Source organism: Balaenoptera ricei, chromosome 5 (assembly GCF_028023285.1).
Source record: "Balaenoptera ricei isolate mBalRic1 chromosome 5, mBalRic1.hap2, whole genome shotgun sequence".
Lineage (NCBI taxonomy): Eukaryota > Metazoa > Chordata > Mammalia > Artiodactyla > Balaenopteridae > Balaenoptera > Balaenoptera ricei.
In genome coordinates this window covers 49,701,792-49,845,970 of record NC_082643.1, presented here as the reverse complement: position 1 = coordinate 49,845,970, position 144,179 = coordinate 49,701,792, and the positions used below count along the sequence as shown (strand labels likewise).

Here is a 144,179-nt window from a genome sequence, read left to right as displayed (position 1 = left end):
CAGAAACAAAAGTCCATTATTTTCCAAAAACAACATTACATGTGTGTCTGCATTCTGTTATATTTTTCAGGTATGACAAGGTTTAAGAACATAAAAATTATAATACCATAAAGAGGAATAAATTTTGTGGCTAGGATTTATAGTGTAATAACTAATAATAATAATGCTATAAAGAATTAAAAAATTATAGCAATGCTGTTGAGAATATTTTATTGAGTGCCAAGTGTAAAATGCACTAGTGATAAATTAAAAATTGCAGTAATGGTATTAGCAGGAGAGACATCATGTATATCTCCTGAAAATTACTGATATATTCTTATAATTTACTGTAAAATATTTCATACTGCAGTTATGTAAGGTGTTACCATCGGAGGAGACTGTGTGGGTCTCAAGTGAACCTTTCATGCAGGGAGTGGTTGAAGCACCTAAAGAAACCAGAGAACTGGGAACCTCATTGAGCTTAATAGTGTTTATTGAGGATTTACTATGTACCAGGCATTTTCTAAGGACTTTGTGTTAATTCATTTGATCTTTAAAAAAAAAAAAAAAAGCCTGTCTTAAAAATGAGAAAACCGAGAAGCTGAAGGTTGTCCAAACCAGGACAGGAACCCAGGCAGCCTAGCTCATTGCCATGAGCCTAAGTACTTCATGATCCTACTCTTTCATTACATTTTTTTTTTGGCTGCACCAAGAGGCTTGGGCGATCTTAGTTCCCCACCAGGGATTAAACCCAAGCCCCAGCAGTGAAAGCATCGAGTTCTAAGCACTGGACAACCAGGGAATTCCCCTGTATTCTGCTTTCTAATGGATTTTTCTTTTGGAAAACATGCAGCAGAATTTGGTCCGAGACTTACTATTATAACGATTTATATATCACGACTGAGTTGGGTGGATGGGTAGGTAACTTGCTCTCCTACCTTAAACTTCTTGAGCAATTATTGCTATCTTTCAAAAAGAAGCTAAGTGTCATGCATGACCAAGTTACCTCAGGTCAGTTTGCAATAGTCCTGAACTGATTGACAACTTGGCGGTGAAAAACCTCTTTGTTCCCTTCCTTTGTAATCAGAAGATACCAGAAAACACATCATCAGGTCAGGTCATCGTCCGACTAAATCTCCTCCAATGGCATCTTTTTGCCCCTAGCATAAAGCCCAACTCCCTAATATAGTTTTTACGGCCCTTCAAAATCTGGCCCAGTTACCTTTTTGGCTCATGGCTGACCACTTCCCATTCATTCTCTGTTTCAGGCTTTCCTGTTAATTCAGATTCTTTCAGTTTCTCAAAAGTGCTGAACTCTTGCTCCAGGATTTTTTTTTTTTAATTAAAAAAAGTGAGGTAAAATTTATGTAACACAAAATTCACCATTTTAATCATTTTAAAGTCTATAATTTATGATGTCATGCAACCATCACCACTATCTAACATTGAAAGAAACCTCATACTCATTAGCAGACACTCAGAATTCTTCGCTACCCACAGCCCCCAACCATCACTAATCTACACTCTCTCTATGGATTTACCTGTTTTAGACATTTCATATAAATGAAATCATACAACATGTGGTCTTTTGTGCCTGGATTCTTTCACTTAGCATAATGTTTTCAACATTCATCCATGTTGTAGCATGAGACAGTACTTGATTTCTTTTTAAGGCTGAATAACATTCCATTGTATGGAGAGACCACATTTTATTTATTTATTTGTTTGTTTATTTAGGCTGCATTGGGTCTTCATTGCTTCGCGCAGGCTTTCTCTAGTTGCAGAGAGCGGGGGCTACTCTTCGTTGCGGTGCACTTGCTTCTCACTGCTGTGGCCTCTTTTGGTTGTGGAGCACGGGCTCTAGGCACACGGTCTTCAGTAGTTGCAGCACGCGTGCTCAATAATCACGGCACATGGGCTCTAGAGCACAGGCTCAGTAGTTGTGGTGCACAGGCTTAGTTGCTCCACAGCATGTGGGATCTTCCCGGACCAGGGCTCAAACCTGTGTCTCCTGCATTGGCAGGCGGATTCTTAACGACTGCGCCACGAGGGAAGTCCCAAATGGATAGACCACATTTTGTTTATCCATTCATCAGCTGGTGGACATTTGGGTTATTTCCATTTCTTTGGCTATTATGAATAATGCTGCTATGAATATTTGTATACAAGTCTTTGTGTGAACATATATTTTCAATTCTTTGGGGTATATACCTAGGAATGAATTGCTAAGTCATATGGTAAATCCATATTTAACTTTCAAAAAACTGCTCAACTATTTTCTTTCCAGGATGTTTTCATTGGCCCCTGGGATAATGTAAAGGTGCCAGGCCATAGCATTCATCCTTTCAGGTCCCAGCTTAGACATTACTTTTCCAAGAAGCCTTCCCTGACTGCTTAAGTTGAAATTAGATATCCCTAAATCTGAGGTAAAGAATACTACCCAACACTCACCATATTATCTTGTACTTGTTTCTTTCTCTCTTCACCAGCACACTCCTAGTCTGTGAATTCTAGGGGTGTTAAGAGGGAATATGTGTATCTTACTCTCTTGCACAGTGCCTGCCATCAGGGAGGCATGCAATAAGAAGACGTTAGATTGAATAATCACAGCATTTATTCTATTCAAAGCAGCAAAAGGCTCTGTTGCATGATTCTTCCACTAACAAGTCTACATAAACTGATTCATGAAGTTGTCACTGAAGGATGCTAATTAGTGAATTGTTTATACACATGTATACACATGTACACATACGTATATATACATATAACACTAAAATTCATGACTATTTTAGTGATTGATTCTTTAAGTGTTTAAGAATAAAGTTTAGGGGACTTCCCTGGTGGCGCAGTGCTTAAGAATCTGCCTGCCAATGCAGGGGACACAGGTTCAAGCCCTGTTCCGGGAAGATCCTACATGCCGCGGAGCAACTAAGCCTGCGAGCCACAACTACTGAGCCCACATGCTGCAACTACTGAAGCCCGTGCGCCTAGAGCTCGTGCTCTGCAACAAGAGAAGCTACCGCAGTGAGAAGCCTGAGCATCACAATGAAGAGTAGCCCCCGCTCGCCGCAACTAGGGAAAGCCTGCACACAGCAACAAAGACCCAACGCAGCCAAAAATAAATAAATTTAAAAAAAAAAAGGAATAAAGTTTACAGACCACCTATTATGCCCAGATTGCAATTGCATTAATCTGTACAAATGTTTCAAAAAACAACTGCTACTTTTTGACCAAGTAATTCCACTTCTGAAAATCCTAAGGAAATAATTCTAAATGCAGAAAATGTTTTATGTATAAAGGTTTGCCTGAAAAATTATTTATAAATAATTAAAGATTGGAAACAAGCTCCCTCAATAGGTAATGGAGGAGTGGCTGCATAAATTCTACAGATATTTAAAAGAATGTTCAAGAAGGATCTAGAATAATGTGGTAGAAATTGTAATATACTGTAACTGCAGCTATTTAAAGAGGGGGAAAAAAATCCCAAACCTATGACAAGAAATATATCAAAATGCTAACACTGGCATGGTTTGTGCTGTGGGACAATATATGGTTTTTCTCTTCTATTTTATTTTCTAAATTTTAAATGTGATTTTACTGCCATAATAATTTTTAAAGTACAATAAACATTGAAGCAAATAACATGAAAAAAAAGAAAAAAGCCCATATCACTAAATGTGATGTCTCTGATGAAGATTTTGTTTAGGACGTTCACTTTGAGAGTACAGGGACAGACATTCATAATGCTTTATGAGATGCTGTAGGGCAACTGGCCATTCAGAAGGGTGAGATTGGGGGTCACGTTCTTCTCCCCATTTGTCTCCTAGGTCACCCACGGGGCCAGTGAGGGCAGGGTGTGGTCTCCATCTCCATCCTCAGCAGGAGGCTTAGGTCTGGCAAAGAGCCAGGCAAGACATGAAGGCTCAAAAGAGCACCTATTTAGCCCAAATCAACTGAGAAAATTAACTCTAAGGCTCACAGAGATATTGGTACCCTTATTTATGGTTCTCCACATTTCTAATTATTACACAATGCCTGAGGAATGTAGAGCAAAGATCATCCTCAGACTTCAGTGAGCATAATAATCACCAGAGCCTCTGGATTAAGAGAGATTCCCCAGTCCTGGCCCAAAAGATCCACATTCACTAAATCTGGGATGGAGTTCAGGCATCCATCATTTTTATCTAACAAGCAAAGTAACGATGCAGATGAGCCATTTCTCACGACATGTGAGAAAACATGCTTTCCATCATCTTCCAAGATCTTGACTTATTTCTAATTCAGACGTGGCCAGTTGTAACGAGCTCTGCCATGAAAGATGAATTCTGCAAAATTCACCAAACTACAGTACAGCTGACTCCAGTGACCCCAAATTGGAAGTTTTCCAGAGCATTTCACCTTAGTTTGCTTGCTCTTAGGGAAAAATAGAAAAATAGAGAAATTGCCTATACTTTAAATTCAAACAAATGTCTTGTGTCTCGTCACCTTGGGACAATAATACAATAGGTGAGCAGTCACTTTTATCGTTTCTAAACTGGCTCCCTTGATAGGTTTGACATAAAAAAACAAGCTAAAGAACTACTTTAAGCCTCCTTTCCTAATTCTGAGAAACTTTGCTATTCAGTCACTGTTTGGACTTAGACTTTGGATAAACAATGATAACATCTCATCCGCACTTCAATGTAATTTTATCGTCTTAAAACTTGGAGAGCGCAATGAGAATCTGGCTGTCTGGCAGGGATTCCTCTCTCCCAGAGATGCCCTAGAGGCGAGAAAGTGGGACATCCAAATACTCCGTGTGATCCCAGTTCCAGCCCTTGCCAAGTACATGTCCAACTGCTTGGAGTCTGTGATGAAAGGAAAAGGAAATCTATGCTGGAAGCTTTCACCTAATTCTAAAGGGAATTTCATTGCATTTGTAGACAGCCTGGAGTTCTACTCCTCCAGCAGACGCGTAATTAAGGCGCAATGATTGGCCAAGAGTCAAAGCCACAAAGTAGAGCCTGTAAGGAAAAAAAAAAAAAAAAAAAGCTTCAAGAAACCTGTTAACTGCTCTTCGCTGCTCTTGTTGATACTTTCTTTTAAAACCGTGGGCTAAGGTATTGGTCCCTGCGTGCAGGTCCACCTCTTCCCAGCCCCAGAAGGCACCTCTAAGAAGTTGGTGGATACGGAGGAGACGGTGGGCAACAGACTATAGGGAATGCGGGGTCCTTCAAAAACCGATACCAGAGGGGACAGAGGCTCAAGATACCTTTTTAAAACCCAAACGGCTTCTAGGATATACCTGTTGGATGGCACTTGCACCTTTATTTACTTGGCCGGGAAACAGCCAGCCTCTGGCTATCCTTGGTCAGCCCTGTCCTCTTCCCGGATGTCGAGAGCCCGGATTCTGCCTAGTAACAGGCCATTTGAGATTCCCATTGGCGGGAACGAACCTTATTTAATAACAATGATAACATCCCCTTCTTATAGTACATTGAAAGATTATTGGTGGGCATTTAGGGTAGATGTGGTTCAAAAAAGAGATAAGCAGTTATATATTTTTTAAATTTCGGGTTTGAAATCAAACTTAGAGAAAAGTTGCAAGAACTGTACAAAACTATTTACCCTTTACTCCTATTCCATGTTGATGTTTTACCATCTTTGCTCTGTACTCCCCTATCTTTTTTTTTTTAATTAATAAGCTTTTTAAGAACAGCTTTAGATTTAGAGAAAAGTTCAGCAGATAGCACATAGGTTAAAATACCAGCCTCCCCCCTACAGTTTTCCCTATTAGTAGGATCTTACATAGGTATAGTACCTTTATTATAATTAATGAACCAACATTGATTCATTATTATCTGAAGTCTATAGTTTAGATTTCCTTAGTTTTTACCTTCTTGTTCAGATTTACTTAGTTTTTCTCTTCTTGTTCATGTCACTTTAATTTGACTCAATCCCTCTGAAGCACAGCTGGTAAATGTAAATATAAGCTATTATACTGCACCTGGGAAAATAGCCAAGAAATATTATTTCGCAATTATTTTTAAAAAGATATTCGGTAGTATCTGTTATAGTGAGAAATCACCCACATGTGAAAGAGTAGAGAAATGGCTTAGCAAAATGGCTTAGCAAACTATTATATATTAACATAGTGATATACTTTCTGGCTATTAAAAGTGTAAACTAGGAAAATTGTTTTAATATGTGGAGCATGCTATTAATGAAAATAGTGGAAGGTAAAATAAAATATGCATGGCTGGTTAGCACTAGTCAGCCCCAAGTTAAAAGGAACCGATGGGACTAGAAATGATTAAAACTTATTACTCCCTAGGTTATATCTTTTGTAAGTATGTTTGAAGTGGTCTTAAAAAATTATTATTAAAAAATAAAACTAGCAGCAATTTTCATATTCAGGAAGTACTTTAAGTAAAAGATTTATATGATCAGAAAAAAAAATCTTTTGGATTCCTATATTCCCTTCTCCATTCTTATGTTGAATGATAAAGTCATTCTAAGATATTCTCCCTAGCGATCAAAAAAATAAAGAAAGAAAAGAATCGGACCAGTGATACTGACAGATCTAGCCCATTTTAAGTTGTAATCAAGCTTAACTGTTCTTCAATCATATCTGGCCCACACCTGTCTCATGTCTCCACTACCCCACAAGCAAACAGAACAGCCACAGGTGTGAGATGGGCGGTCACAGCTGGGAGTTCCCATGAGCAGGCAACCAGTTTCCTGGAGGAGGGACCTCCTGCCTGAAAAGTCATGCACTCAGAACACTGGGCAAAAAAAAAAGCAGATTAAAAACAAAAGAAAATCATTGCTTCAAGTCAAATGAGAACAAAGAATGATTTTTTAAATAATTTAAAACTTAATACTTTTAGGATCTAGCCCTGTATGGAAAAGGAAGTGACATTGAAGCAACGCCTGGTCTGCAAATGAATTCTGAACTGCCCCATTTTCAGCCATCTGAAGACCTAAACTTTTATTTTATCTTGAACTCAATAAATAATACCCAATTCAAATGGAAAAATAACAATATATTAAGCAATAAAATAGGTTGGAAATTGCTATGCACAGTATGGTTTCTTTTTTCTTATAAATTCTGGAAGGATACACACCGAAGTATTATCAGTGATTACCCTAAGGTAGTGAAATTAGGGAAGATTTTGTTTTCTTGTTCTCTTGTCTTTATCTGTGTTATCTAATTTTTTTTTTTTTTACAATAAACATGTATCACTTGTATAATTTTAAAATTCTTTAAGATATGAAATAGATGTAAAATTTATAAAACCCAATTTTTCATCAACTGACTTTAGTTCTGTGTATCTAAATGCAAAGATAGTTGATATTTACAATAATAATCACAAAGCATTAATGATCTTAGATGGTTTTTTTAAACCATAAATTACTTTGTGTTTAGTTTTAGTGCTGAGTGTATTTAATTGTAGTTCAGTTTTCTTAAACTATCATGTGAAGTATATGTGAGAAATTCTTATGAACTAGAATAACTTATTATTCAGAGCAATCCATTTCCCAAACCTACCAGATAATGGAAGTATTTATTGTGGTACCTTCCCACATCACAAAATACTGCTTAACTTCTATATAAACTTCCTTTTTTTTTTAGGAACACCAAACAGTTTGTTACTTCAAATCCAGTTTTCATCATAAGCCAATATCTGGATGCTGTAGCTTTAAATTTATAAAGGACAAGAATTTCTTTCTTTTCTCAACTTAGAGAAAGTAAATAAAGACATAAGGAATTTTGAACCTGAGGAAATACCCCCAAAATGGAATTTGAGTCCGACGCTTAACACAATAAAGAGAAAACGTTAACTCTGGTAGAACAAGAGCAGTCCTGTGCCCACAATCCAGGTGACACTTGCCCACCTGTTCCGTCACTCTGCTTTTCCAGGTGGTCTTGAAGAAGCTTTTAGCAGGGAAACACCTGGACCCAAGAGACCACAGAACGTGTAAGGTGACACACATATAAGGGACATAGAGTTATGGTCAGGTGGCACCTAAGACAACTTCTGCCTGCAGATGTGTGTCTGTGTTTAGAGAATTAATCCTTTTCTCAAAGAGTCACAGGCTGCTCACAGGATGAGGAGTTTTCGCGGTCACTCGGTCTGCTGCCTCATGCGGATGTCTTCCTTTATAAGAACCTGGGGACTTCCCTGGTGGTCCAGTGGGTAAGACTCCATGCTCCTAATGCAGGGGGCCCAGGTTCGATCCCTGGTCGGGGAACTAGATCCCACATGCATGCCGCAACCAAAAAAAGATCCCACATGCTGCAACTAAAGATCCCGCCTGCCGCAACTAAGACCCGGCGCAGCCAAAAATAAATAGATAGATAAATAAATAAATAAAATATTTTAAAAAAACCTTTTAAAAAGCATCTGGGAGACATCTTAAATAAATACAATAAATCTTGTGGTGTAAGAATGTAAAGCCAATTCAGTTCCCCATTATCCATGCTTGAACATACATGGTGGAGGGGGTGTTTTGGAGGGACATAGAATATCAACATTGGTCACTGAAAATTTCAAACAATTTAAAAATCCTAACAAGCAGCAAGTAGTCTTGAGTTTCAACCCCTCTGTCAGTACCTGACTGAAAGCTGCAGTTGACCGAGAACAAAGATCAGAAGAGAAAATGAGTGTGAAAGATCATCCACATTGGATACTCTGCTCCTGAAAGAGAGGTGTATACCCCATATATGAAAAGTGGTTCTAGGATTCAGTTTTCCCAAGATTTCATGATGGGTATCAAAAACTTGCCCAATAAGTCCAGGGCAATATTTTGTGATCTCTCTGCAGTCATAGAAAGATAGCCCCACAGGTAGGCTTATTATACCTTATTATGAAATGTTACTTAGTTTATATGCCCCATAAGAATAGCTCTTGTGAGAAGATTTGGCCTCAGGATAAAGCAAAAACAACCTTCTGTTCTTTTTTTCCCCATTTCTGCTACCCATTACGACTATTGTGCATTTTAGTGCCTTTCATCCTGAAGATATGAGGCCAACTTGGTGCTATTGGTATGTTTTTATCCTTCTTCCCCTTTGCTTTCCTCACAAAAATCAAGGCTCACAGAGATTTCCTATCTGGCATATAACCAGTTAGGGTTAAACTAGGTGGAAAACTAATACTCAGTCGACATCCAAACCCCCAAGGGCATGTCTATTCCAATGCAGGTGATATAGGCCAACCCCTTCCAGAAAGAAAAATCAATGGGACTCTCTTTGGACCAACAGTTTAGGCAAAGCTATTGTCATCAGCTGAATAAATATTCATTTTGCTTACTTTCTTAAAGTTTATTTTAATTAGAAGCTCTAAATACTCTGATCTAGACACCCTTATGTGACTTGGTAATCCTCTTTCCTCAAACCACTAAGGAAATGGGACTATTTCTAGCCCAGTGGCTCCCTGCCTTAGCCCTACTGTGCATGTGTTTTTTTGAATTATGGTTTTCTCTGGGTATATGCCCAGTAGTGGGATTGCTGGGCCATACTGTACCAGGCATTTTCTAAGGACTTTGTGTTAATTCATTTGGTCTTAAAAAAAAAAAAAAAAAACCATCTTAAAAGTGAGAAAACCAAGAAGCTGACGGTTGTCCAAACAAGGACAGGAACCCAGGCAGCCTAGCTCATTGCCACGAGCCTAAGTACTACATGATCCCACTCTTTCATTACACATTCCCCCAACCCCTGACCCCCCCCACCCCCCGAGAAAGGGATTGAACCCCGGCCCTCGGCAGTGAAAGCACGGAGTCCTAACCATTGGACCGCCAGGAAATTCCCTCAATTACACATTTTTAATCATTTGTTTGATGTCAGCAAACACAAGCACGTATACTAACACTGCTGTGCTGAACAGCCTGTACAGGGGTTGAATTTATACTCTTAGATCAGTGCCACCTTGAACGTAGACCGTCATCACAGTAGTGAAGTGGTCTAATCACTGAACCGGAGCATTAGAGATGAGAGGAAATGGAGAGATCCTTTTGGATCTCACTTAATTTCTTCTGTTTTTATCAGCTAAGTAAGCTCCTCCAACTAAAATTTTCTTTCCTCATTTTTAGACATCCAAACTTATTCACCTTATCTAGCTAATTGAGTCAATATTCCTATTTCCAATATGAAAGCAAGACACTACAATAATTTACCTGATCTCTGCTTCTAGTTTGTCTCCCTTACTATAGCAAGAGGAATTTTTACTTCACCCCAGTCTATACAGGTCTACATTAAACTGTCAAGGGCTCCCCATTGCCTGGGTCAGTAGTTCTCAAATATGTACAGGAACTTATTATGGTGATGGTTGCACAACTCTGTGAATACACTCAAAACCATTGACCTGTATACTTTAAATAGGTGAATTGTATGGTATGTGAACTATATCTCAAAGTTGTTACTTTAAAAAATTTATTGAGGAAATCAAAGCACCTGGAAGTCATGACACGCTATGTGTAAAATCCTAAAATGTTGAACTAAAAGCAGTTTTACTAGCAGAAAATAACAGTATGGTAGATATTATATATAATTATAAGATTAAAATTCACTACTTTACAACTATGTCTACCAAAAAGCAAGTGGTTGAGCTAAGGTTATCACCAGTTTCTAATGTTTGCCTCTAATATTAAATTGCCATTTGTTCAATTGCCTACCACTGTTTGCCAGCAAAGAAGCATTAACATCAAAGACAAGGAAAATTTGAAAGGGAAACTTTAAAATTGAGTACATCCTATACCATATTTATTTGTCTTCAAATTAAGACTTTAGGAAAGCTTCCATATTTGGAATTACACTAAGGTTTTCTGGAGGAGATTTGACAATCCCTGGCTTCCTAGAAAATGCTTATTTTTCTTGGCGTATCATAAAAGATCCTTTTTTCAACCTGACCTTAAATTCCCTTTCCATCTTCACCTCGTTCCACAGCGCCTTAGGCTGCCACACAGCAGAAGCCACCTATCTCCCACAGCCATAAGGAGCTAAGTATCCCCCAAACACACCCTGCAGCTTTGCCCTCACAGAGGCTTCGACATCTGAGCTGTCCTTTGAAACATGAAAGTTCTCCAGGAAAAGAGCAAAAGGGATTCTAAGCTGAAAGAATTCAGCACCAGGACAGAAACTGAGAGGGTAAGGGCATTCACACCCCGATGGGTCTGGCCTCAGTGGGGGGGGAGGTTTGTGGCTGGCAGGAGGCTGGGAATGGCAGTCCTCCTGGTCTGTGCTTTATGACACGAGCAAAAGGGTGACTCCATCAGGTCTGTGCTGTACTCTGCTCTCAACACCCTCTTCTGCCCCACCCCCTCCCCAAATACATGTTGACCACGTAAGAAGGTTGACCAGAGCCATAGGTACGTTATGGGGACAAAGGACAGACGGACCTGACGGATCCTCATAAGAATGAACGTGGAACCCAGGAATGTGTCCTAACCATTGAGCAATCACCCAATGTTGTGCTATGAAATCACACACTGAAGCCAAAGGCAAGAATGTGGTAGAACCAACAAAGCTGGTTTCTGTGGAAAGCCAAGATCATTCACCTAAAGATGCCTGGCCTCCCAGTAGCCCACCCTGATTTTCTTAGCCCAAAGGACTCTCTCCTCTGAAATCCTCATTTTGTACTTACACTGGAGCACTTCATTTTGTACTTACGACACTCTGAAAAAAATTTTTTTTCTTGTATTGCAGTTGTTTTGTCCTCATTCCTGGTACCACCTTTTTTTTCCTTTGCCTCATTTTAAAAGCTTATACCTAATACAGTGCAGCTTTAAAAGACATCTTGGGAGTAAGGTATGGTATAAATCAGTCAACAACAAGTCTTGTTAGATTTTAAGTTCAAGAGGTGAGAAGTCATGTCCCATTCACCTTTATCAATCCCACAGCACTAAGGAAAACATAGTTGTTGAATAAATTGACATTGTGATAACAATATGGTAAAGTAAAAACATTCTTTGGCTTTTAAAAGAAGTTGACATTTTTTATTTTTTTCCCTCCTGGGAGATCACCGCCTGTACTAGAGTATTCACATAAATGTTTATCTTTTATGTTTAAAAATTTCATCTCTCCTAACCATACACCTGCTGTCTGTGCTTGTAGCTTTTTTTTCTTGATGTGATTTGCCAAAGTTTCATCCCTTGTATAGGTCTTTTTGGAGAAAAGCAACCCTTAGATTTATTTATTCTGCCTATTTTTTGTTTGTTTTCTGATAGAACAGATATATTTATTTCAGCAAAATTATAAAGTAAAACTACAAAGAAACAAAAATATGTGACACTCACTGAGTCACAATTTTGTAAGGCGGAAAGTTAACAATAATCAGCATAAGTACAATAAATTATAAAGATCTGTTGATATTTTAATGGGGGAAAATAGCCAGAAGAAACACAAAAATACTTTAAAATACATCATTGCCACAGCACATGAGAACATTTCCATAAAAAATTAACTATTTCCTCTTAGACACTTCATCTTTCAGCCCTCTTTGAATTTACATTCTGAAATCTTGATTTTCTACTGCAGTTTATAAACTAGCCATTCTCTCATTCCATGGACCCACAAAGATCAGTCCCATCACAAGCAAATAAAAGGACCACTTCCTGTTAGAGATACAGCACTTCAAGGCTAATATTTAATCTTAATTGGCAAAATGTTTAGTGCAAATAAAATTATATTTAGCAGCTTAGAAAATTCCTGGTGGGGAGGCATTCACCTCATAACCCTTACTGCATCCCCAGAACAAAATCATTTCTCACTTTTCATGAGTATGAACACTGGCCATTCAAACCTACTGAAAACTACTGATGCTAATTCTGCTGTTTGTTACACAGGGAGCTTCCATAAAAGATGGTTTCAGTCACTATGCAAATGAGCCATACAGTTTTTACATTTGGAAAGTTCCCCTCAGGTTGATGTTCTTTTAACAAAGCAGGGTCTGAATGTCAGTCACAACTGGATCTTACCCAACTCCTTCTCGGAAACAAGGCATTAATCATTTCTTGCGCTGGCCACCAAAGGTTGCATTCAAAGGAACACCTGAGGATGGGGCAGAGGAATCTCTTAGAGCAACTTCTACTCTCCAGTAATAATTTTACTGCACAGATTTGAATGCCAAAAAAAAAAAAAAAAGGGAAAGAAGAGGAGCCATCTGATTTCAAACCTGGTGTTTTCCACTCTCAGCCAAGATTTGTTCTCCAAATGAATGGAAGCCAGAGAGCTCCTAGCCAGAGAGAGGATTTTGTTTGAGCTTCATCAATTCCTTGAATTGCCTCTCTTCTTGTTAGACATCTGTTTCCTCTCTAGCCAAGGCCTGGGGTAGCTGCTTGGGAGAATAGTGTGGCCTGCTGTGCCCGGATCTGTGATGGCAAGGGAAGTACAGCCGGGTTTTAAGCACCTGACTCTGCTCCTTGTCTACGTTCACTGGCCCAAGGACTTGAGCCGTGAGAAAGCTTGGACAACCTCTGAGGTCCAGGATGTGCTGACGCAGAATCCAGGGAGGTAAACACTAGGTAGGCCATCTCACTTGGCCTCTCGACCAACTCCTCAGCAATTTTTCCATTCCCCCTGGATTCTCTCACTGAATAGCTCAACGATGGGGATGTGGAGGCCATGTTGGAAGGAGGGGCTCCCCTCAGTCACTATACTCTTCTCTTTCCCTTAGACTGGGGAATTTCTCATACTGGTTGGCTGACCTCCATTTGCTGTGCTGACTTTTGAGCAGGGCAGCAAAGGAAGTCTTTCGAGTGACACTTCTAGATATTTCCCGGCTCTTGGCCTTCCTGGTGGGGGAAGAGCTTCGAGCCAAGGGATAGGTGGAAAAAATGGGCTTGCCCCGTGGGGCTTCCAGTAGCTGCCATATTTCCCCAGAGGTATTACTGGTCAGATACTGCCAAGGCTTCTTCCCACTGCTGTCCCGGATGTTCACACGAGACGCCAACCTTTGCACTAGCAATTTGATGATCCCCTGGTGGCCATGAATGGCTGCAAGGTGCAGCGGGGTATACCCACAACTGGACTTCACATTTATATCCAGAGCAATCCCTGCTTTCTGTGCGCCTGAGACCAAGTCCTGAAGGGCCCTGAGGTCACCGTGTTTGGCTATCCAGTGCAAGGCAGTGTACCCGGTCAAAAAGTCTTTGTGCAAAGCCAGCTGGGGGTCCTCCCAGAACAAAGTCAACACCTGAATCCAAGAGCCACTGGCAAGCTTCACAATCCATTCATGCTCCCTGGCATCAAGAGGGACCAGGGATGACTTGTGCTCGGAAGATCTGGTGGGGATCAAGGCTGCAGGCCTCTCCCCTCCAGGGGCCCATGAGCTGTGTGGATGACCACACTCAACAACAGTAGCCTTAAGGTCTGCAGGTTTTGGTGTCAAAGCGGCATCCACCCTTGGGCTGGACATTGCTCCCACCTTCGAGGGTCTCCTGGACCGGGGAGGACGCCGGCTCCTTTTCAGCAAATCCCCCTCAAGGCACTCCTCATCAGAGGAGGACAGTTGGGCTCTCTCTGCCCTAGAGCTCCTCCTTAGGGATCTCCTTAATTTGGGGACAGGCCAGGGCAAAGGCTGAGGGTGGCCTGCAAGGCCACCAGCTCCTATTGGGACGGGCTGAGAAGGGTGACCATCCTCTCTGTTCCTGAGGCCCTGAAGGCTCCTGCTGGGGCTGCCCTCCTTTGGAGAAGGGGCCCCAGCTGGATTCCTGAGCCTTCTCCCATCTGGGGCTCCCGGGGGAAGGTGCAGCCCTTCTTCAGAACCCCCAGGGGACTCTTTGGGTCCACTGCTGCTCTCTTCACTGCCGTGGCTCTCCTGGTCCACAAAGTCCTCCAGATCTTGTAGGGACAGCTGACAACGAATGCTACGAAAGACGGCCAGTGGAGACTTCCCGGGCCAGGATTCCGAAACAGCGGGAAAGAGAGAATGAGGGGGAGGAGGGAGGTCCGGAGGTGCTGGCTTAGATTCCGGGACCCAGAAGCCCGGCTCCGAGGGTAGCTGGGGGAAATTGTCTGGCAGTATCGACCAGGCTCGGATGGGACCCTGGTCTCGGGCCTTGGGTATCTGGGGGTGTCTGGCCACCCACTCTCGAGTGCGCTGCTGCTGCTGCTTCAGGGTCGAATAATGCAGGGAGCTCGGGGTCACCAGCTCGGGCGGCTCTCCGGGGGGAGTGGGGCAGGACAGGAGAGCAAGCGGGGAAGCCCCGCTCCCAGCAGCCTCGACGGTTGTCGGAGGAGAGCGGGGTGCCGCGGACACCGGCGGGGGCTCCGCGGGCGCACCTTCCCGCTGCGGCCTGGGAGCCCCGCGGTCGTCCTGGGCAGGCGGGGCCGGCGCCGGCTTCTCCCAGGCGCTGGCGCTGGCGGTGGCGGTGGGGGGGTCGGGGAGTGAGCCGAGCAGCGGCTCGCCCGGGAGTCCCCCCAGGCCGTTCTGGAGGCATTCCCAGCAGCAGCCGCCCTGCGTCTCGGCCGCCGCGCACCTCGCTCCATCCTGGGCGGCCGCGGGCACCGGCGCCCTGTGGCCGGAGCTGCCCCTCCGCCGGCCGCCTCTCCGGGCCGCCTCCCGGGCCCCGCTGGCGAGGAGTCCATCGCAACCTGCCTCGGCGGCCGGGTCTGCGGCACCTGCTGGCTCCTCCTCTAGCTCCTTCTCGCGCCGCCGCCGCCGGGGTTGCTGCGGCGGCGGCGGCCGCTCCCCACTGCGCGCGAGGAGCGGGAAGCTGGGCGCAGCTCCCCCTGCAGGGGCGGCGGCCGCGGGCGGGTCGCTGGGTCGCTGCAGCCCCTCCTCCCCCAAAAGGTCCCTGTACCTCCTTTTGAGCACCACGTACTTGGTGCCGTCGGGGTCCTGGCGCACTGCGGCCACCGAGTTGACGAAGCCCTTGAAAAGCTCGCGGCGGCGCTGGTGCTGGCTGGGGGGCGTATCGGGGTCTCGGAGGAAGCTCTTGAAGTGGCTCAGCAAGGCGGCGTTGGTCACTCGGCCCCCGGCCTTACACAGAAAGTCCAGTAGTGCCTCCTGGCTCAACTCTCGGGCCATCGCTGCCCCGTCGTCCCCTGGCCCCGAGGTGTCTGCGTCTCGCCCTCCCTGCACTCTCCCCCGCCAACAGAAACCCTGGCCTGGCGTCTGTCACCTGCGCCCGGGGCGGCGCCACCTGCCTCCATCAGCCGCGGCCTGCTTGCAGCCCCTGAACGTGCCAAGAGGGCCGCGGGTCCCCCGGGGACAGGCCCCGGGGCTGAGCCCCCGCGCGCAGCCCAGGGTGGGAGAGGGCGGCTCCCAGGCCGCCCCTGCGCGATGCGCGCCTCGCGCAGCGAGTCCCCGCTGCGAAAGTTCCCGGGATAGGTCGGAGTCGGTTTCACCTGCGCCCTGGCGACGCCTCCTCCCCGGCTCTGGGGGAAGGGCGCGGCCCGCCTCCTTCTGTCCCTCCACCCTCTGAGGTCTCGCCCACCCCTGCCACCCATCCCAGATGAGTCAGGCTGGTCCGAGCCCGGAAGAGCGCCGTAGGTGAGGTCGCCAGCTAGCCGGAGCCGGCAACGTACAGCCCGGCAGGTCGCGCAGCCGCTCCCGGGCCGGGGAATGGAAGGCAGGTAGGCGACCCGATGCTCCTTTGGGTTTCGGCCACGTAGGAAACGAAAACAATAGACCTGTTCTTGCTCTCTCCTTTCGCTTCGTTAGTCACGGCTGAAGCCGCTGGGTGGGGAAGAAGGTGCAAATTAACCAGCATCTTGCTGTCTCTCCAAAACATACCTTTATTAACGATGTAGGCTATTAATTTCAGATACCCTGAGGCAGTATCGAGGTCGGGGAAAACTCATTTTGCATCCAAAACAAGCCTATCTTGATCTGGTGATACTGCTGGGGCGGCTCCTCCGGACCCTGGCGCCTACGGGTCCAAATACACCGAAGTCTGTACCGAAAAGAGAAATCACTCTGAAGATTACAGGTTGGTTACAGGAAAAAGGAAGGCCTTTTTCCTTCCTGACAGTCTCACGTTAAGGTGCCGGAAAAATCTAATTTGATGTTGAATTCCCTAGTAACTGAGATGAACAGGAATTAACGTCTCGACAGTTAAGGTATTTGGTGCCTTTGTTTTTATTTAGTACACAATTTATGAACAGAAGAAGAGATTTGTACAGTCTCTTTTGTGTTAGCTTAAGTGGTGAAGTCTTTCCCTCCGAATGTGAGGTTTCCTCTACACCTTCAGAATGTTAAGCATTACAGGCTCCTTGATTTGACCCTGCTGCTCCCAACACTGGAATGTCTGCTTGACTCTAATTCTCCCCTGCGGGGCCGTGAACTTCCTAATTCCACGTCCATTTGTAGACTAGAGCTTGAAAAACTCTAGTTTCAAAACATTGGCCTCTTCAAGACAGTAGAATCACAGCACGTTTCCTAACAGTTGCTTTCCCCCTACATTTCACTTGTCCACATGTTGATCCTGCCCTTTCTGTAATAATCCTTCTGGTCTTATCCAGTTTCTTTATCAGTCCTAGTTACATGCCAAAAATACTTTCCTTGTTTTATCTACTTACCTATCTGACTCCACGACCTCTCCCATTCTTTTCTTTAGCTGTCTTCTTATTTCTTTCCATTGTGACTGGTTGTTTATCCTCAGCCCCAACTGTGACAGCAAATATGCTTATTTTTTGGAATGCTCTGTTGGCTATATTTCCTATTTTCTCCTGCCCTGTCAATGCCAGTCTTCCTTCCTGTACTCCCCTCATCTTTCCACTCTTTCTTCCTTTGCTCTACTATTTCTAATTGTTTCATGTGTCCCTGTTCTTTTTGCTGAGGGAGGGTACTGAAAGTATGTTGGCCGCACAATTGTCAACATGTGTTATCATGGGCCAATTTTACTGATGCCGCATACCCACATTAACTGAGCTTTGTTTTAAGTCTCCAACATACCCTGGTACTTTTCCATGAATGAATTGCAATCCTTGGCTTTAAATTATTTAGGTCAGAAAGAAGAACTGGGAAACATTGTTTTCTATTTTCAGCATTTTCTTGAATCCAAACCCAATACTGGGTTAAGAGGGGGTAAATGTTTTCCACTGAGGTCTCTACCTTAACGTCAAGCCTTTAGACTAGTTATTAAAATAAAGGTTTTGTGTTAAACTTTAGCTTCCTTTTGTATGTGTCTGTGTGGTTTTTTTTTTTCTTGATGGAGGCTTGATAGAACTTGCCAGGTGTGTCCACAACTGGGGCAGGAGGGAGTCCAAACAGAAAACTCAGGGGGGCACTGAAGAGTGGCAAGTGGAAAGAATCCCCCTTTGGTACTTTCCAAAACTCTGGTTACAAAATAGGGGACTTGTGCCAAGAGGGGGTGATGACATAGAGGTTTGAACTTGAAGCACTTAGGACTAGAAAGAAAGGAAGGGGTCATCAAAGTCATGGTTGTTGAAATCAGATTATCTTTAGTTGAGGGTGGAATTAGCAGGTCTGGAGGAGTAGAAAACGGGGAAAGGGAAGAAAAACAAAACCATTGCTTTAGCTTTCTGGATGCCCAGGTGGTTTGGTGTCCAGATCTTCTCTCTTCCTTTTTCTCTCTCTTGTCTCAGGTTAAGGTGATAGTTAATTAGAATGCTCTTCACCTTATCTCAGGGAACATTTTTATGCTTCCCTCATGTATAGTTCCTCATCTTCAGAAATATTTATGGGGCACCTATGTTGCCCTGGCAGTGCTGGAACACATGCTTGAGAGCTCACTATTTACTGGGAGCAACAAACAAGAGAAATGGCTTAAACTTGTGCGTTAAGTGCATCAGATGCTGGAAAAATTGAGAGGCAGCACATAAAGGCAGAGCCTAGACTCAGTCTGGGGGATTGGGACAATTTTCCAATAAGAGGCAACTTGGAGTAGAGGATGTGAGGAAGAGGCAGAGGAAACATTGGTACAAAAGCACCAAGATCTGGCTCAGCAGAGTCTATCTGGGGAACTAACTGCAAACAGATCTACCTGGCTTTAAGGAAGAGGATGTGTGAGGATGTGCTGGAAACAAGACTTGCAGAAGTAGGAGGGAGTCAGAAAATGAAGGACCTGGGGAGTGGAGGTGGGGTGGGGAGGGGAATCTTTGAAGAATTTTTGGGAGGGTAGTGACCCTACCAGATTTGTACTTTATTAAGGTTATCCTGGAGGTAATTGCTGGTTTGGAATCATGACCCATGTTAACAAGTAAAAATAGCACTTTGCAGACCAATAATGAATTTAACCAAATCTAAGGCACCATTGACTGTATGATACAGTTTGATTTCAGAGATGTTAAAATGTGTGTGTGTGTCGGGGGAAGTGCTTCTTAAAGTAGAAGAAATACAGCATGTTTAATAAAATTTTATTTTTAGAAAGAAAAGTGTACTGGGAATAAGATTTGAGGATTGGATTGGGGTAACTAACTTTTTCTTTACAGCCTTATGAACTATTGGCTATTTTACAATGAGAGTATATTCCTTTTTAGTTTGAAAAAGACACTAAAGAAAAAAAAGCCATAAATGAATAACAATGACAAAGGGAGAAAAAGCAATATCAAATCTTTAGACTGGAGGAGGGAGATGGAGGCCAGCAGGAAGAACAGTCTGGAAATTACTGAGATGATCCAGAAAAGGGAGCCAAATGTCTAAGTTCAGCAGTGTCAGAGAAAGAGAGATGAATGGATGGATTGGAGAGATAGGGGGCCAAGTCAATAGGATTTGGAGCCAGAGGAGTCTGGAGGTGAGGAGTAAGCTGGCTTCTCTCATGCATCTGGCCTGAGTCTCTGGATGGACGGTTGTAACCATATACGCGAATAGTAAATGTAGACCAAAAAGTCAGTTTTGGAAATGGGAAAGATGATCAATTCAGTTTGGGACATATTAAGTTGAGGTGCCTACAGGCCATAAAAACAGGAATGTCTAGGAGGCAGTTGGCCATATAGGTTGGAGGCTCCAAGAGTGTATGACTTTAGTATACATAAACAGTCATCTAAGCCACAGGTGATGATAAAATTGCTCAGAAAGAGATATGCCAGCGGTGGGAAAGGAGCAGGGTGCAGGGTGAATCCACATTTACCAAGGACAAAGAGGAAAATAAACCTGTTAGGAGACTTAGAAGGAACAGCTAGAGGGGGAAGAGGAACACCACTGAGCGTGGTATCACGGAAGCACAGAAGCAGAGGGGTGAACAGCTTTCTAGAGTTGATGCCAAGTTAGATACGAAGTGAAATGTGACCGTAGCCTGTTAGGTCGCTGGGGCCAGGTCTGGAGCAGTTTCAGAAGAGTGGTGGGGACAGACATCAGGTTACAGAGGGATGCAGAGTGAGTAGGATAAGAAAGACTTGACCATGAAAGGAAGGAGAAAGAGAATTCTAGATATGGAGAATATCAGATCATGTAACCTAAGATTTGTTTTTGGTAGTTGTTAGAAGAGATATGATCATGTCTATGCGCTGAGGGAAAAAAGCCAAGAGAGGATAAGTTGAAAGACCTAGAGGAGAGGGTAAATAATTGATGAAACAGGGCATGGGGGTGGGGCTGGAGTCCAGAGTCCAGGTGGAGAGATTACCTAGGACAGGACAGAGACAGACACTTATCCCATTGAGAACAGAAAGAAGAAAAATGGCTATTGCATTCATTAGGGGACCAAGAGATCAGGAGAAAAGATTTGAAGAAGTCTTGGTGGGGCTGAAAAGTAGGTACAAAGGCAGTAAGTGTATATAGAGCTTGAAGTTTAGGTTACTGTAATCAGGGCATCAAATATTCTTAGGTCTTGGGGCTTAAGGTTTCCAAAGTGGGATCACTTGGAGGTGATGACAAGATTCAGAGTGTGACCATATGTAGTGGAAGTGAGAGGCACTGGAGGAGATAACATCAGGGAACTGTGAGACAGGGTGTTGAATGAGTCACGCAGGTTACTGAAGTCATCTAGGATGGAGAGGATAACCATGAATCATGTACGTCAGTCTTTAGTACCGTGGTATGAGTAACACAAATGGCATTTTGCCAGGAGCAGTCGCTCTGCTAACAGTATAGTATTGTGACTGACGCATGTGTGTCACGTTCTAGATTACTCTCCTTTATTTGATCCTCAAAACAAGTATGGGAACTGTGTAGGACAGAGGTCATCGTCTTGCAGGAAGTAGCTCTCCTTGCTATCAATATGTATGTATGTTTTGTAGGATGTATTCCGATGTGCTTATTCTTTGCCTTCAGTCCAAACCTCTACTGTGGATGTAGAATGGAATCTCCACCCAAGAAGGTGCAGCTGTTCAATGTCAACCCTCCAGGTAGGTGGACAGATCCCCAGGTGAAGCTATAGTTAAGATGTACCACAGAAAGGCAGGAGAGAAAACTAGGGTGCTGGCCCACTCTCTCTCCCTCTCCCCCGCTTTCTTCCCTCTCCTTTTCCCCCTCCTCCCCCTCCTCCTCCTTCTCTGTCTCTCTCAGGTTTGGATTTCCACAAGTCTGGGTACTCCCGAGGGTGCTCTGAAGTAGCAAGGGGAAAGCATTTTTATGCTGGGCTACAAGCTGAGGTTGAGGGTGCTAAGTTACAAGCCAGATCATCGAATGATATGGGGCTCTCTGCATTTATTTCCCTTCTCCTGTCCTGAGCCTTTAATCATTTATTTATTCATCAATATTTATTGAGGGCCTACCATGTATGTGCTTTTCTGGGGCTGGAACACAATGGTAAAGCAAACAGACAAAAATCTCTTTTAGGAAACTTATACTCCAGTAGGGAAAAGAGACAATAAACATAAAAATAAACAAGAAAGTATCACCAGATAAGTGATGAGATACAAAAGCCAACTGATATGATACTGACTGGAGAGCTACTCTGGCCAGGATGGACAGGGAAGTTCTCTCTTAGAAGATACCGATCAACAGGGACCTCAGTGATAAGGAGGAGACAAGCCATGTGAAGGTGGAAGAGAGGGGAGCAGGGTGGGAAAGCATTCCAGACAGAGGGAATAGCTAATGTTTGTCAGAAATGAGTGTGATATTATAGAAAGCTAGCAAAATGCCACAAATTCCATATAAATTAGCATAATATGTTTATAAATTAATTGCCTAATAAACTTTTATGACAACTTCGTCTGTATTGTTTAGTGCACACTCTTTGACCATCTCATCAAAATTTTCACTCTCCTCTTTAGAGAGAATAAGAAAGATAATTTATTTTCTTCTCTTAACATATGGTTGAAATTTACTCTTTAATATTGATAGTTTGGAGCTTAAAGCATTTTACTTCACACACAAATATGCTGGTTGTTTGTAGAACTGCTATAGATTTGTGCCATACAAACACAAGAATTGTGATACATTTATTTCCCAAAATTCTTTTTTTAAATTTATTTTATTGAAGTATAGTTGATTTACAATGTTGTGTTAATTTCTACCATACAGCCAAGTGATTCAGTTATACATACATATATATGTATTTATATTCTTTTTCATATTTTTTTCCATTATGGTTTATCACAGGATATTGAATATAGTTCCCTGTGCTACACAGTAGGACCTTGTTGTTTATCCATTTTATATATAATAGTTTGCATCTGCTAATCCCAAACTCCCAATCCATCCTTCCCCCACACCCCTCCCCCTTGGCAACCACAAGTCTGTTCTCTATGTCTTATTCCACAAAATTCTTATCAGAAAAGGAAAAAAATATGTGTTTATAATTGTTCATGCTTTATTATCAAGTATATTCCTAACAAGGAAAGAAACTCTTGTTGTTGTTTTTTTTAATTGGGGGAAGTTGCCCAAGCCTGCAATATTTTCCCCAGCTTTATTGAGGTATAATTGACAAATAAAAATTATATATATTTTAAAAAGAAAATGAGGGACTTCCCTGGTGGTCCAGTGGCTAAGACTCTGCGCTCCCAGTGCAGGGGGCCTGGGTTCGATCCCTGGTCAGGGTACTAGATCCCACATGCAGCAACTAAGAGTTCGCATGATGCAACTAAGACCCGATGCAGCCAAATAAATAAATTAATATAATTTTTTTAAAGTTTGAAAAGAAAAAGAAAATGAAAATAAAAGAAAAGAAATGAGTATGGTGTATTTGAGGAACAGAAAGAAAACCAGGGGCTAAGCTGGAGCACAGTGAAGGACGAAAGTGTGGAGTAAGAAGTCCAAACAGTGAGCAGGGTCTTGGTCCTGCAAGGCCTAATGGGGTTTGGGTTTTCATCTAAGCGTGATGGGAAGCTATTGGAGGTTTATAATCAAGAGAGTTACATGTGATTTATGTATAACAGAACATCTGGCTGCTGTGTTGAGGGTAGATTATAGGGGATGCCAAAGTAGAAACAGAAAATCCAGTCAGAGATGACTGCAGAGGGCGAGGCAAGAGATGGTGGTAGCTTGGAATAGCAAGGTATTGGGTGTATAGTATTGAGATTTGGAAAATATTCTAGAGATAGAAACTGGAGAATGTGCTAGTGGGTTGAATATAAATTTACCAAGATTGGGGGCAGGAAGATGAGTGTTCCCTTTTGGAAAGGTTAAGTTTGCGCTGAACATTAGCCATCTAAGTAATGATCTAGAATAGGCAATTGCTCAGGAGTGAGGTCAGAGCTGGAGATATAAATCTGAGAGTCTTGGGCATTGAGATGGTATTTGAAAGTTATGGGATTAGATGAATTTATCTAGGGAAGGAACCTAGAAAGAGAAGAAAAGACATCCATAATCAGCCTCAGCATTTGGGGTCTAATCTTTAGTAGTATTTTGCTTAAATATTATGACCTGTCTCAGTCATGCTATGGCAGTGAGAGAAACTATAAAATCCTGTTTTGTTCCCCTAAGGCCAGTCTGCTGCTTGTGGCTGTAATAGACATTAGTGTGAGACACCCAGCGAGTAAGGTTAATTCCAGGGTCTGGAGTAAGGTCCACTGACCCCTCCCCAAATGGAAAAGTCTCCCTCCATTGACAACTTTACAAGATTTAAAAGTTTAAAGTTTGTTAAAGGAGTCAGCAGATTTTCCATGTATACCCCGATTTTACATATAGGAAAACCAAGTTTCAGAGCTTAGTGGTTTGTGGAACTGGTGCTCAAATCAAGCTGACCTCAAATCTAGCATTTTGCACCAGAGTCATAATCTTTCCTCGACTCTCTGGAGTATTTGACCCAGTTGACCATTTTCTCCCTTTGAAATCTCTGTCTTGGCTTCTATGACCATTGCTCTTTTCTGGTTCTTCTCTTACCTCCCTGATCCAACTCTGACTCTCCCTTGCTAACTCTTCTTTCCATGTTCCCTACTCGTTCTCTGGGTTCTACCTGAGTGATGTTGTCTATTTTTCCAGATTCAATTACCACCTGTATTCTTAGGATTCCCAAGTCTATCTGTGATGCTCACCTAGAAAAAGCGCAGACTTTCAAGCAGTTACTCTAGTCTTGACTCTGCCTAAACTATCTCTTTAAACTGGTCAATATACAAACTCTCTGGGTCTCAGTTTCTCCATTTGTACAGTGAAGGAATTAGATCAGATGCTTCTGAAGTTGCTTCCAGTACTCACATTCTGATTCCAGACTTGATGTCCCTTCTCATGATCTCTATAGTAATAATGACATTGATTGCATGCTCTGCGCCAGACATGGAACCAAGTACTTCACACATATTAATATATTTAATTCTCCGAACAAATTCCTATGCGGTAGGAGCTATTAGTATCCTTATTTTATAGTGGAGGACATCAAGATCCAAATAATGTGATTTCCTACTATATTGTAACCCATAAGTGGCAGAGCCAGGATTCAAACTCCGACAGTTTGAGTTTTGAGTCAGCATTGTTTAACCCCTGCTCTCTTCCTGCTTCTCCCTTCGAGGACCCTGATCCCTGCTCTGCTTTCTCCCCTTAGCCTCACATCACTTCTGCCTCCTCGGGACCCTTACTCCTTCTGTTACCCCTCCCCCTTGTTATCTTCATCCTCGTCCTCTCGTCATTCTCAAGGGCTGCTTTCCTTCCTAAAACAAAACAAAACCAAAAAATGAGCATTTTGCTCTGAACCGCCCTCGTTCAGTCACTGCCTGAGCTCACCCTCAGCATTCCTGCGTGTGTCACCTCCTCGCAGAGGCCTTTCCTGACTGTGTGGATCAATCAGCTTCCACTGACAGGCACCTCCAGGCACTTCTATTTGGGGAAAGTTAAGTTTGAGATGCCCATTAGGTATTTAAGTAGAGATGGCAAGTGGACAATTGGATATACAATTCTGGTGCTCTACTTTCACAGCACCTAACACTCCACTATTACAAATAAATTTTCTATTTGTTCATTTTTATGTGGTCCCCTCAACAAGAACACAGGTTCCGTGAGAGCTAGGCCTGTGTCCTCTTCACCACTAGCAAAGAACTAGCTGTGGAGAGGACTCAGAATAACAAGGTGTATTCGTTTCCGGGGGCTGCTGTAATGCATTATCACAAACTGGGAGGTGGCGGTGGAAGCAGTAATATAACAGAGATTTATTCTCTCGCAGTTCATGGGGCGAGACATTGGAAACCAAGGTGCTGGCAGGCCAGACTCCCTCTGGAGACTCTAGGAGAGAATCCTTCTTTCCCTCTTCCAGCCCCTGGTAACCGTCTGCATTCCTTAACTTCCTTGGCTTATGTTCACATCACTCCCATCTCTGGCTCCATCTTCACATGGCCTTCTCCTCTTCTGTCTCTTACAAGGACATTCGTCATGGGATTTAGGGCCCACTCAGATAATCCAGGATGATCTGATCATAAGAACCTTAATTTAATTACATTTGCAGATCTTTACCTTTTTACAAGTAAAGTAACATTCGCAGGTTCCAGAGACTTGGACATGGACGTATATTTTGGGTGGCCACTATTCATCTCACTATACAAGGGAATAGGAGGAAGTTCAGGAATGTCTCCCCAGCCCCACCCCTTCTCCGTTTATCCTGGCTAACTTAAATGCTCTTCAAGATTCAACTCAGTGGTCGCCCAGTCAAAGGAGCCACACCCCCAGTCCCAGTACATGCGTCTCCTATAATAATAATAGCTAGTGCATATTCAGCACTGTTTTAAGGGCTTTATGTGTATGAACTCACTTAATGCCTGCTACAACCCTATGAGATCGTCCCCATTACTATCCTGATTTTATCGAAAGCTATTGGTCTGTTTTGTTGTCTCTCTTCCGCAGTAGACCTCCCCCCAGGACAACAGCCAAGACTTATTATCTCTCTGTCCCCAACATAGACCATGGCATTTCCAGGCTCTATGTGAAGGCTGGTGGGTTGAATAAATGACTGAGCAAGAGATAGGCTTGTACTAGACTGGGCAGGGTTTTGAATATCAGATTAAGATATTTGGATTTGGGGACTTCCCTGGTGGTCCAGTGGTTAGGACTTGGCACTTTCACTGCTGTGGCCTGGGTTCAATCCCTGGTCGGGGAACTAAGATCCCACAAGCTGCACGGCACAGCCAAAAAAAAAAAAAAAAAGACATTTGGATTTTATCTTTTAGATCATAGGTGGCCAACAGTTTTAAAGGTGAGTAGTGATAGGATGGACCCATCTTTCAAATATATACTCCCCTTGGGAGAAACGTCATCAAATATTGTTTTAATTATCACCTCCAAATACATCGCTTCCCCTCCACCCCCCAGGCCTTCCTCCTGAGCTCTAGTCTCACATTGCAAACTAGACAACTTGAATTAATCCCACTTTCCTCACCCCCACTGCCAGTTAGTCATCAAGTGCTGTCAACTCCATCTCATGAACTTTATCTCATACCCATTCGCCTGGTCTCTGCCATAGTTCAGGCTCTTGCATCTTTCTTTTTTTTTTAATAACTAAAAATTTTTTTAAAATTTATTTTTAGCTGCGTTGGGTCTTTGTTGCTGCTTTGTCTACTTGTGGCGAGCGGGACCTACTGTTTGCTGTGGTGCGTGGGCTTCTCATTGCGCTGGCTTCTCTTGTTGCGGAGCATGGGCTCTAAGCGCATGGGCTTCAGTAGTTGTGGCTCACGGGCTCTAGAGCGCAGATTCAGTAGTTGTGGCGCACGGGCTTAGTTGCTCCATGGCGTGTGGGATCTTTCTGGACAAGGGATGGAACCCGTGTCCCCTGTATTGGCAGGTGGATTTTTTTTTTTTAATAAATTTATTTATTTATTTATTCTTTGGCTGCATTGGGCCCTCGTCGCTGGGCGCAGGCTCCCTCCAGCTGCAGCAAGCAGGGGCCACCCCTCGCTGCGGTGTGCGGGCCTCCCACCGCGGTGGCCCCTCCCATCTCCGAGCGCGGGATCCAGGTGCACGGACCTCAGCGGTTGCGGCACATGGGCTCAGCAGCCGAGGTTCACGGGTTCTAGAGAGCAGGCTCAGTAGTGTGGCGCATGGGCTTAGTTGCTCCACGGCATGTGGGATCTTCCCGGACCAGGGCTCGAACCCGTGTCCCCTGCACTGGCAGGCGGACTCCCAACCGCTGCGCCACCAGGGAAGTCCTGGCAGGCGGATTCTTAACCACTGCGCCACGAGGGAAGTCCTAGGCTCTTGCATCTTTCACCTGGACTGTTGCGCTAGCCCCCTGACCAGTCTCCGCACCTCTAGTTTCCCCTCTCCAACTCCAGTCCATCCTCCACTCTGCTGCTCATTTTATAAGCCTAAAAACCAGATCTGATCATTCACTTTCTTGTTAAAACAATAAACAAACAAAGCTCCAAAACAACTCTGCCATGGTTCTTCATTGCATACAAGATCAAGATCTTCGAGATCTACCTACAAAGATCTACTTTTCTTCCTTATTCATTCACTTAACACATGTGTATTACACACTGTAACACGTGTATTCATTCACTTAACACATGTGTATTACACACTGTAACACATGTGCCTACTATGTGTCTGGTAGTGTGCTCATTGCATTCATATACTAGTGAGGGAGGTGCCCTACACATATACAGATGGACATAGCTGTTCTTACTTGGGCGACTCATGTCACAGGCAGTGAAGGAAATACCCTAAGGAAGATTCTACGACTAGAAGAGGTCGATAGTGGCATCCTTGCTGTTTGCTTTCAGGATATACTGTAACTTTTTTGCTATTTGTATGCCTGTTGAGTGGATTTACAGATTGTACTTATCAGTATCTAGTTTCAAATTAATCTTAACCAAGAAGGAAAGTAATTTTAAGTAATTCTCACAAGGAAACTATGAACTAAAGATAATACTAAACTTTAAGCCAAGGAAATAATACCACAAGCCCAAGGGGCTGGGGCTACACCTAATATAAGCCTTCAGCAACATTAGACTTAAAACAATAACTATCTAGGGACTTCCCTGGTGGCGCAGTGGTTAAGAATCCACCTGCCAGAACACTCTATGACATACATCACAGCAAGATTCTTTTTGACACAGCTCCCAGAGAAATGGAAATAAGAGCACAAATAAACAAATGGGACCTAATGAAACTTAAAAGCTTTTGCACAGCAAAGGAAACCATAAACAAGACCAAAAGACAACCATCAGAATGGGAGAAAATATTTGCAAATGAAGCAACTGACAAAGGATTAATCTCCAAGATTTACAAGCAGCTCATGCAGCTCAATAACAAAAAAACGAACAACCCAATCCAAAAATGGGCAGAAGAACTAAATAGACATTTCTCCAAAGAAGATATACAGATGGCCTACAGACACATGAAAGAATGCTCAACATCATTAATCATTAGAGAAATGCAAATCAAAACTACAATGAGATATCATCTCACACCGGTCAGAATGGCCATCATCAAAAAATCTAGAAACAATAAATGCTGGAGAGGGTGTGGAGGAAAGGGAACTCTCTTGCACTGTTGGTGGGAATGTAAATTGATACAGCCACTATGGAGAACAGTATGGAGGTTCCTTAAAAAACTACAAATAGAACTACCATACGACCCAGCAATCCCACTACTGGGCATATACCCTGAGAAAACCATAGGTCAAAAAGTGTCATGTACCACAATGTTCATTGCAGCTCTATTTACAATAGCCAGGACATGGAAGCAACCTAAATGTCCATCGACAGATGAATGGATAAAGAAGATGTGGCACATATATACAATGGAATATTACTCAGCCATAAAAAGAAATGAAATGGAGGTATTTGTAATGAGGTGGATGGAGTTAGAGTCTGTCATACAGAGTGAAGTAAGTCAGAAAGAGAAAAACAAATACAGTATGCTAACACATATATACGGAATCTAAGGAAAAAAAAAAAAAAAGGCCATGAAGAACCTAGTGGCAAGACGGGAATAAAGACACAGACCTACTAGAGAATGGACTTGAGGATATGGGGAGGGGGTGGGGTGAGATGTGACAGGGTAAGAGAGTGTCATGGACATATATACACTACCAAATGTAAAATAGATAGCTAGTGGGAAGCAGCTGCATAGCACAGGGAGATCAGCTCGGTGCTTTGTGGCCACCTAGAGGGGTGGGATGGGGAGGGTGGGAGGGAGGGAGATGCAAGAGGGAAGAGAAATGGGAACATAATTGTATATGTATAACTGATTCACTTTGTTATAAAGCAGAAGCTAACACACCATTGTAAGGCAATTATACTTCAATAAAGATGTTTAAAAAAAAAAAAAAAGAATCCACCTGCCAATGCAGGGGACACGGTTTAAGCCCTGGTCCGGGAAGATCCCACGTGCCGTGGAGCAACTAAGCCTGTGTGCCTCAACTACCGAGCCTGCGCTCTGCAGCCCTAGAGCCACAGTTACTGAGCCCGCGCTGCAGCCGCTGAAGCCCGTGTGCCTAGAGCCCATGCTCCGCAACAAAGAGTAGCCACCACAATGAGAAGCCCGCGCCCTGCAACGAAGAGTAGCCCCTGCTCGCCACAACTAGAGAAAGCCCGCGCGCAGCGACGAAGACCCAAGGCAACCAAAAATAAAATATACATAAATAAATTTATAAAAAATAAATAAAGTCATTATATTAAAAAAAAAAGAGAGATAGAAGTGTATTCCTTCCCACATAACCATGGGCCGCCTAGAGTGGGTATGACAGTCTCTGATCATCTTGTTCCTCCCATCCTGTTCCACCGTTTCTTAAAATGGGATTTCCATTCCATAGTCTGGATGGCTGTTCCAGCGCCAGCCATCATATCTGCATCCCAGCTAGCAGGAAGGGAGAATGGCAAAGAGAGGGCATAACCCCTCTCTCTAAGGACACTTCTCAGATGTCACACACATCACTTCCACTTCCATCCCATTGACTAGAACTTGGTCACCTGGCCTAATCTAGTTACAAAGGCAGGCTGAAATAAAATCTTTATTTTGAGTAGGCATGTTCCCAACTAAAAAAAGGAAGAGTTTATTATTACAGAACTGAGTTTGTCAACTGGAACATGATTGGCCTTTGGGCAGGACAAATCTTTATTGAATGAGACTGTTTTGCACATTTCAGGATATTTAAACCTCCAGGCCCCAGATGCCACCTAAATGCCAGAGGCACCCTCGCAGTCATTGTATCAACCCAATGCTCCTACACAGTTACAATTACCCTTGGGGGTAGCAGTATTCTTACATCTTAGGCTTCTGTGGCAGGCGTTTTTTCTGCCCAGTATAGCAGTGTATCCTTTCCCAGGGAAACACTCCTTCCCATAGCCATGTGTTGGATAACCATCTTTTTATATGACCCCTTTTCTTACAACAGAGATGAGAAAACAGGTCAGCATCTGACCCAGGCCAGGCCAAATAAAATCCTTTCCCAGGTTTTAAAAAATTGGACCAAAGGTAAGACTTTTAATTTCTTTGTGGGTGGAGGGAAATACAAGATCTAGTGCTCTTCATACACTACTGATGGGAATGTAAAAGCTGCTGCTTTGGAAAACAGTCTGGTAACTCTTCAAAGGGTTGAATATAGAGATACCATATGAGACAGCAACTCTGCTCCTGGGTACATATCCAAGAGAAATGAAAACATATTTCACATAAAAGCTTGTGTGCGAATGTTCACAGCAGCATTATTCACAATAGCCAAAAAGTGGAAACAGACCATGTCCATCAACTGATGAATGGATAAACAAAATGTGGTATATCTATACAACAGAATATTATTTGGCAATTAAAAGGAATGGATTACTGATACGTGCTACAACATGGATGAAACTTGAGAATATTGTGCTAGGTGAAAGAAGCCAATCACAAATAACCATGTATTGTATGATTCCATTTATATGTTATGTGCAGTGTGGGCAAATCCATAGAGGCAGAAAGTAGATTACTGGTGGCTTGTGGGAGGGGAGAACGGGGAGTGACTGCTAATGGTATGGGGAGATTGAGTCCAGTCATGACCAATGATTTAATCAATCAGGCCTATATAATGAAACCTTGATAGAAACTCTAAGGAGGTTCAGAGGGTTTCCTGATTGGTAAGTATATCAATGTACCAGGAGGCTGGCACAAGCTCCCAGGCCTTCCCCATTGCAGACTTTGCCTTATGTATCTCTTCCATTTGGCTGTATCCTTTATAATAAAACAGTAATTCTAAGTACAGTGCTTTCCTGAGTTCTGTGAGTCATTCTATCGAATTATCAAACCTGCAGAGGGGTCATAGAAACCCTCAATTAGTAGTCAAGCTGGTCCATCAGAAGTGCAGATGGCCCCCTGAATTTGTAGCTGGCGTCTGAAGTGGGGGCAGTCTTTTGGGACTGAGCCCTTAATCTGTGGGCTCTGCATAGTGTCAGATTTGAAAGGAATTGTTGGACACCCATTTGGTGTTGAAGATTTGCTGGAGAGCTCTGGGGAAGGTAGCATTTGCTAAGTGGGCCATTATCTAAGAAGTCTGAGAACACTACAGAACAGTACTTAGTACAAAATCTTGAATACAGATAGAAAGTAGCAACTGTGCTACTTTGAGGCACTTCTTAAAGTGAGAGATAAAGGTATTGACATTTTTAGAGTTGAATTGTACTTTACAATACAAATGTTTACTAAGGGTACTTTTCAAAAGACACTTTCTCTTCTTATCAACCTTTTCAAAGATAATGAAGCCTGTCTACCCAAAATTACTTAGGGATAGGTCTGTCTGAAAGTGAAAGGATGAAATTGGAGGCTCTCTTTTGGCCATATGATATATATATATATTTCCATCAGGGAAAAAATCTCCCTGGATCTTGAAACAAACCAGATGCTGCTATCCAAATATGTATGAATGCAACACATTATATTTCTTTAAATAAGTATTTTTATTACACTGATTCTTTTGGAAAGGTTGATTACTTCCATACTTGCTCTGCACCTTCCTCTCCTCTTTGGTCTCCTTCTTTTGTTCCCTGTTCCCCCAGATGGGAAGAAGGACATTCTTGGAAATTCACATATACAAAGGCAGAAATACTCAAGATTATACAGGGACAAGAAAAAGTCCACTATGAAAAAAATTACATCACTCCAATAAGTTGGGAATAAAGGATGTTACATCCTACTCTTTGTGGCAATGAGTAGGGGAAAAGAAGGACAAAACTTCAAAGCAATTCATGTGGCATAATATAAACTAAATATTTATAAAATGAATATAAATAACATGAGGATTTTTTTAAACAACTGCAAAAATAATAAAGAAAATAACTAGTCTGTGTGTGGACATAGGGTCTTCCTTGTGAGGACTCATATCATTATCAGATGTGTGACTTTGATCATACTAAATCAGAATCCCTGCATGTGGCATTAATTTGCAAGTTAAAATTTTGATAAAAGATTTGTTTTCCCCTAGACACAAGCAATGTGTCTAATTTTAGTGTAATTTTAAATGAGAATATTTACTGTGCTTCCTTGAATTAGTTCATCGAATCATGATAAAAATGGTATAATGACTTTTTTTTCTCATTTTAAATGATTGTCATTACAGTCTTATGATGGGTCTTTATAGATTGCCTTTTGCACTAGAGAAAACATCTTATATTACTTTCCTCATATTTTAAACTACAGGAGTCCCTATGAACAGCACCTGAGGAAATGGTGAACATGAGTAAAATTATGCAGGCGATTTTTAGTTTGCTAAATGAATAACACTTTCGTTCATCCAAAGTGGCTCCTAGAGACTAAAACAAGTAGTTCATTTATTTTTAGCTGCTGATTTAATTTCAGTTATGACACTTTTATTTAGGAGATGACTTCCTAGGAGAAAGTATTAGGCAGCAAGAAGAGAAATAATCAAATATGGAACAATCTTTAAGATTCCGTTAGACAGAGGGCTCATGATACTACTTAGAAGAAATGAGGCCATTCTCATCCTGGGGAACCGACTCAACAATGTATAATATACTTCCTAGCTCCAAATTTCTGTGATTAATTCCAGAATCATTAGGGTGTGCGTACAACATTAACATGTTTTAGGAAGAGTAAAGAACACGGGATTATAGTCACACTAAATGGATCCCCAGTTCTGACACTCACTTGCAATGTAACTTTGGGCAAGTAACCTTTCTGAATCCCAGTTTATTCGACTTTAAAACCAGGTTAGTAATACTACAGCAGACACTGGCGATGCCATGCCCCAGAGCCCCTCAGCCCAGGGCAGCTGCAGGGGCAGCGCCCAGACTGGTCAGCTGCCCACCTCTGCCTACTTCCAGCTCCTTCCCTGCCCCTGTGCTTCCTCTGGTGCACAGGGACTTGCACAGCCCAGAAGCACCAGGGATTTAATGTCCCCAAATGCAACCCTCCACCAGTGAGAGACAGTCTTCCTGGCTCGCAGTGGAAGAACTCCGAGGCACATTAACACAGCTCTTCAGTGGGTCCCCAGCTGGATCAAGTCCCCATTCCCCACAGTGGTAACCACCTCATTGACAAACCCCGTATTGGTTTTTCTCTCCTGCCTGTCTCGTTTTCTCCACTATCTCCTTTGTGCTTCCTGGGATCACCTCCCAAATAATCTACTTGCACACAATTTCTTATCTCAGGTTTTGCTTTTGGTAAATCCCACTTCGCAATTGCTGTGCCAGTTAATTGAGAGCGTGTGGAAAGCAACTACTAGATCCAATAGTTAGGCCCAAACAAATAGTAATGATTATTATATCTAACAATTGAGACAGAATTTCATGGTTCTAGGAAATGTTTAGATTGTGTTTCTATAGTTAAGTGATGTTTACAGCCTGCTAAAGTATATTTACATAATTTTATGAGGTATCTAAAATGCACAGAAAATTTTGTAAGTGGGAAAAATTTAGATATGATTAAAAATTGGGTATAGGGGCTTCCCTGGTGGCGCAGTGGTTGAGAATCTGCCTGCCAATGCAGGGGACACGGGTTCGAGCCCTGGTCTGGGAAGATCCCACATGCCGCGGAGCAACTGGACCCGTGAGCCACAATTATTGAGCCTGCGCGTCTGGAGCCTGTGCTCCGCAACAAGAGAGGCCGCGTTAGTGAGAGGCCCGCGCACCGCGATGAAGAGTGGCCCCCGCTCGCCGCAACTAGAGAAAGCCCTGGCACAGAAACGAAGACCCAACACAGACAAAAATAAATAAATAAATAAATAAATAGAATAAAATAAGGTACCGCTTACTTTAAAAAAAAAAAATTGGGTATAGAAAATATTTGCTAAGGATTTTTTGCTTTTTCTCTTCCATTTTTCATTTCTCCTTTTCATTGTTTCTATACTGAAGTCATATTCCTACTTCTATATGAAATGGCATAAATTGAGCACTATTACCTTGAAGAAATAAGTAGAAGAGTATTAACAGTATAGGAAATAGCTGGTACATAAATATAAATCTTTTGAGGGTGGGGGAGGGATGGACTGGAAATCTGGAATTAACAGTTGCAAACTATTATACATAGAATGGATAAACAACAAGGTCTTACTGTAGAGCACAGGGAACTGTATTCAATATCCTGTGATAACCCATGATGGAAAAGAATATGAAAAAAAAAAATATATATAACTGAATCACTTTGCTGTACATCAGAAACTAACACAACTTTGTAAATTAATAAATTAAATATATATATAAATATTTTGACTACTATTCAATGATTCCACAAGTGTTTAATCATGAAAAAGTCATTTATTTGACTTTATCTCACATTACAATTCTACAGAAGAATGCCAGATACTTTGTATTTCCTTCATGCCAGGATTGAATCCTTTAATCACTTCTTAGTCTATGTCTTTCCTAGGCAAGTGTATTTAACACCTATGCGTGGTTTCCTGTTAATGTCTCTGTTCAATTTAAAATGCATTCTTGGCTTGTAAGAAATTCCATGGATAAGCACACAGCTTATGTGGAAGTTCTAAAAAATGATAAAATGGAGTAGAATGAATCTTGCAGCAAGCAGCTGTAGGTATGTCAATACTACCAATTCTTAGTTGCACAGGCTAGCTGAAAAGACCTCTCTAGGACTTCTGTATTTATCTGCACAGGCTTGAACCCTCTGGGCTCGCTCCAAGACCAAAAAGGCTTCCCTTGGGCAGTGTCGGGTACATGTGAAGGGAATATTTTTTCTTTTATGTTTTAGAAGTTATTTTTATTGAGATATAATTGATGTAAGTTTAAGGTGTACAATGTGTTGGTTTGATACATGTATATGTTGCAGTGTGATTACCATGATAGCGTTAGCTGGCACCTCCTATCACATTACATAATTATCAGTTCTTTTTTGTGGTGGGAATGTTTAAGGTCTAGTCTCTCAGCAACTTTGACATTTTTTTAATGCCTTTTTTTTTTTTGTTTGGCTGTGCTGCGTGGCATGTGGGATCTTAGTTTCCCCCACCAGGGATTGAACTCATGCCCCCTGTAGTGGAAGCGCAAAGTCTTAACCACTGGACCACCAGAGAAGTCCTGCAACTTTGATTTTTATAATACAGTACTGTTGTCTACAATCACTATGCTGTGCATTAGATCTCCAGAACTTATTTATCTACTGGTTGCAAGTTTGTACCCTTAAACATTTCCTCAATTCCCTCACACCCAGTCCCTGGTAACTACCATTCTACTCTCTGTTTTTACAACTTCAGTTTATTTTTGGTTCTACATATAAATGATATCATATAGTATTTGTCTTTTTCTGTCTGACTTATCTTACTTAGCATAGTGCCATTAAGGTCCATCCATGTTGTTGCGAATGGCAAGATTTCCTTCTTTCTCATCGCTGCATAATATTCCATTCATCCATTGATGGACACTTAAGTTGTTTCCATACCTTGCCTACTGTGAATAGTGCTGCAATAAACATGGGAGTGCATATATCCCTTTGATATCCTGTTTTCATTTCCTTTGGACACTTACCCAGGAGTGGAATTGCTGGATCATATGGCAGTTCTATTTTTAAGTAAGTATTTTTTTTTATGAATGTATGGTGACTTGGGGACCCCAATATATTGTGGGAATATAAATTTGTTGGTTCTTTCTGAAAAATAACTCTATGTATCAAGAGTTTTAAAGTATTCACCCTTATAGATTCAGTAATTTCGCTTTCAGGAACATTTCTTAAGGAAATAATAGAAATTTAGACACAGTTATGCAAAGATGTTTATTGTGCTTTGTATAATAGCAGGAAGGAAGAATGAAAGGAACAGAGGAAAGAAGGAAGAAAATAAAGAAAGGAGGTAAGAAGGAAGGAAAGAGAAAAGAGAGAGAGAAAAAAAATGAAAACAACATAATATTCAATAACCAGGGAGTATTACATAAATTTTGATGTGCTCATATGATGGACTCTTTTGCAGCCAGAAAGAGAATTTTGTTTATCTATAATAAGGGCTGATATCTTTTACACATAAAAGTTAGAAAAAATGTTAAACTAGCTCAAGAAAAAAAGTTAAACACTCCTTATGGAAATAATAGGCAAATGATATAAGTAGGAAATTTATAAAGAAAGAAAAAAATGGCTAGTAAAAATATTTTAAAAATTCAATCACTAATTGTGATATAAATTTAAATTAAAAAAACAATAAGTTATTCTTTACTATAAAAATGGCAAAGATTTTTTTAAAAAACATCTTTATTGGAGTATAATTGCTTTACATTGTTATGTTAGTTTCTGCTGCATAACAAAGTGAATCAGGGACTTTCCTGGTGGCGCAGTGGTTAAGAATCCGCCTGCCAATGCAGGGGACACGGGTTCAAGCCCTGGTCCGGGAAGATCCCACATGCCGCGGAGCAACTAAGTCCGTGCGCCACAACTACTGAGCCTGAGCTCTAGAGCCCACGAGCCACAACTACTGAGCCCGCGCACCTAGAGCCTGTGCTCTGCAACAACAGAAGCCACCGCAATAAGAAGCCCGCGCACCGCAATGAAGAGTAGCCCCCGCTCACCACAACTAGAGAAAGGCCACACGCAGCAACGAAAACCCAACGCAGCCAAAAATAAATAAGGCAAAGATTTTATTTATTTATTTCTTATTGAAGTATAGCTGATTTACAATGTTATGTTAATTTCTGGTATACAGCAAAGTGATTCAGTTATACATATATATTCTTTTAAATGTTCTTTTCCATTATGGTTTACTACGGGATATTGAATATAGTTCCCTGTGCTATAACATAGGACCCGTCGTCTCTGCCCGAAGGGGTACGACTCTGATGCTCCAGAACTTCCCACTGTGTTGCCTGAGGCTTCTTTGGGTCTATCTTATGGTTCAGATTCCCCCTGTGCCCTATCTGGCTTCATCCCATTTCTTTCTACATCTCTAATAAACGTCTTGCGCCCCAAACTCCACTTTAGAATTTGCTGGAAGGTCACTGTCTACCCATCATGGGCCTCCTCTCTTAACAGAAGAATTTTGCTTAGTATTAAGGATCATTTCCCTCTGAGCCTTACCTGGACCCCCAACTTATGCTTAAACATTGAAACATATTTACTTAATGCCTTGTCTGTTATCATTTGAAGAAGGCTACAGACATGAACTTATATCCTTCTTTCATATACGTATTTGAATACAAATAGCATCCTGATATACCCACTGTTGCCTTTGCCTGTCCAGCTGCCTTTACCCCTTCTTTTGGAAAGAGTATTTACATTTTTCTTTTGGGGACTAAATATGTCTGTGCCTTGTGATTTTGATGGGATCCATCAAAGTGCGGGTGTACACATGCACACTCACTGGCCAAGGTGTGGGCAGGCAATATAAGCCAGGCCAGTCAGATTATTACCTTGGGCATCTGAGTTTCAGGCAGAGTGACAGAAAGTTGGGAAATGAAGCTGAGTCCTGCCATTAGTAATGCCTGAAGGGATGGTTCCTCCCTCTGTGAGGCCTGAGAGTTCACTCCTGGGTGAGCTACCCAGACGCTTGTAACAAATGTCTGTCTTAATAACTTCAGCCAGGGTCTATCTTTGTTGCTTGAACCAAAACCAAAACAATAACAACAACAACAACGAGAACAAAAAGACCCCAACGGATATATTTCTACTTTATAATCTTTACACATGGCAATCCATACAAGTAAAGAATATTTCTACAACACTCCTGAAATGTAGAGCACTGGGGGCAGTTAGAGAGAGGTGGCTATAAATGAGGGGTATTCTCAAGTCCCTACAATATCCATCAATCCCACTTCCCGGAATGTAGTCTAAGGAAATAACTAAATGAGTAGTGAAAGATATATGTGCTAGGCTGTTGACCACAGACTTATTTTAAAAAATGAAATATAGAAATAATCTAGATATCAATGGGTAGTTGTGGTCATTAAAAATGTAATGAAGGCTTATATGCGTTATATGGAAAGATGTTTTGATATACTTTTAAGGGAACAAGAGGACTATAAGACAAAATACCCCTTTTGTTTTTGCAAATATATATTTATCTATATATGTAAATATGGGTAGAAAAAAAATCTAGAAGTGAATATGCGGAAATATTGACAATTGCTATCTGAATGGTAGGATTATGAGTGATCCTTGTTTTTATATTTTCAGAAATTTCCAAATTTTTTGCAGAGGTCATAGTACATCTATAATCAGAAATAATCAATGGACTATTAAAAAGCAATGTTCTTGAATCTTCAACAATATAAAAATGTCAAGTAGAAAACAGGATAAAATACTATTTTTAGCATCGCCTTAATTATATTAAAATATTCACTGTTTTAGAAGAAAATACACAGCATATTAATGTGCTTTGCTCTGAGAGGTTAGATTATTAAAGATTCTTAGAAATAAATAAATAAATTGTGTATATACACACACATATGTAATTTAACTAAATAAAAAGTAAAAAATGTTTTAAATCCAAACACAAATATAAACTTTGTCATCGCATAGGACCAGAGGAAGAGTTGATTACACATTTAAATTCAGTCCCTTTCTGGTTACTTTGTTTCATCTGACTGGGAAGGCTGATGATATGAAGGGTCAGAGGGACCTTGTGGCGCAGTGGTTAAGAATCTGCCTGCCAGTGCAGGGGACACGGGTTCGAGCCCTGGTCTGGGAAGATTCCCATATGCTGCGGAGCAACTAAGCCCGTGAGCCACAACTACTGAAGCCCGGGTGCCTAGAGCCCATGCTCCGCAACAAGAGAAGCCACCGCAATAAGAAGCCCGCGCACCGCAACGAAGAGTGGCCCCTGCTCGCAGCAACTAGAGAAAGCCCGCATGCAGCAACGAAGACCCAATGCAGCCAAAAATAAATAAATTTATTTAAAAAAGAAGGATCAGAAAGAGGTGATCAGACTCAGCTTTGGATTAACCCTAAAACGAATTGGTGGACTTGGCCTCTTTTTTCTCCCCAGTCCTCTCTGGGAGGATGAATTTGATTCGTGTCCAATCACTCTTCCAGCTCCCTTAATAATAATAATAATTATTATTAATATAATTTGCTACTGAAACTAGAATATCAATTGGGCATGCACACTAGCCATGTCAAAACTTTTCAATAAGGGTGTTAGCCCTTCCATTTTTTAAAGTTGCTTTATTAGATACCTATGTAAGTAACTATTCACTAAATGTCTGTCCTATGTATAGACTTATACGAAAAATGAAAAATTACCAAAATTAAACAATAATTTAACAGTGACAAAACAATTCAAAGTCTTTCCAGGATAGTATGTCACCATGTCAGAGGCAGGATGGCATAGTAGCTACATGTGGTAGCCACCAAGATAGTCCCTAGTGATTCTTGCCTCTTGGCAACCCCTGTGTAGTCACCTCCTATATTGAACAGAGATAATCTGATAGCCAATGGGATGTTGCAGAGATGATACAGTGTGATTTTCCTAACACTAGGTCATAAAAGGCCTCGTGGCTTCCACCTTGCTCTTTTCTCTGTTGTGGATCACTTATTTGGGGAAAGTCAGCTGCCATGTTATAAGGACATTCAATCAGCCCTATGGTGAAAACTACATGGGGAAGAACTGCATCGTTTCACCAACAACCAGTGCCAAGTTGCCAGGTATCTGAGTGAGCCGCCTTGGGAGCAGACCTTTCAGTCCTTGCCAAGGCTCCAGATGACTGCGGCCCCAACCAATATCATGACTGTAATGTCATAAGAGACTGAGGCAGAACCACCCAGATAGGCTGCTTCTGACTTCCTGACCCATACAGACTGTGAGATAATCACCGTTTATTGTTTTAAGTCACTACATTTGGGGTAATTTTTTATGCAACAATAGCTAACCAATACTCTATGTCATGATATATTAGCATCTTTTTGTTTTCTTTACCTTCTGCTTCACCATCAGACAATTGAGAGGACAGGGTCTGGGGACCAGCATCTTTGGAAAGGAAGAGGGATGCTGAGGGCTAGAGACACGGGTACCAATTTGTACATCACGGGGAATAGGGCACTCCTGCTGGGAAGATTTGGTTTTCTCTGTAAGTAGAAAGCAGGGAATATCTGCTAGAGGGAATGACAGGCACTAGAAAGTACAAAAAAAACAAAAAAACAAAAACCGGGTAGACAGCATGAATGTGTATTGATCTGATCTATGGGACTCTGGTCTTTGTTCATCAATTCTCTGTGATCTAGAGGTAGAAATGATGAAAATAGCCAGCAATTGGGTAAAGCCTAAGGGAAATTTCATTAATGGCCAGGATATTCAGGGCACTGGCAGGGGAGACTAATGCGCCTAGTAGTAATGTGTATAATTTCTTCTACGTGAACACTGTGTTTAGTGATTCATACTGTAAAATTGCCAATATTTGACCATTTCGGCCTGCAAAAATGTCAATTTCATATAGTTCAACCTATATTAACTCTGTAAAGGGTAAATCCATATCTTCCTTGTAGAGGAGTTGGGATAGTTGACCTCATTGAAAGGAAAGAAGCAAATCTCTTTTAAAAACCCTTAAAATTAAAGGGGACTTGTCTCGAATACTCTCTATTTCTCAATGCCTGGAACACAGTAAACTCTTAAAATCTTTTAAAATAGATGTACATGCACATGAGTTAAAAAGGAAAAGATAGAAAGTATATAAAAGGAAAAAAGTCTCCATCTGCATTAATTGTTTCCAGCTGCAAGTAGCAGAAACCTGACACTTGACTAAAACTGGTTTAAATAATAGGGAAATGTATTAGCTCACTTATCAAAGAAATGTGAGATAGGGTTCAAGAATTAGTTGATTCAGCAGTTTAACACAGCATCATCAAGGACCAGATTTTTCCTGTCTTTCTACTCTGCTCTCTAATGCATGGGCTTCAGCTTAAGGCTGATTTCTTCCATAGTTGTAAAATGGAAACAGTTGGGCTTCACGCTCCCTTGTTTTTGTCCAAGAGAGAGAAAAGCTGACCTCTTGTGACTTTCTCCTAAGAGTGAGAAAGCATAATCCCAGAAGCTTCCAGCAAACCTCTCCTCTCATTTCACCAGATAGAATTGGCTCACATATAACAGGTCACTGTCAAGAGAATGGAACCATATTTCTATCAATCAGAGACATCCCTGGAGAAAAAGTCAGTTTTCCAAATGCATTTGGGTAAAATGGATATGGTTGAGGCACCCACAATGTTTATTACCTTGGCCTACACCTTCCCCATAAACCTTTTCACAGGGGCAAACACTATTAGCAGTTTCCTGTGCATCCTTCTGAAGATATTCTATGCATGTTCACTAAGAAGCCTTTCTTTCTCTGTGCTCTTTTTACAGAAATGATAGCATAGTATACACAGTCTTATACTTTGCTTTTTTCCATGATACATGACTGGTAAACATTTAATTAACAAATGGTAAGAACAAATATTTTGTAAGTCAGATGGTTTTAATCCTAATTATGCACTTTGCTTATTTGCCTTTTGCACTCCGCTAGCATTAAAGTCTCTCTCTCTTTTTTTTTTAAGCCTAACCATCAATTTCAGTTAGGCTGAGGGGGAAATAGGGAGGGGTTTTGCCTGGATTCTGGCTAGAGCATTAAACAGGATCAGCAGATCCGGGGTGTCAGTAAGACAGTGGCAGCAGGAAGGAAGAGAATTGCAAGGGTCAGGTGAAATACAAAACAACAACAATAGCGAAGGTATGTTGAGTGCATACACAGGAGATGTTCCAGGTTGTGATAAACATATACTCAGTAAGAACTGAGTTAGGTATGCCTGATCAGCTCTCTCTTCACATCTGAAGATTCTCCTTCAAATGCTAAATGGAGGTGATTCTCTTAGACTTGGTAAGTAAAATTCCAAAGAGCTGCATGAAGAAAGATGTGAGTGCTAAGGAGGGGATGGTGTGTAACCAAGCTGGGTTTGAATCCTGGCTCTGCCACTTACTAGTGTCACAATGAGAACTGGACATTGGACAATTTTCTTAATGTCTCTGTGCTTCACTATCTTCATCTGTAATATAGGGTGATATCAGAGGGCTGTTGTGATGACTAAATGAAACATGCATGCAAAATACCTTGCATGATGCCTGACAGAGTAGGCATTCAATAAATCTAAACAGAAGTTGGATGGTATGTAATGACTTCTAGAGAAAGAGACCTACTCTTACAGTTTTTGATGTAACAACAGCTACATTGGTACAGTAATTTTAAAAATAAATTTTACTGATGTATAATTTTATTGATGATAGGCAATAATACATACTCATTTTAAGTATAGAGATCAATGAGCTGTGACAAATTAATTCACCCATATAATCATCACTACAATCATGATATGGAACATTTTCACCACTCCAAAAATTCCTCTTGTGCCCTTTCAAGTTAGTCCTCCCTACCTGAGACCCCAGGCCACCACTATTTTGCTTTCTGTAAGTACATTCGGTGTTTTTAGCATTTCATATAAATGGAATCATATTGTATACACTTTTTTGTGTCTGGCTTGTTTTACTCAGCATAATGCTTTTGAGACCTATCCACATTTTGCATGTATCTGTAGATTATTTTATTGTTGAATAGTATCCAATTATACAGATATTCCAAAATTTATTTACCAATTAACCTGTTGAGAGACTCTTGGATTGTTTCCATTTTTTGGCTATTATGAATAAAGCTGCTATGAATATCCTTTCTGTGGATACAAGTTCTTATCTCTCTTGTGTAAATACCTCTGAATGGACTTATTGAATTATATGGTTTATTATTTAATGTTTAACTTTATAATGCCAAGCCGTTGCCCAAAGTGGTTGTATATCTTATATTCTCACTGACGATGCATCAGAGTTTCAGTTACTCCACATCCTCCCTAACAAGTGGTATTGCCAATTTTTCTAACTTTCATCATTTTAGTAGGTGGTATATAATTGTGGTTTAGTTTGCATTTCCCTGAAGACTAGTGATGTTGAATATCATTTCATGTGCATTTGCCCAAACATATCTTCTTTTATGATGTTATGTGGCTGAACCACACTGACTCCATTTTGTCATCTCATCTTAGGACCACAGTCCTACCCCCTCCCCTCTCCGGATGACTGAACTTTAGCACACTCACAAGGAATGCCCCCAAGCTAGATAAATTCCCTATCAACTTTTGTCTTTGCCTTCATCTGACATGAAAACTGGAAGAATGCCTTTTGCTGATGCAGATGGTTAATGGTCATGAGACGCCCCCAGGGGCAGGAAAAAACTCCAGTTCCTGTCCATGTGGACATGCACCTCTCTAATGGTCAGATTCTGTTTTTAGCTTTGGCCCTTTAAATTCCCCTGTACCTCTTTTAGTGGCGCGAAGTGCAGCTGCAAATGCCTCTGGACCTATTATCCACCCGAGCCTGCCTGTATGTAAGTTACCCACAATAAACTTCATAACTGTACTTTATGGAGTTTCTTACTTCGTTTTTCAGTCTCAAAGTTCCTTCTCAGTTTGGAGAATATTATTCAAATATCTCTGCTTCCTAACAGATGCATGTGTTCACATATTTTGCCCATTAAAAAAAAATTTTTTTTGCCAGTGTTGCAGAATTTTCCCAGTCTGTGGCTTGCTGTTTCATTTTCTTAACATGTCTTTTAAGGAGCAAAAGTTTGAGTTTTGTTGATGTCCAGTCAGGTAGTGCTTTCTGTGTCCCCTGTAAGAAATCATTGCCTAACTCAAAGTCATTTTTTCCTTTTTTCTAGAAGTGTCACTGTTTTAGTGTTTACATATAGACTGATCCATTTGGATTCAGTCTTTGTGTATAAGTGAAATAAGCGTTGAGGTTCTTTTTTTCTATATAGATATCCAATGGTTCTGGTATGATTTATTGAAAAGGCTATCCCTTCACACAAAACTACCCTGGCACCTTTGTCAAAAATCAGTTGACCATACAGGTATGGGCTCTCTATACTCTTTCAAAGGACTATATGACTGTACTTTGGCCAATTCAACAATGTGTTAATTGTTATAGTTTTTCAGAAAGTCTTGAAATCAGGTAGTTTAAGTTCTCCAACTTTGCTCTTCTTTTTCAAAACTGTTTTAGCTATCCTAAAACAGTTTCTGCATAAATGTTAGAATTAGGTTGTGCATTGCTATTTTAAAAAAACTCCGTGGGATTTCAATTGGGATTACATTGTATCTATAGATTGATTCAGGGAGAATTATTGTATATTTTAAAAATATTGAGCCTTATAATCCATGAACATGGTATATCTCTCCATTTAGGTTTCTTTTCTTTCAGCAGTGTTTTGTAGTTTTTACAGTACAGATTTTGGACATATTTTGATAAATATATCTCTATTTTATGTTTTTGATAGCATTGTAATTTTATATTTATTTATTTCAGTATCATAATGACCATATCTATGAGGTAAATATGAGCTTCATTTTATAAGAAAATGGGACTCAAAGAGATCAAAAGACTGGCTCAATATCATATGATTGGCTAATCTTGCTTCTGGAAATGTATCTTACAGATATGATTTCACGTGTTCAAAATGACAAGCACAAAGTTATTACTGCAGCATTGTTTGTAATGGCAAAAGATTAGCAACAATCCTGAATTTACCAATGGGACTGTTAAATAGATAACAATACATCATTAAAAATACTAGGCAGGGACTTCCCTGGTGGCACAGTGGTTAAGAATCCGCCTGCCAATGCAGGGGACACAGGTTCGAGCCCTGGTCCAGGAAGATCCCACATGCCGTGGAGCAACTAAGCCCATGTGCCACAACTACTGAGCCTGCGCTTTAGAGCCCACGAGCCATGACTACTGAGCCCACGTGCCACAACTACTGAAGGCTGCGTGCCTAGCACCTGTGCTCCACAACAAGAGAAGTCATCACAATGAGAAGCCCACACACCACAACAAAGAAGAGCCCCTGCTCGCCACAACTAGAGAAAGCCCGTGCGCAGCAACAAAGACCCAATGCAGCCAAAAATAAAAATAAATAAATTTATATTTAAAAAATGCTAGGCAGTAGTATAAAAGAATGAGGAAGATAACTATACACTTATATAAAAGGATGTGCAAAATACATTGTTAAATAAGACAAGGTGTAGAATGATATACATAGTATGTTTTTCTTTTATGCATTGATAAAAAATGGAGTAGGGTAGAAAATAAGAACATATATATATATTTGCTTGAAGTTGCTTAAGGAAACTCTGGAAAGATACACAAGATACTAATAAAGTATTTACTTCTTGAGGAGAGGGGTGGGGACTTTACAGATCGTGAAAAAGGTGGGAGACATTCTATACTCATTCATTCTGTAATACTTCATTATTTTTTTAAATTTTTTATCCATGTAAATATATTACCTCTGAGATTGCTGATTTTCCCCCAGTATCCACCTCTCATTCTTTCCTTTTATAAATAGGATCCTCCTCCCAAGTTTTAGTAGGGCATATTGGCACTATATAAGAGATGACAAATTCTAGCTACCCCTGCAACTAAATATGTTCATGTGACTCTTTGCAGTGGACTGTAAGCAGATGTGACATGGCTATGCTCATGTCACTTTCTTAAAAGGAAATTGTTTTCCTTCCACTTCCTCTTCTTCACCCTTCCCATGGGATAGACCATGGATATGGTGTTGGTGAACCAGCTTTGATCAGAGCAGATGAGATAACAATCAGAAGTTGATGCAGCAAGAAGATAGCAGCAAGGAACATGGACTCTTGGATGACCTTAAGAAGCATAGCTAACAGGTCTCTCTGGACTGCTCACCACCTCCTGGACCATTTCATGAGCGAGAAATGAATACCTTTTTGGCCACTGAGTTTTGAGGTATCTCTATTACAGCAACTTAGCCTATACTCAAACTAATATATCAGTTTTGAAAGTTGCATAGCTTATGATATTTGGAAGTGAAGGAACATGAATCCAATTGTCCTGACTTCCAAGCCCATGGTTTTCACTGTGGATGAATAAGGATGCAGCTATGCAATGGCCGATTCTGGTATAACAGAATATAACAGAGTATAACAGTGTTATAACAGTGTTATATACATTTTATAGCAGAGTATAATAATGAGGCATGGAACATAATCTGCCAAAATTTATCATACCTACCAACCAATATCCACTCTTGTTGATCCAGATGGGACTAAATGAAACAGACAGAAGAAACTTGAAACTTGAAACGTTGGGGAATAAATACCCAGACTCTTTGTGGTGTTGCTGTTGTTCCCCATTGCCTCAACTCAACTAACTGAATCTAAGGGAAAGAAAGCCCTTTAAGTTCAGGTTCTCCTGTGGGCAGGAACATGGATATCCTCCATCAGAACTCATGATTACTACCCTATTTTGCAGTAGGAAAAAATGAGACAAAGAAAGGCTAACGTGCTCCATGTCACAAAGCTGATAAGTGATAATCTGGAGTCCAAGTGCCGTGTTCTCCCCACTCTACCAGCCTCCCTCTAAGGCTGCTACACAGTAGCAATGCCAAATTACCTATCCTTCCCATAGCATCATTACCTTTGAAACCACTGAATCTTTGCTCATTCTCTTCCCTTGTTTGGAATGTCTTCCTTGCTCTCGCCCCTCCTCCAACTCTTTGAGGAAGCCTTCCCTGTTCTGACAGGCAGTGAATAGCTCCTTCTACTGTGCTTTGAAATCCCATAATTCATACATCTTGTCTAAGATTTGGCCTATTTATCAGAGTTGTTTAAACATCTGTCTCTCAGCAGACTGTGTCAGAGAGGCAGCCTCAGTAAAAATTTTTTTTAGTTCCTAGCACAGTGCTGGGCAGAATTAAAAGGTAATCTAATCTCTTAGCAATTCTATTAGGGAGGAGCTATTACTAAACAGGTTTTAAAGATGAGATAATTGAAGCCCTGAAAGGTTAAGTAATTTGCCCAAGGTCATACAGCTGTGAAGTATCAATAGTAAAGCCAGGATTTTGAATCTAGGTAGTCTGGTTGTAGAATGATACTTAACTTCAAAATGAGAACTGAAATTCTGAAATAGCCTTCCTTGGTTGAAAGGATTTAAATTGTATAATATATATATATATATATATATATATATATATATATATATATATATGCCTACCTGCCAAAAAAAAAAAACAAGGAGGGGGGGAATTTAAGGCACTGTTCCTAGTCAGTGAAAAAAATCAGGCAGAAGCTGGGTAAACTGATGATTTCATCCTAAAAGGGTTTCCTCAAACAGATGAGATGTTGGAGTAAGTGACTTTAAGCTTTTGTGATGAGCGTAAATAAAATAACCTACCAACAATGGTAGGGAGTTCACATTCTTAAAAACTAATCAGCTGTTTTCAACATAAGCATTTGCAAACAATATAAGTAAATAAAATTAAAAGCAATGAATAAAATCCTGCAGTCTGGTCTGGTCAATGTAACATAAAATGGAGAGTTGGTTTGTAACTGCCCTTATCCGGTTGGCAGCCCGTGCAGCTGTCTTTTCATAGGGTTTACCTGAGACCTCTTGTCCATGGGCAGTGCCGCTGTGTAATCCTCTCTCTGGGAGAAGGAAAAAAATGTCCATATCCAGGGAGCTTCAGACCGAAGTATTTCTTTCCCCCTCCCTTTGCATAGCACGCACGCACCTGGTAATCGTTAACTCAACGCTTAGAGTGCCTAATGCATGCTTGACGTAAAATGGTGGTCCTTGTCTTCAAAAGATTTGAAGTCTAGGGGTAGAAACTGGTCCAAACGGAAGAGGTTAGTGCTCTGAGGGTCTGGGCCACAGGCTGAAGAGCCCCTCATCTTTCTTTCACTGTGCGTACTTTCATCGTATTCTCATTCCTGGTGGTCCCACCAGGATGCTGCGGGTGTAATTCAGCTTGGGTGGCCCCTAGCCCCTGGCCCGCTCCCGGGGCAACCCAGCGTTTCCCTCGCAGCAGCTGGATGCGCGCCCGGAGCCCACCCACCCTTAGCCAAAGGCGGCGCGGCGTGCGTTTGAATCCTGCAACCCATCGGGGGCAGAGACAGCAGGAGCGGCAGACGCAAGGCCTCGAGAAACCTGGGTACTTTAAGTCTCAGGTCAGGCTCTGAGGCGCCCCAGTCTAAAAAGGTGGTTTGTCTCTCACCTAATTCAATAGGCCAGGCTTTTCCCTAAGGGCGCAATCCCGTGGGCTGATGACAGCCCTTCATCGCCTCACCACACCTTCCCGGCGCTTGGATCCAGCTGGTTCCCGGCCCCCGACCGGGAGCTATCCTCAATCACCTTGTCGTCGTGGACCTCTCCTTCCTCGACCCTAAGAGAGGCCGCGGGAATCTACAGCACCTCCCGCACACCTCACCGCCCAGCTCTTGCCGGGGTGCCGCGCCACCCGGCCTGCACCAGGACCCTGCCATTCTGCGCTCCACCCAGACACGCAGCGACGCCCCCGACATCTGCGGGAAAAGTCCTTCCCCTCCGCGGAGCAGTTTCCCATTCCCACGCGCGCGGAGTCGCACAGACTGGCGCCGTCGCCGCGCCCCCCAGCCGCAGACCCGCGCGCCCGCCTCCGGGTCGTCCGGTCAGTCTCCAGCGATCAGAAAGAGTCGGCTGAGCTCTCACGTGTGCCCAGCTCTCGGGTTACAGCCGGGGGAGGCCTCGGCCCCCACGCTCTAGGGCAGTCAACAGCTGCTTTAATTCTCCGGCGGGGGCGTCTTTTTCCTCCTCTGCCGCAGGCTGAGGTTAGTCGTCCGCCGCAGCAACTTCTACCGCCTCTTCCTCTCCACTGTGGTCACCTACCCGGCCGCACGCTACAGTGACAACTTCCAGCTGCCTGCCTTTTAATCTCTCCCTTAGGAAGAGAAGAATTGTGGAGGGGAACTCTTCCCTCGCGGGGGTCGGCCCAGCCCCACCTCGGTCGCCCACCGCTCTCCCTAGTGGCCCGCTCCCCTTCCAAGCCGGTTCCTCCGGGCGGGGCGTGCTTGCCTGGGGCTAACTTTCCGCGAGATGCTGTCCCCGTGGACCTGTCTCGCCCGTGTCCGATCTCCCTCTCCGCAGCCGCTCCAGCTACCAGCTTGGCGAAGCGCGTGGCGGGACCCGGAGCTGGGACCTCCGCGCCCAGGCTTTTACTCGGACTCCAGCACTTGGTGGAACGGGGGTGGCGGCCGGCCCACAGGCTGGGGGCTTTCGGTGGCACGGGAGACGGTCATTTCGGGACCGCCCACTACATTCGGCGAGGGCGAGCTCTGCGGCCTGGGCCTGCCGACCAGGGCTGGAGGCCCGCCCGCCTACTATCTTCCCTCCCACCGCCTCAGCCCGGGCGCGCAGGCTCACACCCCTTCCTGGGGAAGCAAATGGTCCCTTCCAGGCGGGTGGCCATGTTGTTCTAATAAAGCGGGAGGGGCGGCGGCGTGGGGAAGGTGGGGGGAGCAGATGCCGCTGGTTGCGCGCGGGAGCTGGGCGCTAGCAGAGCGCAGCCGCAAGGGAGGCGCGGGGGAGGCGAGCCGGAGCCGGAGCCCAAGCAGCAGCTAGTGTTGGCGGAGGGCACCCGGGCGCAGCTGGAGCAGCAGCCGCGATGGCCGTGGCCGTGGGGAGACCATCTGTGAGTGCTGGGGCCTCGCTTCCCTCGGCCGCTTCTCCTCCGGCGCTGGGGGGGTTCCCGCTTGCGGGCGGGGGCCGGCGGGGAATACTGGGGGCCGGGAGCTGGGGGCTCGGGACGGCTGCGGCGGTAGCTGTGGGTGTGTGCATGAATTTGGGCGCGTGTCTGGGGCTGAGGGGAGGGCGAGGATCCCCGCGGCTCGGCTACTACGTGATGCAACAGTGTATCGCCTCGTCGCGCCCCGATTCCCGGGATGTGGGAGAAAAAGGACCCCTCGCCTATTTTTTCTTTAAGAGGATCCTTTTGGCCACGGTGTTTCTCGGCTACCTCCTTCTCCCCGCGCACACCTTTCCCCTCGTGACAGTCGAGAAAGGCGCCGGGTGTGGTGGGGGGGCGGTTTCCTCCCGGTTCCCCCGCGCAGAGGGGCGACCAGGGCGTGGGAATTGTTAACCCAAGCGTTGTGTCACGCGGTTGTAGAAGCGGGTCAAAAATAAAGGGGTGGGATTGCTGGGTCGTATGGTAGTTCTATTTTTAGTTTTTTAAGGAACCTCCATACTGTTCTCCATAGTGGCTGTATCAATTTACATTCCCACCAACAGTGCAAGAGGGTTCCCTTTTCTCCACTCCCTCTCCAGCATTTATTGTTTGTGGACTTTTTGATGCTGGCCATTCTGACTGGTGTGAGGTGATACCTCACTGTAGTTTTGATTTGCACTTCTCTAATGATAAGTGATGTTGAGCATCCTTTCATGTGTTAAAAAAAAATATAAAAGGGGTGGAATTTCCGTGGTGGCTTCCCCAGTGCACTGTGAGATCCCGGACACCCTCAGGCACCCACGCTGGTGATCGGGCCCTGCCCAGGATGTGGACAAAAGCCTTAGATACACGAAGTTTTCAAAGGGCCCCCTTGTCGGGGTGGGTGGAAGTCTTAAAATGCTCTGCGGTTGGAAGGCCGGGGGCGGCGGGCCGGGGAGGCGGGCGCTCGAGGAAGAGGAAGGGATGGCGGGTGCGTGGAGAATCGGGTGCCCCCGGGACGGGGCGAGGGAGACGGGGCGGGAGGGAGGGGGATGCTTAGTCCCCGAGTTTGCCGGCGGGGCAGGGGCCGCGCCTCCGGCGGTGCAAAGCTCATTCAGCGACTCTGGACCCGGCCCGAGGGCAGCCGGACTTCAAGGGTGCGGTTTCAGCCGGGGCTCTGCATCCCGGGTGAAAGGCGGAGGCAAGGGGCGGTGGCGGCCTTCCCTTTTTACTGAAAGGAGCAGAGCCGGTGGGGAAAGGCGGAGTCCTCTTTCTTTCTCTTTCCCCTTTTCTTTGTCGCTGTTCAAAGTCACTGTCGCCCCACGGGCTTTGTGGGCTCCTTGAGCGAGTTTCTTCCCGCTCTACCGCTTCCTTTTCTCTTCCTCTTCTTCCCCTTCCCACAACTGTGTAGCTGCAGGTGGTGGCTTGAGAGATCTTGCAGGTACAGACCAAAGTCTCGCGGAGATACTGGAAGCTCTGCAAGCCCAGAAATGCAAATTGCAAGACTGTGCTCTCAAACCCCCGGCCCTTCTCCCAACTCTTCCTCCAGATACAGTCGCTTTTTGCACCCCTCCCCCATAATTAGCGGAGTCCTTCAGCGTGCTCTAACCCGGTTTGGTGGTTCAGCTGCCGCGATGTTTTCAAAGACATTCTCCACCATCAGAAAATGTGCAGTGGTCATTCTGAAGTGTAACTGTGGGTCGTTTAGGTAGTTTAAACTCTAATATTTAATGACAAACACTTAAGAATTCATGTCTCCTCTTGATAATTAGTGGTCATAGATTGTTGTTACTGCGGGAATTTGCATAGTCTCTGGACTGATCCCTTTATTTTTCTGGTGAGAATATTGAGGTCCAGAGAGGTCAAATTTATCTGGTTAAATTACCACTCCCACCCCCCACCCCACCCCCCTTCCCCAACACACACACACACACACACACACACACATATTTACACAGCACAGATTCAGATAAATAATATCTGCTTTAGGTAATTGGACAGTGGCTAGATGCAAATGTTCTGTGTGTGTGTGGGCAGGGTGTCTTTCAGTAACACCTATTGCTGGTGCATTCTTGAGGCATGGGGGAGGTAGAAGAAATAATTTGCTGCACATTTTCTATAAATTAGTTCATATATGTCAGTTAAATAGGAACAGTATGTGGATTTAAGATTTAGTTGTGTGGCCACAGTCATGTCCAACACCAGGTCTGCCAACCAGATGTGCGCTTAATTCCACAGAATTCTTGTGTAAGACCTCTCTCATTCAAAAAATAGAGGCGATTTTACAAAGTGTGTGTGTACAGAGGAGTTAACTGCTTTCTCTGCACATTCCCTGTTGTCATTAGAATTAAGATTAAGTTACTTACAGTTTGGAAACAGAAGACTATTTTTTTTTTGGACCGAGTTGTGGTAGGGGTGATCAGGAGTTGACTACAAAGTTAAAAAGTCTTTTCATACATTTTCCAAGGAATTGTTGAACTGTTTCACTCTGTTCATTCGGTTCCTGTTTTAAGTGTAGTGTTTGCAGTTAGGTCTTCAAAACAACCCCAGTGAATGCAGAAGATTCTCCAAACCCAGCCCCAAGGTCTCTACACAGAATCCTTCATGGTAGAATTCGCTGCCCATCCTTTTCCAGTATCTATTCTACGATTTGAACAAAAGAAAGGAAAGGTGTGTTGATAGAAAAGAATCACTCCAAGGTTGATTGTGAATGGAGTTTCCCTAGTTACTCCTTTAGAATTAGATTTTTTTTTGTTTAGGAAAATGTGAACATATCTCCTTCTCCTACAAACTGCCTCTCTCATTCAGATTGAAGAAAAGTTCAACCAGAATAACTTGCCCTCAACTTTAGACAGACATTCTTGAACTTGAACATCTGAGTGTGATACCTCAGGTACTTATGACATTTTACTGGGCAAAAATCCTTATATATCAAATGCAGTATTTTCTATCTTATGAAGTGGTTATCTTCAGTTATAACCATTTTAACTTCAAGGCTAAATTCAGACGTTTCTTAAGTGGATTTGTTGTTGGCTGGGAAACAGAAGCTTCAGCCTGGTGTGATACTGTTTATTTCCATTTTAATCTCGACCCCTAGCTTCTCCATTTTCCCGGGAGTGGTTTTTGGACTTGGCTCCCAGAAGCCCCTGAAGCACATCTGCTGTTTCCAGAGTGTGACTGATGATCAGCAAGAGCATTTCTCCCCTAGGGATGTGTGCACATTTCGGATGAGTTAGTATTTTGGCATCCAAGTCCCAGGGCCGCTATTATCTTTGTTTTAATCAGAGCATGGTAATTTACTCTACCTGGGAACAGGCTTTAAGTAGCTGATCCTCTCTTTTAAGGAGTGGTGTTCATCACGTTATAAGGTCTGGGGGTTTAAAGGGACTTTAGAGGTCATTTGGTTCAGCCTCCTCCCCAATGCAGAAAGAAATATTTTCTACATTATCCCTAACAGAAGTGTTTAAGTCTTTCCAGTGGTGGAGATTCCCCTATGATATCGTTCAAGAAACAAGTTTAATTATTCTTTTATCCACTGCGCCAGAAGGAATGGAAGTTCATTCATTAGCTTATTTAACACTATTAATCGAGCACTTCCTGTGTGCTAGGTACTGTTCTAGGTGCCAGGGATACAGTAGTGGACAACAGAGAAATTCCTTCTTACCTGGAGCTTTTATTTTCTGAGAGATTTAGTGTCCGTGTGTATTACAGAAACAAACTTCAATAGCGTATGTAAGCCATTTCTGGAGAAAGGAAATTATGTGCCTATTGCTGAGTCAACAGCTATGATGTAGGTAAAGGATCTTACCTGTTCGAGGATCATTATAGGCAGTTGCTAAAGATATGGTCTGTCTTCAGCAGGAGGGTGAGGACTGACAACGAAATGTTATTTTCCCTTGTTGTGAAATTGCCATTTCTATGACTTGAGGATGTGGCCCCTACATGGAGGGCTGTGGCTTTTGGACCTGGAGAACGATTAAATCTTCTGAAAGCTGTAGATTATTTTTCTGTCTTTTGAAATATCTTCTTTAAAAATGATGTGTCTACATCACGATGAAAAACTGACCCAAGGAATTGATTAAAAGATGAAAACTACTCATATCCCATCGTCCTGATGTAACAGTTCTTAGATTATTCTTATCCATTTTTTGAGGTTTACAGCAAGCATAACCTATACCATATAAACTGCTACTAAGAAACCAAACTGTGTGCCTGGGAGTACTCCGTCTGACTATTTGGACATTCATATAATCGAGGAAACAGATGCTTAATGCTTTCACAGGGGCCACGCTATGTCTGTGTCCAGACAAGGGAATGAATGATTCGGATGGCCTGCTTTGATTGATTACCAAAAGACCCAGTGTTGATTACCACTGATGATGCCACAGCTGATGATGATGTTCTGATTTAGGCTCCCTGTGGAGCAAACTACAATCAGGGTTTTCTGTGCCTGTGTTTGTCTTTATAGGGCCTTAAACTTGGTTGGGGGGGAGGGTAGGGTCTGCTCTTGGATTTTATCATTTATTGGGAACTGTCTTTCATAGCCTTAGCTAAACTGTCTCAACTGGGGTCAGCCAAGCTGAACGATCATTGAAACAAAGACCCAGTAGATCTAAAGCTTCAATCGTTTTTCCCAAAGAGAACTACTTTACAATATAATGGATACCCCCTTTGTTTTGTTTTTTTAGTTTGTTTTAATCCAGATTGACAGAAAACCCCCTTTCAACTAAACAATACCTCTCCTATCCACTCAGGCCTTCTGGCAGCCCATCAATGCGGCTGCTGTTGAACATAGAATCAAGACTTGGGCTAAGGTGAAACAGACAGATTTCTAAAAAGAATGCTGGTGATCTAAAAATCCAGTATGCATTGTCTCACGCCTGGCCTGAGGTAGAAATCAGGAGTCTGTTGCCTGATGTGACCAGAGCCAAGGCATTAGAAACACCTTTTCAGGATCTGTGCCAGTGAGGGTGAGCACATCGCTCAAGTCAAAGGATGCAGGAAGTTGAGTTGTGTGGATGTGTTCAGTCCACCTGCTGAACTAGGACCGTGTGGGATGGGGTGTGATGTGTTGACTGAGGGGCCAGTCTGGGGTGGAGAGGTAGGAATGGCTTCTCGCTCCAAAAGAACATCTTTGGTGTCCAACAAGGGGGAGCTTGGTTCCTGCTTTTGTTTTTTTTTTTAATTTTTAAAATTGTTGTGAAAATATACCTAACATAAAATGTGTCTGTTGTTTGTTTATTTTTTCACACACACACACTGTATTTTATTTTTACAAGAGATAAATAAACTGACACCAAGCATTGTAAATGGATGACCACAATAAAAGCAACAATGATTGCAATTACCAAACATGAAACACACTCATACTATGTCATAATATTGACATTCAGTCCAGTATTCCTCCACTGTAACAGATCCTTTACTTTGCAGTGAAAATTGATTTGTATATTTTTTGCCTCTGAGTCCTTGTGGGAATTGTGTCTGTTTTTGATAATTAAGTAACATTCCTTTGGGAAGAATTTATGATTTTCTTACTTTCTAATTATTTTTTCTTGTAGAATTACAATAATATAGGTAGGTTAGAAATGGAAAAACAAAACAACTCTCAACACCCTAATGCATCAGTAGTCATTCTTGGCTTCCTAATCCATCTGCTTTATCAGATACATCTTGTGCACTTTCTTTGTGTAGGTGCTGAGGTTATGACGTAAGTCCTTGAGATGCCGTCCTCGATGCTCATCAAATTTCTCGGAAGGATAAGCAAGCACTAGGTCTCAGCAAGGAAAGTGAGGTGGGGTGGTGGCTAGGGAAAAGTGTTCCCGGCCAAGGGAACAGCAAAGTGCAAAGCTCTGAGGTGAGGCAGAGCCTCTTAAGGGAATCCAGTGTAGCAGGGACATCAGCATTCAGGATGGGGTAGAGGGGATGGACGTGAGGCTGAGAAGGTGGTGGGAAGAGACCACATCACTTTTGCAGTGCATTCTTCAAGACGTGGGTACTTACTACATAGCTCTTTAAATATTTTATACGCTATCCACCCGACCCACAACGTAGGATATCCCAGATTCTTAGACTTGGTTGATGGAAGACACTGAAAATCTTCAGAGCACTAATTCTTCAGGTTTCAGGGGAGGCTCAGGGAGTTGATTTCTTTCATGGCTGAATCAAGCCCTTAAAGAACAGAGGAAGTAAAGACTGAGGAAGGGCACAGAGAGGAGTGACAACATCACCAGGCCTTCCTCTGCCTAGTTTTCTGTATTGAGCTCTTCCTCAAGATGTAGAACTAAAGTCTTAACTTCCTTACACAACAAAGCAATCGAGTCCTGAAGGGTGAGGCTGGGGTAGAATGCTAGGACTCCTCCCACCTTGGACTGCAAGTGCCAGTCGGTGTTGTCTATAAAGAAAACTAAAAACCCACTGGATCCTATGAAAACAGGAGGAGAGTCTTTTAAAAGCCGGGGTTCTGTTAAGACTTAATCCTTTTTCATTCATCTCCCTTTGTGTACCGTTTTCATGCCAATATAAACTTCATGAATCTCATTAAGGGTGCCCATTAAATTTACTCAGACCTGCTGTTGGAAGGAAAAGGCTTGACTCACAGCTTCTTTGTGAGGTATAGGAAACCTGTGCAGCATCTTGATTTTTAAGTTTTTTCTATTTAAGTTACTGTCAGGACAATTATCTCTCTTTATCCTCACAAAATTTCTGAGAAGTAATACAGGCAAGAAAACTGAGGCACAAAGGAGTTGTCACTTATCTAATCTGGTACAGCCAGTTAGTGGGAGAGCTTGGCTTTGGAACCAACGGTTCTTAGACCAGTGTGCATACAGACCTACCATTTGTACTGGCCAGTTAGACTAAATTATGTTGAGGTAACAAATTGGTTCCAGGATCTGGTGGCTTACACAGCAAAGGTTTATTTCTCACACAGGGTCCTTGTCTGTTCCATCCTCTGAGATCCGCTCCATGCTGAATTGACCCTAGGACCCAGGCTGAGGGAACGTTCTGTCCTCTCTCTGGACATTGCCAATCTGGTGGCAGAGGAAGAAGAGGCATGCTGAACCGTGAACTGACTTTTCAAGCTCTTGGGTGGGTCACTTCCACATGAACATCATTGACCAAAATAAATGGTTACTCCTAAATTCAACAGGATGGAGATGGGTAATCCTGCAGAGAATGGCTCTGCCAGTCACTTGGCCAAGCTGGATGGGATGGGGCAGTGAACCCTCCCCTGGGGAGAGCCAGTGATTGTGTTGAATAGTAAGGGTTCACCATAGCTTCCTAGTCAGGGCATCTGCTAGAGAGCCAAGGGTCTTTTTTTTTTTCAATTTTTATTTATTTATTTATTTTTGGCTGTGTTGGGTCTTCGTTTCTGTGCGAGGACTTTCTCTAGTAGCGGCGAGCGGAGGCCACTCTTCATCGCGGTGCGCGGGCCTCTCACGGTCGCGGCCTCTCTTGTTGCGGAGCACAGGCTCCAGACGCGCAGGCTCAGTAAGTGTGGCTCACGGGCCCAGCTGGTCCGCGGCATGTGGGATCCTCCCAGACCAGGGCTCGAACCCGTGTCCCCTGCATTGGCAGGCAGATTCTCAACCACTGCGCCACCAGGGAAGCCCCCAAGGGTCTTTATTATTTTGTAAAATTGTCTCCCTGTCTGTAATGATTTTTCTCAGTCTATTTGTCCTACTCTGATTCTAGCTGGACATGGTAGGATGATGAGAGAGGGAGAAAGAGTGTCTGTGTGTGTTTAAGCAGCCAGAATGAACTGAAGGCAGACAGTATGATTATTCCTATTCTTTCACAATGAGCTTCCAATAGCACCGTCACCAAATAAGGGATGAGTGGTGACCTTCTCAGAGACCTTCTGTGCTAGTCTCTGGTGGCCCCAACTCTGGGACTGTACTCTCTGGGAAATGGTTTTGAGGCTATTAGGGCTTCCAACTGCTTGATAGAATTATTTCCCTTAGGATGCTTCCAAATCAGTCTTTTCCCAGCCCCGTCTGTTCCTAAGTGCAGATGCATCTGTGACACCCTTCTTTTCTGTGCTTTGTTTTCTCTCTGCTGAGAGGTACTAGTACAGTCATCCCTCAGTATCTGCAGGGACTGGTTCCAGGATCTCCGCGGATACCAATATCTGCAGATGCTCAAGTCCCTTGTATAAAATGGCCTAGTATTGTTGGCCCTCCATATCTGAATTCAGCCAACTGCTGATGCGGTCCCTGCAGATAGCGATAGAGGACTGTATGTAGCGTTTTGGTTGAGAATGTGGGCTCTAGAGCCAGACTGCTGGCCTCCTAGTGTATCACCTCTGCCATTTGACCACCTTTGTGACCTTAGACAAGTTACTCACCTTGTGTACCTCACATTCCTCATCTGTAAAACAATTACAGTACCTTCTTCAAAGGTTTACAGGATTAAATGAGTTATTACACCAGGTGCTTACAATGATGCATGAAACATTCGTCCTCAGTAAAAGGCAAACGAATTCTGAAATAATAACTGCTTTATACCTAAGGCTGGGCTCAAAGCAGAACTGCCACCCACCCCCACCCCCCACTCTACCCAGTAGGAGGCAAGCATTTGCCCCTTCCCTTGCTCACACACCTGAAATGTGCACTCTTCCCTTTTTCTTGTCAGGGCACACTTTTGGGGCACAGATCCAACATACCCGCTCCTTGAAGCCTCCATTCACCAACCCAGGTTTTGGTGACTTTTCTGTCTTTGAATTCCAGCAGCATTAATGCCTACCACACTTATGGGCCACCTACATAGTGTTCTGGTGCACCTCCTGCCCCAAGTTACTTTTTTTAAATAAAGAGGAATGATCAAATCTAGTTGTGAATGTTTAAAAAAGCCTTGACCACATTCATGCACTCTTAGCCCTAACTGACAGGCTTAAGGGAGGGGCTGGCTCTGTGCACAGACCCCACAGCCCAAGAGACGTTTGACCGAAGGAGTGGAAACTGGTCCTTGGATCCGCGTGTACCGGCTCCCCTCCTCTCAGTCCACCCTTTTATTCCAGCTGTGCTGTGCTAACCTCTGGCAGGTGTAGACCTCATCTCTACAGCTTTCTGCCCCAGGCTTCTCGGCTGTAGTGTTCTGCTTCGCTCTTCTGACCTATGTACATATCGGATGTCCAAGGGAGTTACCATTACGTGGCTCACCTCTGACTGCTGGGGGATAGAAGCTGGTGGATAAATATTTCTCTCTTTTGTCACTAAGTTGGACAATTCTGAGGCACAGTCAGAGGGTCCACATGGGCCCCAGCCCTCAGGGGTGATTGGTCCATCCTTTAGGATAGCTTTCCTCTTTTGCTGTTAAACTTTTCCCAGTCCCCACTCCTGTTCCTCTGGATCACTTTCACATTAGCTGCATGCATGCAAACCCTTGTCTCAGGCCCCTGCATTTTGGGGAAACCCACGTGAAAACACCTTGTTTCCTGGTTTGGGGCTCTTCTTTTGCCTTATGCAGATGAGGGACCCTGCATGTTGCTTTTGTAACATATCAGATTACTCTGGACATCAAAAAAATAGGTTCAGAACAAACTGATCTTTTATCAGATTTTTACTATTTACTGGAGGACAGACTTCAAACTGCTGTAAAAACTAGACTCAGAGGGATTTCCCTGGTGGCGCAGTGGTTAAGAATCCGCCTGCTAATGCAGGGGACACGGGTATAAGGTCTAGCTCCTGCTCTCAAGAAGCCTGCAGTTCAGTTGAGGAAAAAGTCTGAGACTCAGGTAATGCTCAGCTTCCATGATTTTGGGGGGGGTGGGTGGCAGCGTCTTGTCAGGCTCTTCTAACTACTATTTAGCCCTCCCTTTTCCCTTTGATAGTAAATGTCAGGAACTCGGTTCTGAATTCAGAAAAGTAGGGCCCGTTTTATTTCCCTTCTCTTCTCATTTTATAATGTAATTTGAGGAGTGCTAGAAAGATAACCTCAACTTTATTTCCTTCTAGGCTACCATTAGAAATTTATTCTTTTGGTTTAAGGTAAGGAGAAAAAAGGCATAACAAAGGGAATTGACAAATTGTATCAGAGTCTGGAGGGGATGTTTTCAAAATTTCTGCCAGATTAGTTTGTATGCCCCGTTCTCTCTTCAAAACATAGTGACTGCCACGGCATGCCAAATGCTTTGACTAGTAGACTAGTACTCTATTCTAGGGCACGTGGGCATTTCTGTACCTACCATGCCTACTGGATCGGTAAGCCAGTACCCATGCTTACTGGGTCAATTGTTTGTTTCCAAACCCGCTTATGCCAGTTATAGTAATCATCATATGTGCATAATTTAATATGATGTAAATCTATGAAATATAAGTGCAAAAATAGAAAGATTTAGTAAAGGTGAGAGTTTTGCTAAAGTAAAACTGCTGTGAATTTAATATGGTTAAGTTGGAGAAAAAAGTTGTAAGAATCTAACGGAGTCTGAATTCAGATTACATTGAAAATGTTTCAAAATTCTGACTCCACTTGAGAAACAAACTGGAAATCATAGATGATGCTTATGGGTTTGTGCCAGAAAGACACCTCTAAATGGAATTTCTCTAACTCATTATGATGAAAAAAACCCTTGGCCTTTTGTCAAAAAAATTGGTGAATGAATGTATGTTTATATGTTTTAAGGTAAAATAAAATGTTTAGGCTATAACGATTGTTTTTAAAATCCTAGTCTTTAAATGATTTTTAAGATAAATTATCCAATCCTGCTCCTAATAGCTTTGGATAAAGGGACTAGTACATAACCACCATTCCTCCCAACTTCCCCATTCCCATATTCTAACACGTATGGTAGATGGGGAAAAAAGTTGAGAATTACTGGTTTTTCCTGGGTTAGATGCGAATGTTTCTGGAAGAGTTAACTCACTTGACATGATTTACCTTCTTTTACACCTGATGTAAATGGTTATCAATGTTGGTTTTTTGTTTTTGTTTTTTAAATCTGATTTGAAAGAGGTGAAAGGACATTAGAAAATTTACCTGTTCCATCAGTTTCTTTTAGGTTAGTCCAGAATAAAGGGAAATACGATTTGGGGAGCAAAATAATCTCAGTTTGGAAAGGTGAGGTTATTTTAATGATCATTTAATTTTCTCTTTGAGATACATGAGCACATGAGAGATATGGGTTACTCAAAGATGTACTCTGTCTGGGAAGAAGAAATTACTTCATTAGATGCAGATGAAAGCTTGGACCATAGTCTTAGTAGTCAGTCTGGACTTTTGCATTCATTCCTTCCAACCGTCCTTGGATAATCTTCCATCAGCAATTTGATTTAATTTTTAATCCCAACCATGAGAAAACTGTGTTAAAAAAGAACAAGTAGAAAGTTGTTTTTCTATTCCAAAGTAAAGGTAGTAGGAGGAGAAACTTAACAAATTGGAAGCTGAAATGTGTGATTTCTCCATTTCTCAAACTAAAACTGGAACCATTTTTCAGGGTTTTTTTGGTCTTTAAATACACATTTGAAATGTTGTTGCTAATTTGCACATTGGGTTTGCCACTAAACTTATTGCACACACAGCAGTCGTGTCCTAATTGAAGTTGTGCAATTCCACACATTTTTCCTGTGATAAGACTTCAGTGGGTAAAAGTTGATTTTTGAAATAACGTTGTAAGGAAGTTTGATTAGATATTATTCTTTTATATATATATATATATATAGATTTTATTTATTTATTTTTGTCTGTGTTGGGTCTTCGCTGCTGCGCACGGGCTTTCCCTAGTTGCAGTGAGCAGGGGTTACTCTTCGTTGTGGTACGAGGGCTTCTCATTGCGGTGGCTTCTCTTGCGGAGCACGGGCTCTAGGCGCGCAGGCTTCAGTAGTTGTGGCACCTGGGCTTCAGTAGCTGTGGCTCGTGGGCTCTAGAGCACAGGCTTCAGTAGTTGTGGCTTGCGGTCTCTAGAGTGCAGGCTCAGTAGTTGCGGCACACAGGCTTAGTTGCTGTGCGGCATGTGGGATCTTCCCGGACCAGGGCTCGAACCCATGTCCCCTGCATTGGCAGGCGGATTCTTAACCACTGCGCCACCAGGGAAGCCCCAATTAGATATTATTCTTGACCCAAGACCGTCAGCCCCTATTTGATGGATCAGGACTCATACTTGATGATCTTAAGGCCAGGTCTTCTGACTGTTGGTTATACCTCTTCTTACCCAATGGAGATAACACCCAAGGCTGCAGAACAGTGCTGTCAGGTAGAACTTTCTGTGACGATGGAAATGTTCTACCACTGCATTGATCAGTATGGTAGCCGCTAGCCGTATGTAGCCGTTGAACACTTGAAATGTGGCTGGTGCAACCATAGAATTAAATTTTTTATCTTTAATTAATTTGCATTTAAGTTTAAATAGCTGCATGTGGCTAGTGGCTATCATACTGAATAGTGAAGCTTTAGGAGTGTAGTCTAGAGGTATTTACAATCTGATATCTTTCTCATTTTTTAGAAAATTTTTTTATTGAGAAAAATATCAAACATACACAGAGTAGGGATGGAGATGTTCATTATAACATTCTCTCATCACCCAGGCCAATCTTATGTCATCTGTTTTCCCTTTTCTCTAATCTCTTCTCTTCCCTACCCGTCAACCCCCCAAATTATTTTGAAGTAAATTCCAGGACAGTCTGATCTCATTTTGTTTTAAAAGCTAAGATGGTGATCTGGGGGAAGGAGAGGAATGGTATTAGAGAGAGGTACTCGGGGATCTTCAAATGTATTGGTGATTAAAAAAAAAAAGACTTGAAGTATGGAGATGGGAAAAGTTATGGTTTGACAAAGGTAAGTAATGAGTATACAGATGTGCTATGTTTTGTTTGCTTGAAATATTTCATCACCATCATCATCATAAGAAGCCAAGCTTGAGCCCAGAGATGGAACAGTCACTGTACCAGGCTTCACTTACCTGTGCTTATAGTGAACTTTGAGTTCATGGATAATTTAAACATTCAAACATTATTCATATGCGATATTTATCATCGAGCTTAATTGAATGCCAACAGTGCTATAGAGTCATAGGATCTGTAAAAAGGTGGAAAGCAAGCTGAAGATATTTCTCTTCAGCACAGTCTTCTCCCAACACTTGGTTTCAGAGGGTGGTAGCTTGATTGGAGCTCACGTTGAGTCCAGAGCTTTCTGTCACACCACACTTGCCAGATCGACTGATTTGCTGAGTTAAAGCTTGCAGCGCTAAGTCACTCCTACCTACTTTTTAAAATGGCAGATTCCTTTTTTAAAATTAGTTAATTAATTAATTTTTGGCTGCGTTGGGTCTTCATTGCTGTGCACGGGCTTCAGTAGTTGTGGCTCACGGGCTCTAGAGTGCAGGCTCAGTAGTTGTGGCGCATGGGGTTAGTTGCTCTGCAGCATGTGGGATCTTCCTGGACCAGGGCTCGAACCCATGTCCCCTGCATTAGCAGGCGGATTCTTAACCACTGTGCCACCAGGGAGGTCCTAACAATGGCAGATTCTTATGATCTCTTTTAGAGCAGATACATTATTTCTAAGTCTACTTGCAGTTTTGCAGGTACTCTTGTTGGAGGGAAATGTTTTTTGTAATTAACAGTATAAAGAAGTCATTTATGAAATTTTATATTTGGGGCTGAGAAGTGATGTCTGTTACTGGTGGAGAGTATTATAGGAAATGCCTGTTTTTTACATTTCTGTTTATAAAAGAAACCCTTGTAGCAAGCACATTTTGGTCATGTGGACACATTGAAGGAAATAGTGCTTGCATCAATGATATTTAAAAGTGCAGTTTTCCTCTACTACGTAAAACAAGAATTGTTGCTGTGCTTTTGTAGTTCAATTTAGAGGCTAATAATGATTTTCTTCCCTTATGATAGTGTGCAGAATATGTATATTCTAAATTTGGAACGCTATACTTAGGATCTCAGGATTTAAGGGGAATGAATTTGTGATGGTAAAGGATCTTGTATCATCAGAAATGCTCCCAGACCTTGGCTCAGCTGTCCTATTGATGGAGAAAGATAATATGCTTTAGAAGAAGAGCTATTAAAATTTTTAGCAACATTCTGAACAACTGCAAGCCTATGGTTGCAACAGGATGCTGTTCCTTTTCCAGGGTCAAGTCTCTAAAAGCCTGCCCTTTGTGTTCCCTTGGTCTTTTGTTAACCACATTCCTGGGAGGGAGGGAAGAGCTTTGTCTAATCTCATCATCTACATTGCAGTTTGTTTTTATCCCATGGTTTGTGGAGATAGTGAATAGTTGGTTAACACCCTACGTATAAATGTTACCAGGAGTCAAGATTTACGCCATTTTTACAAATAATACTCCCGTGAAATGAGCCTTCTTATCTCCACTTGACAAGAGATAGTTGAATCCATGGTAGGGCAAGAAGATTTAGGGAAATGTTTTGTCAAGTCAGTTGCTCTGTCCTTTTCATGCAGGATAGAGACAAGAAACTATGAAGGCTTTAAAAATGACTGTGACCTGATTAGGAGACTATAGCAACTATTTTCAGTAAAGAGGGCACAAGATTAGTGTGAGTAGCAGGTTTTTTTCTTTTTTAATGTATTAAGTTTATAGATTTTGAAAAGCTTTTATATTAGATGAAATTTAAATCTAGCAATAACACATCTTGAAAAAGAAAATACATTCATATAATCTAGATCTCAATTAAGCATTCTTACACTTAATTACTTTTAGAAAAATGTTAAACTTGATGTAACCATAACACTAGTAAGAAATAGAAGTTTACCATATGTGTTCTCTTTAAAATAGCTAATGAGCCATGGTTTACTAGCAATCTAGCGATCTTTGATAGGCCTCAGTTTGGTTCTGGAGTGAATTATTTATGGCATGGTAAGATAGTAAGGGAGAGAAATATGTCAGACTGTCTTTGACCAGGGTGAGCTTCATTATTTGGCTCGTTTATTGGAGGGGAAAAAAGTACCAAAAGGGACAACTCTCAGATTCTTCTAGTTAAACTGCTATAAACGGGCAAGCACGTGCCACCTCTTGATTCTGGCTGTTGAAATAAGGGTGTTAGTGGTGCCATAGTTTTTCAAGAGAGGACGGACATTTAGAGTTTGAGGTGAAATTTCCCCGTCTGAAAATGTTGGCAACGAAATCAAATATTTTAAAAATACTGTGTGGGCCACATACACACATGCTCATGGGCTGAGTCTGCCAGTATGCAGTCTGATATCCCCTGGAAATGATTCACTTATTTTTCTTGTATTTGAATAAAGAACTCATTAAAGTTTTTAAATTTTATTTTGTTTTGGTATGCCTTTTAGAATGCTTTAACATTTGAGCAATTACAGCGCTTTGTGTGGAAAATACGCTGGTTTTTTAAAACAGAAGCAATGCCTTGAACTCCGGTAAAACTTGTAAGTTGTTTCCTTCACAGGATATCTCCAAACAGGTTTGATCACACTGGGAGAAATAGAACCGGAGTTGTGTGGCGTGACTAGGACCCACAGCAGAGAGAGCGGGAGGGATTCATGAGTGTGTGGTATCCAATGTAAATATCCCTCTGCAAAAACATGTGCTATATATAGTGAATGGGGTTGGGTTTTTTTTTTTTTTTCCTTCCTTTTTGGTTGAGATCCAATGACAGTTAATGGCTGTTTCTTACAGGCTGTGAAATTATTTATGAGTTTGGCAGTAGGATGATGTAAAATGCAAGTGGATATAGGTAGAATAAGGGCTGTTACCAAATTCCAGTAAACTGTGAGTGCTGGAGCTGGGAGGGAATTTAGAGGTCATCTCATCAGGGCCTGCCTTTGAGATGGGGACCTGAGGCCTGAGTTCAGCTGAGACTGAAATTCCCCATTCACCCTTCCCTGCCCAGCAGGAACCCAGCCTTCTCCCTCTTTTCCTCTCCCTGCCTGTAGGAAAATGTATCTTCCAGGAACTATTTGTGACAATTAGAGAGTCTTGGAAAACAAACAAACAAACAAAAGCAGATGTTTGGTGAACAGAACATTTAGAAAACAACTTTCGAGGAGGTTGTCTTTCCAATTGTTAGAACGTTTTTATTGGTAAAGTTTCTGTGGTTGTTTTTTGTGAGTCTTGATACCCTTCTTTCCAAAAATCTACTCTTCCATAATGGGTATAAGAAGCAAAAAACCAGTTAGATCATCGACAGAAAAATGTGGCAATTAATTACCTTTAATTCTGCAGAATTTCCTAGTGGTGGGTTCAACCACATGAACTAGTTGATTTCAGCTGTTTCTGAACTACGGAAATGCTAGTTTCACATGGCTCAAGATAGTAGCTTGAGCAAAAGGGTAATAAGTACAGTTGACCCTTGAACAACAGAGGTTTGAACTGCACGGGTCCACTTAGAAGTGGATATTTTTCAATAGCAAATACTGCAGTACTACGTCTGTGGTTGGTTGAATCCAAGGATGCAGAGGAACCACTGGCATGCAGGGCTGACTACACATTATACGAGGATTAACCCCTGTGTTGTTCAAGGGTCAGCTGTACTGGGGTATCTTCCTAGTCCTCTAAAAACATCCTTAGCATTTTACACGGTCACTGACCACTCAGCCCTTCTCAGTTTATCCTGCTCAAACACTGTTCTGCTGGGTTACTTTTACTAAGAAATGTGGAATTGAAAGCTCCATGTGCACACGTGGAACAGTCTTCCTTCCACGTGTTACCTTTGGCTTGAAAAGCCTCCCTTGCCTTGAAGAAAAGACTACCCAGCTAAAGTCAGATGCTGGATTTGTTTTTACTTATTCAGGCCAACAGAAGCCAGTTGGAATGGAAGTCTTGGTCAACAGCAAGATAGTTTTTTTTTTTTTTTTAAATTAATTTATTTTTGGGTGCGTTGGGTCTTCATTGCTGCGCACGGGCTTTCTCTACTTGCGGCGAGCGGGGGCTACTCTTCGTTGCGGTGACTTCTCTTATTGCGGAGCATGGGCTCTAGGCACGCGGGCTCCAGAGCGCAGGCTCAGTAGTTGTGGCGAACGGGCTTAGTTGTTCCATGGCATGTGGGATCTTTCTGGACCAGGGCTCGAACCCGTGTCCCCTGCATTGGCAGGAGGATTCTTAACCACTGCGCCACCAGGGAAGCCCCCAGCAAGATAGTTTGATATACAGTTATATTAATGTTACAACTTGTATTGAGGATCTGAGACTTTTGGAAACATTGCCCTGTTATTGTAATTGAATCCTAATTCTGATTTGGCAGTGGTAGTGGTGGGGGGGGGCGGTGGTGAGTGGGCCCACAGAAAGCAATGTTGTAAACTTTAGACCTTTTCTTCCGCTAGTTTCCTAAATCGAATCCACTGAGTATTGGCTTTGTCAATCCGACTTTTGTTAAACAAGCGGCATTTTAGCATTTTGTAGATTCGGAAAATAAGTATAAAATAAGAGGCATTTAAGCTTAACTCTGAAAATTTTATTTGAGAGATGTTGTGATCTCAATAATATTTCAGACCTCTGACCAAATAGAGGTCTGAAAATCTTTTGACTTTAGGCATCTTAAGAAATTTAAAAAAAAAGAAATCCACCCAAGATCCAATCAATAGGAGAAAGCCAAACTCTACCAACTTCATGGTTCATAAAGATCAGAGTGCACCGCAACTGAATAAATACAACGGAAGAGCCACCACAAAGAGCAACTTGGAAATGGGATTTTTCTGTCCTCCTTTGAACCAGAGGGCTAGTTAGAGATTCACTTCTGACATTTCAGCCCTTTTTGACTGTTGGTTTAAAATCCGTGCTTTACTCCAGTTCTTAAAGCATTTCATAATACTTGTATATGAGCTGTAGAACTACGGGACCCTTTTATTGGTATAAAACGTTTTCCAAAGGAAAAAGGTACAGGAGAGGCTGCATCTCTTAAATTATTTCTGCAAAGCTGCCCTCCCATACTCTGTTCTCTTTGGGATGCAGGCTCGCCTCCCCAGGGTGGCATGCTCTTCATGACTGGATGCCTTTCCTCCCATAATCCCTATGAAGCTATTGCTGGGTCCTGAGCACATCTCCATGCAAACTCAGTCTTCGCACATCACAGAAATGCCCTTCTCCTGGCTTCTTACACCCTCTACACCTACTCATCCTGCGAGACTCTCCAGGCCTTTTAGCTTTCCTCTCGCCCAGGCAGAGTTGGGAGGACTTGTTTTCTGAAGTCCCATTTATCTTGGGCTCCTGTAATAAGCAGATATTTTGTTGTACCATAATGGTTTTCATGCCTTATTCATTTTTGTATCTTAAATACAGTATAGAATAGTGCCTGGCCCAAAGGAGTTCCTCAATAAACGCTTCAAAAATAAGTCAGCAGTTAACAGGCCCAGGTTTCTGCCTAATGTAGAAGGACTTAATCAGTAAAAATTACTGTGGCAGAACATCCTAGAAGGAGGTTACGGAACAAAGAATTTAACAATCTGCTCAATTTTCCCCAGGAATTCTCAGTTATCTTTATTTAATGGCTGAGCACCTGACAGTAGGGAGCTGTGGAGGGCTGAGAAGTGAACACAAATGCAGCGGGCTGAAGGTTTTAATTTTCACTTCACCTGTTTCTTGTCTCAGCTCAATTTTTCTCAGCCCTGGGTTGCTCAGGCTGTACCAGTTGGAGTTGACAGAGCATGATATAATTTACTCCTGCCCATCAGAAAATATTGCAGAGTGACTGGGTGAGGCAGCCTCAGTAAATGGTACAGGTGGTTCTCTTTGATGCTGTACTCAGGGCCCTTCCCCTGGGCGTATTTTTCCTAATTATTGAAATTGTATGAATAGCAATGATCCCTGAAGCTCTTCTGTGTGGAAGTTGGTGGGCTGCTTTCAGTATTTCCACTTTCATTACTTACTATCTTCCAGAGAGCTGCCAGGTGAAAGTTCTAGAAATAATAGCATGTGAAGTGGTTATTCATAGTTGTCTTTGTCCTGTGGAAGTGAGGCTACAGAATTCATCAGGACAGTAAATATTTACACTTTTTAAAGTTTATATATGAAATCTATATGTGTTTCTTAAATAAACATCCTTAAATGGCTAGCAGAATTGACAATGAATAGATAGGGAAAAACATTTTAAATCTTGTTTACTGTGGAATTGCTTAAAGTGAGCAAGAGTATACCAGATGCTTCCTATTGTCTCTGTGGAAAAACTGTCACAAACCTATGATATAGACATCTGTACTTTTCAGTGAAAGGAAAAGACTTAGAAGTCACCTGCCCCAAAGTCACTCAGCTCAAAGGTGGCAGAGCTGGAATTTTTATTCCCGACTGACTTGCAGCCAATGCTTGTGACACTCTTCCATGCTGCTTTATTTTTTGTATTAATTAGAGAGGTTTTTTTCCAAGCCTATCATTTAAGATACTGATATTTAAATATTAAATTAAAAATGGCACCGCCAACTTCATGCAGACCTGCCTCAAATGTATGTTGCTGAAAGGTAACACTAATTACTTTAAAATTTTAAATCATTTTATGTGTTGTTCTGGAACAGAATATTGCAGTGTATGTTTCAGCTAAATAGTTTAGTTATGATTTTTGAATGTTGGCTCGGTGCAGCACAACACCTATGAATGTGCCAAGACTTTTATGAGCTTTTTAGAAGGGGTAGTATTTGCTTGGAAAAAAGGAAACCATCTGAAAATGGATAGAACTTCGGGGTTATTCAGCAGTAACACTGCTCGTCTTAGAAGAAGATCAGAATGAGCCAGTGAGGGTCTGGGTGTGAAATGCCAGGTGGTTGTCACAGTGCCTCTTTTCTGTCCAGCTTCAAACAGTGTGTAAAAAATAGGCCTTTTAAAATATGGGGACATGGGACTTCCCTGGTGGCGCAGTGGTTAAGAATCTGCCTGCCAATGCAGAGGACACAGGTTCGATCCCTGGTCCAGGAAGATCCCACATGCTGCGGAGCAACTAAGCCTGTGCGCCACAACTACTGAAGGCCGCGCACCTAGAGCCCGTGCTCCTCAACAAGAGAAGCCAGTGCAATGAGAAGCCCGTGCACCGCAACGAAGAGTAGCCCCTGCTCACCACAACTAGAGAAAGCCCACGTGCGGCAACGAAGACCCAACGCAGCCAAAACTAAATACATAACATAAAAAATAAATAAATAAATAAATAAAATAAAATAAAATATGGGGACATAAATTACTTTTCTTAAGTAATTCTTAAGTAAAGATGGCCAATGGCTTCTCAAGATACAACCACCTCTAGGTGGTTATGATATTCAACTACCATGATTGTAGTGAGGTTGGACATCTTTTCATGTGGCTATTGGCCATTTGTTTTATTTCTCTGTTAATGACTTATTCACCTCCTTGCCTTTTCGCTCCTCTACCCCCAAGTTGGGCTGTTTCTCTCTGTCCTGTTGACATTCGTCCTTTTTTTTTTTTTTTTTTAATAAATTTATTTTATTTATTTAGTTTTGGCTGCATTGGGTCTTCGTTGCTGCGCGTGGGCTTTCTTTAGTTGTGGTGAGCGGGGGCTACTCTTCATTATGGTGCGTGGGCTTCTCCTTGCAGTGGCTTCTCTTGTTGCAGAGCACGGGCTCTAGGCGCGCGGGCTCAGTAGTTGTGGCTCGTGGGCTCTAGAGTGCAAGCTCAGTAGTTGTGGTGCACGGGCTTAGTTGTTCCGTGGCATGTGGGGTCTTCCCGGACCAGGGCTCGAACCCGTGTCCCCTGCATTGGCAGGCGGATTCTTTTTGTGTTTTTGGCAGGCGGATTCTTAACCACTGCGCCACCAGGGAAGCCCGGCATTCGTCCTTTTTTTATGTGCAAATAATTTTCTCTCAGTCTGCCATGTTTCTTTACTTTTGTTTTTGGTGTCTTGTTATATAGAAGCTTTAACTGCACCATCTTCTTTTTGGTTTGTATTTTGGTGTCTTGTTTTGGAAATCAAGCTCCCTTTTCCCTGAAATTAATTTAATTATGTTTAACAACTGTTTTGTCTTTTGCTCAGTAATTTACAGAAGACAAGAATGTAGCAGCTGTTAAGAAACAGAGTCCATTCATCCAGTGGGAGATGTCCTGAACTAATAAATTAGAAACAACTCAAAGAGGAGACAGAAAGGGAAGAGCTTGGAACCCAAGATGTGAAAAGGAGCTCAAGGATCCAGCCCCTTTAGAGGGGCACAGGCATTTAATGCTCTGTGATTTGAAGAAACTTTTAGGAGATAATTAACACCTAACTTGTAATTAGCAGTTGAGTACACGCTGAGCTAGATGGAGGACAAGCAAGGGAGGCCTTGAGTTAGTGATTGGGTCTTTGAGTTAGAAATGTGTTGTTTGCGGGGAGAGATCCCATTTTAACATTCCTTTCAACTGGGTTATTTCCAGGTTTATAGATCAAAGTATTTTATCGGTAATAATGAGTAATAATACCGAACACTCACTACACAGCAGGCAGTGTGTCTAAGCACTTTATGTGCATCATCTCATTTGGTCGATACACTTATGAGCAGGTGTTATTATTATGCCATTTTCCAAATGAGAAAACAGGCTCAAGAAGGTTAAATAACTTGCCCAAAGTCACATAGCTGGTAAGTAAGTGGTACCAGGACTTGAATTCAATTTTTTTCTGACCTCAGGGCCATCCAAATGTGATTGTTAACACATGTAAAAAAGTATTTGTGGAGATTCTGAATGATGAGTCCTTGAAGTCAATGACAGTGGCTGTTCTGCTTTAAAATCAGGCTCTATCAGGCATCTGCTGGCAGAGCCTGACTTAGTTTCTCTCAGTGGAAGTCAGAAGTCTCGGAAGGACTTTACCACTGGAAACCCGTAAAAAAAATCAAAGCCGCTTCACTTCTGGGGGCCCTCCTTTTCTCTGCAGCCTTTGCTGTTTTCTGCCAAATTAATGAGTGGGTCATTCTGTTCTTTCAAGCCCTGGCTTTGCTCTCCAGCAACCTTTTACTAAGTCAGGTCACAGGTAAACCTACATGTTGCTGTGGTGCGAGGGGACTGGATAGACCTTGCCTGTGTGTGTACATGACACACACATGTGAGGGGAGGCTCAGAGCTTGGCCGTCTCCTCCCCAGGGCTCCTCGTCGACAGTTCCACTCCCCAGCTCAGCACGTATTTCATCAGGCTGTCCCTTCTACTGTAACCTTCTACTTCAGTGAAAATGTGACACATATCAAGCAAACGGGACAGAGACTAAAATCCCTTTATACGGAACGAATGCTGATGGGAGTCGCTGATATAATTCCATAGTGATAAAGCAGGTTAAAGATCCAGGTTTTGTTACTTACTTCCTCTGAGACCTTGGCCACATTTCTTTGTTATCTCCATGACTTAATTTCCACCTCTGTAAAATGAGGATGATAATATCTGTCTTACAGGGTTGTGAGGATGTAAACGTTAATGCATGTAAAGCACTTAGAATAGTGCCTGGGGGATAAATGGTACCTTATGAATGTTAGCTATTTTATAGATTTAAAGCAATAAGCCACTATTTCCAGAGTGGTGCTCCTGGTACTATTTCAGGGCAGTTCATGGACATCTTATATTCTTATCTCTGACAGTTTGGCACACTGATATCACACTTACCTCCTGCTGTAGATGAAGGCATTTCTGTGGTCTCTAGAAAAGTAGAAAAGTTTATTTGAGCCCCAGGAATACTGCTGCTGGCTTTGGGTCATCCTTTCTCACCATGGCCATGTTCCTTTGATCACGCAGATGTCGTCCCCCATTTAAGCCTAAAGAATGGGTTCTCTGCCTTCTAGAACTGGCATGTGTTCATGAGTTATTACCCTAGCAGCTGAAATCAAGATGAAAACATCCTAACTGTCCTTGTGGTCTCTCCCTACCTCCTCTTCCTGTTGCCCTCTTCCTTGTTGAAGTTGCCCCGTAGCTATGGTCCTTGTGGACTGTTTACAGCTCAGTGGCCCGTGTCGAGCCCTGACACTCCTCCAAGCCCTGGACTAGATACTGTGGAGGCACACTGAACACCACTGCAGGTTTCTGTGGCTTGGATTTTCAGAGAGCGTTCAAGCAGGAACGACTTTTAAAGAAATCATCTCATCCAGCTCTTTCATTTTACAGAGAAGGGGGCCGAGACCCAGGAGAGTCAGTGACCTGCTTAAGGCCCACAGACTCAGAACTGGAGCCAGATCCTCTGACTTTTGCTCATACTACCAACCCAAGGACAGTTGAACGGAGGCGTTCCTGATAGGTAGTTAGTAGGCAAATTCTTTGGTGGTTTCCCATTGCCTAGCGGAGAAAACCCCAAATCCCTTTCCAGTTACTGATCTCATGTTTGGGACCCTGGTCACTGACTATGGTGAAAAAAATCTTAACGGTTTTGGAGCTACACATGGAATGAATCAAGTTTAACTTGGGCCCTCAATGCAGTTGGGTATTTATGGTGAGTAACCCTTCGTTAAAAAAAAAAAAAATGTGATTCCTTATAAAAGGCTTACAGAACGCAACTCGGGTTACTGTTGGTGGTGCTTGTGTGTGCATCTCCAGCCTGTGGATTAGAAAATAACTAATGCCTTAGCGACAACACAGGACACCATTTGAAAGCTCTCTACCATCCCAAAGTGCTTACTGTGGCAGTGTCAGTTTGGGACATTTTTTTTTTTTATTATTAGTTGCATACTTTATGCCAAAACAAAGTACTCCCTGTAGCCATTCCTGTGGGGTTTTGTTGCAACGTCGATCCACTTCTATTATTTTTTTCTGTTTTAAAAATATTTACTTATTAATTCATTTTACATAACAATAATCGTATTACCTGTTAACATTAATAACAGTTTTATGAAATGTAAATTTTTCAAGTCATTCAACGAGTGAGATGAGATACAGTTGTTTTACATGTTTGTGATTCTTTTATTTATTTATTTATTTATTTATTTATTTATATTTTTTGGCTGTGTTGGGTCTTCATTTCTGTGCGAGGGCTTCCTCTACTTGCAGCAAGCGGGGGCTACTCTTCATCACGGTGCACGGGCCTCTCTCTATCGCGACCTCTCTTGTTGCGGAGCACAAGCTCCAGACGCACAGGCTCAGTAATTGTGGCTCACGGGCCCAGTTGCTCCGCGGCATGTGGGATCTTTCCAGACCAGGGCTCGAACCTGTGTCCCCTGCATTAGCAGGCAGACTCTCAACCACTGCACCACCAGGGAAGCCCTTTGTGATTCTGTTTAATGTCCGACTTAATAGAAGACAGCTGGTCTTCAGGTCTGCTTTTCATTTACTCTGATGCAATGTATTGTTTTGGTCGAAGTGCATGAAGAAGTCCCAGCCTCACAGATAATGTGGTTGGAAAAGAAGGAACTTGTACACCCCTAAAAGTTTCCTGGAAAGGCCTCAGGGAACCCCTGACCACACTTTGAGAACTACTTTACTTTAGAGTAACTCTCTCAGATCTGTATCCTCATTCATTCCCCTCTAGGGAGGAACGTTGCGTTTCCTGATAGATGACATGGATGGAGAAGGGAGCAGGCAATGCTATTACTGTGAAGTTAGGACTCTTAGTGACTGTGTGCTGATAGTGGTGTATAAGGTAGAGCTATGGTAAAAAACAAAACAATAAGAAAATGACTCAGTGCCAATTCAGGATAGTGTTTGCACCCGGTGGTGGGCAGGAGGGAAAGGGTTGCCATCACATGTGGGGAACTCTGGGGCTTCAAAGCTTTTGGTAGTGTTCTGTCTCTTGGGCTGGGTGTTGGATATATGGGCGTGTGTTCTATTCTCTTTGCATGATAAGGATATGTTATAGACACTCATATATTTAAAGAGAGCTCTGGTTTCTAGCACTTGGGGGAAACAATGAATCTGTTTTTTCCCTCATTCAGTCTCTTCTGCTTTTTTGGCTTGGAGTTCTTGAATCTTTCCAGTCTAAAAAACACCTGTTTGGATACATTAGTTATGACTGTATCCATCACAGTTATTTTTCACTTCAGGTACTTGTGTTCACGTAAGATCTAAAGCTTATGATTCCGTCATTGTTGTAAGAATAAAGAAAATCAGAGACTCTCAAGCTCAAATATAGGGCTAGAGTCATGAGAGCTCTTGGTGTGGGAATGGTCTGGTGACAGTGGCCCCCCCTCTGCTCTGAGCCTTCTGTGTCACATTGATCTTGGCCCACAAGGGCTGATTGGTTGTTCTGCTTTCTGCTAGATAATAGGCTGGCTTTGTGGTCTTAAAAGCTAAAGTTGTGCTTCTTGGACAGGCTAACGTACTGTTTGACTTGCACTTGGATCCATTCCTCTGTCTGTTTTGTCTTTCCCTTTGGCTTCATATTTTATACTTGTTTTGATGACTGATTACTTCTAGTTGGAATTTATTTGAAGCCTGATATCCACTCAAATGTAGGCACTGGCATCCTTTCTTTTCTTACCCCGTGGTCAGCGATAGAAGCCTGTGATTGAAGAACTAGAGAGTGTTCATGCACCCTTCCTCAACAACCCCTGTCCCCTCATCTGTGTTACAGAAGATGAAACTGAAGCCCAGAGAAATGGTAGTTGCTGTCATTTAAAGCAGCCCCTAGCTGGCATATGGTTGCAAGCCCTGGAGGATTTTTAGCTGTGGCATGTAATGGCTAAAGTAGCTTTGTTTGCATGTGTGCTTATTTACTTTAAGGTAGGTAAGTCCAGCTTCAGGATATAATGTGGAATGAGGTGGAGGGAAGAGTATAGTATTCTAAAGAAAGCATATTTGGTGGGAGAGAAATTTAGACGATAGGACAAAGCTCAAGAGGAAGCAACCACCAATTTTTATTGGAGAGGAAGAAAATGGTATTAAATAATATGTGACTTTAAATTTATTAAAGTTTAATTTTAGAATGCTTTGCCATTTGTTGCACTTGAGGAAATATTATTGCCTAAATAGATGACATCTGAATATGGTTTCCATGGGTCTGAGTAAGCTATTAGTAATTACCTCATGGATTGTTAAGAAATCAAAAATCAGGTATTTTGTGTTGATGCCACAGTGGCTGGTGGCTTGAACATGTGTTCCAAATTGTGAGCTGCAGACAAGTGCATGTAAAGGAATGTGGGTGCAATTAAAATGCCTTCAGAAAAAAAAAAAAAAGAAAAGAAAAAAAAATGCCTTCAGAATGGAAGTCTAAGTAAATATTAAGTGAAACAACATAAGTGAAATTGCCAACTAATGTCTAGCTCAGAGTAGGCTTTAGAATCATGAATGTTAGTTTCCCTGAGGGTAAAAATATCACTAGTTTTAAAAGTTTTATTTTTTAATATAAGCTAAGAAGAAATGGATAGTGGTGTTCCATCAATAAATCAGGAGATAATCATTCTCTCTTTCATCTAATCTTTTTTTAAATTAATTTTATTTTTATTTATTTTTGGCTGCATTGGGTCCTCGTTGCTCTGTGTGGGCTTCCTCTAGGTGCGGTGATCTGGGGCTACTCTTCACTGTGGTGCGCGGGCTTCTCATTGCAGTGGCTTCTCGTTGCGGAGCACGGGCTCTAGGCGTGTGGGCTTCAGTAGTTGTGGTGTGTGGGCTCAGTAGTTGTGGCGCACAGGTCCAGTTGCTCCGCGGCATGAGGGATCTTCCCGGACCAGGGATCGAGCCTATGGCCCCTGCATTGGCAGGCGGATTCTTAACCACTGCACCACCGGGGAAGCCCTCTCTTTCATCTAATCTTAAATACCTGGGTGATGAGCCTTCCCCTCTAGACCGGATGAGGGAATGAATCTGGAGACGTCCTCTCATCCCAAAAGGTGCATCTCTTTTTAGGATAATTAAGTTGATGTCTTGCCAGTTCCTTGCACGTGGGAATAGGGGTACAGAAAATATTTGTTCTTCTCTATCCCCTACTCCTAAAAGTTTTTTAGAGTCCAACCATATGTGTGTGTGTTCCTCAGTGCTCTCTGAGAAGCTAAGGAGGAAGTGATAGGAATTTCCGACATGTTAGCCATGTGGTTTTAATCAGTCAGGACTGCATCCTGTCTTTCTTCTCTGTCTCCAATGCATTTTCTTTGCATCTTCTCTGTGAGCTTTAGTTGGTTTTTCTCTACAACTGGTTTTTATAGCATTTTTCATATCTTCTTAGAGAAAACTAAGAAGGGAGCCTTGATAATCTTTGCTTTTTGGATGAGTGAGAGAGTGACTACTGTAGGCTGCTCAACTTTAACCTGTAATCTTTCGGTTAGACCTGTTCCTTCTGTGTGAGAGATACAGGAATCCACTCCAGCAGCTGGTGGTGGAAAGGCATCTCTTCTCAGATCCTTCCTCCTCTTCCTTCCTTAGTCTCCCCTTTACTTTCTTTGTGCGCTCCACCAGGTGGCTTAAGGCACGTATGTCGTGGTAGAGCTGCCTCTCCTACTCTTACTGACCTTAGGAGATGGTAGTGTAGTGTGCTGGTGTGAGGCTCTGGATGTCCCCTGATGGTCAGCACACACACAGCATTCTGTGGTTTAGAAAAGGTTGACCAGAAGTAGCTTTTCTAGGCTCTTAGGCCTTACTAATTCAGTGGCACGGGTTTGGAAGCAGCCTGCCTGGCTTTGAACCACCACTTACTTGCTGCATGACCCTGAGCAGCTCAATCTCTGAGCTCCAGTTGCCTCAACTATAAAATGGGAATCATATCAGAGGCGATGGTGAGAGATAAGTGAAATCAATGTGAAGCACCCAGGATGGTGCCTGGTGCTCGTGCGTGCGTGCGCTCGCGCACACACACGTTTCCTGAGACCAAGTGCCCTACAGTGTTTGACTTCTAACTATGCACAATGAGTTGCCACTAAGTGCTGGGAAGGGACCATACTGATGCGTGTGGCTGGAGTATTAATGTCTAACTTCTCCAGTTTCCAAGGGCATCTTCACCCTTACTTCCTCCATCACACATACCCTGGGGGTTTTAGCCCATAAGGAATGCTCCTTCCAGCATGGCAGTTGTTTTGGTTGGGGAGGGCAGGGGAAGACTGTTAACTCTGTGAGAACTGATTCCCTGCATTTGTTCATCCTAAACATACAGATCATGCTACGTGTGACATTGTGATAAGTGAGGTTCAAAGTAAGATGCGTAAGATGGGGTTCCTGTCCTCAGGAAATTTCCATTCTTCTGGGGGCCTAACCAGTGGAAAACTAAGTGTACTGCTAGGTACAGGACGTGCTGAGTGGCCCAAATACAGTGAATGTTTGTAAAATAGAGAGCAGTGGTGTCTAATTCAAGGAACCAGGGGAGGCTTAATGAAGAAGGTGACATTTTGCCTGGGATTTTAAGGATGAGTAGGATTTGACAAGTGGAATTGAGGAGAAAGCATTCTCTGTGCACAGGTGGTGTGCTTTGAAAAGAGTCAGCTGTCCAGCTTAAAGTCCAGGTGGTGGTGGACTTGGAATCTGGCACAACTGGTTTGAATGCTGCCTCTGCCTTTCATTTGAGCTTTGGTTTCCTCGTCTATAAAATGGAGCCAAAAATATCTACTTCACAGAGATATGAGGATTAAATGGGAAGATGTTTTAAAGGTCCAGGTATGGTGTGTGGCACAAAAGTGCCCAGTAAACTATTATTTATGTGATGGTTGTAGTGGAAGGAGGATAGTATTGAAAAACTTGAAGGGTAGAGCAAGTATGGCGACCTTGGAGTATCTTGTTTATTTTTGCTAAACTCTACTTAGTATTGTGGTCTTTACATAAATGTTCAATGGTTGCTTTTTGGTTGATTGATCAAGGGAAATGTTAGATCCCCTCTTTTTAGTTCTCTGGCTAAAAAAGTGGTAGAGCCTGTTTCCTCTTTTCCCTACTATGAATATTTTAACCTTCACTATTCAGGTATTCCAGGCAACTTTGAATTGATATTTGTAAAAGATATCAATCTACTTTTCCATCTTGAACCCAGAATACGAGGTGAAATAGAAGGTACATTTCTTAGTGCTCTAGTCTCCCTGAGGACTGAACTTTCACTCATTCCACTGTCCAGATAGAACTGGTTTTACAGTGGTTATTCCTTGAGTATTTGGGCAGGCTAGCAGCCAGATGACTTGTGGCTGTCACACTGTCTTCCAAATTATTAATATCTGGGCTAAAGAGTAGGAAATTGGACTGAGGAGGAATCCGGGGGGAGAGCTGCCAGGCCTTATTTCCTTACATTGGTGGTCGCAGCTGCCACATTGCACGAAACCCAGTCCTGGTAATAACCAACCTAAGTATGTACAGTTGGTGCAATTGTGGCCAAAGGGGTTTAACTCTGTGTAGCCATGATTACAGTAAGATATATGGTCTGACTCTCTCTATGCAGGAGGGATTTGAGGCTTGGATCTTTCTCAAATCCAAATGGCCAAAGTTGCTTTTCTTGTTTTTGCCAGTGTAATTATCACTTATCTTCCCTGCCTGCCTTTCATTTTCACTACATGAATATAATTATTCTATTCATAATTATTCTAATGAACCATTAAAGCTTTGGAAGAGGTTAATGGTGGCAGCTTGGATCAGTGACTAAGACTTTTGCTAATTCTGTTCTTTCTTTCACCCTGGGTCTCATTTAACTTTCTTAGTTTCTCCTTCCTACAGAATGTATGAATTATAGCGAGGATCTCTTGCCAAGCTATAATCTTTCAAGTTTCGATTTCAGCTTAATGCTTTCCTGTAATCATGCTATCAAAGACTGTCAGAAACATATTCTCATTCACATATCCCACAACTCTTAATCTATTAATCTAGGAGCATAGAGCTGGGACTGGACCCCATCTCAGTGAGAAGTCTGGGCTGCCAACCCAACTCCTTTGTGCTTTGTGGGAACAAGATGCATGAAAGTGTAACCTCTGCTGTTGCATATATTCTGTCATCTAGTTTTGAAAGCTGATGGGATTTTGTAACAGATTGTTGTATGTAGTAGAGGTTTCCCAGTATCCGACTTGGGTCCTACTTGATTGTTTAGAAATAACATGATGATAATGATAATGAAAATGCCTCTTTAAGAGGCAATAGAGGGGGCGGAGGGGACTGTGGGAACATTCTTCTGTGACAGCATGTGAGAAGGTTTGTTTTGCATTGGCTGATCAAGACAAGAAAGCCAGCATCTAAAATCATCCAACAACAGGAAACTTTTGAGAGTAGAGGAAAATTGTAACGTAGACTCTTGGATCTGCTTTCCTAAGTACAGCAATATGTGTGAGAAAACCCCTACACCAACTTTTTCTTAGAGCTAAGATGGACACACTTCTATGATGTGCTACTAGAAGGCAGAAAGTTGTCTGTTCTGCTGGAGTATTTGTGTTTTTAGGGGTTAACAGGCTCCATTTTTTGAGAAAGAGAGTAGGAAGAAATAAGAAAGCTTTAGTTTGATTAGAATGGCAGAAATTGTAGCCATAATTAATGGAGTCAAACTATTAGGTTTTCTGCAAGATATGTTTTTTGTTTTTTTGTTTTTTTAAGTGCTCTGAAGGACGTTTGCATCAAATAGCTTACCATTTGGATGGTTGCCCAGGCTGGTAATCTAGGTTAAAACGTTGGCTAGAGGGCAGTTCTATACCCAAGATCCCTTGGGCTGCTGCTCTGGTGGAAAGATCTGTTCCTAATTGCACTGGGTGGTAGGAAACAGAAAAATCTTTCATGATGTGTCCGCCCAGTGATTGTTCCTTGACTTCCTCCCTCCCTCAACACTGGGACACCCAGTGACAGATCCTGGGTATGTGTTTAGTTATGTGTTGCTTATATGTGTCTTTGTAATGCTTCACTTTAAGGGATATTTCCAGTAAACTGAAATGTGAACCAGTTTTATTTAAAGTCTTATATCCTCTACGCTGAATTATTCTTTGGTTTTTACAGTTCATTGATTTCCGTGCCCTTTTGGACCTCTTTCCTTTCCTGTTGCCTCCCCTAACAGACTCTACTTCTTTCTCTCCTCCCATCTCCATTCCTTCTCTGTAGCTATCCCAATTGATTTCCCCTTATCATGAGCTAGCTGAGGTCTGACCCCCTCAGAGAGAGTCTTAGTTTTTTGCCATGGTCCATGTTGCTGTCCACTGTCTCACACTGATAAACTTTGTACTATATTTCATCATCAAACAGTTTGCAGTCATCTTCTGTTTTGTCTCAATGACTTTTCTCCCTAATAATGCTTAAGTTCCTTAAAAAGCTTCTGCATCTCCTAGCATTCTTACGTAGCAGTCACCTAAATGTTTGCAAGGTTTACTTTCATTGTTGGAAGACTTCCTCCAAAGGCAAAGTGACACTCCAGCTAGTTTGTCGTTAGCCGCCTTATCACTTTTGGTTAAGAGAGGGTGGAAATGCCTTGGTAACCTGATAGAGATCTAGTTTACTATGGTTTACTGATTTCTGTCTCCCCCCCTCCCCTCCCCCGCCCCCAGAGACTTCGTTGTGTTTTGTTTTTAGTTTGGGAAACTAATATTCATTATTTTATTCTATCCTAAAGTTACCTGGGAGAGCATAGGAATAATTATAATGCACATGTGGTTGGCAGAATCCTAAGGCGGCCCCCTGATCCCAGCCTCTTGTGTGCATGCCCCATACAACCCTCAGAACTTGTGAGTATGACTGGTTAGTCACCCCCTTTGATTAGGTTATGTTATGGCACAGTTTCCTCTATGATATGAAGATTATCCTGGGGAGATCAGATCCAATCCGTCCCTCAAAAGGGACTGGACTCTTTCTAAAGAAGGTGATTTGAAATATGAGAGGGACAGAAGGGATTTTCTGTTGCTGCCTTTGGAGATAGGTGGCCATATGGCTAGTAACTGTGGGTGACGTTTTGGAGCTGAGCACAGCCTCCGGCTGACAGTCAGCAAGGAGAGGCGGCTCTCACTCCTACAGCTGCAAGGAATGAATTCTGCCGACCTGAATGAGACTGGAAGTGGAATTTCCTCCAGAGCTTCTCAGCCTGGCCAGTGCCTTGATTTCAGTGATACCGTGGGCAGAGAACCCAGCCATGCCATACCCAGAGTTCTGAGTTACAGAACCGAGAGCTGATGAATAGGTGTTTCCAGCCACCAAGTTTTTTGGTAATTTGTTGCGTGGCAATAAGAAACTAAGACATACCCCACGTGTATGCAGACAACCTCTGTTTCATCCTGATCGCTTTTCATCCAGGGCTGAGGTTAAGATGCAGTGCTATTTTATTTTCGGAAGGCTTGAGAATTTTGGCCAGGATTGTTTAGTAATATTTGCAGAGTGATATCAAATGGTAATTTGTATGTTTATTTCCTAAGAACGTATTTACCATGTCTTTGGTCATTGTTGCTATAGTCCCTCAATTGTCAGGTGCTAGAAATGAATTCCTGCACTCAAAGATGTTCTGAATCAGCCGGGCTGAGCAACTGAAGATGCTTTGGGAGGAGAAATCCCTGGTGCTTTCGTTTATGACTGCCACAGAGCTGGTTTGGATTTCTTTCTTCTTTCTCAGAGACTGCCATTATGTGGTCATTACAGTAACTGAAAGCCCCTTCCATTTTCAGAAAGGGACAGAAATAAATAATATCTTTCAAAAAGGAAGTGGCTAATTTATATCCGGTGATAGAAATGGTGGCAAAAGGAAGGAAGTGTCCCATCCATATTTCACTTTTTGCTGATGAATGCTTTCAGTGAATAGAGGTACATGAACTGAGACACAATATTTCTCAGATAGGAAGCACTGAGGAATTGATGTGTGAATATGAGGAGGAGAACCGTACATAAAAAGTTGAGGGCTTCCCTGGTGGCGCAGTGGTTGAGAATCTGCCTGCCAATGCAGGGGACATGGGTTCGAGCCCTGGTCTGGGAAGATCCCACATGCCGCGGAACAACTGGGCCCGTGAGCCACAACTACTGAGCTTGTGCGTCTGGAGCCTGTGCTCCGCAACAAGAGAGGCCGCGATAGTGAGAGGCCCGCGCACCGCGATGAAGAGTGGCCCCCGCTTGCCGCAACTAGAGAAAGCCCTGGCACAGAAACGAAGACCCAACACAGCCATAATTAATTAATTAATTAATTAATTAATTAAAAAAAAAAACCTTAGCTTTAAAAAAAAAAAAGTTGAGAACAAATCTTCCAACTGATATGGGCCCCTTAATTATCTTTGACCTCCTATTCACCACTGTTTTGAGAAAGCTTGTCTGAACGATCTGCTGCACTGTAAAGGCAGGACAGAAGGCACAAAAAGGAGCCACACAGCTGTGAGGGTTTGGGTGGTCTTCTCCCCTGCAAGGTAGGTGATATGTTGGAGATGGCATTGGGTTATTTGGGGTCCCACTGGAAAGCTGAGGGTTTTGAAACGATTAGTGACTCTCCATGGTTTTTTCATTAGCTTTCCTTGGTGTTTGCTGAGTGATGGGCTTCTCTCTGTCTTGGTGAGGTTGAGTGGTGTGAGAGAACAGCTGTAGCATGTGTTTCTAATCGGAATGTGCCTTTCTAAATACTTCTTGCCTATCTGTCAATCCCCCTCCCCCTCCCACCCGTCTTCCTCTGAGCCTGAAGAATTTGTGAGAGTCCCTGGAATGCACATGTGGGCCTTGTTATTCCCAAACGTGAGACTTTCTGTTGATCAGCACTTTGTAACATTAGGCCCTCACAGGCGTTAGTCACTTTGACTCCACTAGAAAGACTGATCTTTGGAAATGTAAGAAAATGTCTTTTGCTGTTGTTGTTATTAATTCTTGGCATCCAGTTAGATTTAGCCTTTGAGAATTTACATGGACTTCTAGCAAAAAGCATTCTGTCTGTAAGAAAAAAAAGCGCTGCCACTTTTTACAATTTTGGGGTTGTCACACTTAGTAGTTATTGGCTGCAAGACTATTTTACTAATAAGCCAATACCTCCCCCATCCTGGCTATCCTTCCCCCACCTCCCCAGGATCCAGGGCTGTGGGCAGCAGCTGGGATTTTGTTCACTTCAGATACCCGATTCTGAGGACTGTTTTTAAATTTATTTTTATTTATTTATTTTTGGCTGTGTTGGGCCTTCGTCTCTGTGCGAGGGCTTTCTCTAGTTGTGGCGAGCGGGGGCCACTCTTCATCGCGGTGCGCGGGCCTCTCACCATCGCGGCCTCTCTTGTTGCGGAGCACAGGCTCCAGACGCACAGGCTCAGTAGTTGTGGCTCACGGGCCTAGTTGCTCCGCGGCATGTGGGATCTTCCCAGACCAGGGCTCGAACCCGTGTCCCCTGCATTGGCAGGCGGATTCTCAACCACTGCGCCACCAGGGAAGCCCTGAGGACTGTTTTTAAACAGTGTATTTCCTAATTGTGAGAGATCGGATATCTAACCGGACAAAGGTGAGACTCTAATCCCAGACAAAGCAGCAAGATCTTGGAGGAGGTGTGGGCAGTGACTGCTTTCTGTGAGGGGAGGCTGTAGAGGAGACAGAAGGGAGCAGAAGCAGGGCTGTGTCCTCTGGCGTTTGGTGTCAGGCTTCACTCAGCAACAGTGTGAATTTTCGCCTTCCAGCTGGCCCAGGCGTAATGGAGGGCGGGGTGGACCAGGCGCCAGGGCGCTGGGTGCTGCAGATCTGTCTCTCCACGTGGCCCTGCGCCTGGGGAGGACCCATCAACCGCTGGACCTGTCTCCTTATCCGAGAAAGATGAGGTTGGAAGATAACGATTTCTGTGAAACCTCACACTAGATACACGTCTGGGTGAGGTGTAATAGGGGTGGTGTTAGGAAAAGAGGGACATTCAAGTCGTGGATTTCCAGGCTCGGAAATAGAAATCAGCTGGTAGACTGGATGCACTTTTGCCAGTTAAGAGCGCTGGGTGGGCAAGTTTCAGCCAAAAAAGGGATGATGGGTGGTTATTAACATCTGGGCACAGAGGAGAAAAATCTAACCTGAGACTGACAGGCTTCAGGAAACCTTCACCATCTAATTCGGAGGGTAGCGGAGGGTTTAAGATGATTAGCCAGTGGACTTTTTTCTTCTGCAAGAGGGCGGAGGCCTATAAATTTATGCATGTTTTTAGCAATATGCATACAAATTGATGTTATTCTAGAGGCCACTAATACCTTGAAGTAGATATTGTTGCCATTTGACATAAGAAAATCGGAGGAAGGACAGATTTGAATTGAGAATGGGAGATAGGGTGTGTTCTATTGGAGATGTTGGCTTAGGGGTGCCTGGACCATGGATACCCAGGCACCCCTAAGCCTGGAGGCAGGCAGCGGGTTATAACCAGGGAGTTGTTAGCTTGGTGTTGTCATGGGCAGGGATGGGGTCATCCAAGCAAAAATGTGTCAAAAGAGCTGAGGAGAGAGAATTATGTTAATTCTTGCAACAGCTTGGTGAGCTAGTTTATTTTAAAGTTAACAAGACTGATACAGCCACTATGCAGAACAGTATGGAGGTTCCTTAAAAAACTAAAAATAGAGCCACCATATGATCCTGCAATCCCACTCCTGGGCATATGTCTGGAGAAAACCATAATTCGAAAAGATACATGCACCCCAATGGTCATTGCAGCACCGTTTACAATAGCCAAAACATGAAAGCAACCTAAGTGTCCATCAACAGAGGAATGGATAAAGAAGATGTGGTATATATATACAATGGAATGTTACTCAGCCATAAAAAGAGAACGAAATAATGCCATTTGCAGCAACATGGATGGACCTAGAGATTATCATACTAAGTGAAGTAAGCCAGACAGAGAAAGACAAATATCATATCATATTGCTTATATGTAGAATCTAAACCAAACAAACCAAACCAAACCAAAAAAAAAAAAAGATACGAATAAACTTATTTACAAAATAGAAATAGACCCACAGACGGAGAAAACAAATTTATGGCTACCAAAGGGGAAAGGGTGGGGTGGAGGGACAAATTAGGAGTTTGGGATTAACATGTACACACTACTATATATAAAGTAGATAGATAACCAACAAGGACCTACTGTATAGCACAGGGAACTGTACTCAATATTTTATAATCTATAAGGGAAGAGAATCCGAAAAAGAATATATATACATATATATAATTGAATCACTTTGCAGTACACCTGAAACTAACACAACATTGTAAATCAACTACAATTCAAAACAAAAAGTTGACAAAACTGAGGCTGAGAAGTTAAATGAGTTACCCCAGGTCATACAGCTAAACAATGACAGAGTTGCCCCGAGTCTCCTGACTTCACGCGTCAAGTACCTTCTACTGTACTATTCTGCTTTTTTGCTTACTCTCGTCGCTTTCTATGTAACTTCGTTCTGTTATTAGAAAAGAAATAAGTACACATTTTATCTTACCACCCACCTATTAGCTGCAGTAAAATTGCAGGCTTAGCTACTTTGAAAAGATTTTTATTATTTATTATTGTTATTCACATTTCCTGATTTTTATTTATTTATTTATTTAAATTCAAGTTGAGACTGTCCTTTAATATAAAGTCACGAGTAAATTTCCTGTGGTCCTGACACAACTTTTTTTTTTTTTTTGGAGTATAGTTGCTTTACAATGTTGTGTTAGTTTCTGCTGTACAACGAAGTGAATCAGCTACATGAATCAGGATATATACATATAGTCCCCCCTCCCTTGGACCTCCCTCCCACCCCACTCCCCCAATCCCACCCATCTAGGTCATCACAGAGCACCGAGCTGAGCTCCCTTTGCTACAACTTTTAACAAGAAAAAATGTTGAAGTTTTGGTTTTCTTAGATTACATTGTCCGCGGGTAGTATGAAAGAATTCACCCTAACATATCAGCACGACTTATCTTAACCGTTTCTGCGTCTTTTTATATTACGCAGATAACTGGCACCCCTTTCCCTTACTGTACAAAATCTGAATGCGATCCATTTCCTGATTTTTAAAATCTCATTTTCTATTATAAAAGTGTGAGGTTTTTTTTTTTTTGGTAATTAATTCAAATATTACAGAAACATAACAGTTAGAAAGTAACATTTCTCTATAATCCTACCATCCCCAAAGAAAACCCCTACACCATATTATTTTTGCAAGGATCTAGAAAAGCAAAATCTGTCCCTCTGCTGGGAGTCTTTTGGAGAAAGTTGCTTAGAGATGGCACTTAATATTGGAGCAGTTACTTAATATTAATCAAGATCTTTCCTGGTTATTTGGTGGTGTTTCGAGAGTGGCTCCTGGGTTTGATAGTCAGAGCTGACATTCCTGGCTCTGTGACTTGGGGACTGGCCCCTGGGTGCCTTTTTTTTCTCAGTCCCAGCTTCCAGCTGGGCTGCACTCAAGCTCTTTCCTCATATGGTTTTCCTCCTAAGAGTTCTCTCTTCTCCCTGGCTCTTACTATTCTGCTGCTTGTGTGAGACAATTTCCTTGGGGGCTTTCTTGGCTCTGACCTTGGGATTTCATGGTATAGATGACAAGCAGAGTAGCAAATGTTGTCCAAGTCATTCTTAAAGAACTCAGTCCTCATTGGTAGTGAGATGCTTCAGATGTTTTATATTATGGAAGTGGCCCTAGCAATGCCTAGCCTTGAAAACATCCCAGTGCAGGCTTCGTAGTTGTGGTTTGGGTTGATACTTTGCATACCAGTGTTTTCCTTTTCGCATGAGAACTAAGGGCGTGTCCCATCTTCCCACCAACTTTTCTTTCTTTAAAAGAGAATATGAAACCAGTTGAATACTCTCTAGAATGTATTTAGATAAGTGTACATATTTACAAAAATGAACAATCGGGCACTTGGGAAGAGCTTACTTCTTGGACAGTTTGTGAGGCCAGGATTTCTCCAAATACTGAGAAGTGGCTGGTGCTCAATCAGTGATTTTGTGTGAGGAAAAGCATGTTCTTCTCTTTGCCTGTCTCCAGCTGGCTGGCATCTGTACTACTGAAACAGAGCCTCAAAAAAAAGACTCTGTCTAAGATGATGAAGGGATATGTGCCGCTCCTCTTCTGTAAGTGGACATCTCCTTTATGGGAAAAGACAGAGAGTAAAGGGAGTATGCCCCATGGTTCCATCTCAGCTCTATTTTAAATTGGACATTCATTTTCTTAGGACTTGAGTCTTAATTACTTCTACCTCCTCCCATCAGGCAATGCTGGTCAAAAAGACTCTTTGTTTTCATCTGAATACATAAAACTTGCACATCAATTGTACATAGGAGCTGTCTACTAAATTAATATCAAACAATGCTGCAGACTAATACATGTTTTTATATCCTATAAGCTGGTGGATCTACTGCAAGAATGGCTAGTTAATCACATGAGTTATAAGGTTGCATCAAATTCTGTACTTTGGATAGCTTGTGATTATACGTTTGGATTGCTTGATTAACATCTGTCTGTCCCACTAGACTATGTGTTCCATGAGTTAGCAATGCTTTGCTTTCTCACCATCATCTCCTTAGCATTTATCACAGTATCTGGCACGTGTTGGTGTTCAATAAATATTTGTTGAATGAATGAAAGCATGAAAAATTTGCTTTTCTTCTTGAAGAGATGATTAACTTACATAGAAGAATTTTCTACATTTTGTTTTGAGGCTATAAATCCACTTTTCAAAAAATTTCTTGAAGACCACAGATATAGCTGCAGAGAAAGATAGTTTTTAAGCAGGACAGTTGTAGGGAGTGGGTACGTAACTTTTGTTTTAAAACGAAGTCAAATTATTATAGTTAAGCAAGCAAAAATGAAAAGTTCACGTGGAAGACACGGAGGTACACACACAGTTTTCTATTATGTTTGGTGTTAACCAGGGTAACTGACAGGAACTCCCTTTCAAGGGTCATGTAAAAACTGAGCCATCTTGGATCTGGCAATAGAAAATATACTGCCAAGAAGTTTTTGCCCTGTGTTGGCTTTCCTCAAGCAAAAATGACAGATTTAGATTTGTGCATCTCTGATTTCCAAATGCAAGAAATCTTAGAATTAGCGTTAGAACCAAAGACTTTGCTTAGAGGTCATTTGGTTAAATCTCATTTTACAGATGAGGAAACATAAGCCCGGAGATTAAGTGACTTGGATCAATGTAATTCATTCTCCATAAAATGAGGCTTTGAGAAGAGTGTAATTTCCAGCTCTGTAATACATAAAAGAAGTTACCTGTTAAATTAAAAAAATAATAATTTAAATTTTAAAGAGGCAGAATCTTTCTAAACTTAAATTGTAATGTCTGTCTTTAAAGGTAAAAAAATGAAATCTAATTGTTTTCAGCATAGGTGAAAACAGATATCACCTTGGTAACATGCTCTCCAGCTCCCGCTGACTGATAAGGGTCAGCAGCTGTAGACTACCTACTAACCGCATCTACTGAAGCCTTCAGTTGTAAAAGGAAAGAACTGGGTTATCACTTTGAGTATGGTGAATAGAATCCATCTGTGCACAGCCAGTTTGTTAATTTCAGGAGGCTCTGGGCTGGACTAAAATAGAAGGAAGAGTGAAGATGAGGAATCCTTAATGGTTTCCAGCCGTGGAGGATGTGGAGGCCTGCAAACCGGAATGGAATTCTGTGGCTTTCCCCTCAGCCTTGTAAATGAGCTTCCTATTTAGGGTGGATTTTCTTTTTTTTTAAATTAATTTATTTATGGCTGCATTGGGTCTTCGTTGCTGCGCGCGGGCTTTCTCTAGTTGCGGCGAGCAGGGGATACTCTTCGTTGTGGTGTGCGGGCTTCTTATTGTGGTGACTTCTCTTGCTGCGGAGCATGGGCTCTAGGCACACGGGCTTCAGTAGTTGTGGCACGCGGGCTTAGTTGCTCTGCAGCATGTGGGATCTTCCCGGACCAGGGCTCGAACCCGTGTCCCCTGCATTGGCAGGAGGATTCTTAACCACTCGCCACGAGGGAAGCCCCAAGGGTGGATTTTCTTCACACTGGAGTCCCCATTCTCTCTTCCATGTTCTTTTTTTCCTCTTTGTTCCTCCGTGAGTGATTCTTCCTGCCTGGTTAGTCTGCGGGCTTTGCCCATCCACAGTTTCTCCCCGGGCTCCCAGCAGCAATAGGAGGGCTCCTCATTTTAAAATGACAGCTGTCTCTTCCTCCCACCTAATTTAGGGAAAGGAAACCCAGGTTTCCTGAGGACCTATTAAATGCTGGCCCTCCCATACGTACCATTTCCTTAGTTCCTCCCAGCCACCCTGCCAAGTCCTCCATTTTTACTGATGGAGGACAAAAAGTAGGGATTCAAACCCATGGCTGTCTGACTCCAAGCCTTTTCCCATCCTACTTGTGGTTAAGCAAGATTTGGAATTGTGGAACATATTTTAAAGCAGCACTCAGAATGTAGGTGTTGGCACACATTCTTATATAATTTGTTTTATAATTATTTCCATAATGAAGTCAGCTAGACAGCTTCTGAAAAACTTGTCGATTATAATCTTCAAAGTACACATTCATCATAAAGTGACCCTTTGTGTATAGATAACATTTACCTGGAAGGCTTCTGCAAGCTGGACTTCTTTTCCCTGGTAGATTTGGAGAGCTCCAGCCTTCTTGAAAGATGCCCCCCTGACTTTCCCTAGCCAAAAGCTACCTGTTTCCCCTTTGTCATCCCACAGTTAAAGTGATGGTATTTATCACTTTTATCCTTAATAGTATTACATTTACTTGTGTCCTGTCTCTACTGCTACATTGTAAACCTCTGAAGGGCAGGAAGAGTGTTTATCAATGAATAACAAAAGTGACGTATTTTTGCTCCCTTAGCGCTTTAGGTTTTTTTTGAATGAACAAATAAATAATTGTGTTCATGTCAAGATGATCTGGAAAGAGAAAAATGAGACTGTCAAGTTAGAGACTGGTTATTTTATTTTATACTATAGAATTTAGTCATTGCCCATTTCAAGATGGAGTGGGCCTAGAAATCATCCAAGTACAACCCCTCCCTAGATAGATTAGCAAATGGAGGACTAAATCAATTAAGGTCTTATAGTTACTTACTTGGAGGCTCCAAGGTGGCACTTGCATCTCAAAAATGGTCCAAACTAAGCCTTTTATTATTGGCTTCATGTGCATAGATGCAAAAATCAAAAATGGTCCAAACTAAACCTTTTATTATTGGCTTCATGTGCCATAGATGCAAAAATCAAAGTCTCAGCATTGCCAGGACCAGTGAAAATATACTTAGAGCTACTTGGCCAATTTTAATTCTCAACTTCCACCTCTTATGGTTGCCAAAGAATTATGATTTTAGAGAATATTTTTTTCTTTCTAGTTTAATATATTGGATTTCAGTAGCAGCGACAATTACTGTATTGTCTTGGGCTACCTAGGAACTTAGATCATCATGTGGTAACAGTGACTAAGTGTGAGGACTCTGGCACCTGACCTCCTAGGTCCACATTTCAGCTTCTCACCTTATTGGCTGTGTGACCTTGGGCAAGTTACTAAACTTCTAGGCCTCTGTTTTCTCACCTGTCAGTTGAGATTAGGTAACAATAGTAACTATCTCATAGAATTGTTAAGATAAACTAATTCATTCATGTTTAGGGCTTTTCTGGAACCTTGGTCCATAAATGTTAGTTAGCTGTTATGATGATGATGGTGGAATACCAAATAGCTCGAGCTACTTTTATCCAATTATTATTTTCCTTTTATTGGTAAGGGGAATGTTTACTGAAATTCTCCCTGAGATTTCATAGTAAAGACAAGCCTGGAGATAAAATTTCCGTGGGATCTGGAAGGTTTGGATATGTAAACACTGGCTGTAAGGTCCTTCCAGATAGAGGAAATAGCATGAGTAAAGTCTGATGACGAGAACCCTGGGGTTTCCTCCCAGGAACTGTAAGTAATTCCATTTAACTGCATTGGAAGGTGCCCCCTGGGAGGACTGGGAATAGAGATTTGAGTGTAGCCCATGGAGGCTCCTGAGATGGCAGGCCAAGTTTGGATTGAGGGCCTTTGAGTACCAGGATCCCTTTGGCAGCAAGGTAGAGCGAGGGAAGCTTAGAGGGAGTGGCAAGGGATTGAGGCAAGGTGACCGTTGGAAGGCTGTTGAATTAGTAAGAATAAAGAGGAGGAGGATGTGACATTGATAACACTTTGGGATTGATGCAGGCAGGTGGGTTTCAGGTACAGATAAATGCCATTAACAGAAACAGGGAACCCTGGAGTAGGGGTGGGTTTGCAATAGAAGAAGATGATTTCAAGTTTCGTGAAGAACAATTTGAGGGACAGAAAGGACAACCCGGGAGAACTGCCCCTTTGGTAGAAATTCAGAACTGGAATGCAGACAGAGTTCAGTACTTAGAGAGAAAATTCTGAGAGTCATTGCTAGGTGTGTGATAGCGGTAAAGACGTGAGAATATCTGAGATTCCCTGAGATCACCCCTGTAGACTCAAGAGCCCCGCACACGTTCTTCGGATAGAGACATCTAAGGCATGAAGCCATAAGCGTGATGCCATGAAGTGCCAGGGTGTAGGAGTTCATTTTAGCTGCTGTGTGTGAGATAGAGCTCCCCTCACACATCCTGCAGTGCTTTCAGTTTTAAGGCTGTTCATGAACCAAGGGAGGAACTTCCTATTTCCCCTTTCCCCATCACTCACCAATGGGCAATAGCCCAGTAAAGGATTCCTTTACTGCTGGGCAGAGAAATAGGCTCAGATTATGGATTTTTTAAATGGCATTATAAAATTGACATATTTTATATGACAAAGAAGAGAGAGCCTCTGAAGACATAAATTTAAGTTAAAAAAAAAAAATTTCAAGACCAAACTGTTTTATAACCCTTCATTTTGTATGTGGTTTTCAGCGGGTATAAAAATACTCAGTGGGTATGTGGGTGGTTTCTCATGTTTTGGAAATGGTGAGAATATGAGATGCTCAGCATTGGGTTCTGGGATGAGAGCTATAATTACTAACTCTGATTCTTTCCCAGGATTGGCTCCTGGGTGGATATCTGAACCTAAAAACCCAACAACAGTCCAGAATCCAGAGCAATAAACCACTCTTCCCCGCCCCCCCCCCCCCCCCCGGAAATTAAAAGAATTATTGTGGCAAAGAGGAGAGGGAGGGCAGGACGATGCTTCTAACTTGCCTCGTCCCCTTTCGTGCTGCTCGCTGACTGTTCAAGGCCGTGGTGCCTCAGGAAAGAGGCTGGTGTGATGGCTTCTCCTCGCTGGTTACACAGCAGCCCCTGTGCAGCCGTGATGGAAAGAGTTCTAAATATAACCCAGACTCCTTTCAAATCTTCCTCCCCCAGTCTTGGCAGATGTGGTAAACACCCTAAAAATACCTGCTGTCTGAACCTTTGAGGTCTTTGGAGAGGAAGGGGCAGGTGGTAGCCCTGGGGTGCTGTCAGGAGGCCTTGCCAAGCTACCAGCGCTGCTCCCCAAGCTGTTTGGTGCACTGTCAGCCAGACCCTCCTGCTCAAGCATAAGAGCCCCACTCTTGAGTCTCATAGTCACTGCTGGCAGGTTTCAAGGAGACTATTCATAGACTAGACATCTGTTCTCTGTCCCGTTGACCTCAAACCTGCAGCTGCCACCGTGGTGTTCAGGCAGTGTCGTGGTTTCCAGTCTTGTTTCACAGAATCAGAACTGTAGAGCTAGCGAGGCCCTCAGATATTATATTGCTCATAAAGCATTCCGTTAAAATCACAACGTTTATGGAGTTCCATTTCCCTGCCTCTATAGTGTCTGTAGGGATTCGGAAATGGAGTCTCAGCCTTTGATTATTAAAAGACCTCACTCTCCTCATTGTGTAACACACATAGGAGGATAACGGAAACCAGTCTTTTAAAAATAGTGACCAGATGATCCTGTGCGAGGCTTTTTCTTCTTTATTATAAAATGGACATTTGAGGCTCATTTTCTCACTCAAAATTCAGTATCTCGAGTATAAAGCTCATTGGCAACATAGCCAGACACCAGGAGTCTCATTTTCAGAAAGGCTTTCAAGATCTAGTTTCTGGAATCCCATACCATAACTGTGGTGTTTAATTGAAAGACCATAGCTGACCTCTGTTTTCCTGGGAAAGAAGGGTTTCACAGATGATCTCCAGTACCCACGGAATGCATTCAAAGTTGTGGAGGCAGTCAGCACCATCTAATGAAACAGCATAAATCATCCAGCTTTTAAATGTATGTTAACTACCTTAGTCCCAGTCTTCTTCAGGAGACTCTTGAGAAGGTGCGGGGAGTGCAGAACCTATGCTAGGAGCTGTGTGAGGGAGAGCAAAGTAGCCCCAAGAAGCCCGTCCAGATGATGGAGGAGAAGGAACCAAGTCCTGTGCCACGCCATTTTCAATATGTTCATCATGGTAGTTACAGAATTTCCGTAATTGTAACGGGTATGCATCCTCCTCTGTGAGCTTCTCAGAGCTCCTTCCTGTATCTGGAAGAGTGTCATTTATTTTTTGCCTCTGGGCTGAAAGTAAATTGAAGGGTTTTCTTGAGTGCTTGAAGCTGTCAAAATGGTTGAATTTTTTAATGTCACTTAATGCATGTCTGAATCAGCCACCGCTAGAAGCTTATTTCCCCTGGACCAGTGCACCTGTAACCGGACCTGAGCTGCCTGGGAGGGAGATTGGTGTACTTAGGGACTCAGTGTGATTTTGTGGAAAGAGCGTGGCTCTGGAGTTGGTAGCTTCAGTTGTGTAGAAGCCAGGGATGGGGTGGGCACAGAGGGGTCGCCTTTTTCCATGCGTGTCAAGAAGAGAGGATGGGAGAGGGAGGAGTACCCAGGTGGCACTGTCATGGGTTATCAAATGTTTCCCTTCTGAAATTCCAGAATGAAGAGCTTCGAAACTTGTCTCTTTCTGGCCATGTTGGATTTGACAGTCTCCCCGACCAGCTGGTCAACAAGTCGACTTCTCAAGGATTCTGTTTCAACATCCTGTGTGTTGGTAAGTGACTCATCCCTTGCTGCTGAGGAAGGAATCTGACTCTTAGGTGTTGGCAGGTGACTGTCAGAGGGGCACGTTTCAGGAAATAAGGGGAATGATATTTTTTACTCTTTCATTATCAGTAAAGCAGGGCAATAATACCCACTCATGTATGTCACACAAAGATCGAGACTTGTATTTAGGTAGGTTGCTTTGTAGGCTTTGTGATGTTACTCAAAATGTTATTTTTATTTGTGTCACATTGTCAAGCAGTGATCAGTTTAATATTGCTTTTGAACCACTTATTTAAATTTTTTGTGGGGGGAGGGACTTAGACCCTAGCTAGACTATAGGAAGTTGAAAGAAGGACCTGAGATGCACATACATAGGAAGATCATTCAAAAGCATTTTAAGAATTTGTTTCCAGGGTCTTTGACTATGGTGCAGTAGTAATCTCCACTGAAGTCTTTTTAAAGATATGCTGTCTACAGTAGGTAAAATCTGAAACTAACCACTTTGATAAACTTAGAATATTTAAAATTTTTGCTTTTAGAGCAAAAGACAATTTAAAATTCTATTTTATATTTGACATACATTTTCTGCCTGAATTAATAAATTAACCTTTTGTCCTTAAATTGGAATCTGAAATTGACCTCAGTTTATTCCTGGTAGATAAATGGAAAAGGCCAAAGAGATACAACTTACATATTTGAATCCTCAGGATGTGTTATTCATATCCTTTAGATGTTATGCATTGACCTAGGCCTCTGGCCTTGGTATTTTTCTTCTTCTTTAGCCATATCTTTCTTAAACTAAGACAAGGAAGGTAGGAAAGCAGGTGGAGAAAAAGAGGAACATAGAAATAGAAATCTCCTGTTGGTTTGAAGCAGACGTGTCCCTGGAACAGATGACGGCCTTTCCTTCACCCTCCCTGTCACTCTTGATGAAGGACCAGGCTAAATGGCAGTGAAGTGGCTCGGGCTGCATTGTTTTGTTGCCATTGTCCTCTGGTCACAGACTTCAAGACAAATTAAAAGGAATCCTGTATGTAGCCGATATGTGGTCTCTGTGTAGCCTCCCCCGACGTTTGGCAGAATGTCCTGACTTCTCTTGTCTAAGTAAAATGAAGTGACTTTAGAAAAGAAAGATGTGCATTCCATGTAAGTTAGTTGTTGGGGGCATTGCCAGGTATTTTCCTTTCTGAAAATTCTTCGAGAGGAGCATATTGAACGTGGCCCCTGCATTGGACATTCGCTAATAGAAAGCCGCCACTGACTTGCACACCAGATGGCTCGCTGTCTGGCATTATGTCTCAAGTACTGGGGAGAGAATGACTGGAGAGAAACATGACCAGAGCCGCCAGCTCTCCTGCTTTCCCCTTTTCCCCACTTGAAGCCGATTAAAATTCAGCAGGGGACCCCCTGGAATGGCAGCTCTCAGAGTGGCATAAATCAGTCGTCTTTTCTCTTCTGCTAAATGCTCATTGCAGAGCAGGACAATTCTTCATTAGCATAGCAATTTGTTGGCAATTTGTTGATTTTCTATTGAAAAGTGTGCTAAATTGTAGGCCAGTTACTATTCTGGCTTCTCTTCTCCGTCTCCCCCAGCCCTGTCTTCAAAATCAGTTTCAAGAATCTATGTGAGAGCTATGGCCCAGCCCCTGCAAGTAGGATAAAGCCTTCCAGTGGGACTGGGCTGGAAGGACCTGGTTTGACCGGGTGTGTGGTGTGCAAGGGGGAGTGTTGGCTCGTTGGCTGGCCCTTGTGTTACTAGCACAATTATGGTGCTAGTTGGAATTCCTCACAAGCCACTTCCATGCTGTGCTGTTGGATTTGTAAAGCAGCAGCTATTCTGACTCTCTTGGGTGGCTGATAATCCCTATGATTCTTAGGTTTTTATTCTTGTTCCATTCTTAACCATGTTGAAAATTAGTTTTTCAAGTTATTTAAAATAATGCATGTTTATGTTAAAAAATTATAAAATGTCCCCCCTTCTCTCCTACCCTCATTTCCATTCCACAGAGAAAACACTGTGGAATCCTAGGAACTTTCTAAACTTTTCTGTACTTGGAAATTATTTTCGGAGGCTGAAAACAACACCACTTATCTCACGGTTTTGTAGGAGTCCCACGTGTGTCTCACCAGGCTAAAATCAAGGCGTCCGCAAGGCTATGCTCCTTTCTGGAACCTCAAGGGGAGAAGACATTTCCTTGCCTTTTCCATCTGCTGGAGGCTGCCCACATTCCTTGACTCTTGGACCCTTTCCTCCATTTTCAAAGCCAGCAATGTTGCATCTCTCTCTGACTGTTCTTGGGTTAGGAAATTTTCCACAGAGAATTGCAGAAATCTAGTTGAAACTCAGTTAAGGCTCTTCCTCAACCCCCAAACACACTAAAAAGGTAATAGATTGAATGGTGTAATTAAGAAGAGCTGGCTCTAGGGCTGCAGAGTTTGCAGGGCTCCGTTTCTGGTTTTCGAGCCTGCTTGCTGCTGCTTGGCTTCATGGTTGGTCTTCTTCTTCAAGGAGGTGGTACAGCCTCCAGCAGTGTTGCCAGCTGAGCAACCCCAGAGGAGAGAGAGGCCATTCCTGACAAGGCCTCCTCAACAGTCACAGGATCTCTGATCATCCAGGCTGGGGTCATCTGCCTGCCCAGGGTGGTATGGGAATCGTCCACCCCAAAACATACAAGGGTCCCGTAGGAGAGAAGACATGGGCAGAAAGGAGAAAGGGCATGGGAGAGACACACACTGGACAGATATAAACAGGTCTCTCATGACTACATAAGTACTTTTTTGTTTCGGTGTAACATAAATGAGATCATGCCTTTCTATTCTTTGGCATTGTCTCTTTTCACTCCACAGTAAGTCCTTCCTATCCTTCCACGCCCGTATATCTAGCAGGTTCTTTTCCATAGCACTTTGGAGCTCTTCCTTTGGAGCCAACATTAGCCCTTTGGGAGATAGGGGTGTCAGCATTAAGGTAAACGTACATATCCTCAGAGGGTAGGACACATCAGATCCCTTCACAAATAATTTACAGCAAAATATATGTATAAGGAAACAACTTTCGTTGTCAATTAATGCTCTATTTTTTTTAAAAATTATTATTTATTTATTTATTTTTGGCTGTGTTGGGTCTTCGTTTCTGTGCGAGGGCTTTCTCTAGTTGCGGCAAGCGGGGGGCCACTCTTCATCGCGGTGCGCGGGCCTCTCACTGTCGCGGCCTCTCTTGTTGCGGGGCACAGGCTCCAGACGCGCAGACTCAGTAATTGTGGCTCACGGGCCTAGTTGCTCCGCGGCATGTGGGATCTTCCCAGACCAGGGCTCGAACCCGTGTCCCCTGCATTGGCAGGCAGATTCTCAACCACTGCGCCACCAGGGAAGCCCCTCTATCTATTTTTAAAGTAAGAGTCTATGAAAAGCATTCTAGTTGATCAAAATATTTTGACAGCCACTTAGAGGAGTTGGTGTCGTATTTAACGAGTATCCATGGTCCTTTCTCTTCTCCTTGTCATCCTACTGTGCACTTCTGTTTTTTATGTGCATGCATGGTGTTTATAGCATCATTATTTCCATGTGAAAAGTGTGGAAGGGAATTGAGGATTTTTTTTAAAAAGAGTTATGATCCCAGTAAGGAAGCTGATGATGTTTTTCAAAAAGGTCTTAGAATTGTAATTTTGTTTTGTGGCAAGAGCCTACAGGTTGCAAACAGAGAGGAAACAAACCGGGACAGAAATGAACCCTGGCGTGCACCTAGTTTAGTTTTAGAGGCACTGAATTAAATGCTTTTAGAACCTGTCTCTCTTGAGTCCTGGATAGAAATGTAATAAAGAGCGGGAGAGTAGTGTTCACTTGACTGGGAAGAGAATTCTTGATGCTAAATCGGGTACCAGACACCCAAGAGTTCATAGTTCCCCTACTCTCCATCTTGCCTACAACACAGCAGTTCACCCCCAAAACTGCACTTTGTTTTAAATAAAGCCTTTCTTACCCACACTGTATTTCTCCAAAGAATCTAAATTAGTATTCAGCCTTTCTTCACAATTTTAAATTTATACATCTTTGTCATTCACTTTCCAAAATGACACCAGCTCTGTGAGAAACTCCAGCATTGATCCAGCTGTATGTTGGTTCTTACGTGCACCTACACCAATGGATAAAATACTGTGACATCCCTGCTTTTGAAGAGGAACCAGTTCAATAGCAGGGTCAAAGTAAATTAATAACATATTTTGAAAATAGAATTAAAAAAATAATTCCACTGTGTTGTTTTGAGGGGAAGGCAGAAGGGGAAAAGAAAACAGACAAGTTTAAGATCATTTTAGCCAAGGCTATAGTGTCAGCATAAGCTGTAGAATTTTACAATCAGATCTTAAACATTTTTATCCCATCTTGCTTTTCCAGGAAAGGCTCTGAAGTGGTTTACAGGGTGAAATGAATGAGTTAATGAATAAAGATAAAATTAACCACAGAAAATAAAGTGAAGCCAAGGTTAGAGTCAGAACTAACAGCCATCAGACCTGCCAATAGCGGTTGATTCTCTCAGGAACGCATGTACCTCTCCGCCAGTGGTCAGAGCATGGAGGGACCCATTCATTCAACAGATATTTGTTAAACACATATTATGTGCCAAACACAAGTTAAAAGTTTAATGATGACAGACTTACAATAGCTATAAAGTAAAAACAAAATAGTTGCTCCAGATGAAACACAATTCACCGGGAAAAAATCTCTCCCATGGATTTTCAGAAAAGACATACGGTGGCCGTCCCTCCATTTAAGCCTGGGTTCCTGAGCGTCCCCCACTCAGTGCCACTGAGCCAGGCAACGCCGAGGGTCATGTGCTGGTCTTCCAAGGGGACTTGAAAGACCAGCATGCTTTGGCTAATACCGCCAGCTAATACCGCGGCTGGTAGTATTAGCTAAAGCATGTCCCATCAAAGGCGATTCTATGAGGAGTTAAAACAACACAGCGTAGCTCTCTGATTATCTGGCTTCATCCAAGAATAAAATCCAGAATATTTAGAGGAGGCAGACAGACCTGCATGCACAGCTATTTGAATAATTATGATAATAATGATCCAAGTAGCCAGTCTTGGCAGTCAGAGTAAAAACGCTGAATCATAGATCAACTATTTGCTCAGTTTACAATTAATTACCTTCTAATTCATAATACATTCCTCTGTGTGTGTTTTTTGTTTTTGTTTTGTTTTTTTTTCTTTTCTAATAACGTCCAGCTTAGAGCTTGCGGTTTAAGTAAGCCTGAGAACAGAGTGCAAGGGGCAAGCCTGCTTTCCACTGTGCGATGGGTGTAACGCTCACCAGCGCTGGCAGGAGCTGGAGAAACAGAAGCCCCAGATAGCGCTTCAAGAGTAAACCTCTAATTATTCTAACAACTGTTCAGGCAGATGAATTTATAACAGAATAAACAACAAACTCTGACAAAATCTACCAAAGTGGCAAATCTCAATATAAATGATCACCATGATCATTTTTCTTTTCAGTTAACTGAAAAGAAATGCCTGAAACTGAATGCCTGCTCTGTGCCAAGGATTCTGAAATGTTTCAGACTTGCTGCCAGTCATTAATTGTCTCAAAATATTGTAGTTGTTGGGTTTAACTTGGAACCTGTGCCAGGTAGGCTTTTGGTTACTCAATTCAAAGGAAGCCTTTGTGCTGTTGTGTGTCCTCAAAAATATAGAAAATGCCCTCTATTCTGAGGCTAGAGATTGACCTCAACAACAAACGCATTGAAAAGCTCTCCTAGTTCTAGAATTCCTTTTATTCCAAAAGCTGTCATTTCTTAGTGAACTGCTTGTGGTGAATTGCACTGCTGCTAGAGTAGCTGTGTCTAATTAGGGCTCTTAAAAGCACAGAGCATAGGAATGGAAAGCAAAGCACTCTGAAATTTAGAGGAACAGTGGTTGTTCCAAGCCCTTGATTAACCCTGTGCTGTAAGTAGGCCCGGGAATGCTAATTGTTCGTAATTTCCACCTTAGTGCAAATAATAATTAAAATTACCTTGCCTTTAAAAACAAAACAAAACATGGTGTTCTTGATTCACATATGCTTAACTAATTCTCAACTTAGTAAAATGTGATGGTAATTTCAGTCCTGTCCAGGTAACCTAGAATCCTTGCCATGTAAATTGAAGTCTTTATTGCTGTTTTTAGGGAAAGAGATGAAAGTTAAGTGGGTCACTTTCCACTGATAGAACCTTTACCTTATAGGGGAAATTTTATAAGATAGTTCTGCTGTTGTGCCTTTGTCCCTGTTCTGAAAATAGGTAAATTCTGAAAAGAAGTTTGCTTTATTGAGAAAGATACTCAAGTAGGTACTTAAAATGACCGAAGTACATTCAGTGTAGGATTGCCTTCCAGATTCTATGTGCCTTACAAGTGAGAACCCCGTTTTGTTTCTGTATCCATTACTTAGTAACTTTGTTTTGCTCAAAGTTATTTTGTTAAGTCACTGATCGTGGATATGAGCTTGTTGAGCATTAGGGAACAGAGACTACTTTAGATTACTTTTATTGATGGGTCTTTTTTTTGTAAGAATATGAAGGAAAGTAAGGAAGACAGGAGACAGTCTCAAGTGCTACACAACTAGACTTCATGGAGATCTGGAATGACATTCAGGATATTACAGAAGTTCAAGAAGTGTCAGTTGCTGTTTTTCTTCACCATTTTATCCCCAGCACCTATGCTTGTCACATAGTAAATACTCAAGTATTATTAATGAATAGATTTCAGGTACTAGTGTCTACCGTATCTATCTGCTCTCTTTCTCCTGTATGCCCAGCTAATGGTCTGTCAGCAACATGTCTTCTATTTATTGACAGCCTTTGCTGCCTCATGGCTTCTGAGTTTTCGCTTCTCTCAGCGTATCTTTTCTTTTTCATGCCATCGTGCTGTGTGCAGGTTCAAACTCCCAAAGAGAGAAGTTTGATTGGATAGATCACTGTCTAGCATGGAGCATTCTCACAGCACTGGCGTCCATGGGTGCCTTGGGACAGGGGGCTAGCACTGGGCCAGTTATCTGTGGTCATTAGCAAGGTCCATGTCATAAACTATGCTCTTGCTTGTGAGAGGAATGTGGTTATGGCAGACATTTAAAATATCATTCCCATAATAGTAAATCAGAGTCTGGCTGGTATTCAGTCGTGTTCCAGGTCAGATTCTAAGCTGTGGGAGAAATCAGGCCAGTTCGTTACTGTATTCCCAGAACTTGGTACTAAACTGGAAAAGATACTGGCTGAAAGAAGACTGATGAAGGAGGAAATTCTTTGATCTTAGATGTATCGGGTCCAATGGGTAAAGCTAAAGAGTTAGGCAAATGTACTTGAACAACTTTTTTTTTTTTTTTAATTTATTTTATTTATTTATTTATGGCTGTGTTGGGTCTTCGTTTCTGTGCGAGGGCTTTCTCTAGTTGCGGCGAGTGGGGGCCACTCTTCATCGCGGTGCGCGGGCCTCTCATTACCACGGCTTCTCTTGTTGCAGAGCACAGGCTCCAGACGCGCAGGCTCAGTAACTGTGGCTCACGGGCCTAGTTGCTCCGCGGCATGTGCGATCTTCCCAGACCAGGGCTCGAACCCGTGTCCCCTGCATTGGCAGGCAGCTTCTCAACCACTGCGCCACCAGGGAAGCCCCTACTTGAACAACTTTTATCCTACAAGTGAATCATGGTAGTCAGTGGCAAACCACATAGGGCTTCTAATTAGAGAAAGCTCAATTACAGAAAGATTCCATTCTACTTCATGTTTGTACTGTGTTGGAAAGCAATGAGTAATACAGAACTTCTAATTAGTAAAGGTATTTTGTCATTACAGTGGGAAAGTTGCCCTAAGGCTCAGAGCTCTTTTTTCCCCCATGGAATTGTCACCATCCTAAAAGTCATTATGGCAATTTTTCAGAAGAGAGGTACTGTTCCTAGGACCATCATGGGATTGGGATTTGTTGAAAGGGCTGCAATATATTGGTATGTTTAAATTGAGTTGAAAATCTAATTGGGAAATTTTCCAGATTGTTTTTTTTTAAAGGCATTCCTATGGATAATGTTTCTCGATTTCTACCATCACACACTCAACCACCACCCCTGACAAGGGTGGCTTCTTTCTCATTGCCAACTATTTTTGACTCAAGAGTTAGTATATAGGGAGAAAATTTTTCTTGGTCTCATTTTGAAGCTCAAGCTAAAGTTCTCCATGGCTCCACATTTGGGTCTTACCATTTGATTGGTGTAGTGGTGCTAGGTACCTGCCACTCTCCTTTGCATATATTAGGGGCTCAGTAAGACTTACTGACTTGAATTATCAATGTGAATTAATAAGGCCATTGTTGCAGGTTATTTAACATCATTCAGTTTCATTGTCACAAACATCCGCTTGAAACTGGGAAATCTAACAAATGCTTGCCATCTGCTGAATAGGAAAATAAAAATGGAGATAATGGAGGATTCTCACAGATTCATAACCATACCTAAAAAAAATTAGGCAGTCAGTTTTCTCTGTAACAGTAAAGTCAGGGTGCTGTGTTGGTTGAGTGTAGGTGTTAGAACCACACAAACTTGGGTTAGAAGCCTGGCTCTGCCACTTAACAGTGTGACTTTAGACAAGTTACTTAGACCTTATCTAAGCCTTCATGCCCCATCTGTAAAAGGGAGGAAAGAGCAGTACTTATTCCATGGGGGTTAGTACTAGGGTTTAAATGAGATAGTGCATTGGAAGCTCTTACCACAGGGCCTGGTACAAGGTAAACACTCAGCAACTGTAGCTGGGTTTGTTATGATTGCTGTTATTTGTCAAGAGTGTTGTTTTGAAAAATGTAATTCTTTTCCACAACAGTAGTAGATGGTATGGTATCATGTAATTGAATACAAATGAATCAGTCTTTTGAATTTTCTTCGTAACAGAAACTCAGCAATACAGAATTTTTTTTAAAGCAATATAGTGTTACATGCCAACATTTAGGGAAGGAGGAGCTACGGTTTATGTCTTTGAAATGACCACAAACTGACCCCAGGCAAGCTTATAGGTTCTGATCCTCTATGCAGAGGTAAAGAAAAGCATCTTGATCTGTAAGTTCAAGATCTTTTCTATTGAACAGTTTTGGAAATTCATTAAGGCGTTTCTCGGGAAGTATTCCATAGATCACACATGGAAAGAACTACCTTTTTGTGGTGGGATTTTTGGTGATACTGACTTTTCAAAAAATTTTACTATCATGATGATGAAAAACTCCTGATGATGTGAATTGGTGCCTCAGAGGCATTGACACGTTCTTTGATTTCTCCCTTGTGGTCATGCAGGCGAGACGGGCATTGGCAAATCCACGTTAATGGACACTTTATTCAACACCAAATTTGAAAGTGACCCAGCTACTCACAATGAACCAGGTGTCCGGTTAAAAGCCAGAAGTTATGAGCTTCAGGAAAGCAATGTACGGCTGAAGTTAACCATCGTTGACACTGTGGGATTTGGAGACCAGATAAATAAGGATGACAGGTACATCTTGGGATTTTGTGGGGATGTAAATGAGTGAGAAGGTAACAGGATCCATCCCGGGTAAATGGAAAGACTAAATGTTCGCTAGTTATGGGGCTTGGTCTCCTATCACCTAAAAGATAAGACATTCTTGTCCTCTGAGAAATTTTCTTAGAATGTTCTTGAGGTCAGAATCAGCTAGTGTAATTGATTCCAGCTAGGGTAAGGAGAAAAGGGATTTGTTAGAAGGCATAAGCTACCTTATGGCATTTTTCCAGGAGAGTCATGGAACCAGGCTTGGGCGCTTTCCCACCTGGAAAAGCAGTCTAGAGAAACACGTACAGTGAGTGGAACCCCTGCCACAAACTACCTTACATAGTTTGGTACCTGTGACACTGGGGAGAGGTCTCTAGAACCTCCACCCAGTCTGTCTCAGAGAGCCAAATGCCTTCACCATCGCTTGCGAGAAGAACCCCTTTCCCTGTGTGGGTCTCTGCCTCGTGTGGCTCCCTTCCTGCTTCCAGGTCTTTTCTGGCTGCATCCACTTGGTAGAAAGTAGACCAGATCCAGAACACTAGCTGCAAGAGAGTCTGGGAAGTGTGGTTTCTGGTTTTTGTTGTTGTTGCTGTTTTAACTCTGCGGAAAAAAAAAAGGCGGGGAGGAGGGGCATTAAAAAGTAAAAGGAGTTTGGAATGAGCATCTGCCACGGTCTCCTAGTCTCTGAGGCAGATTGGGATATTTGACTGAATCCCCAAATTCCTACAGATCTGAATGAAAACTTGGAGTCAACGTGATTTTCCCAAGAAGCCAGAGCCCAGGATTTAGTAGACCCGGGTTGTGATCTGGATTCTGCCGATGAGCAGCTATGGGACCTTGGCCATTTATCTCACTCTAAGGGAATGACGCTGGATACTCTCAGGTCTCTTCCAGTGGGATCTGCATATAGTCTCCTCTTAGGTGGGGTCTAAAGAAGGGCACTGGGAAAGGCTAAGCCTGGAGGAGGGGTGTGGTAACAATAGGGGGTATCCTGTATTTTGATGGCTTTGGCAACAGTGGTATCAGCTCCTAGAACCCCAAAGTGAAGAAAGCATGTTTGTGAAAGATCAGTTGGAAGAATCGTCGTTGATTTCCAGCCAGCGCAGGATCTTAATGTTGATGCTAGTGCTGTGGCATGAGCACTGTGTGTCCTTTGTGCATTGTCTGGGTCTTCCTGTAGGCTGCTCACAGTTGGGTGGCCCGCTGGGTGCAGAATGGCCACATTGAGTCTGAATATTGAGTGTGGCTTCAGTGGAGCCTAGTGAGGAATTCAGATCGCTCTCTCTCCAGCAAGGGTTTGTTAAGCTAATTTGATAATATATATAACAAACTTCTTTGTCAGTGTAGAAGAAGGACATGTTTAAGCTGCGTAAGAAATAAAATGTCGTTTCAGAATTTTGGTCCTGTAGTTTGTGTGTAGACAGAAGCTGTTAGCTATGTCGGTCTCCTGTATTCATTCACTAAAACTGCTTTACATAAACTTGATGATCTAGTTATAAAATAATATAGTGAGGTTTTACTTTTTTTTTTTTCTTTGAGGTGAAGCAAACAGTCATCTTATTGACTCAAGTTCTTTCATTTACATCTTATCTCAGGCTATTTGCTTTAGTAGTTTAGCACCCATCAGTTAGTAGAGAAGGCTGTCCGCATCCAGAGGTTTTACTTTTATGAAACACACATAGTCATTTTATAAAGCCAAGCAAGTTTGCTCTTTTCTCTGAGTTGCTGTGTGCCCTTATTTGAGGGAAGCTGTTAAGCCTTAAACCTTCTTGGTGTTAATCTCAAGATCCCCCATCCTATTTACTAATCTTGACTTTAAATGCCTTATGATTGTTTTATTTTACTTTTTTTTAACTTTTATTTATTTTTTTTAATTTTTATTTTGTATTTTTAAATTTATTTTTGGCTGCGTTGGGTCTTTGTTGCTGCACGCGGGCTTTTCTCTAGTTGCGGCGAGCGGGGGCTACTCTTTGTTGCGGTGCGTGGGCTTCTCATTGCGCCGGCTTCTCTTGTTGCGGAGCATGGGCTCTAGGTGCGCAGGCTTCAGTAGTTGTGGCACATGGGCTCAGTAGTTGTGGCTCATGAGCTCTAGAGCGCACGCTCAGTAGTTGTGGTGCACGGGCTTAGTTGCTCCACGGCATATGGGATCTTCCCGGACCAGGGCTCGAACTCATGTCCCCTGCATTGGCAGGCGGATTCTTTTTTTTTCTTTAACATCTTTATTGGAGTATAATTGCTTTACAGTGGTGTGTTAGTTTCTGCTGTATAACTAAGTGAATCAGCTATACATATACATATATCCCCATATCTCCTCCCTCTTGCATCTCCCTCCCACCCTCCCTATCCCACCCCTCTAGGTGTTCACAGAGCACCGAGCTGATCTCCCTGTGCTATGTGGCTGCTTCCCACTAGCTATCTATTTTACATTTGGTAGTGTATATATATCCATGCCACTCTCTCACTTCATCCCAGCTTACCCTTCCCCCTCCCCGTGTCCTCAAGTCCATTCTCTACATCTGCCTCTTTATTCCTGTCCTGCCCCTAGGTTCTTCAGAACCATTTTTTTTTAGATTCCATATATATGTGTTAGCATACGGTATTTGTTTTTCTCTTTCTGACGTACTTCACTCTGTATGACAGCCTCTAGTCCATCCACCTCACTACAAATAACTCAGTTTCGTTTCTTTTTATGGCTGAGTAATATTCCGTTTATATCTGTGGCCAGCAGATTCTTAACCACTGTGCCACCAGGGAAGTCCGTTATGATTGTTTTAAATACTTAAGTTCATTCTCAAAAAACGTTTGAGAAAGTTAAAATTAAACTGTCCCAGGCCCAAAGATAATTCCAGAAGGAGGCTTCCAGAGACATTTTTGTGCAGTGACAGCTTAATGGGAATAAGACACCAAATCATCAAGTTACATTATGTTTGCTTAGGGCTCAGAAACTTCATTAGTACCAGGTTTTTTTGTTTGTTTGCTTCATTTTCCTCAAAACTGTGTATGTTATGTGTGTGTGTTTTGTAAAGAGGAATTTGAACCATTTTATCTAGGGCTATGTATTGTCTAGATATATTTTAACTATCTGTGATAGAAATATGAGCACATAGTAACGGCAGAGAAATATTTAACTCATGCTCTAGCTGAGCACGGAGCTCTATTTTATGTATAGGGCAATTTAAATGCTCTTCAGTAAGCATTGGCCTGTAATACAGGAGCAGTTGTTAGACAGAGTAAGAAAGATTTCATTTTGCATCTGTCAAAATGGACTATCTGTACATTGTGTTGGAGTGGGGGAAAGCTAAACACAGCTGAGCAGTTGCTCTTGATTTATGACCTCAATGCCAGGGAATGATGGGGAGGTTCTTGCCTGAAGGCCGTCTGTAATGCCCGCTGAAACAGATGAAGAGAAAACCCTGACGACAGGCAGAAGTGCACGCTGGTCCTCGTGTGGTCACGGAGCCCCCCGTCCGAGCAAGGCGGGTCTCCATCTCTGACCTGCGCAGGTCTCTCCCTGGGGTTGGGGAGTGGCATGCTTGTGCGCTCCCTGATGGGAAGACGTCAGCTGCACCTTTTCAGGATGTATTCCTGCGGGAATGAGGACCGTCTTCCTGCATTTTGCCGCTAAGTTTCCATGAGCTGCTCCAGCTCAGAGTCATCGCCTCAGCACTGCCGCTGCATTTTTACTTCGCCCCTGAATGGGGACTTTCCCTCAGTCGGGTGGGTTCTCATGGGTTCTCACTTGCTGGCCCTGAACAGCAGGTAGCCAGTGCAACGCTGAGGCACACATTTGCAGCTGGAGGCCTCTTTAAGAAATTATCTGACTCATTTGGGTCAAATAATAGTTTCCAAGGAGACTTAGAAGAGAGGAAGTGTGATATTAACCTAACCTACATACCAAGTATTTGTTTTTCTTCTGAAATTTCTTGACAGCTGTTGCATAACCTCTTTTAAGTGGCATTTAGAACTCTGTGCCCCAGAATGATTGTTGACACTGTTGACTATAAACCCAAATGTCTGTTGTTAAAAAAAAAATAGTCATTTGGATAGGGTCTGCTTCCATCAAAAAATTGGAAGTGGGATATGCATTTTTGTATCGATATGTAAACATATGGAAGGGGACGTGCTGTTTCTCTAAACCCATGATTATTTTTACTACTTTGAGGATTAGGCAAGCTTTTCTGCCATCGATGCAAGACTTCAAGAATGTCCCAGTTTGTTTATGTAGGCTTCGGACATGTCAGCATTCCTGCATCATTATCTGCCTGGGACCAGGCTAGCTAGAAGGAGGCAGGAAGAGAGATCTGGTAAGATTTCCTGTTTTGTTTAATAGCACGGTTAACTCTTCGTGGTCTAAGGGCCTCCTTGTTTTGCTGTCTGTACTCTTCAGTAAAGAAGGAAAGAGGTCTGGAGAAGAAGGGAAACCAAATTTTGCTGTAGTGCTGGAAATAAAAGAATTTGTTGGCCTCACATTTGGGAGGTGGGAGATAGAATGTCAATGGCATATTACAAACTATAATGATAATCAGTCCTAAAAAAGCATGGATAATTGAAATCCACTGAGAGAATCCTCAAACTCACCAAATCTTTATCAGAGTTATAAAATGGTAATGGAATGGACTGTTCGGTCTTCAAATTCTGCCTTAATTACACTTTCTGGTAGATGTAGTTGAAGGATAAGGAAAATTAACTTTGGCTAATAGATAGCAAGATGGTAGGTATCTGGTCCCATATGAAATGGAGAGTCAGTCCCCGAACAATGGCATTGGCTCTTTTGCAGGTGGGTAGCTTGGGTGGATAGAAAACATTGCATAAAATATTTTTTCCCCATCAGTTTTAGGGTCAACCTCTGTCAATTTTTTGTGTTTTTTAATGGCTGGAGATTTATGGGGGGGAAAAAAAAGTGGTAGATAAAAAGGAATATCCCATGCCTTAAAAAGAAATTATGTGAAAATGTAAAGACTTGATTTGATCTGCCCTATCCCCCTTCCTTCCCCCACCCTGCCCTTTCCTCTGCTTGATATGGCTACAATCCACAGAAGTTTGAATTGGCAGAACAGAACATAAATAGGTATCCTTGCTATAAGAATGGAAACTAGCAAAAGGCAAAATAGGGATGAAGTTTCCTTATCTTTATGACTTTGAGTGTTGATAACATATGGACAAGAGTAGGAGAGAGGGCAGAGAGTTTGTCCAAAGGATGTGAAGGGGAGTACAAAGCCACTAGGCTGACTCATTATGCATCAGGAAGAAACTGTTTCATCAACATAATTAAATCTTGAACACAAGGCATAGTGATATGGTAAATTGTTCTCCTGAAATACATTTATTTGTTTATAATGATATAGAGGGTAAAATGGATGGGATTTTGTGCTTGGTTGTGTGTAGGAGGTAGGAGAGGAGGTCTCTGGGTTGAACCCCGGGGTACTGACACGGCCAGTGGTCTGGATGTGGGCGCAATTTGCTGACCTGAGGAATATGGGGGAGTGTGGGTTTGGGGACAAGATGAAGAGTTTGATTTTGGACATATTTAGAAGAGCAAGTGGAAATATCTGGTAAGCAGTTGGATGGATTGGTCTCAAACTTGGGTGAAAGATCTGGTTAAGTGAAACACAAGAGTAAATGTGATTTTCCAAGGAAACCACACACAGGGAGAAGAGGGAGATTGAAAAGATTGGCCCAAACTCCTTAACAGGGGACGGCAGAAGGAAGCCTGAGGTATAGAGGAGAACAAAAGATGTCTTTGGATATACCAAATCCAGGGCAGAAAGCATGCCTCACTGGAAAAGGAGAGGTTCTATGCCTCCCGTAATCTTGGAGGATCAGAATCAAAACCAAATGCAAACTGTTGGTGGGAATGTAAATTGATACAGCCACTATGGAGAACAGTATGGAGGTTCCTTAAAAAACTAAAAATAGAACTACCATATGACCCAGCAATCCCACTAGTGGGCATATACCCTGAGAAAACCATAATTCAAAAAGTCACGTACCACAATGTTCATTGCAGCACTATTTACAATAGCCAGGACATGGAAGCAACCTAAGTGTCCATTGACAGATGAATGGATAGAGAAGATGTGGCACATATATACAATGGAATATTACTCAGCCATAAAAGGAAACAAAATTGAGTTGTTTGTAGTGAGGTGGATGGACCTAGAGTCTGTCATACAGAGTGAAGTACGTCAGAAAGAGAAAAACAAATACCATATGCTAGCACATATATATGGAATCTAAAAAAAAAAACGTTCTGAAGAACCTAGGGGCAGGACAGGAATAATGACTCAGACATAGAGAATGGACTTGAGGACACAGGGAGGGGGAAGGGTAAGCTGGGATGAAGTGAGAGAGTGGCATGGACTTATATACACTACCAAATGTAAAATAGATAGCTAGTGGGAAGCAGCCGCATAGCACAGGGAGATCAGCTCGGTGCTTTGTGACCACCTAGAGGGGTGGGAGAGGGAGGGTGGGAGGGAGACGCAAGAGGGAAGAGATATGGGGATATATGTATACATATAGCTGACTCACTTTGTTATAAAGCAGAAACTAACACACCATTGTAAAGCAATTATATTCCAATAAAGATGTTAAAAAAAAAAACAAATGCAGAAAGGAAATGAATAGAAAGAAGCAGCACACTTGGGCCACTCTTGCAGGGAGGTGCTAAGAAGCTGCAAATCAGGAACTGGGGAGGCAGGAAGGAGCACCTGCTGTGAGCTGCTTTCCTCTCCTTGGGGCTAAGAGGGTGTAGGGGGACCTTGATTCCCCCAGTCACATGCCTCGGTGTCAGGAGACCGAAAGATCAGGCCCTGGACTGACAGGGCACGGGTGGGCCTCACTGGAGTGGCCTGGTCCACTGCCCTGCAGGGCGTGAGTCAGTAGCAGAAGAGTTACCATGGAAAGCGGGTCAGTGTAAAGTTCCTTTTTTTTTTTTATCCCTGTCTTTTTGAGAAGTCAGGCTTGCTTTTCTCTTATTTGTTGTTTATTATATTACTGTGAAATAGTTATATCTCACAGTTTTATGGGCTAATTCTTTACATATATTAGCTCACTTAATTTGTCACATTAGCTGTCTGATATAGGTAATATCTCTGTCCTTGATATTACCTGTGAGGAAATTGAAACACAGAGAGGTTTAGTAACTTGCCCAAAGCCACACAGCTAGTAAATTATGGATTTGGAGTTTGGTCGTAGGTGGTCTGGCTTGAGTCCATGCTTTTAACCCCCATTTTATGTAACTATCCTATCATAATAATGGCTATTGCTATTGTTACATAATTCCTGCCTATATTTTAAAATTGGAAAATGGAGGAGAATCTTATTACTTGCTCATCCTTTCTATTGGAATTCATTGGGATTTCTACTGTCATGTTTAGAATTTTATTTAGGCACATTCTACTTTTTCTTTAAACCTCTAGAGATTTCGTCTGCTCAGATTGAAGCAATGGATTATGATAAATCACCAAGGGAAAATATAAGAAAACGTTTTTCTGTTTTCAGTTTTGGTCATACATTTTTGTTTGTTTGTTTTATTTTGTTTTGTTTGTTTTTTCTTTTAGGGCATCTGCTGTCATCTTCATTATAAAAGATTTATAGTTCCCTTTCAGGGATTTCAGTTTAATTTATGGATCCGAGAGTTGACTGTTGAGAGGTTTTTATTTTTCTTAATGCCTAAACCATTCCTCAGCAAGGTAGTGAGTTTGGGGAAGAATTAACCCATTTTATTCCTAATCAGCCCATGTCATTGCTGCTGCCAGTTACTTCTGAGCAGTCCCCTTGGAGACCTGGAAGAGTTCATGGCGTTTCCACAGTGACCTAATGTACTGTTGAATCTCTGGAGAACATATGGTTTATTGAATATGTCTTCCCAATATGCTATTAGTGATTGTGTTTTTGGTCAGTTAATAGAGTCATGTGTAATTATTCAAAATAGATTTGAATTATGGTTTGGTGAGAAGAGAGGGTTACAAAGTTTACCTTCAAATCATAAAATTTGAGAGTTGGGAAGAATCTTGATCATAATAGGCCAGGCAGTTCAGTTTATAGGTGAGGTTATGGCACGCGCAGGGCTTTATGAGAGTACGGAGAAACCCTTGTCCCCAGGGGATGGGGGCACAGGAGCAGGGAGGGGCTGCCAGCATCCTGAAACTGCAGAGCAGTTTCACCTTGTGCACCGATGCCTATCAGCTGGGAGAGACTGTCAGAATCACTTTATTGGGACAGATTTTTGAGGCTCAGTTTTGGCCCAGCAGGAAAGAATGCCACAGTCTCTTAGCAATACCTTCATGGGTGCCATGGGGGAAGTGACAGTGTGTCTCACATATTTGCAGTTGCTGTTTTAAATGCTGAATGTTAGCCAGGGGAGTAATAGGAAGAAGACCATTCCAGGTTGAGGTGTGGGGGGATGGGACGGCTAGCATGAGCAAAGGCACAGAGGCAGGCGAGAGCTTGACACGTGGGACAGAAAGGGTGAGCCCGGGAGGGGGTGTTGGAGAGAGGGCCTGGGGTGATGTTCAGGGGCCAGATGGCTAAAGGCCTGGGCTGCCAAGGTAAGGAATGTGGGCCTTAGCTCTTAGGGAAGAAGGAACCACTGAAGACTTTCCTGGAGGATTGTACAAAGAGGTTTGAGACTGGCAACATGCTGATTTGAAAATGTGTTTTAAAAAACCTTCTTCTGCATCCTAGCTATAAGCCGATCGTGGAGTATATCGATGCCCAGTTTGAGGCCTACTTGCAAGAGGAATTGAAGATCAAACGTTCTCTCTTCAACTACCACGACACCAGGATCCACGCATGCCTCTACTTCATTGCCCCCACTGGACATTCGCTGAAGTCCCTGGACCTGGTCACCATGAAGAAGCTGGACAGTAAGGTACTCACTGCTGCCCTGGGTACTGTCCACTCTCCTGTAAGATCTCCATTATCCGGGGGCCCCAATGTACCTCTGCTTTCAGTGTAATTTGGTGTTTTGTTTTCAAGACTATGTTTTAGAGCAGTTTTAGGTTCACAGCAAAATTAGGAGGAAGGTGCAGAGATTTTCCACATACTCGCTGCCCCGTGACATGCATAGCCCCACTCCCACCCCATTGCCAACATTCCCATCAGATGGTGCATTTGTTACAACTGGAGAACCTACAGTGACACATCACTGTCACCCCAAGTCCATAGTTTACATGAGGGTGCACTCTTGGTGTTGTACATTCTGTGGGCTTAGACACATTTATAATGACATGTATTCATCACTGGAGTATCATACAGAGTAGTTTCACTGCCCTAAAAGGCTTCTGTGCTCCACCTGTTTATCCCTCCCTACTTCCTAACCCTGTATTTGTTTTTTCTGGTTGACGGAACCATAGGGTTTTGAAAAAAATGGTTCAAAACCTCTCTGGATATTAGGACAAAACAAAACAAACAAAACCATGTAGCTTATTACAAAGTATTTTTAGTTCTTAAATTAGCACTAGTGTATGTTCTGTTGAGGGTTGGGGAATTATACAGTGGAAACACCTAAAGGGTCGTAGGAAGGGTTAAATTTAGGGAGATTGAACTATAATTTCATGCTTTGTTTATTTTCTTAAAAACTTTCTTTAAATCTCTCTTTGAAAGGTTTTTACAGGCTTGGCTTTAATTTGAAGTTTAACATGCCAAAAAAAAAAGTTGTTTTTTTTTTAATCTATGTGATAAGGATGGTCCAACTTCTTAGATTTTAAAACTGAGCTGCACCATGTGTTCAAAAGAAGTAGAGTCTCAGATCAAGTCTGACCCCTAATCTTTGCACATTTATAACCTTTCTCCTTCACAACATTTGGAGGAAGGTACTGATGAGTTTGACAACATTTGATGATCTACTTTATGATTAATTTGATTTTCCATTTTGAAATAAATGGAAGACAATACATTCTGAAATAAAGAAGCAGCAAGTGGCAACAAGGACACCCACAAAATTAAGCTATAGTATTTCCTCTTAGATTCTAACCTCCTTTTGAGTTCAATACAAAGTCTTACCTTTAGAGGGCTTTGTTGGGTGTTATTTTCTGTCCAAACAACACTGTTTAAAAGATGCTTTTGCTCCAGAGGGACATAATAGTGAGAGAATGCTGAGAAGATCAGCCTGTCCCCAAGGCCTCTGCCTGTACCAGCCCACCAAGGGCCTGCGGGCTGACACCAAGACAGGCACCCGGGGCCCCCAGCCTGCGAAGATGCACTGCTTTACAGAAACATATTCTACCAGCCAGAAAGGAGTCCTGCAGCTAGAGCACTCTTGGGAGAATAAATGGAAACCCTTCCTCATCTCATTTGATTCAGCTTCAGTGGACCATCGATGGTGGCTCACTGGGCCAGGGAGGTCTGCTTCCTGTGCTGTCGGGTCCTTGAGAGCAGGGCTGGGAAGCAGACAGAGGGAGGTGGCTTCCTCACTGAGGCTGAGCTTGTAGACCACGCCAGGGTGATATCCAACAACAGGATTATGCTTCAATTTAAAAAGGGAAAGAAAATAAGGCAAAACAAACAGCTAATCAAAACAAAACAAAACAATCACTACAAAGCTGGTTAAACTGCTTTCAAAGAACTATTATTATTATAGAGCTGGAGTGCTAGGGAGTATCTGAAAACGGTTTTGTCAAAGGTTTGTTGATACAAGTAAAGTGAAGAGTTAAGGCAAACATATGACAATTTCAGACAAGATTTCCAAGCACCTGCCACTGAGGAAGAAGAGATTATAAATCTAAATTTGCTTGGTTCTTTTATCTACTCTAATCAAATTGGCCAAGAAAATATGAGCCTCTGCCATTTTGTCCATGTTGATATTAACCCAATACTAAGTGTGCACAGAAGTTAGCCAATATAAAACATAGGGAGGGGATTGTTCCCCACATCCTGATCCAGGCATCCTCCCACCCTCAGTGATGTCTGTCTCACGGAGGCAACTTGCTGCAGGAAGCCCATCCATGATAAGGTTAGGATTGGGTTGAGGAATAGGGAAGAACAGATTTTTCCATCAACGGGTCATCTTACTCTGGTTTATCAGGGATTTTTGATTTGGCTCTTGGGATAAAAGGAGAAGCAAAGGAATGCAAATGTGACCCAGAACCCCCCCCCCCCCCCCCCGCAAAGACTCCCTCTTTTCTGGCTGGGACTGACCGCTTTCTCACCAAACCTGTTCCCTTTTCACCTGAGCTGGGTGAAGAGCATGGTCCCCGGTATCAGATGTCAGTAGCAACTTGTTGAAACCTCTGTACCAATCAGGGAGTGGAAGAAAGTTAATTGTAAAAAATCAATTTTAAAGAATGTGTCCTGTGGACAGTGCTGGGGTAAGCAGAGTGTCCCACCTTGGGCTTTGGGGCTTGCGCTTGAGGGTCCTTGGCCCTCATTCTGGGCTTTCTGCCATTGTTAAACTTCAGAGTTCTCACCTGGTCTTTGTATCTGGCGCTCTGAAAGTGAGCCTTGTCTTTGGCACTAGGTCTCATTCTGGCACAAAGAAGTAATGTGATAGAAGCTGATTTTCAAGAGAATTAGTTGGTGTGATTTTGAAAAATTTAAAAGTAGGTGAAATCAATTTTGTTTTGGTTAATACTTAGGTTCTCTGCTTCCAGCAGTTCTCAAGTCATCAGAAGAAAGAAAGGATGCTATCCTGCATAGAGCTGAATATTCCACTGTTCTAACTAATGAAAATCTTGATATTAGACTGTTAGAAACATGCAAAAATCAAACTCCTAAAGTAGCTGGGAGGAGTCAAAAAGGAGTGGTTACTCAAAGAATAGGCTTCTTTGTTACCGCTCTTTGTCATAGAGTAACACTTCCTTTTACACCGTAAAGAAGAATGAGGTGGCATAGAAGAGGAAATTACGAGGATGCTTTCTTTCAGTGCCAGATGGGAGCGAGTAAAAATGTTCAGAGATGGAACTAAAAGATTATTCCATATCTTCTTAATTTTGCATCTAGGTAAAAAGCCCAATTTTTAATATCATCTCTATTTCTAAGTGAAGTTTTACAATTTCTGCTTCTTTGTTTTCTATATTTTATTCATTTGTCTATTTTTCTTACGTTGGAGTTGTATAAAAATGGATGTGTTTGGTTTATAGGTGAACATCATTCCAATAATTGCAAAAGCTGACACCATTGCCAAGAACGAATTGCACAAATTCAAGAGTAAGATCATGAGTGAACTAGTCAGCAATGGAGTCCAGATATATCAGTTCCCCACAGACGAAGAAACGGTGGCAGAAATTAATGCAACGATGAGTGTAAGTCCTCAAGTAAGAAAGGACCAACCATTGATTTTCCTGAAAACTTTTCTTAGTAGCGGCATTGTGCAGTGGCTAGAACATTGGACTAGCATCTAACGTACTCAGTGGGGTCCAGCTCTGCCACTGTTTCAAGTCACTTAATCACCTTACTCCTCAGTTTGTCCATCTGTCAAACGGGAGAGTTAGACAAGATCTCAAATCTCCTTCCTGCTCTAACAGTTATGATTTCCACAGCAAATCTTGTGGGAAGGGAATGCCAGCCCAGCACCATTTCACACAAAGCTGCTTAGAGGAACTAGCTCTCCGCTTGCTTCTGCCAGTGTCGGCAGAAATATGTCCACCTGCCTCTCTTTTGCTTCTGTGATTGGTTCCTGCCTTTTTCTCCTTTCTGCATTCCCCGCCCTTTCCTGAATCATGAGGTAATCTGGCAGTGGAGGGTACAATTTCCACATCACAGAGAGGAATGGTCAGGAGATAAATGAAAGCTTCAGCAATCTAAGTGTGCCTGTGATAAAATCTCTCCTGATGACACTCCGTCCTGCTAGTCGATACCCAAGTCTTTCCCATTGCTCCTGTGTGTCTCATAGCTGTGGCTCACCTCTGTGTCACGTAACTGTACCCATCTTTCTTCAGTTGGGAATGCACGACTTCTGTAGAAGAAGCAGCATTCTTCACACATAGTTGATGCCCACTGAGGGTTTTTGGAATTCTTAAAACTGCAGGTTAGCTTCAATGGAATGTAATTAGAAGCTGTTAAATAGCTTGGCCTTCCCTGAATACGTGCTCAAAATTGATTCAGAAGTGTGCTGGTCGCAGTGGAAGTCAGTCTAGATTTTTAAATTTGTGGTCTGTTGAGGTATGTTCTACTTTTCCTCAGATCTGATCATGACAAGTGTCTAATCAAGTCATTATGAAAGGCACTAAAGGCGCTCTTTTAATTAACAGCTTTATTGAGATATAATTGATATACTGTACGGCACCCAGTTAAAGTATACAATTCAGTGGTTTTTAGTGTATTCACAGAATTGTGCAACCATTGCCGCAATCAATTTTAGAACATTTTCATCACCCCAGAAAGAAACCATATACCTTTTAGATGTCAGCCCTCTAACCATCCCAGACATTGGCAACCACTAATCTACCTCCTTTTCTCTGTAGGTTTGCCTATTCTGGACATTTTATATAAAGAAAGTCATACTGAAGCTTATCTAGAGAATTAAGTGACTTGGTCAAAGCCTTCCGGTTAAGAGCAGCCCTGGGATTTTGGCCCAGCCCACCTGGCCCCAGTCTCGTTGCTGTTTGCCATTGTAATTAGGAGACCAGACTAATTCCACAAAACTGCTTCTTCCTTCTTCCATTCAGCCTATGGACTTTTCTAGATATGGCTGTTATCATTTAAGAGGGGAACTTTTCCCATAAATCACTCCCAACGTGACTAGGACTTTGGAAGGGAATGTAACTTTCCCCTTCTCTGGGAAATCGCTGAATTTAAAATTTTAGGGGGTGTTCCTGGTAGCCCAGTGGTTAAGAATCCACTTGCCAATGCAGGGGACACGGGTTCGAGCCCTGGTCCGGGAAGATCCCACATGCCGCGGAGCAACTAGGCCGCTGTACCACAACTGCTGAGCCTGCGCTCTAGAGCCCGCGTGCCGTGACTACTGAGCCCGTGTGCCACAACTACTGAAGCCCGCACGCCTAGAGCCCGTGCTCCGCAATAAGAGAAGCTACTGCAACGAGAAGCCCACGCACTGCAACAAAAAGTAGCCCGTGCTCACTGCAACTGTAGAAAGCCCGTGCACAGCAACAAAGACCCAAAGCAGCCAAAAATAAATTAAAAAAAAAAAAAAAGAATTTAAAAAATAAAATAAATAAAACTTAGGGATCTCATTAATGCAGAGATAGACCAGCTCCGCTCTGCCCTAGTCTGGTCACACTGAGTCATGTGACCACCTCTGGCTGTCGTGCTCCTGTGTCCAGGATAGTAAAGGGTCTGGAATCCTTGGAAGGAACTGGAGAGCAGATTCTTCCTATGAAATGGCCACGAGGGCATGCGAAAGGAAGGTAATCATAGGGGAGAGCGACTAGAGACTTACTCAAAAGGCAGAACCAAAACCAGAGGGCAAAAGAACAGTGTGGGCTTTGGGCCCAGTGAAGTGCACGTTTGTTTAACTCTTGGTGCCTCCATCACAAGTAGTTGGTGGACAACAGATTCTGTTTCAGCTCACTCAGAAGAGATACCACGGAGGGAATTCCTACACAGATTCCACCCCTAAAATTCTCTGGTTCTGGGTACTGAGAACTTGGTGATAATAGTAGCGCCTGATATTTTGACATTTATGGAGCACTTATTACTCTGCATCGGGCACTGCTCCAGGCTCCACATTTAATGTTCACAACAGTCCCATGGGAGGAGCTAGTATTATTCCTACTACCACGTGAGGAAACGGCAGCCCAGCACCTGAGAGCGCATAGCTGTCTGTAGTGGAGCAGGACGTGAACCCAGGTGGTTTGGCTCCAGGCGACCTCTCGCCCTTTATCCTAACGGCCGCCCAAGCGGAGGAGCGTACTTGGTTATAGCATCATTAAAAGCTCAGGCTGGGACAGCACGTGTTTATTCCGCTATAGGACTGCAATTTGGGGTCAGTGGGATTCAGGAAGTAACATGAATGAATACCATCCAATTTTTCTCTGTATATCCCTTCCTGTCCTTTTAAATAATTTTGCATGGCCATGAAACTAAATTTGTGTTAAGTTTCTTGGAAATAAAATACCCATGAATCTTTGCTCTGTTTCTCTCTTTATCAGATTCACGGAACTGATATTCCCAAATTCATTTTGTTCTTTATCAAGGAATTTTCTTATAGGGTCTTCCTTGCAGGCAGTTCCTGGTGATGAAATCCCATAGGATATGTGGAAAGCAGATCTCATTGGCGGTTGCTTTCGTCACTCAGGTCGTCACATCAGAATGTGGGCTGGAAGGGTCCTGTTACCCCTCAGCTCCAGGGAACCACATTTCAGTTCCAGATGCTGAGAAAGAGAACGTGCTTTCTTTCCTTCCTACAGAGTGTGAGATGAACTAGAAAATATAAATATCTGGAGCACCAGACCAAATACAAGTTGGGCGGCCTGGGCTGAGGATTTTGCCAAGCTCTGGGAGAGGATTTGGCTTTAAAACACTCTTGTCTGTCTCAGTGTGTCTGTAGTGGAAGAGCACTGGGTCAGGGAGCCCTAAATAATAATTCTCAGAGCAGCCATTTCAGATGTTATTCTTACGTGCTAAGAGGAGAAAGATAGAATTACTGTTTTCTCCCCGGATTGTAGCCATAGTTACCAAATAAACCAACGTGGCACAGCCAGTTGTCTTGAATAGTATCTCTGCTCAAGGTAAGTCGGGGTGCAAGGCTTGAGCCAATAATTTGAGCTAAAGTATATTTGACTTGAATTTTGTGCAATGATCAACTGTCTAAAGCAGTGCTGTTCAGTAGAAATATAATATGAGCCACACAAGTAATTTAAATTTTCCAGTAGCCACATTTTTAAAAAGTAAAAAGAAACATAAAATTAATTTTAAGAACTTATTTAACCCAGTATATCAAAAATATCATTTCAACATGTAACCAATATAAAAATTACTAGTGAGATGTTTCCATAGCAGGGCTTTGAAGTCCTCTGTGTGTGTGTGTGTGTGTGTGTATTCTTTTTTGTCACACCACGTGACTTGTGGGATCTTAGTTCCCTAACCAGGGATTTAATCCAGTTGCTGGCAGTGAAAGTGTCGAGTTCTAACCACTGGACTGCCAGGGAATTCCCCCAATGTATAGTTTATAATTACATACATCCCAACTTGGACACATACCTAACTTACTGCAAACATATTTAAAAGTTTTTCAATATGAAGTAAGTACCAAAAAGATAATTTTCCTTCATGTTTGCATCTACATTAACAAAACTTGTTCTTTTTTTTTTTTTTTTAAGAAGATCTGAGTTTGAAACAAAGTGAAATGCAGTCCTACGAAAACAATAAAGTGATAATTAATGGAAAAATATTTCACACTGCTTCCCTTTAAATGTAAATGAATTAAAAGTAAATAAAATTAAAATTTTCTTCATTTTACGAGCCTCATTTCAGGTGCTCAGTAACCACATAGACCAGTGGCTACTCTCAGGCAGTGGACATCCCATGCTTACCATATAATCGCAAAGACTCCTAGTTTCCCCCTGAGTCCAGCTCATGGCAGATACTTGGTATCTGGTTGTAGGGGGGGTCGCATACACGAAGCCCAACCCCACTGAACTGTTGAGCCCCTCGCTCTTCTGCCCTCCCTCGCCCTTTTCTCTTGCCCCGAGCAGAGGCCTGCGGGAGGAGGGGCGTGTGGAAGCGGAGGAGAGTGTGTCTTTGCAGCACGGGGAGGGTAACCGCTCTCTGTCCTTGTGTTGCTGGCAGGTCCACCTCCCTTTCGCAGTGGTCGGCAGCACCGAAGAGGTGAAGATCGGCAACAAGATGGCAAAGGCCAGGCAGTACCCCTGGGGTGTGGTGCAGGGTACGTGCGCATCGCGGGGAAGGGTTTCCTCGCGTGTCACCCCCAGGGTGGCCGTCCCCGCCGGGTTTGGGCAGGTCCTTGACGTGGGCAGGTGGAAGGGGGCTGCAGGGTTTTTTTTACACCTGGCAGTCGTGGAGGCCAGAAAGAAGCAGGGAGGCTGGGAAGCAATGGAGAGATGTGGCTGCAGAGCCCTAGTGCCAATGAGGCAGCCCCCCAAGAATGCTGGGTTGTGTGGGGAATTTCGTATAAATTCCTGCTGGAAGAGAGAGCTTCCCTGGGAGTTTGAATGAGTTCTTCACCAGCAAAGAATAAGAAAGCTGCAAAAAGCTTCTTGCAAACAAGAGGATACTTGTTTCTCCATATCTCTGGAAAATTTTTCTTGGTTTTTTTTTTTTTTTTTTTTTTTTTTGCAAATTGTCTTCTCAGTAAATATCTGAGAACAAGTAACCTATAATTGTTGTGGGACATGACCACAATCTTTAACCTGAAGACATTTCCTATGTCACTTTGATGGGCAAGGTCTCGTATTCCATTACCAACCCTTGTGTGTTGTGAAGGAGGATGTCCAATGCTATGGATTAAGTAGGGTGGCTGCAGAAAGTTCCTTCATTGGCTTACAATATATCAGTCCTCCGTTTCCTTTGTTCTGAGTAAAGGCAATAAATCTGTGAGACGTGAGAAAGCACAGTACCTTTGAGATGTGTAGGAAAATTATGGTTTTTATCAATCTTCCCAAATTCTCTACAAGAGAAAAACTTGCTTCATAGTGTCGTTGATAAAATTAAAGGAGATGGTACATAAAGACTGCCTTGTACAGGTCCCGACAGCACGGAGGGGTAGAAATCGGCCTGGCTTTGGAGCCAGGGGTGACAGGGTCTGAATATAGACCCTGCTGCCTCTGTCTGGGAGGCCAGTCTGCTCATCAAAGCCATGCTCTGCCTCTGGGAATCCTGCTACCGAGAATCAAGACAGTATTGGCAGAGCTCCTCCCACGGTGCCCTGCCCTCAGCATCAGCAATCACGGTCCCTGCTGTCAGAAATCCTGTCCTTGTAGGGGTGTAAGGAGGATCCAGTGAAGGATCTCCGGGTGACCTTGAGACCTCAGGGGCAACGGTGACCACGTCTTGGAAAGATCACGTCAGGTTTGAGTGACACCGCCGCTGAGAGCCCTCCCTGCTGTCTTCCCCGTCTCCTGCAGTTGAGAATGAAAACCACTGTGATTTCGTGAAGCTTCGGGAGATGCTGATCCGCGTGAACATGGAAGACTTGCGAGAGCAGACGCACACCCGCCACTATGAGCTGTATCGGCGCTGTAAGCTCGAGGAGATGGGCTTCAAGGACACCGACCCTGACAGCAAGCCCTTCAGGTATGTGGGCACCTGGCAGTCAGGACCCCCAGGCAGCGGTGTGAGCGGCGTGCCGGCGCATCCCGGAGATGCTTGTGGGATCGAGAGATGGGTGGTGGAGGGACCTGGCGGGGGCAGATGAATAGCACGGGTCGCCAGGCATTGCGGTAACCGCTTTATTTGTATCATCTAGAGCACCTGACGTAGCTGCTGTCACTATTGCATCCTCATTTTACAGAGGAGGAGACGAAGGCACTGCAAGTGTAAACAGCCTGCCCAAGTAGGAAGTGACAGGTGTGAGTTTTGAACCTCTGTTCTTAACTGTTACACTCACAGAGGCACAGAGCCTGGTCCAGGCATTTACAAAGGTGCGGAGGCTCACTACAGTTTGTCCCGTTCGTTTTTGCCAAATAGGTTTCACTTGCCAAGTCTCCTACTTTGTGATGTGCTCTTACTAGGTTCCAGTGAACCAGTACAATTCTAACAACACAAATGAGTAAATAACTTACAGAACATTTGCTCTGTATTTTCCCACACCGCTGATGGATGGAGAGGAAGAGGCAAAACGTGAAGGGGAGAATATCGCAGTTAATGTAGAATTAGTGGCCCCGCAAAGGCCAGGCCCTGTTAGAGCCCAGTGGTGGGGAAGGGTCGCCGGGGCCACTCCAGGCTTGGTGAACGGTCAGAGGAAGGTTTGCCGCCACATGGTACAGGAGAGGATTGCTCTGTGCATACTGAACCCATGCAGTTCCTTCACGGGGATCTGAGTTGAGGTGACGTGAGGTGTGTCTGTGCTTGGCGCCTGTACTGATTGGGGGCCGCGGTTCCTTGGAGAAGACTGTTTTCCTCCTCTCTTGTGGCTGGCCTCGACTCCCACTCAAATGTCTAGGAGCTGGCCGGCCACGGTGCCTCAGGCAGCCTGTGTGCAGTGCCAGTGGACTCCCTCCGCTGGATCTGAGCTGCCATTGCGGTGGCAGGGAGGTTATTTTCTTGGAATCTCTTTAGTTTGGTGAAGTCTGGACTGGTTTCCCAGTACAGTGCTCCCGTGGAATGTATTTGGTGAGAACAAATGGAGACCCCAGACAGAGGGCTTCTAACCAAAAAGTTAGCTTCTAGCTAAGTCTGCATCATTTAGTCCTGCTCTACGGGCTTGTAAAATTGGCCCTCTTCATTCACATGAAATGTGCTTTCTGAGGCAGGGTAGAGGATTCCCTTTTGTGTACACAAGTTTAGGGGATTGAACCTTGAAATGCATTGACCAAAAAATAGCCCCTACACAATCAAGCCTACTCTCTGGTTATTAAGCCTGAGGAAAATGGTTTTTGTGTGGCAGAGACTATCTTTATTTTTTCATAGAGGTTTTTTTTTTTTTTCACCCACGCATAGAGATGAAACAAAAGGAACCACAGTAAAAATGGAACCCGTGTGCCCTCCGCCCTCATTCAAACCCAGGCGGCGTTGAAGGGTGAAGGGGCAGCAGTGTGGGTTCAAGTCTTGACCCTGCTACTACCCAGCTCCTTAACCTGTCTGGGCCTCAGGTTCTTCAGCTGTAAAATGAGGAACTGGGCTAGATCAGGGGGCAGTCAGATCTAGTAGGAGGGCTTTTTCCAGAATGTGCCACAGAGGAGATGCTCTGGCTCTGTGGACCATGTAGTCTCTGTCCCAGTTTTTCAGCTCCACCCTTGTAGTGTGAAAGCAGCCAGAGACCCTAACGTAGAAGAACAGGAGTGGCTGTGTTCCAATAAAAACGTATTTACAAAAACAGGCAGGGCCAGATTTTGCCCTCGGGCTGTAATTTGCCAGCCCCTGGACTAGATCATCTCTTGGAGCCCTGAGCTGCCTGCAGAAGTTGGAATGCATGTGACTGTTTCTTAAGTCTGTTAGAGGTAATTTACCTCCCCAAATGTTAAGAACCATTCAGCACAGCTGTGTTTTGTTCAGCTCTGGAATTTTGGAGTCTGTGATGCAGGCCCCTTCACTAACCTTCCACCATCTCCACCATCTGGGGCTGCTTGGGTTCCCAGGAACCAGGGCTGGTGAGGATTTCCTGCTGCTGCCTCTGTCTCTGCGTTTGAGTTACAGTTTCTCCTGCCAGGCCAGGGTAGCTGCCCGCCAGGAGGAGGGTTGCTGGGTGGGTCCAGCAGGTTCTGCAAGGCCTGGCAGAACTGGATCCAGCTCACTGCTCTGGCCTCCCCGTCCCCACGGGCTTCCGGACCCTTGGTAGATGTCGCTGAGGCCTGACCTGTAGAGAACGTGCTTTATTCACGCGTATCCCCCTCCCCATTTGGTTCCTTTTCTACTGGCCTGAGGGTTCCTTTTTGAGGATGAAAAGGAGGGAAATATATTTTATATAAAATATATTTTGTATATGTAAATATTTTATATATAAATATATTATATATATATATATGTATATATATAAAACCAAGGCCTTTACTCTTTTCCCTGTATAAGAAAATAAGAAACAGAGAGAAGTAGACCTTCTAAAAATAAACACCTTCTATCATCTCAGTTCCTGGGAACCCTGGAAATAGTTTCTCCTCTTAGAAACCCACTCACTCAACCTCAGGTGGCCCTCTTGGTGCAGGCAGGATCATTTGGAACATAAAAGTTGGCTTTGAATCACATGTCTTGGCAGATAGCAAGGTGAAATAAACTTGGTTTTCCTCTCCTTGGAAACCACTGCTTTACAAAGGGCCCAGCCTCTCCCTTGGAGGAGTTTCCAGCCTCCCCAGCACTTCCTGCGAGCCTGACACTGAGGGTGCAGGAGGGGACCTGCGTGAATGACGACACAGTTAAGGAAAAGCAAAAGCCACAGTTAATTTAAGGGATTTCCCAGAATTACGCCTTCAAAGTCATCACGCCTGCATGCTCACAGAAGACTTTCTTTTCCTTGTGAATTTAGGGTGAGCTTGGAGGAATATCAGTGAAGGACTCAAGGCTTTTATATTCTCAAAGTAGAGGATCCCTTCACGGGTGTACAGTGAAGTCCGTCCTCCCCTCTGGGCACCCTGTGTCCACCACTTGCCCTCTGGGTGCCACTTGTGTTTATACCATGTGTTTATAAAGCAGAGAGTGGCCTCTAAAGCCGAGGCCCGTAAGTGGGGGCTCCCCTGAATATATGACACCGTGTGAAACCAAACCAGAAGCTGGGCGAGCACAGGAACAGGCCGCATTTAAGCCTTGGAAGTACGTCCCGGGCACAAAAGCTGAATCTGCCCCTGGTGCTTTCCTTCAACCTGCCTGCGTTCAGAGTTGTGTCTCTCTTGTCTTGCGGTAGAACCTTTCTCTCTGTCACTACACGTGTATATGTCCAGGCGTCAACCTGCTTTTTCTTGTGCGCATCTTTCCCACCTGCTGGCCTGCAGCCTCAGAGCTCATGCCTCACCCCCGCCAGAGCACCCATGCCTTCCCTGGACCCAGGTCCCCCAGACCCTGGCCCCTTTCTGGCTGGCACTGGGGGAAGATGGGGGCGGGGATGGGTCTTGTCCCTGCTGCTTGTCTCCTGAGATGCCACCGCCCTCTTCCTAACACTCCATCCTCACCTCAAAACACCACCTTCTCCTTGACTCTACCTGTCAGGTCACAAAAAAGTGCTCCTTTACTGCCCCTGTCTCAAGAAATCACAGAGTTTTCGGGCCCATGAGACCATTCATTTTTAGGAGCATGGAGGCCTCATTTCTCCCACCTGAGCTAGGTGGCCCGGCTGAGAATCCCGGCTCTGTCACTTCTTCACTGTGTGACCTGCACAGGTTACTAAGCCCCTCTGTGTCTGAGTTTCTCCATGTATAGAATGGGAGGTGATAATAGCTACGTCACTGCGTTGTTGTAAGGATAACACACTCTCGTGTGTAAGTTCCTCCGTAAACCCCGGCGGCGTGCAGCGCTCTGGCCTGCCCCCCGCTGGGCGGTCCAGGAGCCGTAACAGGGAGAGAACGGTGCTACGTGAATTACCCGAGTGCAGGATGAACTGGAGTGCCAGTGCCCGTTCTCCCTTCCCTTGACCTCCATGAGCAAAGCCTGCCTCTCCCACACGCTGTTAAAAGAAAATAAGAAGATAAAAGCCTCAGTTTCAAACGAGCCCAAACCCTCATGAAAAAATTGTTCACTTCTCACTTGGAAAAGGGTGTTAATAACTACAATTAAAAATTAAGTTGGAAGAGCTAGAAATTGCAAAAGGTATCATCACTTTAGGTATCTGAGAGGATACTATAGATCCAGTTCCTTCTGGACTGGTTTTCACTGGCTGGAAGCATAGGGGAGGGTCTCAGGTGTCTCTCATTCACATGTGGATTTCCGCAGGTGCCCAGGGAGTAGGATCTGTGACTGCATTGCTAAGAAACCTACTGCAGGTGACTCCTTGGAGTGGGGGGTTTATGATTTCTTTTTCATACGTTGCTTATGATTTCCAGTGTCAGAGTTGCAAAGCTGGTTCCTGTCCCCGGATGCAGCCATCTAATAAGCAGCATGTGTTGAGGCCATCTGGCTGGTGGCAATATCGCTCCTTATCCTTTCTCTAGAACATGCGCTTTCCAGCTTTGGGCTGCAACCTTCACTATCAAATGTGTTCTACATCGTGATCCAGTATACACATATCATGAAGTGATACCTGCTCTTGGAGTTTGCACTGCATTCTGGTTTCTTCTATCCTGTTCTCTAAACTTTTTAACATACTGGTTAAAACCCTTGATTGGGTCATGACCCATAGTTTGAAAATGGATCTCCAGAAACTGGAGCCTAAGCTAGGTTGTGGTTGGGACTGGATCAGGTCGAGTCATGCTGCGAGGTCTCAGAATTCCAGTAGCATTACCCAAAGGACCTTCTCTCTGTGGGTCACTTAACAAAAGTTACCACAATTAAACAAATTAGGCTCTAAGTGAATCGACTTAAACAGGTTTTTTTTTTTTTAATTGAAGGATTTTTCAGAGCACTTAAGACAAGCAGTGGTTGGCAGACTAGTTACATCAAGTCACCTGGAAGCATTTTAAAAATACAGATTACTTTTGCCTTCTCCTGACATCCTGAGTCAGCATCTCCAAGTGTGGAGTTAGGAAACTGTGCTCAGAAAAGTCCAGTAAAACATGCCCAGGCGACCCTGACGTGCTGCAGGGCTTGGGAGTCACCGTGCGCTGTGGCTCTCCTAAAGGGAGGTCACACATTGCATTTTCCTTTTGTTCTTTTGACTTGGGAACCCCACTTTTGAAGCTTTCTTGAAACTAGCGATCTCTGGAACACACTTTGGGTCATGTTTCTTGGTAATGTTTCTATACTAGGTGTTCCACTGCTTGTTAAGAAAGAAGAGGAAGATGGATTCATTATCTTAAAATCAACAAAAACTGGGTTCCCCCAAAATTTCATACCAGGGACAAGTCATCCTCTGCCTTTGGCCATTCTGACACAAATGATAGTGATAAAGAGTTTATTAGAAGTTAACAAGCAAAATCAAACTCATGAATTATTTTATAGTTTCGTTATCCATGCATTTCTCTATCTCTGTGGCTATATAGCTTAAATTTCAAGTCCAAATATTGCTATTAATATTAGCCAACACTAATGTCGGCCAAACTTGCTTTTGTCTCCTAAGATAATGTGAAAGCCAAATATACCTCCAGAAAGTCCCAGCTCCTGATTGTCCATTACCCAGGCAGTGTTGACACTCTTGAGAGCAGGAGAACTGATTGTTCAGCAACCAATAAGAGCATTGATTATAGACGTATAAACAATCCTAATTAATGCATTTTGTAAGTATGTTGCTCTTTATAAACGTATATCCACATGCACACGCCCCTCCACCACCTGAATGTTCTTTTTCTCCTTCTACATGGACAAGTGTGAATGTTGGGGTGGCTCTGCATGGAGCCTGGGGTCATCCACAGGTGCTCTTCATTTTGGAATCAGCACTTTGGATGCATTTGGTCCCTGGGTAAAAGTGGATAATCCTGCTGCAGACTTGTGTAACTGTCACAACCCTTGTTCTAGGGAAACTGCAAGGGAGAGATAGAGATAGCAATTACCGGCAAATGTATCTCTGTTTGTATGAGTGTGGGTGTGGGTGTCTGTTTTTTTCCTAAGTTGTGTTACCAAAGGTGATTTTTTTGTAAATGTATCTGTTCTGACTTGGAGGTAAAACTGAGTGATGGCCTTTGCTTTAAAATATTGGGCCCCAAGTTCTGTAGACAGTCAGGGGGAGGATAAGTTTTAAAATAAGAATCAAACTCCTCCCTGCTCTATTTACAATTGGTAATACCACTTGAAGAGCAGCAATTTTCTGTAATATCTTTAGATACACTATTGTCTCTTTAGATGGTTCACTGAGTCTGTTTTCTAAATTGGGGGCTGGAGGAAGACGAGTGTGGGGGTAACACTTATTAAGCACCGATGTTATCTCAAATGCTTTACTCAATCTGCCCACATTTACCTCCCGAAATCATGGGCCCCGGAAGACATTGTATTCAGAGAACATTGAGGCTGAGAGGCCGTGCCCTTCCCAAGATCAGTCAGTAAATTGCTGTGAACCCAAAACCAACCCTGGTGGATCTGTCTGGCTCCAGTGCCGCTGCATTTCTCTCCCTACACCCCCTCCATCTTCTAAAATTCTAAATCACGTCTTCAGTATCTACGTGGTACTGAACTGGGAGATACTGGCCAGCCCAGGCTTCCCCTGTGTGAATGTATGTAGCATACAGCTTGGCCAGTAGGAGACATCCCATTAGTGCTACACTGTACTTATTGCCTCATCTCTGGTTCCTGACGTGCTTGTCTTTCTGATCGCCACATAACTAAAAAGAAGATGGTGCCATTTTGTGTGTCCTTGAACCTGGTGAGTTGGCAGCCTTATTTATTTTGAGGAAGTGGCTGGGTAGGAATTGTCTGGACTGAAATTTCTTATCATGCAACTTCATGACACTGTCCTTGGTTTGTGGCTTTTGAATAGTCTTCAGGAGACATACGAAGCAAAAAGGAATGAATTTCTGGGAGAACTTCAGAAGAAAGAAGAAGAAATGAGACAGATGTTTGTCATGAGAGTGAAGGAGAAAGAAGCTGAACTTAAAGAGGCAGAGAAAGAGGTAAGCCATCTGTCCTTGCGTCCGGGGGAGACACAGACGAGACAGGCCTTCATGCTGCTCTAAGCACTTGCTACATATATTCTATCACACGAGGGGCCTACTAACCTGGTACGAAGAGTAGGGTAGCCAGTCTTATCCCCATTTCACAGATGGTAACACTGAGTGTCGTAAAGCTTAAGTTATTTATGCAGTCACATACCTAGTTAGTAGCAAAGCCAAGACTAAAGCTAGAACTTAGGTTTCCAGACCTGATCCCACATTCCTTGTAACTCCATATTTCATCAATAGTGATGAAATGTAAGATTTGCAATTCTGGGACCATTATTGTCTCAGTCTACCAGTCAACTCAGTGAGCTAAACAGTGGAGGGCCCTTCGCCCCTGTCTGATGGGGGACGGGCTCCGTCCGCCGTGTCTGTGCTCTGGCTTCCCTCTGGGACGCACACCCCTGGCTCCAGTGTCCCGCTGACTCTAGTTCCCCGCGCCCAGCCCAGGGTAGCTGCATCCTAGAGGTTCCCATGGACTCCTTTTTTATTTCTAAAGAAGTGTTTATTGATTATTTGAGTTTTATTTTGAGAAGTTTCTTGAAACACAAAGTATAGTTTTTGGTGTATCACTTTTGATATGGAACAAAGTTGTTTCTAATAATTAAGCACACAGACACACAAATTATCACTTTAAAATATTTTAAGCACACAAAATCTGCCTAAAACTGCACAGATGAATGTATATTTCATTATAATGCACCCATTATTTAAATTAAACCAAGAACTTAATTTAGTTGCCATTAGATGAATGAAGTGTGGAAACTTTTAAGGTCACTTGATTAAATGCATCCTTTTTACTTATATTTGTTCCTTATATGTAATACCCTAAATACACGGCTAAACGTGTGCATAGAATATTATAAAATGAAATAACAATGAATATTTTCAGATGTACAGATTATTTCACATTATAATGAGTAGTAATTTGATCTCATTTTAAGTAATATTTTCATTATAGTAAGTTACAGTTTTAGCAGAGCTCAGAATTTAAAAGTCAATTCTCTTCAGATTTTAAAATGACCCAATTAATTCTTTAGCTGATATAGCTCAATGAATATTGCTCATTTTACCCTGTTAAAAGATAAACTGAGGGACTTCCCTGGCGGTCCAGTGGTTAAGAATCCGCGCTTCCACTGCAGGGGGCACGGGTTCAATCCCTGATCATGGAACTAAGATCCCACATGCTGTGCAGCGTGGCCAAAAATTAAAAAAAAAAAAAAAAAAGATAAACTGAGGCACATTAAAATTTATAAGAGTTTATCTGAGCAAACATCAATTGGAATCAGGCCCCATGGATTTCTGCTGTAACAGTCACCCCAACGAGAGAGAGCAAGAAATAGGTTTGCCTTTGATGCTAAATAATAAGAAACTTAGAGGTTATTTAAATAGGTAAGTACTCACCCTAGTTTTGCTGCAGAGAAAGGAAAGTTGAGCCTTATTTGCTGTTGGCTTTAAGTATCAAGTTGAATGCTAGGTAAAAATTCTAGAATTATCTAAATAGTAAGGATTTCCCCCTCCCTCCCAGTTTTTTTTTTAATGTAAATTTATTTATTTATTTATTTATTTATGTCTGGGTTGGGTCTTTGTTGCTGCGCGCGGGCTTTCTCTAGTTGCGGCGAGCGGGAGCTACTCTTCGTTGCAGTGCACAGGCTTCTCATTGCATTGGCTTCTCTTGTTGCAGAGCACGGGCTCTAGAGTGCAGGCTCAGTAATTGTGGTGCACGGGCTTAGTTCCTCCGCCGCATGTGGGATCTTCCCGGACCAGGGCTCGAACCTGTGTCCCCTGCATTGGCAGGCGGATTCTTAACCACTGTGCCACCAGGGAAGCCCCCTTCCATTTTTTGTTTCTGCATTGTGATAATTTTCTAAATTCAGTTTGTCAAGGGCCAGAAATTTCTCCACATACTCTTCTTATTTGAATAGTATGGATACATATATCTGTAGTCACTGTGTAAGTCTCTAAGTAAATATAGATTATACTTTTCAAAAAAGGACCAGAAGTAAAGAACTTTTCTTACCACTAGGGTGAGTTTCTTATTAGGACCATGGATAATTTTTATTTTCTTCTTTATGCTTTTTACAATGAAGACGTATTTTATTATCAGAAAAAGTGCACAGAGATTCCCCTTAGTGCTAAGCGATCCAAGTTTCAACAGTGTTTAGGGCCCCAAGGGATGCTTTTCACCACCTCGGCCTGGCTCAGCCCCAGACGGTACCTCACTCGTGTAACTAAAGCACGGGCAGCGGCACACGTACGTTCTGCTTTTGAACAGATCCAGGTAGCCTTACGCCAGTAAGCGTCCCATTCCCTCCACCAAGCTTGTCTTCCTCCTCTTCTCTCCAGCTCCACGAGAAGTTCGACCTCCTAAAGCGGACACACCAAGAAGAGAAGAAGAAAGTGGAAGACAAGAAGAAGGAACTGGAGGAGGAGGTGAACAATTTCCAGAAGAAGAAGGCGGCAGCTCAGTTGCTACAGTCCCAGGCCCAGCAGTCTGGGGCCCAGCAAACCAAGAAAGACAAGGATAAGAAAAAGTAAGCGGGTGTCACCCCCACGCAGCGGGGCCCTCTAACAATTTATTCCTCTTGCATGTCTCTACTTTTCCCATTTACAGACTGGAAACTGGTCTGTTACCAGAAAGATAAAAGCAAGAATTTTCTCTACAGTGCAGGGGAGACGACAAAGGTTTTTAAAGTATTTCTAAAGGGTACACAGACACTAAGTTATAAAACTTGACCACACGATCCAGCCATCAGGACTGGAGTAACCTGTCGTCTCCAGTAGCATCTTCTGCAGCAACACTAGGACTCTTGAGAAGACAGTGCATTTCTCTTCACTACTCTCTGGAGACAATCCTCACGGCTCTTGATAAAGAGCATCCTAAAACTATGATTGTTAGAATTATTTTTCTATTCTCTGTTGTAAGGCTTAAGAAGCCAGTCATTGAAAGTCTTGTTCTCAAAAATGAAAGATTTGGAAGAACTACTAGTGGCCACTAGTTTTCCCTCTAAATTCCACAAGATGATGAATCGTTTTATTGTGAAAATGGGATCGAAATGCCCGTTAAGACACCTCCACCAATTCTCAAGACACACCTGTACCCGCACAAAATTTTTTTTAAATATGGCCTTGATTTAAGGTGCCAAAGGGTCAGATTCTGCTTTTGAGTTGTCACTACCTATGATACTCCAATAGCAGTGGCCTGAATCCAGTAGGAGATTTGGGCCTTCCTTGAAATTCTGCTGTGATTTGAAGCTTTACAGCAAATCACCTGAAAGACTAGGGGGTGGCACTTTATGACAATTACTATTGGTTTGACAGTAAGCACAGTGGTCAATAAGATGCCTTTGAAGAAAACCTTAGTGGTAGCTGGGTGGTGAGCCCATGGATGCCACCCTGCTTTGTCTGTTTAAGGTGTGGTCCTCTGAGGGCGTGTTTCAGGATTCCTGCTCTTCATCCTTAGATGCTAAGGTTCTAGGGCAAAGGCTGACAACTAAGTAAACAATAAAAATGTTGGTACTGGAGTAGGCAAAGAATTACATTCTTAGACATATATGGCAGACAGGATTGAGCCTGCACAGTAATCGAGTCCTATCCCGGGGGAGTGAGCTCGATAGTGGTGTTCACTTAATCTGAGTGAACGTGCAGACTTGTCCCCGAGGAATCTTGTTACGTTTCCTGTGGTAGAAACCAAAATGCACAGAGAAAGTTTGAAATTCTACTTTGCAGACCTTGACTTTCCAAGCTCTGAGCCAGCAGGAAATGTATGAAGAGAGCAGGGGAGCAAGCAGATTTTCTAAGCAATAGAAAGTAGTTGGTGTAGGTGAGCTGTGATTTGAATGGGGTTGGTACAGACCCATGTGGTCAAAGGACTCCAGGGGCCGAAAATTTAGTTATGCTGGATTAATTCTGAGAGTAACAACTGCCTAGATTATAATCCAGTTCAATAAAGCACTTTGTAGCTACACATGTTTGGAGAGCATCGGTCACTAATGGTGACGTTCCCCATGCAGATTCAGAGATGAGTGACTCTTCCAGGGAAGACAAAACGAAAGCCATTTGGCATCATTCCCTTGTTAATCCAAACTAACCCAGGATAAAAATAGGTGGTGTGTGTGTGTGTGTGTGTGTGTGTGTGTGTGTACACATCTATAGGCATGAATGAAACAGGAAAAAGCTGCTGACTCACGGTTTAGGAAACCCAAAGTCGAGTTTTTCTTACCCTGAAGCACTAAAGTGCGTAAAGGTACATGTTTTAGAACTTAAAATGTTTATAGAAGACCAGCAATGTTCCAAGGATATTTCATGTATACTGGATGTGCCTTTAAGCAATAAAAATTCCGAGAGCTGACCAGTACTGTGCCTCCATTTTAAAAAGTATCTAATCACAGACTTCTCCGTGCAAGGAGGTTTTTCTTGTCCTATAGAACGTTTTAGGTTATTTTCTTCCCAGCCTTGGGCCTTAGCAGTGTATAATGCTTTTCAAGTTTATGTGAAGTGTGTGCGAATTCTATTTTAGCCTTATTTATACATTCTCATTTATTATTAATGGAATTAGACTTAATTTGGTGAGCAATAGTCACCAGATTTTGTGCCTGACAAGGGCGCATACTTTTCGGTAACTTCTAGGTTCTTAAGCTTTTCCACACTTTCCCATTTGAACAGAGAAAGCAGTTGCCAGTTGGAGGCCTGAAGTGTCAAATTAAAAAAAAATCACTTCCCTTGCTGCCAGTGGAGAGTTTTGGTTAGAGAGGACCACAGACAGACAGTAATCAGGGTAACCAGAACAGTACTTGGAAAATAAATGGGAGGCTCTTTGCTCCTCGTGTAGCTGGAGGAGAGACTGGAGTCACCACGCTTGCCGCTTAGGAGCTGCTCCAGGGAGAGAATTTAAAAAGAGATGCGTATTTATTCACCTGCCACGCTTCCACCTTAGAGCTTCACTTCGTTTTTCTAATAGTTTTAAATTCCATTTTTTCTATTCTAATGACACGCTCCCTCTTTAACGTAGGTAAGGCTTTGTACTTCTCCTTGACCTGTTAGTGGCATGAGAGCATGTAACATTTCCTAAGATTACAGACAAGGTAGAACTAACCCTGGCACTGCCATTAGCTGGACCCCCGCCTCCTGCCATCTCTGGCCACCAAGTCACTTTCCTTGTTTGCGGCTACACCTCAGTGGTGGGGGTGCCCGAGGGTAAGCTGTTCAGTAGTTGTTCAGTGTTCATCTTTTCTGAAAACTTTGCACAGTTGCCAGCCAGCAGTTTGCTGGTTAAGATGCAACCATTCCAAAAAGAAAGTTTTAAAAATCTATCATTTTAAAACTGTACCTGGCATCTGATGACTATAGTTTACACAATCATCCACTCATCTTTTCTTTTTTCAAAGAATATTTTGATTCTTCCTAAGGAATGAAGCTGCATGTTTTGGACTTGCCTCAAATTAGACATGTAAATCTTGGACTTGGCATTGCTTTGTACCTAGGAGGGGGAAGCCTCTGGGCATTGCTTTAGCTGTAACCACATAATGATTGTCCTTTTTTTTTTCCCTCCCAAGTAGATTAATAGCATGTCCTCCATCCACTATATTCCAATCCCCAAGTTACTTGTTGAAAGACATTTATTGTATATTCAGTACCGACGTGATGCCCAAATCTAATAGAGAATGGTTTTGTGTTATTTGAGAAGAAAGTCAAACAGCAAATCCTTTCACTAGAACATGTAGTGGTTTCAAGAAGTCACTCATGAATTCTGAATTACCTGCAAATGGAAACTAACCACGTGTTCTTTAATTCAGTATTAAAATTTTGCTTTTGCTTGTCATGTAGAATAGCTTACTCAAATTTTTGGTTTTAATTTCTGTCAATTCCATAATCATTGCATGAGCATTCACCATCACCGAATGCTGGTGCTGGCGCTCCTAATTTTCCTTCTTTTAATTTATTATTATTTCTAACTTTTTTGTTTTGTTTTTTAACTTGCAGTGCAAGCTTCACATAAAGCCTGGCAAGCCAAGGATGGTCCGCATTCACCTGCTTTTGCAGTAATATTGTATCTCTGCCATCTGTGTCCTTTTATTTTGTTTTATTTTTATTTTTTTCCCTTTCCCAGACACCATATAACTATTAACTCATTTTGCTGAATGTTGTTCGGTGGTGGAAAATGATAGAACAAGGGGATAACAGCAAAAGCTATGTGCAGCCGGACTTTGTTTCTGGAAAGCAAATGATTTGCCTTTTATGCCTGTTCAGAGTGGCAGCAGGAAGCATGCCTGTTCTGTTACTTTTATGTTGCTTTGGACCAAGGGAAGGAGGCTAAATTGCTACATGTACGTCTGACAGGAAAACTTTTCACCGCCTCAGCAGCTGACTATAAACCTGAATAGCCATGACCACTTGCTCTTCTTGATTATTCGTCTCCATGACGCGAAAGGCCCTGAACTCCCTCTGTCTCTTCTCCACACCTGCCCCGAACCAAGGTAGCTTTGTATGTAGGCAGAACGGTGGGTAAGCTTTACCTGACTTTTACCCTTGCGTGGATTTTTTTTATTACTATAATAACATTATTTGGCCTGGGTTGTGGGTCTGTTCAGACTGACTGTCTCCTCTTATGGCTTTAAAAATGTGTCTGAACCCCTGTGTCTCAAATCCTGGCCAAGTGGGGTTGTAATAAGAAAATGATGAGTCTTTTCCCTTGTGTCAGGGCAACCTTGGCGCTCTCACAGATAGCCCTCTCCAAGGCTGGATCAGACAACCTCGTTTAGCAGAAGGATCTTTTACTGAGGATGATGGGCTTTCCACAACCTGCTTACTACTTACAAGATCCAGTCTTTTCATAAACACGCCTAAGTCTGCTCTCAGTAGGCTGAGAGAGGAGGGCCTAATGACTGATTCCAGGATATTGAGTGCTTCTAATAACAATTTTCAATAATTATGAGGAGAAATTTTCCAGAAATATTTAAAATAGAAAATCTGTTATAAACTGTATCATCTGCAGCACAAGTTTGAGGGGGCCTTGTCAACTTAAGGTAGAAATGGGAAGGAACATAATATAAACCCACAAGTCAAGAAAGCAGAAATTCAGCTTCACATCCAGTTTCCTTGCATAGTCTCTTTTTGATATTTGCAGTAAAGGCATGAAGGAATAGAACGGCTGGTCTTTCAAATCCAGTTGTCTTGAAGGAATTTCCTCACCTTTTCCTTCACCAAGACTAGCTCCACCTGCTCTTTGCGTTTAAGGCCCAGTGCCCCATCAACAAGGGTTAGGACTTAACCATATGGCAGGACATAGACTACATGCCAAATTTGTATGGAAAAGGGCATATCTAATCTCTTTTCTGTACTTTTCCTTTTTGAGGCTTATCCTTTCATTTCCTTGATTTTTCCCCCTCTAATAACAAGATACTCGCAGCTTTCTAACTCCGTAGTCTCCTGTTTCTTACTTGAAAGAATAACATTTCTCATGAACCTGATACTTCACCTCCGCGTTTTCCTTTTGGCCTTCACTAGTCATACATTAATCAAATAGGATAGAATACACACACACTTACACACACTTTTTTTTTTTTTTAATTAATAAGTCTCTAGTTGATTCCAATGAAGACTTTTTTCCCCTTCTTTTTATCCTCAACCACACTATTATGGGACAGAAGGAATGGTCGTCCATGAACTGATTTAGGCGTAATTAGGCAAAGTAAGAGATCAGTTTCATGGAAGCCGAAACTAAGCTGGGATAGAAACTGCAAACCAGAAGCAGCAATAGTGGTATAAAGACAGGCTCAGGAGCTACTGGACCAATGTTTTTGTTTTTGCTTTTGCTTTTTTAATGATTCTAGTCTGAAGCTGGCTATTAGGCGGCATGCTGATTCTAACCATGGGCTGAGTTTGCTCAGATGCTGTGCACCAGACAGAAGCTTGAATACCTTTGTTGTATGCTTGTTCCAGCCATTGCTTGTGTGAGCATTTTCGTGCCTTGTAACAGGAAATACACTTCTAAATTCTAAAAATGCATCACTTTAAAATTTTCATTTTACATGCATCACTAAAGCCTTTTTAAAGTGAGCCTAGCCACGAAAGGTATCCAGCTGACTTTTTGATTCCAAGACTGTTGATTGATTGGATTGATTTTTTTTTTCCCATTAAATTTTTCACAGAAAAATAAATCATATGGAGAGTCAGGGAATAAAAAGTCAAAGAAAACATATAGAAGCTTTTTTAAAAAATGCATTGCTTCTGAACTTTTTTCTGCCCCTGCTCCCTGGCCCTATTTGGTTTGTTATTGCTGCCCTCTCTTCTTTCTGTATCTGTGCCTTTTTTCACAGTAGTCCTTGGCTCTGCACGGAATAAATGATACCCTCAAATCTAATTGGATGTGCTTTCGCCTTTGCATGTAAGTACGGCAGTAAGAAACCTTTGAGACCTTTTTGACTTTTTAAAATTAGAGAAACAAATGGGATAGGTGGATTTTTTTTTTTCCCTGGAGGGGGGTAGGGAGGTATTGGTTTGAGTATCCTTTGTTTTTTTAAAAAACAAACAAAAACCCTAAATATATTTAAAATGGCTCACATTTATATCTTTTTCCCAAGAAACACAGAGATTTGACTTTTCCTTAATATCAGTGTGCAAGTCAGAAATTACTAACCCCAGTCTGTGTTCTACACAGCATTGTGGGTTCATTGGATATTACAGAGGGTCCTTGGTTTTTTTTTTTTTTTTTGGTTTTTAGTGTTTCATTTTTTTTCTAGGTTTTTTGTTTTGTTTTGGTTTGGTGTTTTTTGTTTTTTGTTTTTTGACTGCACCACGCGGCTTGCGGGATATTAGTTCCCTAACCAGGGATTGAACCCGTGCCCTCAGCAGTGAGAGCACGAAGTCCTAACCACTGGACTGCCGGGGAATTCCCAGAGGGTCCTTGGTTCTGACTGTGTAAGTGAAGTTAGAATGAGAAACTACTACCTTCCACTAGAGAAAAAGCAAGAGGAACATTTTTTTTTTTATGCTAGGCTCCCTTTATGATCGCTTAATTTTTGGTGATCTTGGTTTAATGGTCCTTCCCTTGTGCTAACTACTGGCAGGGAATCACCTTTTTTTTTTTTTTTTTTTGGCCAGCTCTTGCTGGCCTCTCCCCACATCTTTTGTTCAACCATAATGACCATCTTTTTGCTTCTTCTGGACTTTAGATACCCATAACAGTTGTAAGTGCAGTAGGATGTGATGGAAAAGCACTTAGGAGAATTTACTGGCAGTTTAGAGACTATGTTTTCCCAACTTAGGCTCTTTATTAATTGGTCAAGGTTTTGTCCAGAAAGGGCACCTCAACCAGGGGAACATTTAACAAAATGCTGGGCACAGGTTACTCACCTTCCTCCTCTGCTTTGTGATCTCACCAGCAATAACACTTCACATCTTGTGCACCTCAAAGACTCGGTTTCCTCACTTTCTTGACATATCCATAAGTGTTTCATATACGAACTGTTGAATCGGATCTTTCAGCTGTTACCAACCCATGTCATACTGTCTCTGTGTGGTCCTACCAAAACTGTCCATTCAGATCCCTTTGCTTTCCCATTTGCAAGTGTCTGAAGTTGTCAAGTCTCAGCTTCCAGAAGTCTCGGTTCCATTGACAGGATACATATGTGATGACTCTTTAGGGGAAATGATGACGAACAAAGTCTAGATTATATGTAGGTATGAAGGGAATTTTTAAAATAAGTTGAAGATTAAGCTGTGAACAGCATTAGAACTTTGTCTATTTCTTAATTTTAAAATATGCTGATATGCCTTAAACTGTAGTTGTAGATCATTGTCATTTTGCTGTTTGAAAATAACCAATGTGTTTTTAAAACTGTTGTGTAATCTACTTTCAGTGTTAATGCAGAATTGTCATATATGTAAACTGCATGTTAGACACTTGTCTTTTTTAAAAAACTAAAATAATTGTATTGATGTGAAGCATATCATTTTTTCAAGTATGAAAGTAATCACTTAGCAAACTTGCTTGGTAATTTGGTGTCTGTTAAGGTAGGAGAGTGGCGGACAGGTAATCTATGCATATATCACTAGTGCCAAGACATGAAGTGGGGGAAAATATATTTTTACCCAAACATCGTGTGCCCTTTTGTGAGTTCTTTTTAGTCACTGTTTGATATGCAAATGTACACATGCTTATAATGTTGGATAAAAGAAGTGTAGGGATGAAAGAGTCTCGTGTTTTCCTACCTTGTCTGGACTTCAAATGCTACCATCTGGGCAGCACCAGCTCCTCCAAGATGCTTGCCACGTGATGTCCTGTACGTCATATTACTGTCTCTGCCACCCTTTCTCCCCGACTCCCGTCCCCTTCCACCCTGACTAGCGCCCCACTGCCCCAGCCGAGGCGTCACCCCCCAGCTGGGCTTGAGGAAGTCATCCCTTTACTGACACACTGCTGTTCTTTCACAGTTTGTTGTAGAGAAGCTCCTTTTTTTTTTTTTTTTTTTTTTTTAAGCCTTTTAAGAATCAAATTTGAATCTGAACCTTTCTTTTTTCTCTTCTGTAGCTTCTTCTTTATGTAACCATCCTGTTGACAAGCCCTACTCTCTCCTAATGGACATAGAGCATTAGAAGAGCAGGAGCTGTCTGTTCACACGTGTTGGGGAAGAGTTACCTCATTTCCACCATCGCCTCCTATTCTTTTAAAGTCTGGGTCAAATATTGCACTGCTGTTTGTATTTGTCAATGTCTGTTTACAAACCACTGCCCATAGTGGTTACTTAAGTGACTTATCACCACCAAAAACAGTAATACCTAATACTACTACTTAAAAGGAAATTGAGTGAAACAGAGAACTTGGGCCAAAACCCAAGGTAGCCCTGTGTTGGGATCCTCTTGCTTAGCTGTCATGTTCTTGAAGCTGCTGACCCAAGAACTCATGGGCTGAAGACAGCATGGACCCTAATCTGAGGGTCCACAGACTTGATCTCTTGTTAACAGCAGACCTCTGTCCCGTGAGTGACATTCTGAACGGCCCTATCAGGACCCTCAACCGTCAATCAGGTCATAAGATTGGGGCAACAATTTTCCTTCCTTTTGTTAGCTTTATGGGTTGTTTTGAAGTTTGGGATTTTTTTTCTAAACATTTGATATTGCATGAACAAAGATGGCTGCATTTTTTTAATTTGGAGTGTTCTATTGATACAATGTTTTTATTTTTCAGCTGACCGTCTGCCTCTTGAGAGAGAGAAGTGGGCATCCTTCCTTTAAATTCAGGAACCATTGTTGTTTTATTTGACTCTTTTTCTGTTACCTGCACCCCTTATTTAGGTTTTTGGGGTTTGGGATTCTGTTTTGGAAAAAAAATTTTTTTCCTACTTAGCCAGTTCTGGTTTATGTATTGGTTATTCAAACTTAGTTTTGGTATCAAAATTATGCCAATTTTAAGCTCAAGGGGAAATTTAAATGAAGTTTAAGTCACAGAATTCTGTTTAAGATGCTCTCCTCATCTCAGATACAACAACAACAACAAAATCCCTGTGCTGTCACTGGGATTTTGACCTACAAGTCTTAATCATGTTTAAAATGTGCCAGTGTTAGGTAGATGACTTTTCTGCCTCTAGGACTCAATTTATATTTAAAGGTACCTTAAAATAACTTTCTGGCCCATCCCTGCCTTTTTATTTACTGCGAAGCTCTTCTTTACCTTGTGTCCAGAGTTTTTGTGTCCTGGACCATGGAAACAAACCCCCGACAAGTACATATCCTGTCCCAGACAACAACAACATTAACTTAACGCTGGTTCTGATCAGGTGGCTTACTCCACTGTGTCTGCAAAAAAAAAAAAAATCTGCTGGAAATCACTTGAAATACACCCACATGCAAACACACACACTTCTGCCAGTTGAGTCTGTGAGTTCTAATGCTGACTCGTTTGTGACAGGCTATTTTATTAGCAGCCACCTCTTAGGTGCAGTTTTTGTAGTCAAGGTACAATTTTCTAATTCATTTCTATTTTAAGGCATGAACACGCATTTTAAGTTACCTTTTCATTTCATTACTTGTCAATAGTCTGCTTATTTCCATCATTTTTTAGCCCCATAGTAGGTGGATATTGGTGGAGTGAATTGCATTTGGTAAAGATCTTAGGAGTGTTCCCTTGTATTTAAGAATGGTAACATATGCTTCTGTTGAAAGGTGAAATGATGAAGCAAAAGTCCCTGCTTCTTGAATCATTTGATTCTTGGGAAGAGGTTATTTAGACCAATTGGAGGAGCTTGCTGGCAAGGGGCCTTCTTTACTTAGAAAGACACTATTATTAAATGCAATAAAATCAGATTCATCTGAGCCATTAAATGATTAAAATATAAGAGTCAAGAGCCGTCCCCTCCATACTACAGTGTAATCTGTAAGGATAGAAATCTGCTAATGATGTGACCGCTGGTTTGGGGGTAGATGGTGGGTATCAACTCCTTAACTGATGCTACAGCCTGACATACTGTCAGCTTTGTAAGTTAAACACAAACGTCCTATTGTGTGAAACCACTGTGATTACTAAGTACAACAATTGGATTTATTTTTAAACTCCTTTTAATATTTTAATATCAACTTTACCCTATCACTCATATTTTAAAAGTAAATTCTGCATCAGATTGTAAAGACATTTTTTGGGCAATATTTAAAAATCAAATTAGGCAGTATTTTTTTGTTTAAGTAGAGAAATGAGTAATCTATTTCTGCTATTCCCCTTTTAGTCTTCAGGTTGGAGGAAGTGTAATGGTAATCATCTTAATGGGAGGGGCGAGGGAACTGGCTATTACACGCAGATTGGCCTCTGTTCAGTTATCTAGGGAAAGTGGATAACAGACACCTATCCTCCATTGATTTGGCATTTTACTTAAGGTGGTTCCTTTTCTCAAGTGTTGATAAAACTGGTAGGTTCTCAGGTTCTCTTGGCTGACCAACTAAGAGATACGAATGATAAAAACTACTCGCTTATCCCAAGCTAGATTGTTGAAAAGCAGGGAGAACTGAGCCATCTGAACCTATTTCTATTGGTGATAGGCTTTTTATTTTTCATACAGTCTTTAAAAAAAAAAACAACCTTACTTGACTTCAGATACAGACTCGGCCTTATTGCTGAAAAGTGTAGTCTAGATGGTCTACTTGAGATAGGCACAGCACATGTATAAAGGAGAGACCTGATCTGAATTAGTATGTGCTGAGCTGGGTCAGATAAAATTAGGTCATCTTCCCAATAGGCTTGACCATACTTTTCCCCATCAACTGTACCTAAACGTCCTTCTTAGTTATTTTGGTTATTTTTCTGCCTATCATTGTCCCAGCTTATGGGTACAACTTCTGGACATCTGAAAAACTAAGTACATAGTTTTCACTGTATTTAAATGACATTTCTATGCAAAACCTTTTGCTTTGCAGATGACTGTCATCTTTCCACCCTGGAGACTGACAGTGTTGGCAATGTGGCTCATTTTGAAGATCCTTGTACTTGAATCCTTAAGACCATGGTATTTAGTCCTTGAGACTGATACCATCTGGCTTTCAGATCAGTCTCTAGCAAACAACTGGCACCCTCAGGGCTGGTGTAGAGGTTGAATATGTTAATCTAAAAAGACTAATTGCAAGCCTCGGTAGGTATCTGCTCACCTCGCTTTCCAACCTTCCTATTCTGACAGGTAGCTGTTTACAAATGAGATCTTTTGGTTGTTAGTGGAACATCGTGGGAGGAGGTACAGATGAAGACTTCACATCTGCCTCAAATCAGTTATTTGCATGCTGTGAGTTGAATGGCATTTCAGTTCACTATGGAAACTTCCTTTCAAAATCATGGCACCTAGATCTGAGGAGGCAGAGGCTATTATTACAAGGTTGGTCCTTGTCAAAAAAAAAAAAAACTTGTGGATGGGGGGGAGGGCGCAGAGTAACGTTCCACGAAGAACTCTGCTTAACCATGCCTTCTCTGCACAGGGTGCTGAGAATGCTGAAGCGTTGCAGTTCTAGCTCTCCTTGCCCTTTATTTATATCCATCCATCTTTCCCACCCCCCTCCCCAAATACTTTGTTTTATTCTATATACTGCACCAGGCCTACATTAGGTACTGTGGATGTAGCCACGCACTATGAATTGCATGTCTCTCTGCATACCTCAAACACGGCAAATTCTGGGGGTAAACAGAAAAGGTAAGCCCTTTCTATGCTAAATTGTGAGAGATAGTATTCTGAAAAGCAAAACCCACCCCCACCCCCAATTGCTTTTCAGTGGTTTCTTTCTTAAGGTTTGCCCTTCTTTCTGGAGTGTCCTCTTGCTAACAAAATAAGCTGTTTCTGAGAATGAGAAACCAGTTCAATGGGCCTATGCTTTTCTACACTGCCCTACTGTTGTGTAACACAGTAAGGTCAACAGTTTTGGCATCTGATCTGCTATGAAGGTTGTACTTCAAGAGTCAAGAGAAATGGAGAGGTTCAGCCTCCTGGAAACTTCAACACTATAGAGTTTTGTGCTCTCTTCAGATTTCTCTATCTGATAAGACGTTCTTGGTTACCTCTCATGACACCTTTTCAATAATCGAGAGATGGCACAGGGAGAGTTATGTCTGTGTGCTACACATTGGTCTTACATCATAAAAACCACTGCAGATGGTCCCTGACTTAAGATGGTTTGACTTACAATTTTTTGATTTTATGATGGTGTGAAAGTGATATACATTGAGTAGAAACCGTATTTCTGAATTTGGATCTTTTCCTGGGCTAGCAATA

At 42.6% G+C, this 144,179-nt stretch overlaps 2 protein-coding genes and 1 long non-coding RNA gene across 10 annotated transcripts in view; 2 read left to right on the top strand and 1 right to left on the bottom strand.

The window, feature by feature from the left end:
* The window catches only part of SOWAHB (sosondowah ankyrin repeat domain family member B), a 20,987-nt gene extending 4,664 nt beyond the window's left edge, over window positions 1-16,323 (bottom strand). The window contains exon 1 of the mRNA XM_059922806.1: window positions 12,934-16,323. Coding sequence (XP_059778789.1) covers window positions 13,602-15,986 — 2,385 coding nt within the window. The 5' untranslated portion in view covers window positions 15,987-16,323 and the 3' untranslated portion in view covers window positions 12,934-13,601. The remainder of the gene's footprint in view (window positions 1-12,933) is intronic.
* Window positions 16,277-45,631, top strand: LOC132365884 (uncharacterized). 4 transcript variants are annotated; one of them, XR_009503296.1, is made up of 5 exons: window positions 16,277-16,534; window positions 16,726-16,890; window positions 21,098-21,205; window positions 30,562-30,641; window positions 45,086-45,631. It is a non-coding gene; the product is annotated as an uncharacterized LOC132365884 (long non-coding RNA). The 4 variants fall into 4 exon arrangements; XR_009503295.1 differs by lacking the exon at window positions 45,086-45,631 and adding an exon at window positions 43,919-44,007; XR_009503294.1 differs by lacking the exon at window positions 45,086-45,631 and adding an exon at window positions 43,638-43,993 and having other exon boundaries at window positions 21,132-21,205.
* A 4,317-nt stretch (window positions 45,632-49,948) lies between these two features.
* SEPTIN11 (septin 11) lies at window positions 49,949-141,759 on the top strand. 5 transcript variants are annotated; one of them, XM_059922808.1, is made up of 11 exons: window positions 49,949-50,122; window positions 94,582-94,696; window positions 103,984-104,179; window positions 112,883-113,069; window positions 116,278-116,439; window positions 120,887-120,983; window positions 122,182-122,350; window positions 129,264-129,396; window positions 131,785-131,972; window positions 137,760-137,824; window positions 139,970-141,759. In XM_059922808.1, exons 1-10 carry the CDS (start codon window positions 50,096-50,098, stop codon window positions 137,779-137,781), a joined length of 1,296 nt encoding a protein of 431 aa, XP_059778791.1. In that variant the 5' UTR covers window positions 49,949-50,095; the 3' UTR covers window positions 137,782-137,824; window positions 139,970-141,759. The 5 variants fall into 5 exon arrangements, with proteins under 5 accessions (XP_059778791.1, XP_059778790.1, XP_059778795.1 ...); XM_059922807.1 differs by having other exon boundaries at window positions 137,757-137,824; XM_059922812.1 differs by lacking the exon at window positions 137,760-137,824 and having other exon boundaries at window positions 140,627-141,759.
* The last annotated feature ends 2,420 nt before the right edge of the window (window positions 141,760-144,179 follow it).

Bases quoted from the DNA above. Each gene is read 5' to 3' on its own strand.
- SEPTIN11 (XM_059922807.1), top strand. From the start codon at position 50,096: ATGGCCGTGGCCGTGGGGAGACCATCT. The intron at 113,070-116,277 runs GTACTCACTGCT...TTTGGTTTATAG, and splicing joins TGAAGAAGCTGGACAGTAAG to GTGAACATCATTCCAATAAT. The intron at 129,397-131,784 runs GTAAGCCATCTG...TCTTCTCTCCAG, and splicing joins TTAAAGAGGCAGAGAAAGAG to CTCCACGAGAAGTTCGACCT.